Source organism: Mus musculus, chromosome 11 (genome assembly GCF_000001635.26).
Source record: "Mus musculus strain C57BL/6J chromosome 11, GRCm38.p6 C57BL/6J".
In the NCBI taxonomy this organism is placed as follows: domain Eukaryota; kingdom Metazoa; phylum Chordata; class Mammalia; order Rodentia; family Muridae; genus Mus; species Mus musculus.
The window spans coordinates 94,252,643-94,393,597 of NC_000077.6; the positions used below are offsets into that span (position 1 = coordinate 94,252,643).

The 140,955-nt window shown below is 46.4% G+C and overlaps 4 protein-coding genes and 3 long non-coding RNA genes across 21 annotated transcripts; 3 read left to right on the forward strand and 4 right to left on the reverse strand.

Moving 5' to 3' along the window:
• Window positions 1-17,313: 17,313 nt before the first annotated feature.
• Window positions 17,314-18,755, reverse strand: Gm38953. Its single transcript, XR_880145.1, has 2 exons — window positions 18,115-18,755; window positions 17,314-17,530 (listed from the first exon to the last, which is right to left on the reverse strand). It is a non-coding gene; the product is annotated as a predicted gene, 38953 (long non-coding RNA).
• A 41-nt stretch (window positions 18,756-18,796) lies between these two features.
• Gm38956 lies at window positions 18,797-25,235 on the reverse strand. 2 transcript variants are annotated; one of them, XR_880146.1, is made up of 3 exons: window positions 24,202-25,235; window positions 24,043-24,109; window positions 18,797-19,113 (listed from the first exon to the last, which is right to left on the reverse strand). It is a non-coding gene; the product is annotated as a predicted gene, 38956 (long non-coding RNA). The 2 variants fall into 2 exon arrangements; XR_001780297.1 differs by lacking the exon at window positions 18,797-19,113 and adding an exon at window positions 20,225-23,787 and having other exon boundaries at window positions 24,043-25,235.
• Window positions 25,236-29,196: 3,961 nt separating this feature from the next.
• On the forward strand, window positions 29,197-33,618 carry Gm21885 (predicted gene, 21885). The gene is made up of 4 exons (NM_001378258.1): window positions 29,197-29,339; window positions 30,869-30,943; window positions 32,014-32,189; window positions 33,197-33,618. Exons 1-4 carry the CDS (start codon window positions 29,300-29,302, stop codon window positions 33,341-33,343), a joined length of 438 nt encoding a protein of 145 aa, NP_001365187.1. The 5' UTR covers window positions 29,197-29,299; the 3' UTR covers window positions 33,344-33,618.
• Window positions 33,619-38,430: 4,812 nt separating this feature from the next.
• Luc7l3 (LUC7-like 3 (S. cerevisiae)) lies at window positions 38,431-69,687 on the reverse strand. Of its 9 annotated transcripts, none has more exons than NR_155069.1 (12): window positions 69,048-69,321; window positions 56,983-57,049; window positions 53,544-53,583; window positions 51,200-51,344; window positions 48,863-48,937; window positions 47,314-47,418; window positions 46,308-46,453; window positions 45,117-45,278; window positions 44,242-44,525; window positions 43,278-43,438; window positions 40,496-40,636; window positions 38,431-40,390 (listed from the first exon to the last, which is right to left on the reverse strand). NR_155069.1 is itself a non-coding variant. In NM_001361573.1 (12 exons), exons 1-12 carry the CDS (start codon window positions 69,144-69,146, stop codon window positions 38,888-38,890), a joined length of 1,434 nt encoding a protein of 477 aa, NP_001348502.1. In that variant the 5' UTR covers window positions 69,147-69,321; the 3' UTR covers window positions 38,431-38,887. The 9 variants fall into 9 exon arrangements, 4 of the variants coding, with proteins under 4 accessions (NP_001348502.1, NP_080589.1, NP_001348504.1 ...); NM_001361573.1 differs by lacking the exon at window positions 46,308-46,453 and having other exon boundaries at window positions 38,431-38,936; window positions 40,285-40,390; XR_001780043.2 differs by lacking the exon at window positions 46,308-46,453 and adding an exon at window positions 41,610-41,731 and having other exon boundaries at window positions 38,500-40,390; window positions 69,048-69,687.
• Window positions 69,688-75,358: 5,671 nt separating this feature from the next.
• Ankrd40 (ankyrin repeat domain 40) lies at window positions 75,359-89,205 on the forward strand. Of its 2 annotated transcripts, none has more exons than NM_027799.2 (5): window positions 75,359-75,745; window positions 81,259-81,407; window positions 81,786-82,265; window positions 85,698-85,879; window positions 86,911-89,205. In NM_027799.2, exons 1-5 carry the CDS (start codon window positions 75,612-75,614, stop codon window positions 87,055-87,057), a joined length of 1,092 nt encoding a protein of 363 aa, NP_082075.2. In that variant the 5' UTR covers window positions 75,359-75,611; the 3' UTR covers window positions 87,058-89,205. The 2 variants fall into 2 exon arrangements, with proteins under 2 accessions (NP_082075.2, NP_666136.1); NM_146024.1 differs by lacking the exon at window positions 86,911-89,205 and adding an exon at window positions 86,598-86,867.
• Window positions 89,206-90,652: 1,447 nt separating this feature from the next.
• Abcc3 (ATP-binding cassette, sub-family C (CFTR/MRP), member 3) lies at window positions 90,653-140,375 on the reverse strand. Of its 4 annotated transcripts, none has more exons than XR_879762.3 (31): window positions 140,229-140,375; window positions 122,899-123,075; window positions 122,425-122,550; window positions 122,080-122,217; window positions 121,267-121,392; window positions 120,985-121,046; window positions 120,231-120,362; window positions 118,977-119,165; window positions 115,799-115,976; window positions 115,539-115,700; window positions 114,948-115,040; window positions 112,384-112,587; window positions 112,131-112,277; window positions 111,710-111,797; window positions 111,400-111,466; window positions 111,055-111,181; window positions 110,791-110,967; window positions 109,008-109,175; window positions 108,530-108,707; window positions 107,187-107,301; window positions 106,885-107,032; window positions 106,599-106,806; window positions 106,110-106,420; window positions 104,539-104,764; window positions 104,331-104,457; window positions 102,371-102,472; window positions 99,438-99,584; window positions 99,157-99,315; window positions 98,294-98,460; window positions 93,305-93,499; window positions 90,653-91,133 (listed from the first exon to the last, which is right to left on the reverse strand). XR_879762.3 is itself a non-coding variant. In NM_001363189.1 (31 exons), the coding sequence occupies exons 1-31, from the start codon at window positions 140,271-140,273 to the stop codon at window positions 91,025-91,027; spliced, it is 4,497 nt and encodes a 1,498-aa protein (NP_001350118.1). In that variant the 5' UTR covers window positions 140,274-140,348; the 3' UTR covers window positions 90,653-91,024. The 4 variants fall into 4 exon arrangements, 3 of the variants coding, with proteins under 3 accessions (NP_001350118.1, NP_083876.3, NP_001350116.1); NM_001363189.1 differs by having other exon boundaries at window positions 104,565-104,764; window positions 108,530-108,632; window positions 140,229-140,348; NM_029600.4 differs by having other exon boundaries at window positions 104,565-104,764; window positions 107,187-107,298; window positions 140,229-140,348.
• On the forward strand, window positions 99,564-109,673 carry Gm51871 (predicted gene, 51871). 2 transcript variants are annotated; one of them, NR_168574.1, is made up of 2 exons: window positions 99,564-99,622; window positions 108,967-109,673. It is a non-coding gene; the product is annotated as a predicted gene, 51871 (long non-coding RNA). The 2 variants fall into 2 exon arrangements; NR_168575.1 differs by lacking the exon at window positions 108,967-109,673 and adding an exon at window positions 104,617-105,119.
• Window positions 140,376-140,955: the final 580 nt, after the last annotated feature.

Consider the following 140,955-nt stretch of genomic DNA (forward strand, 5'->3'; position numbering starts at 1 on the left):
GCACGAAGAAGGCCCAGCCAGCCACTCAGAGAACCTCAGCAGAGCATTGTAATACCACAAGAGAGGATTTTTTTTTCCCTCAGATCTTCCACAAAAGAACAACCCAGGAGAACCCCTACCCACAACTGCCCTGCCCCAGCAAATCTCTCCTTCACAGGATCCCAAGAGAGTCACTGTCTTTGGGCATAGGTGGTTAAAAAGAATGTTCAGTCAGGTCAGGGGAAAGGAGGGCCAACCAGTCAGCCTGGGGCCTCCTCCAGAGTCAGGAGCTGACAGCATCCCCTGCAAGAGAGAGTACTTGAAGATGTGTTTGAAGTTGGTGCTTTCGCCTATGCTTGTCATAGGGGTTGGGAGCAGGCTTCATGGTCTGCACCATCCGCAGAGTGTTAAACCCCACTCTTGGTCCAAATGCCTCGCTTGTAGGGAGGGTAAAGCGGTCAGTTGTTTGCTCTGCACATAAGTTTGAGTTGCTTTGCCCTGCCTGGCACTGAGCAGATGTCAGACAGACACACTGGAAGGTGCCTGGTTTACAGATACTCAGCAGAGCCACATGTGGATGGCAGACTCCGGAAGGCTCTTGACAGCTCTCTGTTCCTGTCCTGACTATTTCTCTACCTAGGAGTGGTGGTAGCATGGGTGGAGTAGATTTTGAACAACAAACAGTTCAGAAAACAGAAAAAAAAAAAAATTGGCAAGTGGAGCCCTGCTTTCAACTTAGGGCAGAAGCCGTGGGAGGCATTTGGAGGAAGCGCTGTTACCACCGAGACATCAGAGAACCGTGTGTGTAAAACCCAAGAGGTGAAAGGGGGCCCTGGTGGCACTCAACATTCGAGAAACTGCAAAGTGACCACGTTAGCTGGAAAGGAAACAGGACTTAGATTGACCCAAACCGACCCCATCGTGAGGAAGGAGGCCCTGGCATACCTTCATTTACCTTTTCACTTTGAAATCTGTCTTGTGAGGGCGATAGGAGATGGAGATTCAAAGGGAAGAGCCCTCTACACAAGCTGGGAAGCAATAGAGCCCAGTCACTGCTCTGGCTTGCAGCTGGCTGACCACAAACATGAGAACCAGTGACTGTCTTCAGCTTTGCTTCTAGCTCGGACTGAACAGAAAGGATGGCGTCGAACTGCTGGGCAAGGGAGGAGTCCACCTCCCTGCATACCCATAGAGGCTTCCACCAGGAGCAGCGGTCCTGATGCTGCCTACCAGCCGAGTGTGGCCTCCCAACACATGAGGCTCAGAGGGCAAGTCCTACCGAAGTTGTGGTGTCAGGCGTGGGTGACTCAGCGCTTAATTCGATGACTAACAATGCTCTCCCTTCTTTGGATTTCCAAGGAGGGAATGTCAAAACTCAAGACCTGAGGGACTTGCATGGGGCAGAGTGGCCAGTTCTCAATCACATGGGATCTGAGTCTACCTTCTAGTAAGGTCGAACCTCACAGGCATAAGGCTGGGGACAGGAGATTGAGGCCAGACTGTAGCCTCTCGGCTTTCTTTTAGGACCTGCAATGGCTAGTCTGTCTGTTGTGAACTTGACTACATCTGGAATTAAATAAAACCCAAACTGCTGGGTACACTTCTAAGGGATTTTTATTTCTTTTTGATTGGATCATTTGAAGTAAGAAGACCTACCCTAAGTTTTGATCATGTGAGGTTTGCAGACCCATCTTAAATCTGGGCCACACACTTCCGGTGGCCTTCTGTATAAAGAGCATGGAAGAAGGAAGTTTTTTTTTTTTTTTAAGATTTATTTATTTATTATGTGTAAGTACACTGTAGCTGTCTTCAGATACTCCAGAAGAGGGAGTCAGATCTTGTTATAGATGGTTGTGAGCCACCACGTGGTTACTGGGATTTGAACTCAGGACCTTTGGAAGAGCAGTCAGTGGTCTTAACCACTGAGCCATCTCTCCAGCCCAAGAAGGAAGCTTTTGCTCTTTGGCTGCTTGCCCTCTCTCTCCCTAGTGAGTTCATTCCTTCAGCTTACTTCTTTTGGATTCCAACATATACTGAAGACCAGCTGAGACATCCCACCTCATGGACCAAACAACTAGTGTATTCTTAGATCTTAGATCTTCTGTTGGGAGACAGCCGTTATTGAAATAGTTGGACCACAGACGAAAAGCCACTTTCATAAATTATATATCATTTGATTATATTCATCTGATTAGTTCTACTCCTCTATAGAATCATCACTAACACAGGATCCAAGCTGTGGGGCAAACACTGGCTAATTCATGGGGCATCACTGGGGAACATGATCCAGGAGTCAGGGTAGCTGGGCCCTCAACAGCAAACCCTCATCAGGCTGGCAGCTCCGCATCTGCCACCATGTGGAGGAAGAGAGGAGAAAGAAAAGGAAACCTAGCGAGTGTGCTGAGGCTCCGTGTGCTTGAAGCTGTTTAGAGACCCCTGTATGTGAAGGAATGCTCTTGGCACCCTCCCACCCCTTTACGCTGCCTTCCTACAGAAGCCCAACACTGCACAGAATGGGTGGGTCCAGCCCTCCCCTTCTCTTCCTCCTAGGAACTTCAGATGATCAATCATGCTTTCTAGCCCCTCCACCGCCTCTCAGCTGGATCAGTTCTGCTAGCATTTGGATACACTGTAGCCTTTCCCACCCCGAACCCCTAAAACACTCCCTGCCACCTATACTCTGCCGCCACCCAGAGCCCCGCCCCTCCTTGCCTTCCAAGCCTCAGGCTCCCAAGTCCCAAAACACATCTCATGCTCCTTAACTGAGCAGCCTCCCACATCGCTCCACCTCTGTGTACAAGCATCTGCTAAAGACACAGGAGACCACTACATCCCTACCACCTACCACGTGTGTGTGTGTGTGTGTGTGTGTGTGTGTGTGTGTGTGTGCGCTCTCCTTTCCTGACTACTTTTCTGCCACCCAGACCTTGTCCCTGGCTACATAAAGACAGAGTCCTTCCTTTCTTGCTCCTCCTGACCTCCCCTCACAAGCAGATGCTCCAGACAGCATTTGCTGTATGTTAGAATCAATAGGCAAAGCTATCTAAAAAAAAACAAAAACAAAAACTAAACAAAACAAAACCAAAAAAAAAAAAAAAAAAAAAAAAACCAGCACCTGAGTGCCCTGTGCCCTCCAATTAAATCAGGGCCCTAGAGTATCGGCTAGATATGGCAGACCTGGCAAGACCCCAGATGAGTCTTGTATTTAGCCAGCATTCCGAGCCACTGCCTTTAAAGTCACATGTGCAGATCCTGAGACATCCAAACACAATGCTGTCGCCTTCCCTGTGTTTTCTTCTCAGCTTTCTCATGAGCCATTCCACAGCGCAACACTTTAAGTCACGTGGCAGCCCTCTAATCTGAATATAATCTGCATATGCATTTCCATAACAGACTAATGAGGAGCAGTTCTGAGACTTTAATGGGATTCCAGTGCAAGTTTGCTATTTTTATTTTATTTTATTTTTGAGATAGTATTTCTCTTTGTAATAGCCCTGGCTCTCCTGGACCAGACTGGCCTTGAACTCACAGACTGCCTTTGCCTCCCCAGTGCTGAAATTAAAAATGTGTGCCACCACACCCAGACTGCCATTTTTATTTTTTAATCTCTCTGGAATGCTGAGCCACCTTGGCACTGGCTGTCTTCTCACTAAGTCTTCCTCACTCATTCCAAAAAAAAAAAAAAAAAGTATATATGCCAAGCTGACTGAGGAGGGAAGCGTTGCAGCAAGGTAGAGATTCACAAGGTAACTCGGTAGATGATAAACCAGATTTACCCAGGCATCTGCAGCTGGATAACAGGGAAGTTCCCTGACCACACAGACAGATGTGCTATAGATGAAGATCCCAGGCTCTTCAGCTCTGCAGAACCTCCCTTGCTGGATCAGGACTCCATTTTTCCCCTGGGAGGTTTTAAAGAAGCCACCTGATTAGCACCAAAGTCCAGATCCTGAATAATCTCACCCGTAATAAGCAGTGGCTGCAAGTCCCGCTCCGTGCCTACGAGCCCCGCCCCGTGCCTGCCAGTGTCTCTCTCTTCTGTAGCAATAGGAAGCTTCACCATGGGTTTGGGAAACACAAAGGTACATCAGGTGTTTCTAGATCTGCAGTACCATCGTTGTTTGTACTAGATGTCCAAGCATACCTCTGCCTGCTGTAGAGTCTGGGACTGCCTTCCAGCTTATTCAAAAGCCAGACATGGTGTCTTAGTTAGGGCTTCATTGCTGTAAAGAGACACCATGACCAAGGTAACTCTTATAAAGGACAACGTTTAATTGGGGGCTGGCTGACAGTTACAGAGGTTCAGTCCATTATCATCATGGTGGGGAGGGTGGACAGGGTCCAGGCAAACAGTTCTCTAGAAGGAGCTGAGTGCTCTACATCTTGATCCAAAGGCAGCCAAATGCTCTCTTCTGCAGTCAGCTGGGAGAAGGGTCTCTTCTGCATTGGGTGGAGCACTAGGAGCCCTCAAAGCCCATCTACACAGTGATACACTTCCTCCAACAAGGCCACACCTCTTCCGACAAGGCCAGGTCTCCCAATAGTGCGCCTCTGCCCATGGGTCAAGCATATTCAAACCGCCACACACGGAACCGTGAAAGAGCCATGCAAATGAAGGGCTATTGAGCAATGAAAAGAATCAAAATCACGACCCAAAGATGCAACACGAATGAGCCTTGAAGACATGCTGAGTGGAAACAGCCACGTTCCCTCTGCTTGCTTTTGGTTGAAATGCTTCCGAGAAGGTAAATCCACACAGAACAGGAAGAGAGGGGCGGATATTAGACCCTGTGAGGAGGAAATTGGATGACTGCTAATGGGGGCAGGTTTCCTTTTGAGGCTTCCTTATGGCCACCAAAGACATAACCTTACCCATGGGACCAACCACACGACCTGCCCGACCCTTCCCCTTTATCTTTTTCATAGTGGGTTGCCAGGGGAGGATGGAAGTGACCAGGCAACTGTGGAAAGTCACTCCCTCACCTGCACATTGCCTCTCAGTGCACTGAGCATCTCCACCTCTGTCAGAGAGCCCCACCCATCGAGAGCAGAGTCCAGGTTTGCCTCAGCAGCCCTTTCGGAAGAGGAAGAAGCCTTTCTCGAAGGCTCCCTCTATAGACTCCCACCAAGCCCTCTTCCTTCCTAGAAGGATGGGTTGCTAATACTCAGCCTGGAGGAACCCAAAAGCTTGCGTCTGCTGGCCCCAGGTTTAATCAGCAAGAAGCAAACAACAGACTTATTGGTTATCATGTGAATTCTGCATTCTACATACAAAATCCCCATTCCCTGTCCAGAACAGTATTTGTGCTGGCTGCTTTGGTCACACAGATCCCATGTGTGGGCCACCTCACTCACTACTGCTGGAGAAGGGTCTGGGTCTAGACAGGCTTTGGACAGCAAGTCTTGGCCCTTGGGGGACTACAATATCTCTTCTGTACGCTACACACTCCTCTCCGAGAAAATGGTGATTCCAGGCGCTCTCCCCACTTCTGCCCCTCAGTTTCCACCTCACAGCTTCACGCTGCCCAGACAGGACCGTGACGAGCTTCTTGGCTCTGCTCTAACGACTGCTGTGAGCCAAGTGCCACTCAACACTGTCGCACTTCAATGCTGACAACCGCCTCGCCCCAAAACTAACTTGTACGGGGAAGGAGGGGGGGGGGTGTTTTTCTTGTTTAATAAACAACTTCGGTGTTGGCAGGAAGAAAAAAACTCAGAGAAACCAGAATGGTGTGCAGAGTGAGACTCGAGTCCGTCTTTCTGCTTCTGCCATGGTATTTGTTTAACCCCTCAGTTCTTAGCCATCTCACACGTCTCTTCCCATTCTGTCTTCATCTATGGCGAATTTTACCTCAGTAAAGATAATAAGTGCTAAAGACTTATTAATTATTTTCGACGACTTCCTAATTATTTTCCTACACACTGAGAATGAAAGTCAAGGTTCTACGGTTGGAAATAATGTCCCTGCTGGCTGATGTTAGCACAACCCCGAGGGTCCGTGAGGCTGCTCTGTACCTTCTGATGCCTCCCTTCCCAGCCCACTCCCCTGGAGCAGAGTTCTAAGCTATTCTGGAAGCTTTCAGTCCCTGGCAAGTGTCATACTGTAGGGAGAATTCTGTTTCTTTAAAAGCCCAGTTATGTTATGTGAATATGTTTACGTATCCCAGGTGTGTACTACGGGGCTGCTTCAAATTGTCCACAGCTGTTAACTATGATTTGTCTCGTGCTTTAGGCAGGGTGTGATTTTTGCCAGCTGCATAGTTCTGGGACTCTAGAGAGGGTATAAATGGCGGAGTCCCAGGGCCTGTGGTGACTGCTGCTTCCTCTGGTGCTTGCTGCTGCTTTTGCTGTTGCTAAATTGCTATTTTTGCTGGATTGCTGGTTGAAGATATCTTGATGACGGAGATTGGATTTGCCCCTAGGAACCTGATGCCCCTAAGCAGCAGGAAGTAGTCAAAAGAGGTCTATGCTCCTTCCCCTCCATCCTTTCTCTCTTACCTAGTGTTGGGGGTTGGAAGGGATTAGGGTGGAATAAGGGTTGGAAAGGTGGTAGATAATAGAACCCAATAAAGTAGCCCCAAAAGTATGCCAACACTATACCACCCCCATGTCTGCCTTGTGTTGGCCTTATGCTCTCACCAACTCACTCCTTCTGAGTCACTCCTGTGTCTTGACACAGACAGGAAGCCTTTTCTACTTCTCTGTAGGATTTTTAAAAATGACTTATTTGATTATGTGTATATGTGTCTTGCATGCATGTATATGTGTGCACCATGTGCATGCCTGGTGCCTGAGGAGGCCAGAAGAGGGCATCAGATCCCCTGGAACTGGAGTTACAGGTGATTATGAGCCATCACATGGGAGCTAGAAACCTAACTCAGGTCTCAGGTCTTCTGCAAGTGGAGCAGGTGCTCCGACCATTGAACCACCTCTCCAGGCCCTGTCTACAGGAATTTTGCACACTGTTGCCAGATATACTGATTCTCACCTGTGACCCCAGCACTGGGAGAACTAGAGGCTCTCGTGTTGAAGGCTATCCTAGGAGATGATAGATAGATAGATAGATAGATAGATAGATCCATTCTTTGTCCAAAAAAATAGTTTGAGACTTAGTGTTCTATGGCTGTGAAGAGACCATGACCATCACAAACTCTTATAAAGCAATGTGTTTAATTGGGGCTGACTTATAGTTTCAGGAGGTTTAGTCCATTATTTTAGTTTAGTCCATAGTTTTAGTCCATTATCCTCATGGTGAGAAGCAGGGCAGATGTGGTGTTGGAGAAGGAGCAGGGTTACATCAGGGTCCTCAGGCAGCAGGGAGAAACCCTGACTTAGCTTAGGCTTTTGAAAACCTCAAAGCCCATCCCCAGCAACACACTTCCTCCAACAAGGCCGCACTCCCTAAGCCTTTCAAATGTGCCACTTCCGGGTGACTAAGCACTTTGAGCCCACTGGGGCCATTCTTACTCAAACCACGACACCCCTGTATAATTCTGGAGAGCATCATCCCCCCAGAGGGAACCTTACCCCCCATCTTCCTCTTGCTGCTCTCTGGCAATCTCCGATTGACTGTAAAATTATTTATTTATGTTTTTGTGTGTTTTGGTGTGGTTTTGAAACAGAGTCTCATTTAACTCTGGCTGGCTGGACTCACTCTGTGGTCATGGATGGTTTTGAATTCCTGATCCTCCTGCCTTTGCACCCTGTGTTCTGAAGTTGCAAATATACACCACAACAACTGGTTCTATTTATTTATTTTGGAGTTGATATGATATATTGTGCTGTAGCCCAAACTGGTCTGGACCTCATAATCCTCCTGCCTCAGCTTCCCTAGAGCTGAGATTATAAGCGTGAGCTACCACACTCTGTCAGTTTTCTTGTTTGTTTTGAAATAGGGTTTCTTTGTATAGCCCCGGCTGCCCTAGAACTCCCTCTGTAGACCAGGCCTGCCTCTGCCTCTGGAGTGCTGGGATTAAAGGCATGCATCACCACTGGGCTCAGTATCCTTTAAGTAAAAAAATTGTAAATAAACATGAGTAATCTGCTTATGGGTCTGTAGCAAAGCGGGGACCTGATAAAAAGTGAGGGCAGAGAATACAGGGACATCTTTCTTTATTCTCTTAAAGATCTAGAGAATGGAATTCCAAAACGAGTCCCTGAGGGCCAAAGTCAAGGGTAGGCTGTTCCTTCTGGGGCTTCTAAAGGAATTTAGTGAGGTTGTGTGGTGGCCAGCCTGGACTCCATGGGGCCTTGTCTCAAAACAAAGAAAGAAATGGAAGTTCTGCTGCGTACTGAGTTATGCTCTTACCTTCCCTAAGTATTGGTCTTCCCCTCTGTCTCCTGCTCTGGGAAGGAGCCTAGAACCCTTTGTCTAAAGTTTCTGACCAGCAAAGGCCCCAAACTTCCCCGCGGCTCTGCGGTGTGCCTCTCCTGGGCTGCCTGCTTTTACATTCATTATCCATTCTGATTCCCCAACCTACAGCCATCTCTAACGCCCCACAGATCTTGGCCATTTTGAAGACCAGGGCCAAACTCAGAACCACCAGGACAGCAACAACAGACATGGCCCATATAACCTTAGGCCACAGTCAATTGGGACGCAACAGAGTAAAGGAGGTGTGAGGTGTCGGAGCCTCCAGACCTTGCCCCGTCCTGCTGCCTGAAGCTCAGGCTGCTCTTAGCCATGATCTTCTGGCAGGGGCTGGGCCTAATCCAATGGGGTTTCTTTCGATTTGTCCAGAGCCATCACAGAAGATCTTGCCTCTGGCTAGATGACCTGTCAGAGTTAGCAATTGCAGTCAATTCATTCTGAGGCCGACAGGCAGCTTTGCTCTGAGCAGAGACGAAGGCGATGTCTTAACGATGTCTTCTGTCTTCTTTCTGATACCTGGTACAGACAGGGCCTGTTACTGAGCCAGGGAGTCAGCTGAGGCAGAGGGGGGACAGCACAGCATCCGGGTCCTTAGAGACACCATAGAGTTGCCCCCTTGCCTTCATCCTGCCTCCCTTTGGGCTTTTCCATTAGCATCCCCACCTGAGCAGTCTGGGCAGTCTGTCCACAGCAGGCACCCCTGGGAGGCACCTTCCATGCCCATGTGTGCTTTCTGTTGACGCTTGCTCAGCTGCCATTTCACCCACCCCACCCTCACTGATTTGGGTACTTCACCTCCACCCCATGTTGTTCAGTTCTGATAAGACGGAAGCCACCAGCAAGAGCCACAGAACCTGGCAGGGTCTGTACACTGGGTGAAAAGGTTGAACTTGGACAAGCCAGGGTGGAAAATTAATTTGGATTGCTGGCTCCCAGGACAATAGGGAGTGTGCTTTAGCTTCAACTGGCCAGAAAAGCGGTTCTCTCCCTCTCTCCCTCCCTCCCTCATGTCAGAGTAGTCTTCATGGCCCCTCCTATGAACAAGCGTGGTGCAAGATGAGCTGAGACACAAGCAGTCATTTTCCTCAGTGGTCAAAAGCACTTCCCCACACGTCGGGGTGGGTCAGAAAGAGCACACCCCATCCCCACCTCACCTCTTTCAGAGGCACCATGGGTGAGGCAGTGTTCTGCCTCTGGCTGAGGCATCTGGGAGCAGTAAGGAGGACCTGTGACTAATAGGTAGCCAGGTGCCCCATGGATAAAGGGTCTCAGAGGATCCAGAGTGGGCACTGGAATCCAGGCTAGGAAGCACAGTGGTCTGCACACAGTCTGCCACAAAACCTAGCCTTCCTGGTTAGTAGCAACTGTGTAACTAACACAGGCCCCTTGAAAGCTTTCAAGGTCAAGGTCAGGGTTACTATTACTGTCATTTAACACTGTGATTAAAAGGAAGTTAGGGAGGAGAGTTTATTTTGCTTACACTTCTACACACACCACTGTTCATCACTGAAGGAAGTCAGGATAGGACCTGAAACAGGGCAGGAACCTGGAGGTAGGAGCTGATGCAGAGGCTTTGGAGGAGGGGCTTGCTCCCCACGGCTTGCTTGGCCTGCTTTCTCATACAATCCAGGACCACCAGCCCAGGGACAGCACTGCCTACAATGGGCTGGGCCCTCATTCATCAATCAATAATTAAGAAAAGGCTGGGCCGGGCAGTGGTGGCACATGCCTTTAATCCCAGCACTTGGGAGGCAGAGGCAGGCAGATTTCTGAGTTCGAGGCCAGCCTGGTCTACAGAGTGAATTCCAGGACAGCCAGAGATATACAGAGAAACCCTGTCTCGAAAAAAAAAAAAAAAAAAAAAAAAAAGAAAAGAAAAGAAAAGAAAAAAGGAAAGGCCCTATGGGCTTGCCTGCAGCCCAATCTTATGGAAGTGTTTTGTTAATCAAGGTTCCTACCTCTCAGAGGACTTTCGCTTGTGTCAAGTTGACAAGACTACCCAGCATAAGACCCCGGAGCAAGACTCAAGGGTTATTTCTGACCATGACCTTTTCTCCTCTCTTCTCAATCACCGACTCACTTCAGGTACGACAAGGAAAACACACACAAATGTACCAGTCATGCTGGCTCACACTTGTAATCCCAGTGCTTGGGAGACTGAGGCGGGAAGATCATAACAGTTCAGGCTGGGCTACAGAGACCTGGCCTCAAACCAGCCCACAACAGGACCCCCCCCCCCCCACCCATGGGGCTGGGGAGATGCCTCAGCAGTTAAGAGCAGTGGCTGTTCCTCCAGAGGATCTAAGTTAGGTTCCCAGCGCCCCGTGATGACTCACAGCAACCCCGTCACACCAGTTCCAAGGGATCCGACCCTCTAACCACCTACTCAGACACCAGGCACACACATGGCACATAGATATACATGGTTGCAGAATACAATAAAAATTACATACATACAGGTGTGTGTGTGTGTTTATATTTAAGCATATGTTTAAGCACATGCATTCATGGGTTTGTTTTAATTTTAACTTAATTCTTTAAGTCTTTGTGTGTTTTGCCTGCCTGCATGTCTGTGTACCATGTGTGTGCCTGGCTCCCACCGAGTAGGCCAGAATTTCTACTGATTCCAGAAGTTTCTCATTATCCTGAAATGAAACCTCAGACTCATTAGTGTTTGTCCCTGGCAACCTCAAACCTGCTCTCTGTCTCTATATGGCTTTTTCTGTCCTGGGTGCCTCACGTCAATGGAATGTATCGGTCTTCGCCTTCTGGGTCTGGCGTCTTTCACGCAGTGGGGTGATGTTCTCAAGTTTTAGCCACACACAGCAGAGTGTGAATGGGTACTTTGTGCCTTTTTAGGGATGTATGATATTCCACTTTGCATTATCCACCCATTAACTGATGGAGCCTGGGGTGTCTCTTCCTTGGACTGTTTCTCATTAGAGCCCATAGCCCCATCTCTAGACCTGACACTCACCACGTTGCTTCATGCTCTGTACAGCACTGAGCATGTTGTATGGTATAGCAGCCTGCCTTCTAGCCAGAGGGAGAGTGCCCTGGAGCAAAGGGGATCTTAAATGTCTGTCATTGTATCCGGCGCAGGGTCAGTCTGCCAAACAGATTCTCTGTCTCTGGGGTTTTTGGAGGTTTTATGTGGTTTGATCTCTCCCTCCCCCCCCCCAGCCCCCTCACTTTTGAGACTGGGTCTCATTTTGCAATCCTGAGTGGCCTGGAATTCACGATGTAGCCCAGGCTAGCCTGGAACTTTCTGAGATTTGCGTGCCTCTGCTTCCCCAGTAGTGCAATTAAAAATGACTGTTGCCCAGACCATGTCTGGGCCCTCAGCAGCCAGGGTCTGTTACCTACCACCTAAGGCCATGCAGAGTCCCTGGACTGGGCTGGGCTGATACCCAGAGACATGTCTGAGGGCTGTGTAGAACGGGTCCCATCCCTCACCTGGGCATTGTGGGATAGCTGGCCCTGGATGCATGACAGAAGAGCGGCTCCACCTCCACAGCCAGTTGCAGTACTTGGGAGAGCAACCCCGGCATAATTGTGGGTGAGAGCCAGCCTGAGGAGCCGAGTGTGGGAGAGCTGGTCTTGGAAGAGATACCCACCTACCCACTCATCCCTCACCAACTGCAGCAGTAGGGAGACCTGACCCCGGGGAGTCATAAGACAGGGAGAACTAGCCCTGTCCTTCATTGATTGCCACACTCAGGAGAGCGAGCCCTGCACTTTGTCTGGGCAGCTGACTACTCAGAACTGGCCCTGGTTGCAAGGGTTTCGGGTAAGCTGGCCCCAAGGATGTGAGAGCAGGCGAGCCACCTAGCTGACCTCTCAGGCCTGAACGCAGGGCTTTGAATTGGGCTACCCCAACAGCTACCCCATTGATGAACTGCTGGCGTACTAGTTGTACAGAAACTACAGGATCTCCATGACACAGGGTAATAACAGGATATTTGAGAGGAGTCCCAGCAAGGTTCCAGTACTGATAGCAGAAGCCAGAGGCCTTAAAACAGACCGAGTTATTGCAATGAACATTTGCAAGCAAAGAAGTGTGGACCAAAGGGTATATATAGTGTGGGAGACACTGTGATATACTACAGCTTCTACAATGAGATTTTTCTCTCTCTGTTTTGGGGGAAGTTGCAAGGGTGGAGAGTGGACTGGAGGGGAGGGGGAGGGGGAGGGGGAGTGAGTGTGTAGGTCAGTCCTCTCCTTCCACCACGTGGGTCCCAGGTCTAGGCCTTGGGTCATTAGAATCTGTAGCAAGTGCCGTAACTCGAGCCAGTTTGTCATCTCACAAAACAGATTCGTCAGAGCGTTCTTACTGTTAGACTGCCCTCCATCCAGCTTGCAAAATGTCCTCACCGCTCCTTCCAGGCAAAATTTCAACAGAACCCCGCCCCCACCAACAGGCTCCACCTAGTGGAACACACTAGCAAACCACGATGTTTACATTTCAGAGATCCCTGTGGGGTAGGGTGGGGGGGGGGGGAGACCACTTAAGGTAGGAGGGTCTGAGAGTGCTCCTGAGAGAGGACCTCCCAGGATTCTCAGAAAATCAAAACAGATCCTCTGGTTAGGGACAAATAAGCGAGGAGCTGGAGCAGCGCCACAGTGGGAGAGTGGGCATCCGGAGCGCTCTCTGCTAATTGCGCCGGTGATTTTTCTGTTAGCCACAGGACGCAGGGAGGGGAAGAAGGAGGGAGAACTGAGCGATCTCACTCCCTGTTGATAAGAGCTCGCCCACAGCTCTGCCCAGTGCTTCCCGGTAGAAGGACTTCAAGGGCCCTTAGAAAAGGCACAAACAAATCCAAAGCAGAGAAAAGAAAGTTAATTCAATTAATTAAGCTTTTTGTTTTTAAATTGTTTACATTCTCATTCCCTCAATAAGCAGTTGTTTTGATGTTTCCTTTGACTAACAGTTGACAGTAGATATTAGTTTTCTCTCTCTAACTGCCAAATGCCTCTTCTTCCGGAATCCCATTCTTTGTTATCTACCTATGTATCTATCTCTCTATTAGAAATAAAGTAGGAGCGGGGCGTGGTGGCACACGCCTTTAATCCCAGCACTCGGGAGGCAGAGGCAGGTGGATTTCCGAGTTGGAGACCAGCCTGGTCTACAGAGTGAGTTCCAGGATCAGCCAGGGCTATAGAGAGAAACCCTGTCTCAAAAAACCAAAAAAAGAAAAGAAAAGGAAAGGAAAGGAAAGGAAAGGAAAGGAAAGGAAAGGAAAGGAAAGGAAAGAAAAGAGTAGTCTTCATGGCCCCTCCTATGAACAAGCGTGGTGCAAGATGAGCTGAGACACAAGCAGTCATTTTCCTCAGTGGTCAAAAGCACTTCCCCACACGTCGGGGTGGGTCAGGAAGAGCACACCCCATCCCCACCCCACCTCTTTCAGAGGCACCATGGGTGAGGCAGTGTTCTGCCTCTGGCTGAGGCATCTGGGAGCAGTAAGGAGGACCTGTGACTAATAGGGAGCCAGGTGCCCCATGGACAAAGGGCCTCAGAGAATCCAGAGTGGGCACTGGAATCCAGGCTGGGAAGCACAGTGGTCTGTGCATAGTCTGCCACAAAACCCAGCCTTCCTGGTTAGTAGCAACTGTGTAACTAATGCAGGCCCCTTGAAAGCCAATTTAACACAACCTACAATAACTTGGGAAGAGTCTCAATGAGGGATTGTTGTATACAGTGGATTGGCCTGTGGGAGGCAACTGTCTTAATTAAGTTAACTGATTAGAAGAGTCAGCCTACTGTGGGTGGCATCATTCCCTAGGTACAGGGTCCTGAACAGTGTAAGAGTGGAGACATCAAGCTGACCACAAGCAAGCAAGCAAGCTGAGCATGCTTGTCCTTGTTTCTCTCTGACCCTGACCTTGGATATGATTTAACTTGCTATTTTAACTTCCTGCCACCTGTACTATTCCTGAGATGCACTAAAACTTAGAGTTGTGAACTAAAATAACCTTTTTCTCCCCTAAAGTTTTTTTTTTTTCAATCAAGGTATTTTATTGCAGGAACGCAAGGTCCTGAATGGCACTCCCCAAATAGCTGAGAATGGCCTTGAACTAACTCCAGATCCTCCTGCCTCCACATCACAAGCAATAGGATACCAGGCTTGGACCAGCACACCCAGTTTTATACAGTGCGGAGGCTTAAACCCAGAGTTCTGAGCATCGTAAGCAAGTACTCTATCAACCAAGCCATGCCATCACCCCTGCCTCCTACCTCCTAGCTCCTCTCCTCACCCTCCTTTGCTACAACACCGCCCCTGCCGCCATCTTACACATCCCTGTCAGTGTCTATGCTCCCAGCATCTGTTCTCTCCCTCTTATAACTGCTCTGTTCTTATAGCTTTCTCTGTGTAGCCCTGGCTGTCCTGGAACTCATTCTGTAGACCAGGCTGGCCTCTAACTCAAGAGATCTGCCTGCTTATGCCTTCCAAAGTGTTTGAATTAAAGGCGTGTGCCACCCCCACCCAGATAAAATCTATTGAACTGGTCTGTGTTCCACAATCAGGACAGGACATCTTTGACATGGCTTCCACAGAGTCCTTGGGGAGCTATGCCACCCAGCTGCCTGGAATGGCCAAGGTGAAAACTATATACATTGAGTTTCATGAAAGACATGTGCTTTATTTCCACGTTGCTCCCCTGGTGGGACACTGGTTATCTTTGGTGAGCAACGAGGTCACCAGAGAGCCTCTCACACAGGGAGCATGCTCATCATCCCACAGATGAGTCCCTCTCTACCCTGTCCTCTGGTACCTCCATTACAAACTGGGCCCTCCAGCAGATAGGTGATTCTCCTCTGAGCCTCCCATGGAGCATTGAAATCTGTAGTATCTGAGTCCCTTCCTACATACACACACACACACACACACACACACACACACACACACACACAGGTGCTTCAGAAAGGCAAAAGCCCCAAAGCCCCCATCAACTTCAGAAGAGAGAACAGAGAAAAGGCTGGGCTCTGGGGCTAGCTTCCTCTGCTGGGAATCCTGCCTTCCGTTCTCTGAGGTCCCCAGCCCCCCACTCCTTTCCAAAGCCATGCATAAGGTGGGTGCCCTTCCCGAATACCATTCAGTTCATCCTTTGCAGATCACAGTTCCTGCCAGCAGAAGTTTCAAGGCCTGAAGGTGATCTGAAGGCCCAGTGGGTCAGATAGATTTTTCTGTTTTTAGTTCTGGCTTATCGTTTATTTGATGGCACAGCTTCCTTGAAACCTGAAAAGGCGCCTTATCTATTTGTTTCTAGTCCATTCCAGATGCCAGCAACCACACACAAAGGCATTTTTAGAAATAATTTTCCAGCCTGTCTCTTGCTTCCTTCTCCATGGGAGAACACTAAGGAGGCACCATGAAGCTCCTGGCCCCAGGGAAGAACACTACCTACTCTGACCTTGGGCAAAGCTGAGGCTTAATGGCCCTTTGCTGCCTAAGAGTTTGGTTTGTTTGTTTGTTTTTAAATATTGTGTGTGTGTGTGTGTGTGTGTGTGTGTGTGTGTGTGTGTTATATGTGTGCTGGTGCCTCAAGAGACTAGAGAGGAAGTCAGATCCCTGAGAGCTAAAGTTATAGTTCTGAGCTACCTGACCTAGGTACTGCATGTCAGAGTCAGAACTCCAGTCCTCTGGAAGAATGGCAGCTGCTTTTAATCACTGAGCCATTTCCTCGCCCCCCTGTTTATTCTTATTTCCATTTTTCTTTCCGTGCAAGGGATTGAACTCAAAATCCCAAACATTCTAAGCGTGAGGTCTATCACTGAGCCATACCCCCACCTTTGGGTTCTAAAGCCTACTTAATATGGTTTCCTCACTGTTAGCATCTAGGAAGAGTTGCCCCTTCCAACCAAGACCCCTGGTTTTGTGTGAAGTCTGTCATTTCTGTTCTCCTTACAAGTCAGTAAGTTCTTGCCTAGGCCCATCTGGTCCTTGTAAGGCCTTGTCAAACATTGTTAGTAATGCCTCCCTTGGGTAGATGAGTAATTCTCCAGTTGGACACAAGGAGCAGATCTAAAGCATGAGGATACCTTACAGGCTCAGCTTTTGATGTGCTCAAAACTGAGCAAGCCCAGTAAAGATGATTTCAGTCTCCATCCAGTTCCTGATGTTAGTGCTATAAAAGGCAGGTGGGCAAGGCAACACAGGAGGGTTTCCCCCCTGAAGTCCTCCCCACTCTGGGAAGTTCTTCCTCACTTCCCTTCAATAGATGTGCTAGTCACTTCTCATCGGTATTTCCATTTCCTTCGCAGGCATGAGACAACGAGCTTAGTGGCCTCAGTGGCCACTGAGTGTCTGTCTTAGTGCTTTACTGCTGTGAAGAGACACCATAACTATGACAACTCTTATAAAGGAATGGTATTTGTGGTTTGTATTGGTTTTCCCAGACAGGGTTTCTTTGCTTAGCCCTGGCTGTCATGGAACTCGATCTGTAGACCAGGCTGGCCTTGAACTCAGAGATTCACCTGGTCTGGGTGAATCTAATCACCAAGGACTGGGATTAAATGTGTGTGCCACCACCAACCAGCTGAGATGCATTTAATTGAGGTGGGCTGTAGGGGTGGTGCCGATGCTAAGGTCCTGTTCCCCAATTGGTTCTTGGTCTGTCAGTAAAGAAGACATGGGCCAATTGCTGGGCAGAAGGAATAGGCAGGAATTCTGGTCCCCAAGGGCAGGAGACAGACACAGGAGAAAGAGAAAGAGTTTGCCAGGCGTTGGAGGGAGAAAAGGTGACCAGCCATGTGAGATCTTGGGCAGAGCAGAGGCCTGTGGCTGGTCCTACAGGCAGGAGGTTGGACGTGTTTAGTAGGAACTAGATGTAACTGAGCAACTAAAAGTTAGGGCAGGTGGAGAGCTATGGAGCTAAGAATATTGATAAGGCATGCTTCTTCAGGTGGGAGATGAGTAGTGCCTAGCAATTGTACCAAAAAGGCAAGTTGAGATTGAGCAATATGTGTGTCTGTGTTTTTTTTAATCTGTGGATTTGAGGGAATCTGGGTGGGGGCTGGTAGCACAGCCCATTCCCGGAGCTTAGGCGGGGTAGCAAAAGTGACCCACAACAGCTGGTTTACAGTTCAGAGGTTTAGTCCATTGTCATCATGACGGGAAGCATGACGGCATGCAGGCAGGCGTGGCACTGGAGAAGTAGCTGAGGGTTCTATGGCTAGATCTGCAGGAAGAGAGAGAGCATTTGAAACCCCAAATCCACCTCCATTGACACACTTCCTCCATTGGCGCCACACCCTCTCCAACATGGCCATACCTCCTAATTCCCTCAATGAGCGCCATGCCCTAATGACCAAGCATTCACATATTTGAGCCTATGAAGGTCATTCCTATATGAACCATTACAACGGCTGACCATAGCTAGCACTCCTGGTTAAAGTCATCAAGATCCGAGAAGGAATCCATTGCTCTCAAAGAACCCACATAACCAATGCTAACTTTGGTACTGAGATAAAGTGACATAAGCGTATATAAAAGAGAAGTTCCCAAATTTCCATTGCCAGAAACAATGTAAGTTTATTTCTCACTTTGAAAAGGGAGACCCAGCCAGATGGTTCATCAGTTAAAGGGACGCACTGCCAAATCTGAAGCCTGAGTTCCACACCCCTCCCCTCCCCAGGCCCACACGGTGGATGGAGAGAACCCTCACAGGCACCCCTTCCCATCCCTACTCACAGAATCAAAATAAGTAAAAATGTAATGTTCTAAAATGGTGGATAAGGGAAGCTGAGAAGCTGTTGTCAATACCTGGCCTGCGAATGAAGTCCAGAAACAAAACTTCAAAGGACTGAAAGAAACAAGAATAGAAAACCAGGCATGATGACCAGTCACAGTGACATCAGTCTCAGCCTCATGATGAGTTCAATCCAATACGAGTATGTTAGACCCTGTTGTAAGAAAAGAAAGAGGCTGGAGAGATGGCTCAGTGGTTGAGAGCACTGACTGCTCTTCCAGAGGACCCAGGTTCAATTCCCAGCAACCACATGGCAACTCACCACTGTCTTGTCTATAACTCCAAGATCTGACACCTTCACTTAGAGACATACAAGCAGGAAAAACACTGATGCACATTTTAAAAGAAGAAAGAGAGAGAGAGAGGGAGGGAGGGAGGGAGAGAGAGAGAGAGAGAGAGAGGAAGTCAGCCATGAAGGTTCATGGGTCCCATCTCTCAGGAAGGTAAAAGAGGAAGATGGTCACATGTTCAAGGCCACCTTGGGCTACAGAGTACTAACCCAGCATGAGCTAGAGAGAGAGAGAGAGAGAGAGAGAAAAAAAACAAGGTCGTGCTATACAGCTAAGCGTATAAACTTCTAATCCTCTTCCCTCCATCTCTTTTGTGTTTGTGTTTTGTTTTGTTTTGGTTGGTTGGTTGGCTGAGTTTGTTTGTTTGTTTGTTTGTTTGTTTGTTTTTTGAGACAGGGTTCCTCTGTGTAGCCCTGGCTGTCCTGGAACTCGCTCTGTAGACCAGGCTGACTTCGAACTCACAGAGATCCACCTAAAGGCCTGGCAGCCTCCATCTCTTGAGTGCCACCCTTACAGGATTCTCCCACCACGTCTGATTTTTATTCATTTGCAGACTCCTGCAGTGGGTTGAGCTTATCGCTGGCCTTGGGTTGCATTCGCGTCGTGATGGTTGCCCGGCTCACAGAGCTTCAGGACATGACTTCTTGGTCCACTACAGAAGAAATCTTCGGAGCCCTGGGGAAGAGAATTGGTGGGCTGGGGGTAGAGTTTCATGAGCCGGACCTAGAAGAAACATTATCATGCTTATTCCATTGGCTGGAACTCAGCCATCTGTCTCCGTTCTCTGTGTGTCCCCAGGACACTTGCTGCCACTTCCTGTTCTTCCCCATAGCAGACCTTCCATCCTGTATGCTCTGTTGCAACCCCACCCAGGTTCCAGTGACCTATGGTTCAGCATCTTTAGGTCTTATGTGTTCCCCAAACCTTATATCTCAAGCAGTGGGTCGGACCTCTCACACTGCAGGATGGAGTCTAACTTGATCCCATCCACCAAGCCTCATTTTCCTTCTCTGGCTTGTGATTCAGGGAACCGTTCATTCTGTCAAGCGCCCAATCTATAAAGCCCAGAAACGGCCCTGGCTGTCACCAGTTCCTCCATGAAGGCTCCTTGAATCACTTCCATTTCACAAATCATTCTCTCTCCACCCTGTACCGACTCAGCCCAGCTCAGATTCTCGTGTTAACCTCCTCTCAAGCACCAACGACCCCACAATCGTTTGAAGCTGCATCTTCTAAATCCGATCTAATGACATCACTGTGCTGTTGTCCACGTAACCACATTGCTTGAGGTCCCCCATCTGTGTCGTGGCAGGACTGAGGTGGGGACTCTGTTTTATGAGCGTTTGGAGACCTGGGATTCCACTCCTCATTCCTTGCAGGATGAGGAGCCAGAAAGCACAAAGACCATTCTTCACATAGCAGAAACCCTCAAACGGTGCAGAGCCAGCCACCTCCTTTGCACACACTCAGAATCCTGCAGTGGGTCGGCAGCTTTACTGAGGGGCCTACTGTCGTGTCCCCCACCCCCAACACACACACACCTGTTCTGTTTCACTGAGATTCCTAATCCCCAGAGCTTGGCAACCAGGCTCTTTTCACAAGGGCAGCCTTGTCTCAGGACACTGTTCTTGCAAGACAAAAACCTTTCCGAAAGACCCCCGAGGGTCACTATGGTCCACTCTGCCTTTCTTATCTTCCTGAAGATGAGGCAGCCACTTTGTGAAAATGAATTGGGTTAAGAGGAGTCTGGGATTCGGTCTTTGAGACTGTCTTTGTTTCGGCCCAATCTTCTTTTCACTCACCCACCTTCATATAAGATGTATTTTTTTCTATATTTATTTAAGACAAGGTATTGTCTTACTACACAGTTCAGGCTGATCTTGAACTCTTGATCTCTCTGCCTCTATTTCCTGTAATGGGTTGATTGGTATATAGCACCACACTGGCCTTACAGTAGCCCCTTTTACATACATTAGCTTCCTGGTTATCTGTCTCCTGACCAAAAAGTCAAGAAACAACGTAGAAAAATGCAGCTACTTTGTTTCCAGGCACTGTCTCAAGAAAGCAAGGCAACACTGTTTCCAGCCTGCAACACTGTCTCGTTAGGGTTCTCTTCTTCCCAGGGAACCCGCGCAAGTGTCTGGCTTATTACGTCTGGAGCTCGCTCAAGTCTTACTGAATGAGTGAATGAGCACAGTGACATAGATGACCCTGTGAGGCAGATGATGGCATTGTGCTTCCTTTTCCCCCAATCACTACGACAGGCCCCGTGATCGCTCACAAACCAGGCTCTGTGTCTAGGGCCTAGACGTACCTTCCTCTCGGCAGAACTGGTGGATCTCAAACAGTGCCTACCAGGTCTACAGGTGGCAACTCTGTTTGCCCACGCGTTCAGGTTCAAAGTATCAGTCCCATCCCCTTCCTGTCTCCTGTCCTCCCCAGCACTGGCAAACACCAGGGTCACAGAGTCAAAGTGACTCCTGAGCGTGGCTACCTCCTGGGCCACCACTATTACCAGCTTTACCTCCGAGGTGGCAACATTTCCTAACTGGGCCCCTGCTCTCCTTCTCCCCTCCCTGACCCATTTTTCTTGTGCAGACAGGAACCTCCTGACAAACTCAGGTTGCTTCTCCCTGCCCTATCGACTGCTTCAGACAACTATTCTTACACGTGGAATAGAGTCCAGAGTCCTCACCAGATGCTACAATATGCATGCGAACATGCACACTGTCTATCTCTCATTGACTCTGGTCTAGCCATGTAGCCATGTGTTTCGCATACACAGGCTACTGTTCCAAGACTTTGGTTCTTTGCACTGTCCTGACCTGGAACTTTCTTTCCCACCGGTGGGCTTGGCTCCCTCTTTTTCATGAGCTCTCAGTTCAAACACGCCAGCAAGCCCTTTCCTGCCTACCTCATCGAAGAAGGAACAGCACCTTCTTCGGATCATTTTTTTTGGTAGCCCTGCCCAGTGTTGGTTTTCCTGTTTATGAGGTGTCATTATCTCTAAATTGTAAGTGCTGCACGCACAAATCCTACTGTGTGCTGGCATACTCCAGGGACTAGAACTGGGCCTGGCACAAGGCAAGCCTGGCATACACGCTTAACAGGGCAAAAATGAGAGGGCATCCAACAGACAGAGACACTGGCAGAGGCAGATCTACTGGGCACAAAGGACTCGGAGCACGGGCCTTCATGGCAGGTCTCACGTTCTCCAATCCCCCTGTCTCAGAGTATACCACCAATTTCTGCTGTCTCCCAATATGGACTCTGGCCTCAGCCATGGGTTTTCTTTGGCCAGGGAAACATTCACAGAGTTCAGGGAGATAAGCTGAGGCCTTATCAGCTCTCTGCCTCACCGCAAGAACATGCCTGGGCATGCCTGCAGCGGGGATGCAGAAGTCCATTCACAGTGTGGACCAGCCAGTGCACAGGCCTCACCGGCAGGTGTGTGTGGGGTGGGGGTTGGGGGTGGGGGCAAGGACCAGCATGACTGTGGCCCAGGGAAAGGTAGCCAAGTTGAGTCTGCAGGCTCCAGATCCAGGAGACCTGGGAGCTAGGCTGTGTAGGCAAGACTGAGCAGTGTAGCATGAGACTTCATATTGCCTTGAGCCCCAAGGACACACTAACTGAGGGGCCGAGGAAATGGGGAGATCAGTGAAGTGGGACAGGAAGAGGACACAGATTGCAGTGTGAGGTCATTGCTCCTAAGGTGGGCTGAGTCAGGGACAGGAGTTCTGAGTCACTCAGAGGATTCTACCCGCCGGTCACATAGCTCCCCATTCAGGTCCTTCAATCGCATTCCCCCTTTCTCTCCCAAGACATTCAATACTTCTTATTTCCTGTTACAGCTTACCTGTCTAATCCTAGTCATTGCTGTCAAACTTTAAAATTAATTCTCAGGGGCCAGAGAGATGAGAGTACAAGGACCTGAGCCTGGATCCCCAGGCCCCCCGGCTGGGCATGGCTGTGCTCTAATGGTGGGGACAGGTAGATTCCCAGAAATAAGAAGAGAGCAATCAAACAAGCCACTGGTGTATTCCTCTGGGCTGTACATGTGTGTCAGCATTGGCATTTGTGTGCACGCGCACACGTACACACATATAAACAAACAAACAAAACAAAACAGATATAAGACCCAATGTAATCTACATAAAGATTTAAACCATGCCTGAGACAGAGTTCAATGGCCCTAGCCATGGAGAGAAGGCTGGCGTAGGAATTCTCTAGAAGCACTCAACTTGTCTGGGCGGCTTCACCGAGCTTCGTGAGGTCTCTGACCCACATCTGCAAGCGGTACTCTGAGTAGCCAGCTGCCTACGGGAGGCAGGTTGGAGACTGCCTCTTGGCAATGGCAAATTCAGGGAAATTACAGAGGTTGGTGTTTGTTGGTTTTGGTTGCTTAGCAGCTACACACCATGGTGGAGGTGGGGCTAATCCAGAATGGGAACCCCCTACAGGCCAAAGATCCCTCACAACATCCCTACAGAGTTCGTGGGCACTGAACCTGGGCCCCCTGAGAAGCCAGGGCCATCAGAGATGCCATTCATCATGTCCCCAGCAACAGCATCCAGGGGCAACTTGACCCTGGGGGCAGCAGGACGGTCCTCTAGAGTCCTTTCCTGTGGTTCTACTGCAGTCTTATGGGTTCCTGGACAATTTAAGAGATGGGTCTTCTTAGTTTACCTGGTGATTCTGTGGACTGCTCAGTCACCCTTCCAGAAAATTCTCACTGGGCAGAATTAGCCAGCCTGGTTTTCTGCTGTGTACAACCAGTAGCTCGTCTTTGTCTACCTTCTACCCCACCTCACCTCTTAGAAACCACATCCAAGAGCCCTGTCTCCACCCTTCAAGTTACCAGGAGCACAAACAAACCCTGCGGTCCTGGAGAAGATGAGTCAGCCTGTACCAGAGTACCAAAAAACAGGGTAAAAGGTGTGACAGGCTAGTGTTGGAATTGTCAGCCAGGCTTCTTTCTTGGTGTATCATCCTAGCCTGTGATGTATCATAATGCCTTAGTTTATCAAGGCTGTGCTGTGGGAGCTTGACTGCTGAACATTGGAGTTCAGAGCCTTGCCTCAGCAAAACCCCAACCATGGGAGGCATTCTCCTGCCTCACCCCAGCTTCAGCATCTGGGTGCCACAGAAGTTAGGGGACAGAGATACCAACATTCCCAGAACACCCTACACGTATCTCCACATAAACTGGACATGGTGGACTATATGGTTTGTCTGGAAAGAGAGGGACCGAGATAGCCCAGTCCTCCATTTCCTCCTCAAGAGGCTGAGACAAGGTTCTGGGGTCAGAAGACGCTGAGGGTCAATCAGTCTGAGGTCTGGATGGACCATAGACTCCTTGGATGTACCCAGCAACGGTAGACATTGGCAACGATGTATCTGAAATATATAGACATTTGCAAAAGATGCTGAGTGAGGCCAGAGGCCGTCTTTGTAGATGTCCACTAAAACAAATTAGCATCCAAAACCAGAAGCTATCTCCATGGCTCCAACTGGAAGGAGAAGGAGGAGGGACACTTAGAATTCGCCAAGGCAACCTTGAATTTTTCCAGAAAAGAATGCTTTCACGCCATGCAACATGGGAAAAGGAGATGGAGGTGAAAATTTCCATGGACAGAAAGTAAAAACACTCACACGTCTGACTTGAGGGCCTGAAGTCTGCCTCCATTATAGAGATCTCACTCAGGAAACCTTGCTGCCCCTGGTGCCCACGAAGACAAAAGCCAAGGAGGACATGGTGAGTTTTACAGGGAGAGTTTGACATCTAGGTAAAATGACTTTTTCAGTAGGCACCTGGGGTATACCGGGCTCCTGGAATGTGCTGGACACCATGCTCAAAATGAGATGAGGCTCCCCACTCTCTTGGATAGCGCTCAGCGCAGTGGGGATTATCATTTTGCTGACGAGGAAAGCACAGTATAGGGTACTGAATGAAGGAGTCAGACTGCATGCTTCCCATAGCTCAGTTAAATCACGCCAAGCGGCTGCACGGATAGGTTTCTGGGACAACCAGGAATACAGCTCTGGAACTTTAAACCCGAAGGTGGTGTTGGGAGAGATGGGAGGTTCCGGAGGGAAGGGATTTACTAAGGCGCAGGTTCTTGGGGCGAACTCTGGAAGGCGTTGTGCGACCCCTCGTGGATGTGAGAGAAATAACAGCGTGGCACTTCCCTGCGCATGCGTTGCGTCGGAGTACCTAGTTCAGCTGGTACTCAGAGCTCAGCGAGGAGAGAGGAGCGCTCATGTTGTATGGGGTTAAAACCCAACTCAGCTCTGTGACTATTCTAGAGGATCCGGGTCTGGGGAAGGGCATTCTGGGAAGATAGAAGGGAAACAGATCTTCACTAAGTGTTGACTGCCCACGTGGAAATAAGATGCAAAAGTGAAAGATGAGGGACTCATCAGGTAGTGATAACTGCTGCTCAAACCTGGTGTCCTGAATCCGAACCTGAGTCAGGGTAGAACATGAGAAAGGATTCCGGAAAGCTGTCCTCTGACCTCCACAGTCGAAACGAAAACGACATACTCCTTCACACTTACTTGGAGGCTAGAATTAAAAGAGACGGCATATGCACAGTTCAGCCACTCATGTTGGAGGCCAGCAGAGGACTAAGGTCTCTCTGGAGACTGCAGTTTCAAACTATTGCAAGCAGAATGTCTGTAAAGACACCCACAGTGTCACTGTGCCGGCTGGAGGCATTCCTCCAGGGGTCCAGGTACTCGGCTTCCCTCTGAGGGCCATGGTGAAGTATGGAGGAAACCCTCCAAACACCTTTCTTTCTTTCTTTCTTTCTTTCTTTCTTTCTTTCTTTCTTTCTTTCTTTCTTTCTTTCTTTCTTTCTTTCTTTCTTTCTTTCTTTCTTTCTTTCTTTCTTCCTTTCTCCCTCCCTCCCTCCCTCCCTCCCTCCCTCTCTCTCTCTCTCTCTTTCTTTCTTTCTTTCTTTCTTCTTTCTCTTCTCTCTCTTTCATGTGTGTGTGTGTGTGTATATGTGTATGTATGTGTGTGTGTGTATAGTGTGTAGTGTGTGTGTGCCCGCGCTTGTCCTTATACAACATGTGAAAGCATACAGGAGCCTTTGGAAGCCAGAAGAGGGCATCAGAGCCCTTGGAAGTGGAGTTACAGGCCTTTGTGAGCCACCATGTAGGTGCTAGGAACAGAAAGCAGGACCTCTGGAAGAGCAGCAGTGTCCTTTAACTGCTGAGCCATCTCTCCAGACCCCCTTTTTAAAGACTGACTCTCATGTAGCCCAAACTCACTATGTAACCAAGGATGACCTTACACTTCTAATCCTCCTGCCTCCATTTAACCATGAGTACTTGGGGGGGGGGGCGGGGGAAGAGGGCAGCATCTATCTTTTATATACTACATAATTAAATTTTAGAAAGAAAATCATTTCTATTTATTTAAAAATTGAGTATTTGTAATTTGCTGCTCCCAGGATTTTTATCCTATAATGAAATGTGTTCTTTTCTCACAAATTTACAATTGTTAAGTGCATTGGTTAGCACTGTCAGTTTACCAGGATCTAGAATTATTAAGGGGACAAATTTCTGAGCATGCCCGTGAGGAGGTTTCTAGACCAGGCTAAACTAAGGTGTGGAGACCCACCCTACATGTAAGCGGAGATCCCAGAGTGACTAAACAGGAGAAAGAACACTGAACATGGGCGTTCATCTCTGCTTCCTGATTGTGGACGCAGTGTGACTGGCTGCTTTCTGCTCCCACCATGTCTTCTCTACCATAATGGACATCATCTTCAACTCATGAGTGAAATAAGCCCTTTCCTTCCTTAAGTTGCCTTTGCCAGGTTGTTGTTGTTGAAAGAGCTCTGGCTGTCCTAGAACTGACCATGTATATCAGACTGGCCCTAACTCACAGAGATCTACCTACCTCTGCCTCTCCTGGGTGTGCCACATCTGGTTAAGAATTGTTTGATTTTTTTAAAAAAATTGTGAAGCTGGACAGATGGCTCAGTGGTTAAGGCATGTGGTGCTCTTGCAGAGGACCCAAGTTTGAGCCCCAGAACCATCAGAGTGGCTCACAACCGCTGTAGCTCCAAGGGACCCAATGCCTTTGGCCTCTGTGGACACTGTAATCACCTGCCCACACTCACACATAGGCATGCACACATACACATAGTCAAAATAGAAATACTGCTTAAAATGTGCATGCTTCTGTGCACATGTATGGAGATAAGAGAGGGCGTGAGTGTCTTCCTGCCCCCCTTTGTAGCCTCTGTGGAGTCCTTTGAGGCAGGATCTCTTCCTGAACCTGGGGCTCATTTTTTTCCTAGCTCGGAGGGATGCCAGCGAGCCTCAGCAACCCACCTGTGTCTGTCGTCCTCAGAGCTGGGGTTACAAGCATGCCGAGTGCCTATCTTGTTATATGGATGCTGGAGTTTAAACTCTGGTCCCCAAAATTGTGCAGCAAGTGTTCTTAACCACTGAGCGATGCATCTCTTCAGTCCTCAGGGTGGGGTTGGGGGAGTGGAATCAGATGGGATTTTTATTTTATTTTATTTTATTTTATTTTGTTTCGAGACAGGGTTTCTCTGTATAGCCCTGGCTGTCCTTGAACTGAGAAAACTGCTTGCCTCTGCCTCCCAAGTGCTAGGATTAAAGGCGTGCATCACCACTACCCGGCAAGGATGGGACCATTTTAAATGCATGGAAAGAAAGACAAGTAAAAACACTCTCAAACAGAACAAGACAGGAGAAAAGGAAACAAGACACAGAAACAACCTCCAAGATGTTCTGTCAGCTTGGGGACCAGTGCACTCGTCCTTCAGCCCAGCCATCTTGTGCCTAAGAATTTCCCTGTAGAGATCGACATGGGTGTTTGGGTAGACAAGGGTCTGGAAATGTGAGCTTCAATGAGGAATCTGGCAGAGTACATCAGAGCCACACCCTGGAATACTCTGGTGCAGCCCATTAAAAAAGCCTACAATTCTCTACTAGGGCTGAGCTGTTCCCCCTTGGAGGGAATTTGATCAGCCTGTATAGGTTTTCCTTTAGTGAGTCTATGGTTTTTGTGAAGGCTGGAGAATACTCAGATACTATTTAGTTGTTTCAGTCTCGTATCCCAAGAGCCAGGTTTTTGGTTTTCCTTTATCTTTCCTTGTTGTCATGGTGACAAGATACCCAAGATGAAAGATGGATGATACAACTGAGGAAAGATTCCTTTTGGCTTCTGGTTTCAGAGGTCACAGTTCATGTTCATACGGTACCACCACGCAGAGGGGCACTGGAAAAGCAAAGCTGTCCTCATGGCAGCCCAGAAGTGCAGATGAAAGAAGTGACCCCGCCCCAACCTCACCTCAGTGACCCCCTTCCTCCAACTAGGCTCACCTCCTAGTTATCACTCTTATGATAGGCCCATAACCTCTCAATGGCACCACCAGCTGGAACAATGGGCCTTTTGTGGGAAGACTTCTCATCCAAATCCCAATGAGCTAGTATTTTCTGAAGCAGCCAGGTTTCTCACCCCTCCCCTTCTTGTACTGTTTATCAGGTGGGAAACTATGTTGGCCTTGGACTCACTGAAAAGGCCTTTGGGGCTCAGTGGTGCGCATGCGCGCGTGCACACACACACACACACACACACACACACACACACACACACACATATAAAACCTCTGCACAAGTAGTATGGTGTTTGCCACTGGAAACACTGTCTTTATTATGTTATACACCCTACACTATACAATCTGTCCTTGGCTGGGGGAGGGGTCAGTAGAACATTTTCTGCTTCCCAAGGTTAATTGGTACAAACATCCTTTGAAAAATCAGTGTGGACAAAGGGCAGCCACACTGTGCGCTGCTGAGGCTGGGAGTGCACATATGAAGATGGGGGTGATTTGGTGGAGCCGGTTCTCTCCCTTCAGCCTTGGCTGGGTTCAGGAACCCAGGTTGTAAAGCTTGGGGGTGTCTTTGGTGATGCATCTTACCTGCCCATAGACCACATAAAAAAACTTTAAAAAGCAATAATGGTTAAGGAAAAAATGTCAGAAAATCGAAGCTATGAAGGAGAACTGGCTTTCCTGGCTGAGGAAAATCAGCATAACCCTCTCTAGTTAAACCCATGCTGTCTTAGCATGAGTTAGACAAGACACCAACGGGGAGATGAGAGACAGGGAAAACAGGAAAGGTGAATCTCAAATCATCAGGCCGGCGGGGCCATTAATAGAAGCGCAGTGAGTACTGCTGGGTGACTGCGTGCACACATGCACAGGGAACAAATGAGCTGTGAGAACAGTATGGGATGAGTGGAGGTTGCCCTCAGCTGCAGCCCCCACCCCACTGAGCCTGTTTCAACAGGTGGGGTGATTCGGGGTGCTTGTTTATGGCTCACCACACCCTGGCAGGCCAAAGTACATTTCCATACCCATGCTCAGGTCAGGCCAGGCAGACCTACCTCCTCCTGTCAGCCCTACCTTCCTCCAATCATGGCAGGAAGTCATCGTCAGCATAGCATGGTGGGGAGGCAGACATGCCACCCAAGTCTATTGCCAGCATGTGCCTAACTGGCCACATGACTGACAGCATTTCATTTCCTTGGACCTGATTCCTCATTTGCTCCTTAAACAATTTCCCCACTGTAGCTGTTCATTACACACACAGGGCTTTAACCTGGTAGTCAGACCAGAGCAAAGGGCCCCATTCCCACCCTGAACTGTATTCAGGAGTCAGAGCCTAGAAGGGAGTGAGAAGCCTTGAACTTCAGTCTGCTGTCACATGGCACACCTAAGCCTGTGTAGCAATAAATAACCCTGCCGATATTACAGGGCCGGTAACAGAACATACTATCTTACTGCACAGACCTGTGTTGAGGCACTAGGACACTATTTGGCTGGACTCTGATATAGAACGTGAGAGGGAACACTGATCTGTCATGAAGGAGCCTGAACAGGGTATCAGGGAGACGATGGCAGGTAAGTCTGGATCATGTCCCAAAAACAGTCCTCAAGGGGAACGGTGGCAAAGGGTAGTGGGGGAAGGTGGTGACTACTGCTGTAGGCAGTGGGCCAGTCATGAACAGAGGAACTGGGCCAAGGGCTCTGTCCCAGGACCAGCTAAACAAATGCAAGCAGCAGCAGGCAGTATCTGGCACTCACTGGTGCCAAGGGGGCCTCCAGAGCACTCCTTTTTCTTCTTGTCACCATGTGAATGAACTAGGCCTTTTTTTTTTTTTTTTTTTTTTTTTTGGTTCCAGGTTCAGAGCAATCACATACCTTACTCAAGGTGTAGAACTCGGTGTCAAAGGATGCATTCAGACCCCAATTTGTTGCCACCCAGTTAGGTTTGGGAAAGTTCCTCAAAGAGTTAGCAGAACCTCACAAACCCACTGCTCCACTTTACAAACGTGTGAGACGCTACTTAGGAGAGACCAGCCTCTGGGCACAGGGCTGAGTCATTCCATGGCAGAGGTTGGAAGGGCAAAGACGACCTCACAATCCCTGAGTGAGGAATGGGACAGTTCTGCTGAGTGAGAAGGGGGCTGTGCTGCGCAGGGCTGTCTCCCCACCTGGAGCATGTGACACTGCAGTACAAGCAGGGTTTGCATTTGGAGAGACCCAAAGCCATTGCTGTCTTGAAATTATTCATTTCAACTTCTACCCTGGCAAATGCTGTCACCTCAGTGGGTACCACAGTAACTCTCTCCTCACTGTCACCTGCCTCTTCTGCCCTGCAAAAGCTCACTCAACTCTAAAGACTCATTCATCTCCTTGGAGTTTTGTTGTTACTCGTGTTGGGAATCAAACCCAGGGCCCTAGGCATGACGGAACCTCAGCCCTACAAGGTGTTTTTAGTTTTGGTTTGTTTTGTTTTAAATTGCGTGTGAGTACACTGTTGCTGTTTTCAGTTATGGTTGTGAGTTACCATGTGGTTGCTGGGAATTGAACTCGGGACTTTTAGAAGAGCAGTCAGTGCTCTTAATGGCTCTCTCTCCAGCCCACCCTACAAGGTTTTAAAGGAAGCTTTTCTCTGCCTATGGGTTTCTCTGTATAACTGGACCTTTCTACTACGTAGCTTCACTAGAGACCTGGAAACAAAATAGTGCATACAAAAAAAAAAAAATACCAATAGAAACATAAGAGCATAGATTACAAATATTCCTTTCCCAGACTAGGCACCACTTTATAGACTTGGCTTCCTTTCATGATTTGGTAATTAAGAAAAAAAATCACTCATAGTTAAAACCAGGGTCCAAGGGATGGCCAGTTGCCACATAAGCCCAAGACCCAAATCCAATCCTCAGAGCCTACTTAAAAGGTTTCACACAGGAACCACAGCATGCCCCACCCGGAAATAAACCTTTATTATTATAAGATTAAGACTAGTCCTTTTCCTGGTCTACCCATGAAGGGAGAATAGGCTTGGGTGGGGGGAGAAGGAAGCAGACCCAGGCAAGCACTGGAACTACCACTTTCTCAGACCATCTCTTTCCTAACTCTCCCAGGTCAAAGTCAACACGGCATGAACCCACACTTGCCGACTGAGCCACACAACAGCACAACAGACAGCGCCGGTCTAGGTAAGGCCTAGGCTCTTGGACCATGTTGTCAAACTGCTCACCACATGGCTCCGCATCTCTCTAGTCCATACAGTCCTTGAGAGAGTAAACTGTCAAGACTCACATTCAGTGCCATAGTTGCACAAATCACTAGCTCTCAAGGGATGCTGCAAGAATCACACTAAGTGATTGGCACCTGGCCCAATAAATATTTCATAGTAACTTTCCAACGGCCAAATATCCCAACTGCTACACTGTCTTAAAATATCCACTGTGTGCTTTCCTTTCATATGTATGGGTGATTTTCTGCATGTACGTATGTGCACCATGTGTGGCTGGTACCCTCAGAGGCCAGTGGATCCCTGTAACTGGAGTTACAGATAGTTATTAGCTATCATGTGGGTGCTGGGAATGGAACCCAGGTTCTCTGGAGGAGCAGCTAGTGCTCTTAACCACTGAGGCATCTATCTCTCCAATCCTCCATTATGTATTTTAAATCTCTAAGAGCTAAAAATATCACTCAGAGTATACTTGCTGTACATGTATTTAGTCCCCAGTCCAGACACAGGAAGATGCCAGGTGTGGCATGCATGCCTGTCATTCCAAGGCTGAGGTAGGAGAGTCCAGAGTTCAAGGTCTATTTGGGCTGTATAGTGAGACCTGCTTTTAAAGACAAATGGGGGCTGGAGAGATGGCTCAGAAAGCTGGGTGCTTACAGCTCTTCCAGGAGTCCAGTTTGGTTCTCATCTGGCAGGTCACAACTGACTCTAACTCCAGTCCAGAAGATCGAACACTTTTTGGCCACAGGTACCTGCACACACACACATGGCATTCAAAGACATATGTCTTTTCCAAATAACTAAACAAAAACACACCTTGGAAAGACTGGCTGGCATCAAACTGCAATCAAATCTATTAGTAGTTGGCCAGGTGGGCACAAACTACGGTCAGCGCAGCATATCTGCAAAAACTTCAAGTCTACTTATGGTTCAATTCTTAGCATCATCTTTGCTCTAATAACTGATGTTAACAATCTTTAAAATGGGTATTTTATCTCTTAAAAAAACTATGTTGAATTTATGGGTGACCAGAGCTGGTGCTTAAAGTGAGAATTCAGGATTCCAGAGAAAATGACTTCATTGAAATTGAGCTGCCCAGACAAGAGTTAAGTTACCACAACCTACTCCAGGTGAGCTGCTCTCAACTGGGGATCCCCCCAGAACAAGTGGAGAAGATGAGGAAGCTGCCAAACACACTGCTCCGGAAGGTAGGTCACATACCACCGAAGGCACCATTCTGGTGGGTGAAGTGACACAAAGCCAATCATTCAGTTTTTATGTTCCAAGTGAAGTTTAAGATGCTAGAACCTACAGGAGAGCCATGAAGTAACTGGGACACTTTCAACCAGCCGTTTTTCTACTCATGTTACAAGCCTGCTTGAGCGGCAAGTGATCTGCAACTTAAAGGCTTTTATTTTTAGCTGGGCCAATCTCTGGCTAATAAAGACAATATTGTCCTCAGACTAGAACATGGTCTGCACTTACTGCCTAGCAATCCACAGAAATGTTTCTTTGAACTTTATTTAAAGACTTACTTATTTAATGTATATGAGCACAGTATTGCTCTCTTCAGACACACACCAGAAGAGGGCATCGGATTCCATTACAGATGGTTGTGAGCCATCATGTGGTTGCTGGGAATTGAACTCAGGACCTCTGGAAAAGCAGACAGTGCTCCTAACAGCTGAGCCATCTCTCTAACCCTTCTTTGAATTTTTCTCCCCAGGAAGAAAATGTAGATCTCAAGTTATAATATCAGGTTTCATGCTTTAAGATTTTTTCCCCCAAGCTGGCCAGTGGTGGCACACACCTTTAGTAATCCCAGCACTTGGGAGGTGAGTAGATCTGTGGTCTTATAGTCTAAGTTCCAGGACAAAAACCTTCTGAAATGCCCTTGGCCTTTTTATTGATGCCTCAGTCCTTAATGATAGAACCTTTGTAAATTATCATTAAGTCACAAGATGATCACACTTTCCAGACAGTGTTAGTATCAGGCTGGGCATGTCGGCTCACACCTTGATGACCCTAGTACTTGGGAGAAGCAGAGGTAGACACCTTTGAATGCCAGGCAGAGACTGTCTCAAAAAAACAATTCAACTGCTGACATCCCCAGGGAGAGACAAAAGCCAATCTGAAGCAGCTCTCAGTAATAGTTTGCCTTACTTCAGTGACTTACATAGTGTTCTTAAATCCCTCAATCTTTCCCATCATGTAGGACAAAGACATTCAAAGACTCCAGGACTTTCAGGAGATAGAACTCCTCTTGGTGAAGAGTGGAAACCCTGACTGGACTCAGCACACAGCATTACCTCGGACAGAGACACCATGCTACAATAGTAATGCTGCCAAAATGACTTACTAGCTCCAGAAGGGTCTGCAGTAATTTTGTCAATAATGAGGCTAGGCCCACGTGACAATCTGGCTAACCACAATGAACTTTGGAAAAAATGTCATCTGCAACTTCTTAGTAGGAACTGTTTCACAAGCTCATGGCACCCATGGGGCCAAGTTTATTCTGAAGTGCTGAAGCCCAATACTGACATCTGACTGAGTTACATGCACGGATGCACGCCCAGCTTCATTTACCTATCCATTGGAGTGACTTATGATCTGAGTAAATTAACTTCTCCAGCCCGAGACAATCTGTGACAACAGCTCCCATCACTGTAGTCGGTGGCAGCTTCCCTAGCTTCACTCCGAGGCTGGCAGTCATCATACCCAAGCTGCTCTCAAGCCCACTTGTGGTGGCTATTAAGTAACTCACTTCATAAGCACTCAGCGGTAACCCGCCTACGTTCCCTCACCATTCCTCTTTGCACAGCCACTGCTCCTTGACTAGCGTCACCTCTGATCCTTATGAATTTAGTTAAAACACCAGGGCTCCTCATAGACCATTTGCATTCCTAGCAGCTGAGATTAGAGGGAAGGTAAGGACACACAGTAGGCATTACCCATACCCAACAACTGTTAGAAGGCTATTTAAAACCATGCTGGCTAGCTCCAGTGGCTCAGCAACAGCTAACTGTGACTGGGCAGGATGGATCCTCAGTGACAACTCCCTTGTGTTTCACTTTCAATAGGAAAATTTAGGCAGGAGCTCAAGGCTGCTTAGGTTAATAGCTAAAAATCATTATTTGTAAAATGTTGTTTTCAATTAGTCAATTTTAATTGAAAAACAACTTAGTCAGGAGGCAAATGTTATCCTCTATCCTAATGGCAGAACCTAGTAGGTGACATCCAGTGCCTAGTTCCAGTGCAAACAGTAATCCTTTCATAAAGCTAAGGACCAAGTTCTTACCTGCTCTAGTAATAAGCATACTCCACTCAAAAACAGAACAGGGACAGGGAAGGGAGGCTGGGGCATGGGGATCTATTAGCCCCAAGAGCACAGACTTTGTGTAGTAGAGGGGATGACCCCAAACCTCCCACATGCTGGCATTACAGGTGCACAGACCCTTTTCTGTATGTCCTAAAACCTGGGGGTTCTAGAGGATGCACAATTAGGTTTACTTTATATCTTAAATGTATATGAAGTCCCTGCATAGGGAGCAAGTCCATTAAATAACTCTTAGGTGGAATGAACCAGGCAGCAGAATGAACGTTAGACTAAGATGCCCGGAACCTAGCTGGGTTAGAAGAATGTCAGCACTCTCACTCCTAACTGCTCACAACTTCCCTTGGCACTGCCAGCTACTGACAGATGTCCTGTCCAGCTCACGGCTGCAGTGCTGCACTGAGAAGAGGGCAGCAGGCAATGGGGGAGGGAGTTACACATTTTCTCTTTACTGACCAACCCCAGTATCAAGACCTGCGCCTACATGCACACTGAGCTCACAGCTGTCCCCAGCTCACCTTGAAGTCTCACTGAGCAGGGCGTGGGGGAAAGGACTATAGGAATGAATGCTTGCCTATGTAAACCCCACACCTCTGCTGGTGCTTTTCAAGTCCTAATCATTTTTTCGTAAAGAGTAAATGTTCTTGTTAACCTTCCTTGGAAGGCTGCTTACGAGTACCCATTCCCTAGCTGCCATTTAACAAAAGATACCACATGTGTACGCCTTGTCTGTAGTGTTCAGGATTCTATATCTGGCCAAGTATGGTAGTGTACTCATAACCCAAGAATTGATGGAAAGATTCCCTAGGTCCAGACTAGGCTGGGCTATATATAGTGAGACCATCGAGAATAAAAGGAGAAAGTGTATTTTTAAAATCTGTATGTATTGAGGTTAGCTAGCATGTTTATCAGTCACTACCTACACCAAGTCCTTTTCCCACTTAAAAAAAATTTTTTTATTAAGAAATAGCATATACACAAAAGCACACAAACATACAGTTCAAAAAGAAAAAAGCCCATCGAGTTAGAGAAAACGCGGTGGCCATTACTCTGAAACCCACCCTGCCCTCCAAGGTCATTCTCAAGCAGCCGCTAAGAGTGATCTGTATGCCGACTGTCTGTCTCTCTGTCATTTACCGTGTACTCTTAACAGCCTGTTTTGACCTTTACCAAAGGGAAGCATAATGGAAAACTCCTTCTGTGGCTTGATTTCTGGGGACATTATTAAGTCGTGGTCATCCAGGTCACATGTGGAGCTGAAGTTCATCTTCACGCCTGTGGAATTCCACGGTGGGGATGGGTCACGCTAGTTATCCACACAAATGCTGGTGGGATCCGCCCAGGGTTTTGCTGGTTTGGGTTTTCTCTTCTTCATTACACAAGATGACATTAAGATATTTGTTCATCCTTCTCCTGGCAGCATGTAAGAGTTTTTCGAGTATGTACCTAGGGCTGACACTTAACTGTGCTGAACCGTTTCCAAAGTTGCCCCTAAACAAACCTGTTGACAGATAACTGATCTACTTGAGATGGCCGAGGGAAAGAAATAGATCAACTGTGAAACTCGGGAAATGCATGTTAATAGAAAATCCATCATTCTGACACATGAAAATGCCATTTACCCTGTTTCAGCTTACTTGAAATGTACTTTTTAAAAGCAACACTTTCAACTTCAAAGCACTGTGTCCTCTATCTCAAGATAAATGTTTCCAAATATGGTAACTGAAAATGGCAAATTCAGGACATATATGATGGACACCATCATATATAAAGAAATCTATATTCCCACCATATATAAAAAGACATTTTATATCCCCACCTCCCACTTCCTGCCCCCTTCCCTGGTACTTGGAAGAAAGAATAGGCAACATCAGGATCTTGATCCTGGATCTAGCAAGGAGCAGACAATCAGTGGTAAGGGAAGACAGATACGGAGTATTTCGCTGTTGCTTTTAAACCAAGAACAAGCATTACAATTGCAGTTATCAAACAAGTTAAAATGCATAGCCATCTAAGGAGGGTTCTTTAACAAGCAAATAGAAACCAATCAGAACGAAGGTTGCAAGCCAACCCTGAGTGAAGTGTCACCCCACAGAAGGTTTCATGCATGTAGATGGAATCTACAGCATACCCAAACCACATCAACTGCATCTATCAGCACCTAGAGAGTCAAATCTTCCGATTGTATAGCCCCAAAATCTTTAATTTGGTGGCTCAGCTCCAAGGGTATGTATGTATGTATGTATGTATGTATGTATGTATGTAATCCTGCCCGCAATCAAGGTGAGAACTGTTGTAGAAGAATTTACCTGAACAGAATACCTCAAACAATTTAACAGCTCATGATTACCGAGGTACACAAGTGGTTTCAAATCCAACTGAAGTGTAGCTGGAGTCTGCTGCAGAGGCTGTCTACACTCTACAGGAGAGGCCTGAGAGTAGGCTCCAGTTCTCCACTCTCAAGAGCTACAAAGTAAAGAGCTATCAGTCTGAGATCTCCCGAGTAAAAGCTCACATTTTACAAAGGGAGCCTCTTCTTTCAGAGACACAAGTTACATGGCATAACTGAGACTTTCTTGAGAATACATTAAGAGTAGACATGCATACACACAATGCACACATATACACCTGTGCAAGACCCCTCCCCATACACACTGAAAACATGCACACTCATGGAACTAGCTATAGCTATGAGTATTACTGGAGATAGGTTAACAGAGATTGATTATATTGTTATACTTTTCATGTGGTAAAAAGTTCCAAAAAGGCATTTTTAAAAAGATCAACTAACTGCTTGCCCTGATTTCAAAATTAAGACTGGCTTTCCAAAAAGACATGACACAGACAATTCTCTCTCTCTCTCTCTCTCTCTCACACACACACACACACACACACACAAACACTATTTGGTCTACAAAATAGAAATGCATTTCTTACAGTAAGTTTCCTAGCCTCTATACTGGACACCTTAAAGAGCAAACTCTCTCAAATCCTTTATCTGCATCTAAGTGTCCAGAAGATGCCTTTTCACAGGAGCCCAACTTGCTGTCCTTCATTTATATTCACTGTTGAGTCTAGACGAGGCAGAAGAAAGCAATCTGGCATTTTAGTACTTGAGCACATTTCTTACGTTTCATTCTTAATACAACAATGTCATCGAGCAAGCAAGCCAACAAGAGTTGGATAACCTGGTGTGTGCCAGACTGCTGCTGTCAATTAACTTCATCTTCACTCGTCTCTCACACCTCAGAGACAGCCTCCCCACCTACAGCTGCATCTCTAGATAAGCCGGGGAAGCCAGAAGGGCTCTGTCCCGATTAACATGTTCTCATACAGTGCTTCTAAAAGTGATGGCTTCATGATTCGTCCTAGTTTAATAGAGAGTATTTTACTTAATAAATTCTGCGATGACCCCTAACACATACTAGAAGGAGCACAGCAGCACTACAGTTAGAAAAGACAGAGAAGAGACCCAGTCTCTGTGCCCTAATATTGATCGACACGAGGCCATTTCCTAGATAAGCCACTTGTTCAGTTTCTTCACCTATAAACTGATGGCAGTATTGAAAACCTAAGTCACAGGAACTGCTATGATAGATATGTAACCACCTGTGGTTGGGGTGGTACTTTATACAGTCGATGGGGCTAGATACAAACATGCTGCTACTTCCAGTTGAAATACCTGCCTTATTACTTCTCAAATATCTTTGTTATATGTACTACACACTACATACACAGCAATATATACATTTATAACCAAACAAGACTGGGTTAAAAGAAATTACTAGTATAGGATTTAAAGGAAAGGAACAGCTGGAAGTTTCTGAATGTCTGCCTAAATCCTTTTCATAGGTTACCAGAGGAAGACACTGTGAGGTTATTTAGAACCTTTTACTACTAAAGAAACCTCATGGGTGTAAAAATATATTGCAGTTCACTATGCACCTTTGCTATTGAAAGCAAATCCAAATTTATTCATAACCAGCCAAGATTGAAGCACCATTAAAACATCAAACAGGAAATTGTATAAAAAAATTAACCTTCAACAGGACAGGTTAGGAAAAGTTCACTGCGCCTGCATTACTAGTATGCCTCATATTTAAAACAAGAGAGTAGTTGGAGTCGTCACTTTATTGGAAGAGAGCAGCACTGAGCCTTTCAATGACACAGACAATCAACTCTGCAACAGGAAGTCAGAGATACTTTATTTTCACTTCTAAATCCAAAGGCTAAGGAGAGCACAAGTGTAAAACGGAGCCCCAGTCTGCTCCACATGAGCACTAACGTGGAATCCTGGCTTCAAAGTCCAAGACTGAAAACTTGCAAGTAAACACTGAGCAAGCCACATGTTTAGGTAATATTTCTTAAAAAGTCTTAAAGAAAAAATATGATACAGGACCTAAGTTTTCAAAGTGGCATATGTGCTATTAACACATGTTCTGAAATCTGGTAGGTCACAACAGTCCTGAATTAATTTTTAATAATAATAATAAAAAAACCAAATAACTAACTGAGCTTTATACTTTTTCTATGCCACTATAGCTTTCTTTCACCTCATTTTAATGTTGATCTTCACTTTATTCCGTTTTCAGTATTCTTCAAAAACTCTTCAACAGTAGTCCTACAATGCAAAATTTGGGGAAAATTGATAATTAGACAGCATATAAAAGGTAAACTTTTATGACTAAGTGTTGGCCCAGTCGCTAACTGCTAACCATGACACGTGTATATAAAATGTACTGTTTTTACATCAAGGCATCAATCAATCAGTGTGGTGCTTAGAGCCATGTGCCTGTGTGTGCTGCCTATGAGTGAATGGTTCACACAGACAGAACTACACTGCTTTTCTAAAACAGGAATGCCACCAATAAATCAACTAATTGGTACTTCCTTTCATTAGGAATATTTCATCCCACACCACTAGCCCGAAGATTGAACAGTTAGAGGTTTTAAGAATATCTATAAAACCTAGCTTGAAACAGTTCTTTAAGAACCCAACCTCATCTGATAGTCAATCAGTTCTTTGTGTCACTGATCCAAGTGTCTGTCCTGGCTAGATGCTGTTGCTTTCGATGTCTCAGCCAGTGATTATTCCTCTATACTATGGCTGACTGCAAATTCTCCTACACAGTAGGAAACATTAAACACATACCTCTTAAAGACTTGAGAATTGCACTGAATGTAACAAGGCGGGTAATATGAAGTGTTTATTGTATTTAAAATTCTTTAAAGATATCTAATTCTGGGCACCACTGCATCCCTACACACAGTTGAAAAAAAATTCCATTCTGTTAACATAGGCTTTGTAAGATTTCACGCAATACACAAAAAACCCCTCTGTGCTTCTTGTAAAGAACAAAAAGGATACACAACAGTTAAGCGTAAAGGTCACAGGCAATAGCATTCAAACACGGATGTGGGTAGAGAAAGGAGTACCTGGCATGAATACCTGCTTAGTTTGACTGAATCCTTGATTTCTAATTTGGCTTTTCATGGGCCGCTCACAACACCAACGCTGTGTGAGGTATGGTAGTCAGCTGCAATAATTCATAAACCCTACACTTCCATCAATCCAATGCTACTGGCTCTCGAGTTACAGAACAAACTGCATTAGAATGCAAGGCAATAAAGCAAAAAACTAGAAACATCCTGGACAAATAAATACTAGCAGTTTAATTAAAACAAAGTAGTCCAACATGTGCCTCAGAAATAGTTAAGTTTTAAAGCATATGTTTCTGCCAATGTACCAACACAAGATGGACTTAATACCAAAAAGAAAAAAAAAACAGTTCAACCTTTTTATTAAAAAAAAAAAGAAAAAGAAAAAGAAATGACAGCAAAATCCCTAAAAAAAGGATAATTAACTTTTCAATGGCGACTATATTACATACGTGGACAGTAATTTCCAAAGAGGCACACTAATGGGGGCACGAAGTCTGCTACAAAATAGCTGAGACAAAACAATGTACCTCAAAATGTTTTGCAGGACTACACTGTCTTTTCCTTCAGAAGAGGCTTTTGTATGTCTTCTTACTCGGCTTAGCTCCATCTTCATCTGTGCATACTTACGCTGCACTGTCAAACAGTAACAAAAAGCCCTAATCAAAGTGAGAAACAATACACTTACCTCTGTCTGATCTGAGGTCTTATCAGATCAGTTTTAATTGGACTGAGTGTCACCTTCAGATTTAATGTCTTCACTGGTCCCATTGACCTCATTCTTAGTGTCACTTTCCTTCGATTCAGGGTTTGTGTCTTCACTCTGCTTTTCTCGACTACTGGACTTCACACTACTCTTTTTATCATCAGATCCCTTCTTTTCTGCCATAAAAGAAGACATTGACCATGGAATTTACAGTGAAACACAACAAATCTACTACTATTTAAAACAGGAAACATTGAGAGCAAAGAACCATTTCCCACGGCTGTGAGACAGTCTGCAGAGCTCAGTGCTGTCAGCTGTAGATTACAGAGGGAAAGGGCAAGAAGACCAAAAAGAAACAGAAAATTCTCTCAAACCTGCTAGAGTCACCCTATAATTGACAACTTCAGTAAATTTCATTCTAGATAAAGACCATCCAAAGGCAACAAGAAAGACAAAAGACAAATACACAAAACGGTTAACATGGGTTAATTAAGTTGCAAGGCAAAATGGCACCCAGAAATTTAACATTTAAATGACACGTTTATTAAAAGAAAACTTATACATATTTAAATATCCAAGAGGGGGCACACCTAGTAAGAAAATGAGATCTTCAAAAAAATCTAAAAACCCAAATTTGTGTTTTCTGTAATGAAATCTAAGAGGTTTTTTTCCTAAAGGAAAAAATTAAAGCTGAGTTTGGAGGAAAAAAAAGGCAGCAGTTTCCAGCTTTCCCTAGAGTTGCATTAGAAAGGTGAAAAAGCCCATGTGAAGGAAAAGTGTCGTCTGCCTTCCAGCTGTACATTACATGTACCTCTACAAAAGGATTCTGCAAAACTATTAAACACACCTTTCCATAAAAGCTATTTTCCCCTTAAAACTAAGAACAATTCATTAGTTTGACAAAGTAGCTCATAACAGGAAGATGTCTGAAGAGAAGCACTCTCCAGACAGTTGTTACAGACACAACATCAAACACCTGGAAGGAGGATGGGAGCACAAAAACCAGTGCTGTGGACTTGCATCTACAGAAAGGAAGGAGTGTGCATCAGGTCCAGCCTTTGTAAACCAAGCACAGCACTGTCTAAGTGGTTAACCATAGACTTGCTTCCCAGCTGTCTGTCCACCTGTGGGAACTATGCTCTAACTGACCTTGTGGGAAAGTCCTCCCTTTGAGCCTTATGGGCTTCTCCGGTGCACAGGTAGCTTCAATGAGGAAGAGTCGTCTTGTTGCTCCGTAGAGGACTAGTAGTCCAAAAATCTTATCTTCTGGCCTATGTAAATATGGTAGATCTTAATAGTCCTAAGGATATCCATGTGTGTTGGATTTTAGAGTTAGGGATTAAACAGAAACTCTCTGAACAGAATATAGATACCTATGGGTAGAAAATTACTCCCCCTTTGTTGAGTTCCGTTAGGTGCTTCTGTTATGATTACATCACGTGGAGCAGTGAACAGTCTTACTCATCTGCCATTATTAGATGTTTGTTAGTACAGATGCCTGATGCCCACAGGCCAGAATGCTATCTTTGTATATTCAGAAGTGTCTAGAACTTCCCTAAGTCAATAGACTCATCATTTCTAGAAGTCTAAAGTTTACGTTAATGCTATAATGGCAGGCCCAACATAAATAGGCCTGCTAAGTTTTTTCAGTATCTAGTCTTCTCTTTTCCCTAGTCTCACCAGGAAACTTCAGAATTTTACTAAATTCAACTTGTCACAAGTCAGTAATCAGGACATGTTTTTGCTTCAACACAAAATTATACAAATGTTGTCTATTTAAGTGGCAAGACTGGAAAAGAACAATTAATAAAACAGAAATATGTAATCAAAAGCTTCATAATACATGGGTGATTGATTTGATCTGATGTAAGAGTCATCAGGTAACTCTTCAAAACTGATCTCACTTAAAATATACCAAAGCCTTTCTAAACAAAACATAGTACAAGAGGAGACTTCACAGAAACAATGTCTGAATTATAATAAGCAGAGGCAAAAAAAAAAAAAAAAAGCCTGTCTCTACTGCCTCACTCTTGGAAAAACTCACGTCTAGTGAAATAGCTCTACGAAGCAAGTGTGAGATGATGAGCGCCACACAAGGTCAGCTGTAATCCAGCAGCCAAGGACAGACATGTGGAAAGGACAGGATGGAACCAGGAACAAGGAGACCAGGCCCTCTCATCCTTAAAACCATACAAAGCAAAACAGCCCAAATAATATAAAAACCAGAGATGCTAAAATAACTCCAAAATAAAATTAAGTTTAAAAAGGAGACCTTGATGATTAAAATCATTATCCTCCAATAAAGGCTAAAAGAGAATTTTTTAATGAAAATAGGCCAAGGGCCAATTTTACAGTCCATTAACCACTAACAGTAACGCAGCAGCTACTGAGAGCTACAGACCCCAGAAGAGAGCAGACGGGAACAGCATGCAGATACAATACAAAGGCTGCTAAGACAAGTGAGGTGTCCACCTTCTGAGCACACGGAAGCTAACCGCTGAGTTAATGACTGCTATACAGTAGAAACAATGAAAGATGTACATACACTTTGGGAGACACAATGGACTATTGCAGCTTAAAATAAATGTAGCCAAATAAACAAAAGTTAAACAATTCTACCAGCTAATCATCCTCAAGGCAGCTCAAGCTCAGAAAGTCTTTAAGACGGTCAGGCTGGCAACTGAGTAATGAGACCAACTTCCACCTTCACATCAGAGCAAGAAGAGAGAGAGAGCGAGCTTGAAATTGAGATGGCTGTCCTGGAGCACAGCAAGTAGGGGTACGGGTTGCTGCCAGCACCTCTCATAGTAAACCAACCTTTCTCCTTGGACTTTCTATCTTGTTCTCTGTCCCGACTTTTGCTCCTGTGCTTATATGACTTTCGATCTCGGCTTTTTGACCGTCTTCGATCCCGACTGCGAGATCTATGTTTTCTTTCTGATCTGTCATGGCTTCTGCTTCTTCGTCGATCTCTACTTCTTAATAATTTAAGAAAAAGGAAACAATTTCAGCTGGTATTACTAAAAGGGCTCAGAGAATCACATATATTATTACTATTCAATAATAATTCAAAAGATTTAAGTAAAAGTTTCCCTTAAGAAACAAACAGGCAGCCTGGTCTACAGAGTGAGTTCCAAGGACATCCAGGGATACACAGAGAAACCCTGTCTGGAAAAATTTTAAAAAAGAAAAACCAGCAAAGCACTTTTTAGAGGATGAAAATTATTGAAAATCTTGCTGTTAATCCCAGCAATCTGAAAGCAAAGGCAGGCAGATCTCAGTGAGTTTGAGTCCAGCCTGATCTATACAGCAAGCTCTAGGCCAGTTACAGATACAGAGAGCCAAAACAGAAGGGGGCTTCCCTTAAGATTGAAGCTCACCTTTCAATCCTTATACATCTACCTAGCACATAGACACGCAGTCTTTTATTAGTGGGGCAAAAAAATAATCGGATTTTATGACAGCACAAAAGTGATATACATCCATCAGTCATTTTATTTCAAATTCAGGATTTTAATCACTACTTAGACTAGCAACACATGCCCTACATACATCCTAATCCTGGGTGGCAATGATCACTCGCAGTTCTCCATCAGCTACGTGTTCAATAAGAAGCAACCATCTCTGCAGGGTACTATGTCAATATGAGACTCATGCAATGACAGTTTTGATTATGACATTATATGAAAGCCCCATCATGATATAAGTCCATTAACTATTTTTTGCTCATAACTGTGCACACGGTGTCATCATGAACCACACAGTCAGTAGATTTTCATACCTGCTTCGCCTTCTGTCTCTACTCCGTGATCTTTTGTGGTCCCGAGACCTGCTGCATCTCCGGTCAGAAGTTCGGCTTGAGTGTCTACTCCGTGAACGACTTCTCTTTCTCCTTTCTCTGTCACGAGCTCTTTCTTTTTCCCTTTCTTCCTCTTCTCTTCGTCTTTTTCTTTCCCGTTCTTCTCTTTCTCTCTCCCGCTCTTTTTCTCTTTCCTCTCTTTCTTGCTTCTCTTTTTTGAGACGTTCATCCCGATCAGGTTCCTCTGTTCTTTTTCTTAACTTTTCCTAAGGAAATCAAATTGGGTTTTCTAATTGTTCTAGTACTGGGACCAGCCAGAAGGCCTTGAGAATCCTAGGCAAGTGATCTCTCATTAAGCCACCTCCCTAGCTCAAGATAAGAGAGTTTTATATAACTTTAAGACATTTTCAAGCAATTTATGGACTAATCTTTTTATGGTGTTCCATATCCTCAGTGGAAATATAGAAATTCTGGTATCATATGTGTGCGTGTGTAAAATACCATTATTTGAGTAATTAAGTAAAATTTCAATTTCTAGTACTTGAAAATGAAGTTAATAAAATACTTTGATATTTTGGTGCATAACAAATTGTCACAGGAATCATCCCTGCATTTTCTTTTTACTTTCAGCACTAGAGATCAACCCCCAAGCTGGGGGCATGGTAAACAAGCTGCAGTCTCAACACATCACTGCTTTAAAGAAATATAAAAATGAACAAAATGTCACTCAAGGTTTCTACTGTTGCTTGACCAAATTTTAGCTATATAAAATTTTAGTGATAGTTATCATTAGAAATTACATACTGCATTGTGTGTATGTGTGCTCACACTCACGCACATGCTTACGAAAAACTTACTTTTAATTCTTCCACAGTGGCTTTAATTTTGGCATAGCCCATGTGTTGCTTTCCCATCAGATGGTCATCTACTCGGGACTGGGCGTCTCCTACTATCAAAAAGGCTCCACACACTTCACAAACTTCCATCTGTTTTTCTTGGGCAGCAAAACTTTCTATAGTCTGAAATGAGAAACCAGTTGCTATGAGAGTATCTGAGGAAGAGAAAATAAACTCCAAAAGGAACTTAACATCTACCTTCCATCTCTCCAGCCACAAATGAACACCAACTGCTCAAGTCTGAGAAAGGAAAGTCTGGAAAAGAGCAACCAACCCGCCTCTTTCAGGAAAAAGGGCAGAGGTGCTGCTCAACTGACCTAACTGCTGAACACCAAATCACCTTGAAAAAGGTAAACGTTCAGAAAGTTATTTTAGTCTAAATTGCTTTCATATAGATACAATAACTCAATCATTAAGAAACCAACCTCCTGGTGAACAACCTGAGCTCACAATGAGGCAAAGCAGCAGTGACCAGAGCATCTTCATCTAATCAACAGCACTTAAAGCCACACTGCACTCCTCACAGTAAGGGAGGTACCGAGAACATGGAATACATAGAACTCAAGCTAACATGGGCATTTATAACTTAAGGCAGGGCTCAGCAAGTATGGGCTCTTGCTACCAAGCTAGATAACGCAAAAAGTTCACGTGGAAGGAGAGAACTAAGGTTTCAAGTTGTCCTCTGATCTCAACACACATGCTGTGACAGGACTACACAAAGACACTGAATAAATAAATGTAAAAATTATAGAATGCAGCCTGTTTGTAGTGAGATAACATGCAGTGATTATGCCTATCCATTGTTCCTTAGCTTCTAACATCCTCCTAAAAGAAGCCTAAAAACTCTATTTTCCTTCACCTTTGTGACTTGAAGTAGACCAAGAAACTCATCAATCTACTTGTCTGATCACAAGGTCCCTATGTTAAAGGGATTCTGCACAACAGATCAGATAAAGGATGCTGGGGCTGGGCTGGGGCATGTCACAGAAAGATCTGGACAGGCAGGCTGCTGGGTTCCCCACTTGGTCTATTGCACTGTATCATACTCTTTTTGTCTAATCACATTTCTACCCAGTTGTCCATGTTTCCATAATGCTTACAGAATTAAGTCTCTAATACGACCCAGAAAGGGGCCTGAGAGCTTCCAGATACCTGAATACATGGAGGTTCCTAGAAGGTGGTGAACCTGAAGAGGAGATGGAAGCTTCGCAACCCTTCTCCCATACCTATGCATCTCTTCTTCATCTGCATCCTTTGTAATATCCTTTATAATAAGCTGGTAAACGTGTTTCAGAGATCTGTGAGGTACGGGAGCAAATGAATTGAACCCGAGGTGAGGGTTTGTGAAAGCTCTGAATTGTTAACTTTAGTCAGAAGCACAGGTAAAACCTGGGGCATGAGTGACATCTGGCATACATGTGCCTGGGACTGTATGTGCACACAAGATGGGGAGAAGAGAAAGGGAAAAGGAAAAGAAGGAAGCCAGAGCAAACACAAGCTCCCAACTTGTGAACTATAATGCTATCTCCAGAAAAACTGCCTGCATTAAACTGCAGATACTTGGCTAGTGCCTGGTACTGAAGTACATTTCTTGCTTGGCACCAGAATGAAATCACTAGCTGGGGGGAACTAGCTCAGAGGTAAGAGTACGTGCCTGACAAGCACAACACCCTATGTTTGGTCCTCAGCACTGCATGTGTGCTAGTGATGGGTGGTGGGTGGGAAACAGAGCAAGCACACCAGTGCAAGCTAAGGAGGGGTTGTTTTGGTTGTTGTTGTCCTGTATCTTCATGCTGTCTGAGGATGCCTTCGATCTAAGGCAGGGTATAACCTTTTTTTTTTTTTTTAAGATTTACTTATTTATTATATGTAAGTACACTGTAGCTGTCTTCAGACACACCAGAAGAGGGCTTCAGATCTCGTTACAGATGGTTGTGAGCCACCATGTAGTTGCTGGGATTTGAACTCTGGACCTTTGGAAGAGCAGTCGGGTACTCTTACCCACTGAGCCATCTCACCAGCCCAGGGTATAACCTTTTAAGAAAATGCTTGATCAAGACTAAATTTTGAACAACAGAAAAAGGTATTCTACGATTCTCTAAGAATGGATTCCACAAAACTAACAGGCTTCTTGAGAATGTAACAGATTAAAACTCACCGAGGTTGTAGATCTTAGTAATTCTCTCTCTTCCTTTAACTGTTCAACCAATTTCATCATTCCCTGGGCTTCTTCTACCTTTCCTTCAGATCCTAACTCTTCAATCTAAGACAGAAACACAAAGTCAAGATTCCTTTCCAATCAAGCAAAAAATGGCCCAGGCACCGTGCTTCATTAGCCTTCAGTAGATTTGTGTCATTGCTTGCTAATATTTGACACTTGTGATTTTTATTTTACAGCTTAGATGATGTAGACTTTAAGTTCACAAAGATTTCAAGTATGGATACAAGCATATCCACGAAAATCATAATTACCAGTTAGATGTTCCTTTTCTATCCCAAAAGGTTTCCTGTTCATTTTAGCACCTCCTTCAACCTCAACTTTATACACATAACCGGGCAATGAATCAATAATCTGCTGCCACTACAGATTAGACTGGATTACCCAAGTTTTATATAAATGTTACTATTAATGTAGCTTCTTTCACTCAAGATGGTTTAAATGTGTATCAATATTACTGCAAATAGTTAAGTTCCTTTACATTGCAGAGTATTACTTCACTATACATAATTTAATTTTGGTTTTTTTAAGACAGTATTCTGTCTCTGCAGCCTTGGCTGGCCTGCTACTCACCAGAGCCAAAACTCGCCTTAAACTTAAGGCATTCTTCCTGCCTTAGTCTTGAGTTTATGATTTCCACAGCTGATTTCCTCACAGAATTGTTGATGAACACTTGAATGTGGGGGGTGGGGAGTATGAGTGATTTTAAATAAAATTGTGAACAGTGGTGTGCTAAGTTGTACACATTTCTGTTTTGCATAAAGAAACAGGTACATTTTTTAACCTTTTAAGAAGCAAACTACAGCCAGACATGGTGGCGCATGCCTTTAATCTCAGCACTTGGGAGGCAGAGGCAGGTGGATTTTTGAGTTTCAGGCCAGCTTGGTCTACAGAGTGAGTTCCAAGACAGCCAGGGCTACACAGAGAAACCCTGTCTCAAAAAAAAAAGAAAACAAACAAACAAACAAACAGATAAAAAGATGCAAACTACACACACACACAGCAAATTAAATTCTTTTAGACCGCCTGTACCTGACTCATTTTATACACCCATCAGCAATGTCTGATAACTGTAAAGAGCCCAAATCCTTCAGAACATTGAAGTGCTTTATACAGTTGGGTTTTTGTTGTTTGAGACAGGGTTTCTCTGTGTAGCTCTGGATATCTTGGAACTTAGATTTGTAAACCAGACTGGCCTGGAACCCTACAGAGTACTAGGATTAATTGTGTATGTGTGGCTGGCTAGTTTACCTTTTTAATTGATGGCAACAAAATACTGTTAAATATCTCCCCCCATGAGATTTCAGTTTGTATTTCCCTTGTAATCAATCAAAGCATTTTAATGTTTATTTTCTAACCTTATTAACCATGTATCAGTTGTGTTTAAGACAGGGTCATGACCCCATTATCTCCATCAATGCTGGGACTAAAAATGTTTGTCACAGCACCTAGCTCCATGGATTTTCTCTCACTTCTATAAACAACTCACCTGCTGTAGAAGCACATCAATTTTGTCTGTCAGAACCTGAATTTTTTCTTCATTTTTGCCTGTTGGACCAGCAGCCTATAAAAAGCAATAAATTGTGTTAATACTGTGTGACTGATAAATAAAATACCAAAGAAAATTATTTCAAACTCTTGAGTCCAGGGACGGAGATAGTGGTAATATGCACTAGGCCTTGGGTTTGAGCCAAGGACTACCCCTAAAAGTAATAACATATTCAGGTTCGGATGAAAACAGATGTGTATTTTTCCCCCTTTAATAAAAAAAGGAAAGAAAAAGAGATCCTCTGCCCTAACCTCCCAAGTGTTAAGAACATGGGACTATGCCAACATGTCCATGAGTGTTTCTAGTTATTAATTAAAGGAATGGAGGAGCTGAGCGTCATGGTACATGTCTATAAGCTCTTTGCAAAGTGAAGGCAGAAGCAGGTGGATCTCGGAGTTCAAGGCCAGTCTGGTCTACAAAGTGAGTTCCAGGGCTACAAAAAGAAACCCTGTCTGGAAAAAAAACAAAATAAGATTTCAAGATCACCCTCAACTACACAGCTTTAAGGCCAGTCTTCACTACAGGAGACCCCAACCTTTTTTTTGTTTGTTTTTGTTTTTTGTTTTTTTTGAGACAGGGTTTCTCTGTGTAGCCCTGGCTGTCCTAGAACTCACTCTGTAAAGCAGGCTGGTCTCGAACTCAGAAATCCGCCTGCCTCTGCCTTCCGAGTACTGGGATTAAAGGTGTGCGCCACCATGCCCAGCCAGGAGACCCCATCTTGGCAGAAAAATAATAGTGCTTAATCACCTGATACTAATCCAATTATCTTTGGTCAATTACATACAGTTACTGACATTTGAAGAGAAAAATCTTCAACTGGGCATGGCAGCAAATGCCTGCCATGCTACTACTTAGGAAGCTGAAGCAAGAGTATTGCTGAGTTCCAGGCTAGGCAGGGTTATATAGCAAGACCCATCTCAAAAAAAAAAAAAAAAAAAAAAAAAAAAAAAAAGAGTAAGAAAACTTCCTAGCAAAACCATTTATTAATGAAGATTGTTTAAGAACTACAAAGAAGCCCAATAGTTGGTTTTTATGGCCAAAATGGGGGTTGGGGGGTAGAAGCTAACCTGTGTCAGCCACACACCATCTACACAAGAAGATCCAAGACCTGTACGTTTATGTCTGAGCCCCTCCATGAGCTCCAGGCTCAAACAGCTAACACCTGCTGGGCATTTACCCATGTGTGTTACCACTGATCACAAAACTTGACTTGACTGATAGCTACTTTATTATTTCCATTTAACAGAGACAAAACCAAGGCACTAGGCCAAGGTTAGTAATTTTCAGAAAGTAATACAGTGGGAAGATTTTGGTTTCATGCTTGACTTTCAACTGCAAGCTCGCATCTTACATCTCACATCCTACTAATGTCTCTACTTAGGTATTTAAGGCATTTCAAATCTGACATTTCTAAGATAGAAACTTGAACAGAGAATATCCTCCAGTTCCAATCTACATTAAATTCTATTAGTCACCTGGATGCTCAAACCAAGAACCATGCAGGAAGATTGAATTTCTCCTCTCTCTGTTCACCCAAATCCTCACCCCAGCAAGCTGTTGTTTTTTTCAACCACCTTCACCCAGCCCACCATAATCATACAACCCCCAGATAACTTGCTGCTTTCATTGTACACACCTCAGACCATTCTCCACCCTAAAGCCAGAGTGAGCCTTTGAGAAATATACTTAAGATCTTTACACCTGCACTCTAGCTTTGTCACAGCTGTCTGGGGAAATAACCTCCTCTCCTTTTCTGTCTTTATGCTTTACTGCAGCCCAACCCGAGCGGCTTCCGTTTGATTCTGCTGGCTAGCTAGCTCCTTGCTTGCCTTCAAAGGTCACAGAAAGGAGTCTCTTCTACCCATGCTCTCCTCAGAAAAGCAATCTCCTTACACAGTCTTGGCCCCTTTGCTTATCCTATTCTCATGGTGGAGGTGAAGTAAGTCACTGGGTTGGAGCTAGTTACTAGGATGACCACCCGCCCTGGTCTTCCTAGCATGGAGCAGAGGCTGGAGAACGAACGTGTGGTTTAGTGGTGGAGCACGTGCTAGCATATACAAAGCCCATGACCTCCAGCAGCACCATCAGACCAAACATGCACGCGGAAGGGGGGAGACGCTTCCCTAACCCTCAAACAACAGAAGGAAGGTGCTCCTCAAACCTTATGTATTCTAAAGGACAGAGTAATGAATGGAAGTCGAGTTTAAAATGATATGAGACAGCCACATCTACAGAGAACAGAGTTCTTTACAAACTCTAAGTCCATTTCATACTCACCCCAGAAGACTGCTGATTTTGAGATAATGCCAAACGAGCATGACCTCGTCTAATTCTGCGCTCTACCTCGGCAAGTAAACTCTGTAAGTATCGCAAAAAATCTCTCTCATAGCCAACTTTCATAAAGCGAGAACTCTTCTCATACCTGATAAAGTGAAAACAAATAAACTTTTAAACATTACAAGCCATATATATATATTCCCTATCACCCCGTCTCAAAGCCTAAACTTACATGAAGTATATTTTTAGATGTTATCCTATCAAAGGGAAAGGCACTATATACTGTATTGCAGTTGGTTAATAATCAGCTGGCTGTTTATTTTGGTGGTACTATATATTGAACACAAGTTAGCAAAGTGCTTTAGCACTGAGCTGTATTTTCCAGCCCCTTGTTTTGTGATAAAACTCCCCGTTAAGTGCACAGACTGGCCTTGAACGTAGATCTTACTGTCTCAGTTTCTCAAATAGCTGGTTTTATAGGCCTGCATTAATAGGTCCGGGTAAAAACACAAGCTTTAAACACAGGTTTAAGCCATGGCTATACCACCACTTTGCATCTATCTATGCTCTGGAATCCAGGACAAATCATATCTATAAAACAGGAGTCAGGTCCAGTGAGACAGTTCAGTCAGTAAAGATACTCACTGCCAAGCCTGACAACCTGAGTTTGATCTCACACAATAGAAGAGAACCAACACTTAGAAGCTGTCCTCTTAGCCCCATAAATATACCATGGCACTGGTACACTCAGGCATATAGTAACAGTCCCATATCACCTAAAGAAATAGAAGCAGTTATTAATAGTCTCCCAACCAAAAAAAGCCCAGGACCAGATGGGTTTAGTGCAGAGTTCTATCAGACCTTCAAAGAAGATCTAATTCCAGTTCTGCACAAACTATTTCACAAAATAGAAGTAGAAGGTACTCTACCCATTTTTATATAGTAAACTAAATAAAATGTAATTAAGAGGGCTGGAGAGATGGCTCAGCGGTTAAGAGCACTGACTGCTCTTCCAGAGGTCCTGAGTTCAATTCCCAGCAAACACATGGTGGCTCACAACCATCTGTAATGGGATCTGATGCTCTCTTCTGGTGTGTCTGAAGATAGCGACAGCAAACTCAAATATAATAAATAAATAAATAAATCTTTAAAAAATGTAATTCAGAAAATTAAAAAGTAGCTAGGCATGGTGGTATATTCTTTAGTTATAGCACGAGAGACAGTTGGGTATCTGTGAGTTTGAGGCCAGTTGGCTTACATAGTGAGTTCCAGGCCAGATAGTCTACATAGTAAGACACCTTCTCAAATAATAATAAATTTTTAAGAAGAAGAAAATAAGCCAGACTTGGTGACTCATGCCTTTAATCCCAGCACCAGCAAGTCTCTGTGAATTCAAAGCCAGCCTGGGCTATATTGTGATTCCAGGACAGCCAGGGCTACTCAGTAAGACCTTATCTAAAAAAAAAAAAAAAAAAAGAAAAAAAAGAAATGAAGAAAAGGGGCGGGGGGAGTCAGGGGAAGAGGAAAGAAAAATACCCAAGACAGCCAAGGCCATACAGAGAAACTGTGTCTGGAAACACCATAAACAGAAAATTGAAGGCAAAGCTGGAGGTTAAGGAAATGGATCAGTGGATAAAGTGCTTGCCATGCAAGCACAGAGATGGAACTCATACAAGCTATGCAGACACTATAGTCACTTATACTTCTGCTTGAGGGACAGAGAAAGATTCTGGAGCAAGCTGGCTAGGTAGACTAGTCAAAATTAGCTAACAGGAGATTTTTGCCTCAATAAATAAATAAAGTGGACAGTGATCAACAAGATCCAATGTCTACTCCGGGTCTCCACAGCCTCCTCATGCTCTGCACAGGAACTGGAGAAACAGCTCAGTGGACTCATCTGCACGAGGATCTGAGTCTGGAGCCATACAAAGCCAGGTACAGCAGCAGCACAGGGTTGTGAACTCAGTATTCTTACAATGACACTGAGAGGCACAGACAGGGAAATCCCCAGAGGCTTCAGGGCCAGTTAGCCTGGGACATCAGCATCAACAAGATGGAAGGCAAGAACAGATCGTCAAAGCTGTCTTCTGACTCAAGGTTGCAAAACAATTATAAAATAAACTTTATAAAGGGCAAACATGGGAGAAGTAAATATAATATTAAAAAAGCATAAAATATGCATTCATATGGCAGCCAGTACTAGTGAAGCTATTAAACCTTGTCATGCCAAACCAGTGATTAAATTTATAAGCAGTGTTATTTTATATTAATTCCAATTGTATCTTCAATGCTTGTCTAAGTAACTAGAAGGGGGAAATAACAAAAAGAAAATAGTAGAACTCACTGTTTTCTTAGATTTTCATCATGAATTTTTTCACATGGACCTGAGAGGGAGAAAAGAGCATGCATAAATTATTTCTGACATTAAAATTTCCTTCTCTAGTCATAAAGTTTTTTTGTTTTGTTTTGAAGCAACACCTTACTATCTAGAACTTAGGATCCTCCCACCTCAGCTTCCTAAGTGATAAGGGATGTTTAAAAAGGCAGGACACTACATCAAGTTCGTCTGTCTGTCTTCCTTTCAAAAAAGGTTGAAGTCCCTTGAGTATTTTCACTCATGTGGCCTGCAGTCAACCTGCTCAGTGTATCCCTCTGGTATCACTTTGTTCAAAATAAAAGTTCCACTGCTACTTTTTGTGTTACTGTTGGGGATGGGGAGCAAACCTGAGGCTATAGATCTCGTACGGCACATAAAGCCCTTCAAAAATAATAAAAATATAAAGGAAAAGCAGCTCATTTTATTACTGAGTAGACTGCAGACTCCAAAACGGATCCTACTCAATCATGAAACATAAGGAAAATTGATCTCTCCAGTTGTCAAGGTCAACAGAGGACAGGGAGCAAAAGTGAAAAGAGGGACCTGTTCCTTACTACCACCAAACAAAACTTGGATGCTGCAGACAATTGATCTGAACCAACACTGACATTAGCTTCAAATACTTGTACATAAAGTTAAGTAAAACAAAAGTCCCAAGTGTAACCCCCCCTTTTTAAACTTTTAGCTATTTCTTCTGAAATTTAACTCCATTATTTTAGAATTGTATGCCTATTTTTATTAATCATATGTATCAAAAACTTAGGCTGGGTAGGGTGGTATACTTTTAATCCCAGCATTCCAGAGTTTCAGTAACTCGAGTTTGGGGCTAGCCTGGTCTACATAGCGAGTTCTGCACAGCTAGGACTGACAGGACTGACTACATGGAAACCCTGTCTTAAAAAAAAAGGGTGTGTGTGTGTGCTGGAGAGATGGCTCAATGATTAAGAGCACCGACTGTTCTCTGAAGGTCCTGAGTTCAAATCCCAGCAACCACATGGTGGCTCACAACCATCTATAATGAGATCTGACGCCCTCTTCTGGTGCACCTGAAGACAGCTACAGTGTACTTAGATATAATAAAAAATAAATCTTTTTTTTTAAAAAGTTAAACAGCGGGGGCTGGTGAGATGGCTCAGTGGGTTAGAGCACCCGATTGCTCTTCCGAAGGTGCAGAGTTCAAATCCCAGCAACCACATGGTGGCTCACAACCATCCGTAACAAGATCTGACCCCCTCTTCTGGAGTGTCTGAAGACAGCTACAATGTACTTACATATGATAAATAAATAAATAAATCTTTAAAAAAAAAAAAAAAAAAAAGTTAAACAGCCTTTTAGTATTTACATTTTGACCAGCAAATAGCATTCTCTGTAAACCAAACAAAAGATGTAGATGATATTTCTACTGTTCTTTCCTCAGATGTGTGTGTGTGTGTGTGTGTGTGTGTGTGTGTGTGTGTGTGTAGTTGCTGTTCAACTAGGCTGGCTGACCAGACCAGCAAGCTCTAGGGGACCAACCTGCCTTTCACCCATCATGCTGCCTGGCAGGCACTGGCCTGGCAGCTTTTCATGTGGTGCTGGAGTTTGAATTCAGACCCTCATGCTGACAGAGCAAGCACTAAGTCAATCCCCTAGCCCAGTCCCGTAGCTTTTATTTCACATTTCTCTAGTTCTAATTTCTAAAAACTTTAATTTTAAAAAGTGTAGCTTAACTGCAATTCTTTCTAATGTTCAGACACCATTTCTCTGAAGATAGTAAATCTGACAGGTCAGATTTCTAAACAATTTTCTCCTGTATTTCTTATCATTTCTTACCATCACACCTCTTCCCTTACTCAGTTTGTTAATCTAAGTTGAAGGTATTCTTCAAATGTCTGCCTGGTTAGTGCTCCCTGACCGTCAACTTATGCTTTAAAGACTGTTCTCCAAAAAAGGATGTTGGATCCCCAACACTGGAGGAATCACATGAGGTTGTGAGCTACCTTGTAGACGCTAAGGTTCTGAACCAAGCCTTCTGCACCAGTGCTCTGAAACACTGAACCATCTCTACAACCTTGGCAACTATTTTTTAAAAAGAATTCCAAATTCTACTAAAAATTATAGAGTGGATAGGCAAAGATTTGTCAGCAAGGGTTTTTACCAAAAAGACAAAACAAAACACCAACTAATTTTTAAAAAGATTCTCAGGGGGCCAGGATGCAGACAAATCATTTCTCTGACCTATCACCTGCTGCCCTGTAACTGGGGGAAATACTTAGCTATACCCTTCCAGATGCCTGTAAAAGAGCACCACTATTAAAACTCATTTAAAACATTTTTAAAATCTTACTTTTGTTGAGAAGTACCCTGTGCTGTGCTTAAAATTTCAAAATTCAGACTCTTCCAGCCATAAACACCCCCTAAAGCAAGAGAACTCACATTCACTAACTATGTTTATATTTTATGCTTCAGAGAGTCTCCCTAGTCAATTTCTCAAAAACCAACAACAAAAAACAAAACAAACCTTACCTTTCTGGAGCACTAGAGTAGAAAAGTTAGTACCAAGAAATGTGCAATACCTAAACTAGTGGTTCTTTACTGGGAGCTAATATTTAGACCCCAGAAGACATTTGTCAATGTATGATGACTATTTTGGTTCTTATAATCGTACATGTTACTGGAAATACTAGGTAAGGAACAGGAAAATTGCCAACACCCTCAAATATACAGCAGAGACCATGAAAACTGCTTCAAAATGCTAATAGTGTCAAGGCTTTAAAAAATCTCTAAACTGAAATTTTTTTACATTTTTAGTCTCATGACTTAGTGCTTTTATGGACTAGCCAAGACTCTAAGATCTAACACTTATTTTCTCAAACTCCTCTGCAGACTTTTTAAAGCAGGTGTCTCTGATTTGTTAACAATTATGCTGATACTTGATGTTACTGCCTATTCCATGCATTTAGCATATTTTCCATTTAGCCAGGCATGTTTGCTTAAACCTATGATCCTAGTCTAGTATTTAGGAGACAGGAGGAGGAACACTTGTTTCAGGCCAGATTGGTCCCGAAAAGTGCAGGCTACCCTGGGCTATATTTGAGAAAGTGAGTGTGTGTGTGAATAGTTTTCAATTTAATATTTTACAAGTGTCAATGTAAACAGTTAATTATGCCAGTGTGTCTAATAAGGCTAAAATTTATTAACATATTCATAATTGACCAAGAAATTACTTACTCATATGTTTTGAAGGGAAAAAAACTTGAGAATTACAAACAAAGTTTGAAATTTGTTTGGATACAAGTCTTGCTATATAACCTAGACGAGCCTTCAACTCAGGATCCCCTTGCTTCATGCTGACATTATGGGCTCACGTCACTATGCCTGGTGAAGGAAGTTTAATTCAAGTGTGATAAACAAAAAAATAACTTACCAAGATCAGAACGGGTATTTGTGAACAATTCCGCAGGACAAAAACCGCAGAGATAATATTTACAAACCTATTGTGAGAGAGGAAAAAAAGTACTTAACTTTAAAAACTGCTTAGTTCTATAAATTCTATTAAAAGAGGTGCCAAATAATATATTTTTAAAAGATTTATTTATTTTAGATATGTGAGGACTCTGCAGCTGTCTTCAGACACACCAGAAGAGGGCTTTAGGCAATACAGATGGTTGTGGGCTACTATGTGGTTGCTGGGATTTGAACTCAGAAACTCTGGAAGAACAGTCAGTGCTCTTAACCAGTGAGCAATCTCTCCAGCCCCAAATAATATTCTTTTTGTTGTTGTTGTTTTGAGAAAGGGTTTCTCTGTGTAACCCTGGCTGTCCTGGAACTCAACTCTGTAGACCAGGCTGGCCTCAAACTCAGAAATCTGCCTGCCTCTGCCTCCCAAGTGCTGGGATTGAAGGCGTGCGTCACCACTGCCCGGCTGCAAATAATATTCTTATATTCATCTTTTGACCGAGTACAACTTCATATGCTTAACTGTGACCTTTATACTCTTAAAATTTTAATAAAAATAAACAAAACTTACAGAATTATCAGTTATTTTCTAGAAATATTAATTAAATCTGATTCATTTCTCAATTAACACCATCTTGTATTTATGAACTGATTGTGAGCTAGGCATGGTATTTTGGAGGCAGAGGAATCAAAGAGGAAATGAGTCCCCACTACAGGCTTTTCTCTTTGTAGCCCTGGCTATCCTGGAACTTGTTCTGTAGACCAGACTGGCTTCAAACTCAGAAATCTGCCTGCCTCTGCTTCCCAAGTGCTGGAATTAAAAAGCATACACCAACCTCCACATCTGGCAATTTTTATTATCTAACAGAGATAGGAGAGATGGTGCAGCACTTAAAAGGTGGTACTGCTCTTGCAGAGGGCCCGTGCAGTTTCCAGAAACCAATTTGGAAGCCTCACAACTACCTGTACTCTTCTCTAGCATGCTTGCACATACACATATGTGCTTGGTGTTAGACTGGTATGTGCCTTTAATCCCAGAAACTTGGCAGATGGCTCTCTGTAATCTGGTCTACATAGAGTGTCAGGTCAACCAAGGCTACAGAGTGAGATGCTGGCTCAAGAAAAAAAACAAAACAAGAACAAAAATACTACTAACAACCACCACCACTACAACTGAAACATTGCACACGTGCACACCAGCAACAAAAAAGTGGTCAGTGAGAGATGGGTCAGTCAAGAAACCTGGATTCTGGGGACTTTTGGGATAGCATTGGAAATGTAAATGAGGAAAATACCTAATGAAAAAAAAAAGAAAAGAAAAAAAGAAACCTGGATTCTGGAACCCATGTAAAAGAGAAAGGAAAACAAAACTCCACAAAGTTAGTTATCACTTGGCCTCCACATGGCTCACCACAGCAACCCCACCTCCAATACACAATTAGAATAAATTTAAGGAGGGATGGGGACATGGCCCATCCTGTAAAAACAGCTGGTGCTGAGCTGGACAACCTGAGATCATTCCCCAGGACCACATGGTAGAGGGGAACTGACTATGAGTAATGGTATGTGCTATCCCAATTTAAAATAAACGTGTGTTTAAAATTCAAGGAGATTAATATATCAAGGCTAAATAACAAACTGAGTTTTGTAACAACATTAACATGACATTACTTAACGTTTTTGTGTGTGCACATGTGTGGTTCTGAGGGTGCCAGTGCTAACCTCCTGTCTTGCTTTGCACCATTCTCTTTAGAAACACCAATGGTTGACTTTCTCTGCAACTTAAGCTCCCTGTCACCTTTTCTTCTTGAGACAAGATCTTACTCTTTACCCCAGGGGAGCTCGGAATTAATTATACAGTACACGTTGGCTTTGAACTCTTAAGTACCCTAAGTAGCAATTACAGGTATGAGCTACCATGCCCAGCTTCCAAACCTAAACATTATTCTTATAGGCTGTCTATTTTTAATGAAGACTAAACACTTAAGACATGCACCGCATGCATGCCTGGTGTCCACAGGTGAGAAGAGAGAATTGGCTCTCTTAGAACTGGATTTACAGATTGTTGGGAGCCACCATGTGGATGATGGGAACACAAAAGAACAAAAAGTATTCATAAGTGCTAAGTCACCTCTCCAGCTCCTATACTTTAGAATCTTAATGTTTTAAGTTTAAATCATTTCTGAACTTCTTGTTTGGATATAGTAGCACATTTCTGTAATCACAGAACTAATATAAGGCAAGGCAGAAGCTCTAAGCTCAGAGTCTATAGTGATCCACCTTGCAAAATGACAGTAATGAGACAGTCGTGGTAGCTTATGTCTGTGATCAAGCACCTGGAAGACTAAGGCAGGGTGGCTGGGAGTTTGAAACAAGGGCTACAGAGAAAAAGAAGTCTGTCCAAAAAGATCCAGGTCTGACAAGTCAGTGAGTAAAAATGTGCTTGCTACCAAGACTAAAAGCCTGAGTCTGATTCCATCAATCCATACGGTGGAATAAGAGTCGACTTCCACTAGTTGTCCTCTGATCTACACCCACACACACCAATTTCTCTAATCAAAAAATATTTTTGAAAAATCAAATGATACCAAACCAAAAAGATAAGCACTTTATACCATTTAGCAATACACCAAAACTGTATTACTCTTTTTTTTTTTTTTTTTTTTTTTGAGTTTTTCAAGACAGGGTTTCTCTGTGTAGCTCTGGCTGTCCTGGAACTCACTCTGTAGATCAGGCTGGCCTAGAACTCATAAATGCACCTGCCTCTGCCCCCCAAGTGCTAGGATTAAAGGCGTGCGCCACCACACCCGGCACGGTATTACTCTTATCCTGCATGTTCTCCTCATTTAGTCTTGAGCCTCCTGCTCCCCACTATGCAAATAAAACTCAGAAACTGGTATGTAGCTGGCAAGTTCTAACCATTGGACTATACTTCCAACCTCTAAATTGCTTCTGATTCTCCCCCAGGAATTGGAGTGCTTAAAAAACAAAAACATCAGAACACGAAAAACTAATAGTACATATTTGTGTGTTTCAAATGAAGTTACTAATGTCAATAATACAAATAAATCTACATATCTTCTTTTATTCATGTTTACTGTATGCATGCATGTGTGCAAATGCATGATAAAGTCAGAAGTGAGTGTAGGGTGTCTTCCTCAAACACCCCTAGCCATTTTTATTTGCTACCATCAGCTGTCTCTTGCAGCTGCTCTCTACCTTAGCTTATGGGACAGTGTCCTTTGCTGAACTTAGAGCTTGCTGATTGGCTAGCCTGGATGGTCAGTAATCCCCAGGGATCCATCCACCTGTCTCTGGCTACCCAGCACTGGGGTAATAGGCAATGTGGTGCCTAGCTGCATAATTGGTATCTTTCTTTAGGATATAATTGTGGCAACTACTCGAAATATAAGATATTAGCTACTGGCATTTAATATCAGTCATTGAAAAACATAAACACTTAATCACAAATTAAAATCTGTGCAAGTCCTCTCAAGGCCTACTAATTAATCCACTTGGCCTTCTCCTCGCCTATTCTTTTCTTTATTCAACAATTCTTGACTCCATGTCCACCATGGACCGAGCAACGCAATAACAAAAAGCAGGGATGGGAGGAAGTAACAATTCTCACAATGTGATTACGATCTAGCTTCCTAACCCTTAGGAAAGCAGTTTCAACTGTTATAGAAACACAGGGCACTTACTTACTAAGTGTACACTGCACCACTACCACTGAGTTATGCTCTCCTTAAGTTCCATTTTATAAGCAAATCATATAGGAAATAAATGCTCTCAACACTGTAGACACTACTGAGATTAACTCCTGTTGGCAATGGTCAATCTGATATTTGAGTATGTGGATGCTAATAAAATCTGCACTGTGGCCAGAAACTGCATGCATGTATGTAAATCCCAGCTACTTGGCTTCGGTAGATTTTGAATCTGAGGTATGAACAACAACATAGTGAGCTTCTATCTCAACCCTCTCCCACAACAAAACATTCCACAACACAAACACCCTTAACGGCCAACCCTGATTGCTTCATATATTAAGACTTTAGTAGTGGCACACACCTTTAATCCTAGCTCTTGGGAGGCAGAGGCAGGTGGATTTCTGAGTTCGAGGCCAGCCTGGTCTACTGAGTGAGTTCCAGGACATCCAGGGCTACCCAGAGAAGCCCTGTCTCAAAACAAAACAAAACAAAACATAACAAAAAGACTTCAACTGCTGTACATGTATCAATTTAAAATCCAGAATCGCCAGAAATTTTTAGTCGGTTTTTTTTTTTTCTATCATAAAACTTTAGCTATATCCAGCCTAGAACCAAATAAGTTTTAACAGTCTCATCCAGCAACCCTAGAATTTGAGTTCTTCCTGCCTTGGCCTTTTGAGTACTGGGATCTGAGGGTTGTGCCACCAAGCCTAGTTAATTTTTTTTTTTAGATACAGGAATTTATATAAGGAAAAAAGAGGGGGGAAAAAAGGCAGAAGAAATGTCTCAAAGACAGTTTTGGAAAGGGTGTGTAAGAGTCAGTTTTCAAGCTATGGTTTTGCTCCAGCTATACCATGATCATACTTTCAAGTAACCAGTCTGTGTCTCTCACTGTGTCATAGACTCCTTTGCTGGTCACGGCTCACACGTTTCTTACTGTTCACATAGTTTGAATGATAAAATTTCAATCACTCTTCCACAGCAGCCAGGCAGTGAACACATCCACTGCTTAAAAACCTTCAACTGTTTACCAATGTAATGAAGTTAACTCTTGCTTATCTCACTCCCCACCAAAGATATCTAAACAAGGGCTTCAGTTGTAAAAAAAATTTCCCAACTGCACTCATTTCTTCAGCCTGCCATTTTTAGCCCTTCCTCAGGCTAATTCTTACCAATCCATTAGGTTCCAGGACTTAAAGGCCACTTTATGCTCCAGGCTCTTTGCACCTTCTGGTTTTTGTCATTGTAGTATTCTTATTGTGTCACTGAAGTACACTTAACAATTCCTATTTGTCACCCACTACACTGATAGTTCTCTAGGGCTGGGTGTTGCACACACACAATTCTGCTATTTGTGTTAAGTGAAATGTATTTCTGTCTGTAGAAAGGAACATAGGAATTCCACTAACCTGAGCTCCATCTATCTCTCTTAGTGAAAACCAAATCTAAGGTCAAAGCTGTGTGTATGTTGCCAAAATATATCCACACATACTACTTTTCTTAAGTCAACTGCTGAGGCTTGAAATGAAATGACCCCCTTAGCTCATGTTTGTGAATACTTGTCTCCAAGTGTAGGGAGATAGACTGAAAACTTTAGAAGGCTGAGGCTCATAGGAAGTATATCTCTGAAGGCAGGCTATGAGGCTTAACAGCCTGGGGTCATTTCCTGTTCTTTATCTTCTTCTGGCTGGCCAGTAAAGAAAAAGCTGCTGACCAGCCTCATGCTCCTTCTACTATGGAAAACAAGACTGTGTCCCTTCTGCAACTGTAAGCCAATCTAAACCCTTTCCTTAATTGCTTTTGTTATGGTATTTTATCACAAGACAGAAATCAAACCAATAGAACAGAAATGTAGTATTTTCTTTCAGTATGTATTTATTATATTATGCCTATATTTGCAGTTTGGTGATACAGGACATCTTCAAAACTTATAAAACTGCCTCAAAATATGGTAAGTTCCTGAAACCACTCAGACACACTAATGGATGTATCTCCCACCCCAAGCAATAAAAACTGACAGACCTTTCAGACCAGAGATGAGTTGCAAATAATACTCTCAGACAAGACAAGCAACAAAGATGACTCTGACCAGCCAAGCAGCCTAAACAAAGTAAAAACCAGCCCAGCTGCCTGAGTCACTCTCCAATCTGTTGAGCTGCCTGCACGCATTTAATATTGAGTAGCAGATATCATGGACTACACTGAGTTTGTTTGGTTTTTTTGGGGGGAGAGAGGGGGGACATGACTATGCTATAGCACACATCTGGAGGTCAGAGAGCAACTTGTCTCTTTCCCAAATGAAGAAATGGCTCAGAGTAAGAATACTTACTTCCTGCTCCTGTGAAAGACCCAAATTTGGTTTCCAGAACCCATGTCAGATAGCGGCCCTTAATTCCAGCTCCCTCCCAAGAATTCAATGCCCTCCTCTGCCCTCCCAGAGCACCTTTACAGAGTGTAGCAATCGTTTTTAAAAACTTGTTTTGATATGGACAGTATCAATGACGTTCGTTACTATATTTGCTAACATCTCAAAAATTTTAGAAATGTACATTTAGTTCAAGTCTCTTCATAAATTATTAACCTTTAATAAACAGGATATCCTTGAATTAAGGTATGTCAGAAAAACAACTGCAGTCAGTAGGATGTGGGAGTGTACTCCTATATGCAAGAGGATTACTCAAGGCCAGCCTGGAAAACTAAGACCCTGATCCCAGCAAATAAACCAATTGCATTTGTCTCATTGCAGACATTCTAAAATTCAGTTACATTATCCGTGATTAAATTAATTTTGGAAGCAGTTCTGAATGTAAAACTTCAATGTGAACCACAAAATTCCTATTATACAAAAAATATTAAAAGCTCCAAATTAAATTAGCCTTTGTATTTCCCTACCACCTTCTGTAATGGCTTCTCTATTAATTGTTGAAACCTTCCAAGTTGAATCCTAACTGAAAGGTACCCAGGCAGTGGTTACTTAGGACTAACACCAACCAAACCTGGGAAAAACTGCTTAGTACAAAAACAACAGTGACTGCAAACAAATGCAAAGCACAAATATGAGCCAAAGGAGTGTGTTAATGAAGCACGGGAAGAACTGATGTCAAGAAAACTACTCTCAGTCAGACCATACAGTAAAGAGCCTATATATTAACACCAGTATACTATTCAAGACTCAACAAGAGTGAATTTGTGGGGTTGTTTGCCATCCCCCACAAAAGCAAATATGGGCCTTCAAGATGGCTCAGAATGTAAAGGCGTTTGCAGCTAAGCCTGAAGACCCAAATTCAATCTATGAAGCCACATAGAAAGAGAGAAGAACCAAGTCTCAAACAGGTTGTTCTCTAGAGGGTGCACCACCATCCACCCACCCACACACTCTCTCTCAATACACAAATGTAAAATAACAACAGTAGCCTAGAAAAGTCTTGACATGCTTGTAAAGCCAGCACCAGGGAGCTGGAAGATCAAGAACGAAAGGGCTCAAAGTTGCTCTGTAACATAGGACCCCCATCTCTAAAACACAAGTTTTATAAAGTAACACTTTTCAAAGTACAGACAAAATTGATTTTAACAACGTAGTTTACTAGTATTTGAAGGTAGAAGCAAGAGGATCAGGCATTCAAGGTCACCTGGAGCTATATATCAATCAATAAGCAAAGACAACCCCTGCACAAACAAAACACAACAGGAGAGCTCTAGCTAGCTCTTGCTACCACACCTGATGACCAAATCCCTGGAACCCACAAGACAGAGAATGAACTTTCCCAGGTTGTCATCTGCCTGCCCCACCCCCAACAACAATAAATGTAAACAAATTTTTTTAAAACTTACTGTGCTGGCTGGAGGAGTACAAAAATATGCATTTAAAATAAATTACCCACCAGGCAGTGGTGGTGCACACCTTTAATCCTAGCACCCGGGAGGCAGAGGCAGTTGGCTTTCTGGGAGGCCAGCCTGGTCTACAGAATGAACACAGAGAAACCCTGTCTCAAAAAAAACTAACTAACTAACTAACTAACTAAAATTACCCAGGTCAGTCAAATAAAGTTATCTTACAAGTAGGCTGAAGAGATAGCTTAGTAATTAAGAGTACTTGCTGTTCGGGTCCCAGCACTTACATGGTAGCTCACAACCATCCACGCTCAATTCCAGTGGGGTCCTAATCCCTCTTCTGGTGTCTACGTGGTGAATAAGCATATGAAGACACTCATAAATCACATAAGAAAAATTCATGTATGTGTATAAATACACAAATATATTTTAGAAAACCTATTAAGCGACTATTAACACTAAGGAAGGTTCCCTTTCACTTCCCCTCTGTGGCTCGGCAGTTAACACTTCCAGAGGTCCAGGTTTCAATTCCCAGCATCCACGTGACAAACCCTAACTGTCTCTAATCCCAGTTCTAAGGAATCTGAGGCTCACACATTCATGCAAAGCATATACATCAAAAACCAACCAACCAACAAACAAAAGCCAAGCTCTGGCTAGCCTGCACCTTGCTATATAAAAAAAAACAGCAGACTGGCTAGGAACTCAAGAGTGCTAAAAAAAAAGGCTTAAAAGGAATACCACCATGCAAGCTTCCATTTTGAGTGCTAAATAGCTACAGATCTTACAATAGTTGGAATTTAATCTCCTTTTTGCTTTGTTTTGTTTGAGGCTGGGGTAGTTTAGACTAGTCTGGAACTCTGTGCTAAAATTACAGGCTTAATTTCCAGTGGTCTTTTTGGATATTTTCTCATCCTTATCAAAAAAGTCAAAACAAAATAGCCTGCCCAGTTATCAGTTATATCGATTTTCTCGAGCTAACTGAAGACTGGCAGATAAAAAAAAATTTGAATGCAGGCCAGAGAGATGGCTCTGTATGGGGTAAAGGCACCTGCTGCCAAGTCTGAGGATTCCTGTCCAACAAACACCCCCATCTCTCCAAATCCACCAAATAAATTTTAGGAAGAAAAATTTCTGCCGGGCAGTGGTGGCGTACATTCCAGCACTTGGGAGGCAGAGGCAGGCAGATTTCTGAGTTCGAGGCCAGCCAGGGCCACACAGAAAAACCCTGTCTTGAAAAACCATTTAAGGGGCTGGTGAGAAGGCTCAGCGGGTAAGAACATTGACTGCTCTTCCAGAGGTCTTGAGTTCAAATCCCAGCAACCACATGGTGGCTTATAACCATTCATAGTGACATATGACGCCCTCTTCTGGTGTCTAAAGACAGCTACAATATACTTACATGTAATAAATACTTAAAAAAAAGAAAAACCATTTAAAAATAAATAAATAAGTAAGTAGCAGCGCCCCCTCCCTCCAATCCAACTGGAATGAAAATGCAAACCTATAATGCAGTGTTAGACGGAAACACTAAGATGAACCTTTATATTCAGATGCTGGACTTGCCTATCTCTTGAGAGTTTGATTAGCAACCAAAAAGGACAGCATCTAACTAACCTGAAATAAGATCAAGGGGTTCCTCCCATGCTTACTAAACCCTACAGTACCTGCACTATTTACAAAGAAAGGCCACATGTTTTGTCCCTGGTCATGACCACCAGCACTGCCCTCTTAACCCTTCAGACTTGCAACTCGTCATTACAGGCATGACAATTTATTCAATCATATCAATAAAAAGCATTAGAACTGAAAGAAAATTCAAGCTTCAAATGTACTTTCACCATTGAGAAATCATAAACGTAGCCACATACATTATTATGTACCATTCTTCACAAGGTGTGTTCAAAACTAAGATGTTAGGAATGAAATTACATTTCTCCTTAATCCAAAACATAAATGTCCTATTTGTGTATCAGGGGAAATTATTTTTTTTCCTGACCTTTGTTCTTTATTTTTGAGACAGTCTCAAGATATAGCTCTTTTGCTGGCCTGAGATTCACCAGGATCCACCTGCCTCTGCCTCCTCGGTACTGGGATAGGTAGGTAATAGGTGTGTACCAACAAGCCCAGCTAATTTTTCTTGTCTTTTAACGCCTTTAATCCCAGCACTCGGGAGGCAGAGGCAGGCGGATTTCTGAGTTCGAGGCCAGCCTGGTCTACAAAGTGAGTTCCAGGACAGCCAGGGCTACACAGAGAAACCCTGTTTAAATAGTTTAAATAGACTAATCCCTTTGAGTTTGAGGCCAGCCCTGACCTAGAGCAAGTTCTAGGACATTAGAGAGAACCTGACTGGAAAAACTAATCAATGCTGACTAGGCAGGGGTGGTCCAAACCTTTAGTTCTAGCTCTTGGAGACAGAGGCAGGAGGATCTCGTTGAATTCAAGGCCAACATGGTTTTCAGAGTTAAGTTCCAGGACAGCCAGGGGAAACAGTGAAACTGTCTTGAAAAAACAAAAACAAACAAACAAACAAACACACAAGAAACAAAACAAACAAAATGCTTAGATTGAAGAGTTAAGTGGGGTGAGAAGAGAAAGTTCACTGAGACAGAAGCAAAAAAAAAACCAGCAGAAGGTCAAGACATAAGTAGGCAACAGAAGGACAATGAACGTCAGGAGATTCACATGCTGCAATGAATCAATGTAACTAATAACACCATAAACTCTACCCTAAGAACATACTTGAAGTCAGGCACCACTTCCATACAACTTTAGCCATACACTTCTTTTGGTTTTGGGGGGTTTTTTTGGGGGTGGGGTTGTTGTTGTTTTTGGAGATAAGAGTTTCTCTGTGGAGCCCTAACTGTGAGTGTGAAGTAGACCAGGCTAGCCTGGAATTTACAGGAATCCCGCCTGCATCTGCCTCAAGTGTTAGGACTGAAGGCTCCTGCTATTAGCTCTGAACACTTTTTTTTAAACATACAGAAATTAGGTACCCCACTTTACTTTTTTTCTATATGTCAAAAGAGAAATTGTTACTTCACTCAAACCATGTGTTTAAAAACAACGCATACTGAGCTGGTGAGATGGCTCTGTGGGGAAGAGGTCTGACTGCTCTTCTGGTGGTCCTGAGTTCAAATCCCAGCAACCACATGGTGGTTCACAACCATCTGTAATGAGATCTGATGCCCTTTTCTGGTGTGTCTAAAGACAGCTACAGTGTGCTTACATATAATAAATAAATAGATTTAAAAAAATACATAATTTACTTTCCTAAAAAGCCTGTTAGCCAATCGTGGCAACGATGTAATCCCAGCACTCTGGAAGCGGAGTGAGGATTTCAAGTTCGAGAACCACCTGCTTACAGAGTAAAACACTGCCTCAAAAACAGAAACAAAACAAAGCTTTTGTTGAGCCATTTTCTCATATTTTATCAAGTGATTTAAAACTGCTGTTTGATTATAACTGCAAGGTAAAATCAAGTGTACCCACTCTCCAGTTCAGATCTAAGACAGTGTGCTCCACGTACAAAACTAGATAAAAAGTACTTGAAATACAGTACAGTATATGCACGAAGAACAGTGCAACCTCAACAGTGCTACAAAAATTAGATTTAGCTTTCCCGATCACCAAGAGACCGAGAGAGAGAGAGAGAGAGAGAGAGAGAGAGAGAGAGAGAGAGAGGCTTTAGCCTCACCTGCGACCCAGGAGTTATAGTTAACCTTTCTAAGAGAGTAAAAGGACCGAATGAGTTTATGTGAAAACAAAAACCTTCACAACTGCCTAGCTGAGGGTCTACTACGGCCATCAAGCACGCGTCAAACGGCCATCAAACCGCATTAGCAAAAAACTGTTCATGATAAAACTGTACCTCGTTCCGTCTTTCAACTGTCTACCTTCTCACAGAAGTGTCCAAATGGCAGCACTCCTAAGCAATGCACTGCTACGATGTCCTTCCCCACGAATACTGGTCGGGAGTCAGGCTATCTATCTATATGACTCCCGACTCTCTCACACACACACACACACACACACACACACACACACTCACACACTCTAGATAGATAGATAGATAGATAGATAGACAGACAGACAGACAGACAGACTGCACCCAAATAACGGAAGCCTGCTTTCTTATTCATACGGTAAAACCCCGGAGCTCTGGTGGAATCAAGCGAGCCCTTCCTTCTTCCTTTTCCCGCGTTTCTCGGCCTCACCAAGGTGCTTCTTCTTCTGCCCAGCCAAGCGCCATCCCGGACTTCCTCCACACAACAACAAACGCCGCTATCCCCCGGATTGGCGCGGAATCCTCCCTCCGTCCTGGGCCGCACGCCCGCCTCCCTCCGCCGTCAGGTGCTTCAGTCGGCGCGGCCAGGTCCCCCCAAATCGCGCCGCACCCCGCTCGGGCCAGCCTCGGCCCGCCCTCGGGTCCCTTCAGCTCCCCCTCCCCCAGTCCCCGGGGCACAGGCCCGAGGCCCACGGGACTTACGCTCTCGTGGTCCCAGCGCACGTTGCTGCGCTTCTCATCCGGGGCGAGGTTTCGGTCCCGGCCCATTAACTCATCCAGCAACTGCGCGGCAGAAATCATGGTGCTTCCTCCGGGCGGCTGCTCACGCCAGCCCTAGCACCCACCCGATAAAAAACCCCACCAGCCGCCCGGCCGCCGAACCAAGCCCCCTCGGCCCACTCTCAAGCTCGAAAAGCCTCTTCCAGAGAGGAGCCGAGAAGACAAAATGGCCGCCGCCCGGGCACCTTCCCAGCATGCCGTGCGCCCGTGGAGACACGCCTAGGCCCGGGCTGCGAGGGCGGGCAGCGCGGCTTCTCCGGCGAGGGGGCGGGACCTCCGGCCCGGGCCCGGGGCAAAGCCCCGCCAGGCACTGACTCCGCCCCCGCCGTGCCTTCCACCCAACGGAGCGGTGGACGCTCTAACGGCTGCCGGTGTCGGCCTCTTTTTTACTTGGAGAAAGAGCAATCTAGCTCTGGGTCCTTTGCCACTGCCCTGAAACGGAGAAAATGTCCCTTTGTCCACGTGGTGTGCGGGGGACCATCTTCCAGGGAGGGAAACAAGAAGAGCGAGCTGCGATCGTGCTCAGACTCCATTTTCCTGTCGCTGTAGTTTCTTCCTCCTCTACCTGTCCTTATTTATGTCTGCACCCTCCACCCTTCCCACACCCACCCAGTTCGATGCTGGGGATTGAACCGGGAACCTTAACGCTTAACGCTCTACCAGCGAGTTAAATCCTCAACTCTTCTACCCGGTTTTGTCCGGACTTCCTCGATTTTTAGGGAGGAAAATCAAGGAATAGACTATATGCGGTGGAGGAATTATGTTGTAATACCTCCAATCCAGGAATTTATCTTCCTTCACTTTGTATCAAATGTGTTACTGTGTGTTCAGGGAATCATAGAGGAGACCAGAGGTTACCCTCTGGAGTCCATTACTCAGGAACTATCCACCTTTGTTTGGTTTTTGGTTTTGTTTTTCGGGATAGGGTTTCTCTGTAACTTTAGCTGTTCTGGAACTCACCAGGCTGGCCTCGAACTCACAGAGATTCCCGTGTCTCAGCCTTATGAGTGCTAGGACGTGCCACCATTGCTCCTCAATCTAAACTTTCAAAAGATTAGGAAAACTTAGCTGGGCTTGCTGTCACCGTATACCTTTTATCTAGGAAGGCACTGGGAAGGCAGAGTCAGGTGGATTTTATGAATTAAAGAGGTTCACCTGCTTCTGCCTCTTAAGTGCTAACACTTGGGAGGCAAAGGCAGGTGAATATCTAAGTTTGAGGCCAGCCTGGTCTACAAAACAAGTTTCTGTATAAAGCCATGGCTGTTATACAGAGAAACCCTTTTTCAAAAAGAATGTCTCACTGGGACGTGAGCTCTCTGTCAGCCTGAAAGCCCTACGAATCCTTTTATTTCTGCTTCCTTAGTACTGCAGCTATAAACCACTGTTTTACATGTATGTGCTGGAGGTTAAACTCTGTTCTTCATGCTGAGTGGTGAACTCCCTGGAATTTCTTTAAAAGTATTAATTCGGCCTTGCAAACTTTTAATCCCTAGCAATCCAGAGGCAAGTTGATCGAGGCCAGCCAGGGCTACATAGTGAGACATTGTCTCAAAAACAAGATTCATATTCAGCTAGGAATAGCAGACCGGGCCTATAATCCCCTTGTTTGGGAGGCTTGGCCAGAAGGATTATTGTTCCAGACCAGCATGGGTTGCTGTGTGAGTTCCTGTCTAAAACAATTTTTAAAAAAAATAAAACCCAGGGGCTAGTGAGATGACTAAGCTGAGAGACATCTGTGGACAAGCTGGATGAATGTGACAAGAGTTTCATCCCCCGGACTCACAGAGAAAGGAGAGAACCAACTCCCGAAAACTGTCCTCTGACCTCCACGGGCTGATCCACACACACAGACACTGGCACATAAAATAGAATGTAATTTTTAAAAAATTAAGGGCTGGAGAGATGCCACAGCAGTTGTTGGCATTGGCTGCTCTTGCAGAGGACCCAGGTTCAATTCCTAACACCCACATGGCAACTCACAGCTGCCTAACTCCAGGGTCAGACACCCCCTGCCCCCAGACAGACAGACAAGCAGGCAAAACACCAATGCACATAAAGTAAATTATATTTAAAAAGTTAAAATTAAAAATTGGAGGCCCAAAGTTGGTGGCTCATATAATCCTCAGGAGGTAGAGGCAGTCAAATGTCCAGGATAGCTGGGTTACACAGAGAAACCTCAACAAAACTTCTGTTATATGCCCACATCAGTGTTAGTGTGCAGATTAAATTAATTGATATACTCTGCACATTGATAGAGGAGACCCAACAGGTTCTTAATTCCTTTATTAGCAAGAGGGAAAGAACCTTTTTATTGTCAGAGTGGAGGAGTCAGCTCCCTGTGGCACTGACTGAGGAGTGTGGCAAAGCTCCAACCAGGTAAGGTGGAAAATGGAGGCCTCGAACTCAAGACCGACAGTCTTCCCACCCCAGCCTCCCAGTGTGTTAGCATATATCCCTCAAACAGAAATCTGAAGAGTTTACAGTTAAGAAACGCAAAAAAGTTTCCAAAACATGAAATAGATAACAATGAAGAAAACTGTTAGTCTGCTAGAAGAGGAACTTTTAAAAGTATTCTTTGAGTCTCATGAAGTTGAACTAGAATGGGTTGGTTGGGGGCTGGAGAGATGGCTCAGTGGTTAAGAGCACTGTCTGCTCTTCCAGAGATCCTGAGTTCAATTCCCAGCAACCACATGGTGGCTCAGAACCATCTGTAATGAGATCTGATGCCCTTTTCTGATGTGTCTGAAGACAGCTACAGTGTACTCACATACATGAAATAATAAATCTTTAAAAAAAAAAAAAAAGAATGGGTTGGTTGGAAAATTAGTTGGAAGCAAATCCAAAAGGCTAAAATACAACACTTGGGAAGCCGAGGCAGGAGGATTGTCCTTGGCTACACAGTTAAAGGCCAGCCTTGACAGAATGAGAAAAATCAAAGCCACCTCCTCAACTCTCCCATAACTTTCCAAGGTCACAAAGGATCTTAAGGTTATCCGTTCTGTGGCTCTTGAGCCTGTGTGTCACTCATCACTATCCCTGCCCACTCCATTGCTCTTCCTCCCACCCACTCTCAGTTACTCATCCTCAAGCTCTTTTGAAACTTTCTCTCCTTTCCCTCATTAGAACTCTTGAGAGTTTTTCAGTGTTCTATCTGGCCATCTTCTCTGGGTACTCACGAACTCCCTTGGGATTATCTCTTCCGTTTGCAAAATTTCAGCTAGCCCCTTCGGCTGCTGAGTGCTAGATTCCAACCTCCACCTCAGATCTCCTTTCTGAATTTAGTACTCATGCCTACCCTCTTTACTGGGACACTCTACTTATGTGAAAGTCAAAACCAAACAGAAACATAGTACAAAGCCAAAATAGAAAAACAGCTTCTGGGCTGGAGAGATGGCTCAGTGGCTAAGAACACCCGACTGCTCTTCCAAAGGTCCGGAGTTCAAATCCCAGCAACCACATGGTGGTTCGCAATCATCTGTAACAAGATCTGACTCCCTCTTCTGGAGTGTCTGAGGACAGCTACAGTGTACTTACATATAATAAATAAATAAATCTTGAAAAAAAAAAAAGAAAAAGAAAAACAGCTTCTTGGGTGAGAAGTAGAACTCCAAGCAGAGAGCTACCCTGGCATGTGGGAAGCTATAGGTTGAATCCTCAGCACTGAAAGAGATACATACAAACAAAACAAACATATAGGTCTGTCAACAGTTTCAAGTCAAGAGATTAAAAAGTGAATTCAGGGCTAAAGAGATAGCTCAGACAGAAAGGTACTTGCTAAGAGCGCTTGAGGACCTAAGCTTGGATCCTGTCTTAGGTCACCAATTTTGTTTTGTTTTGTTTTGTTTTGTTTTGTTTTTCAAGACAGGGTTTCTCTGTATCACCCTGGCTGTCCTGGAACTCACTCTGTAGACCACGCTGGCCTCAAACTCAGAAATCCGCCTGCCTCTGCCTCCCAAGTTTGGGGAATTAAAGGTATGTGCCATCACCATCCACTTCTTAGTTCTTTTTTTTTTTTTTTTTTTGGTTTTTCAAGACAGGGTTTCTCTGTGTAGCCCTGGCTACCCTGGAACTCACTTTGTAGACCAGGCTGGCCTCGAACTCAGAAATCGCCTGCCTCTGCCTCCAAGTGCTGGGATTAAAGGCATGTGCCACCACGCCCGGCCATTTTTTTTTTCCCAACTTGTAGTCTATTATCAAGGGAAGCCAAGGCAGGCTGTCAGGCAGGGCAGGAACCCAGAGGCAGGGCTGTTGAGCTGGTCATGCTTATTGGTGTACTCTTCTGGCTCACAGTCAGTCGCCTTTCTTTTTCTGTTTCTTTCCCTTTTCAGTTTTTGTTGTTTGTTTTTGTTTTTGTTTTTTTTCGAGACAGGGTTTCTCTGTATAGCCCTGGCTGCCCTGGAACTCGCTCTGTAGACCAGGCTGGCCTCAAACTCAGAAATCTGCCTGCCTCTGCCTCCCAAGTGCTGGGATTAAAGTGGCTGCCTGGCTCCCTTTTCAGTTTTATTTGTTTTGTTTTGTTTCCATGTGCATGTGTTTTGCTGGCATGTATGCATGTGCACATGTGGATGCTTAAACCTGAAGAAGTCAGAAGAGGGCATCTGATCCCCTGGAACTGGAGTTACGGATGGATGGTTGAGAGCCACCATGTTGGTGCTGAGAATCAAATCCTGGGCCTCGTTTACAAAAGCAACAAATGCTCCTAACTGTTGGCTTATCTCTCTAGCCCGATATAATTCTTTTAAGGAAAGAAAATTTAACAAACAAAAAACCATGAATTTTGGAGCGCACCTAATTTAATGTCATTGCTGCTGTTTGACTTTGTTTGTTACCACTCTGAGGATGAAACCCTGTGCCTTGTTTGGGTAAGTACTCTTTCACTAAGCCAAATCACCAGCCTGCTACAATCTTTTTAAATTGCCTTTAAAAAAAAAAAGACTGCTATTTCTTGTCCCTCAGACTGTGTTAAAGACTGAGTTTCAATGCCATTCCCATCAGCCTCAGATGGAGCACTATGTTGGATCCGAGAATTAAATTTTAAACTGTGGAAACAAATCCAAGTGTAGGCTCAAGCCGCGTTCCAATTTGCCACCGGGGTCAATTTAAGTGTTTAGTCAGTTGATATTCATCACTCCTGGTGTGCAGTGTGTACTGTGTGAATTACTGTATCATAATAAACAGACGTTGCTTTTTCTTAAGCAGTAACAAGACAAATGCATGCTGTGTGCCCTGGGCAACCCCGAAGAATGGAAATAAAGACGCTATACCTAAAAGTACCCCTTCCTGTTTCATCTTGGCTTTGTTCAGGCCCTCCTCTCTGCCTCCCCAGGGTGTTTTCCTTAATCTTTTCACCCCATCTGCAAAGTTCTCACCAGTGCCACATCAGGGATCTCTCCAAGGCACCTGAGCTCAGCAAAACAATATTTTCTGCTTGTCCCATTGGGTAGTAGAACAGTGCCAACCAAGGCTCTGAGCCTCATTAACTAGATTAGGCATGGAGTACTGCACACGGCTGTTTATGAACACACCATAGCTCTACCCTCAGTGCCTGGAATCAGGACTAGGATGACAAAGAGCTCCCCCCGCCCGCCCGCCCCCGCCCCGCCCCGCCCTCCGTCTTTCCTTAGATGACTTTCAGAATAATTAATTATAATTTATAAGCTATAACGAGTTGCATTTTATAAACTAGAATCAATGTTAATCTTCATGAAAGCCAAGTTGGAAGAATTTCTGTCTAAAACCGATAAAGGGTAAAATAAAAACAGTAACAGCTGAAATAAATATTCTAGCTGAATGGTCCCAAGCACTGACAAAAATAAGAAAGAACAGTGTCATCTATCTCTGCAAATAATGGGCATATTATAGTAGGATCCTTTTCAGCCCATTTCCCGTCCTGCTGGGTAAAAATTGGCTCAGATGGAAAAAAAAAAAAAAAAAAAAGAGCTAACTAATCTTGGGGGAGTGGGGGTGGAAACCCACCAATTATTTTTAATGCCTGCTAAACAGCCTGCTCCTGAGGATAAGGCTTTTCTGGCTCTCAAACGACAATGTCGGATCCCTCCGCCTCGCAACTATTCCTGTGTCTGTCCTCCTCGCTGGAAGCTGCCGGGTGGGAGCTCTAAAAATAGCCCATGAATCACAGCAGATAATCCAGTGCGGTGGTTACATAAACAGCCGGCCGGGGCGGCGGGGCCGCGGGTGGGAACGAAAAGTATCTAGGTCAATGTTGTCACACCGAATAGGGTCCCCCGGAGCCGGCCTTCGGAGGCGCGGTGGGGGAGGAGGCCTGGGCCTGCGGGGCCGCGAGCAGCCAGGGAGCTGTCGGTGGGCGGGCGGGCGCACGAGGCCCTGGGCCGGGCGCGGGCGGAGGCGCGAGCGGGGCGGGCGAGCCCGGCGCTCCCTCCCCATGGCCGGGAGCCGGCCGCGGAGGCGGCGGCGGCGCTGACAGGCTCGGGGCGGGGCGGCCCGGGGCCCGGGGCCCTGGGGAAGATGAGCGCCCTCCTAGAGCAGAAGGAGCAGCAGGAGAGGCTGCGGGAGGCGGCGGCCTTGGGGGACATTCGGGAGGTGCAGAAACTGGTGGAGAGCGGGGTGGATGTGAACTCGCAAAATGAGGTCAACGGCTGGTAAGTGGCGAGCGGGGGAGGCCCAGGGTTCAGGGCTGCGAGCTCGGGGCGTGGAGCAGTCAGCCGTGACCCAGGACGCAGGCGAAGGTGACGCCTGGTGCCCCAGGCCTCTCAGGTCGTGGCCCTTTCGAGACTGGCCCCGATCTCCCATTGCCTGGTGCAGTCAGGAGCGCATCCTCCCCAAACCATACCTTCTTCTGTGGTTGACCGCGGCCAGCGCCCTCCGGGACACTGGAGCCCACCCACGCCACCCCCCCCCCGCGCGCCCCCTGGCTCTAACTTGGCCCAAATGGTGATGCATAGAGGCTTTGATTCTCGGCGACTCTGCTCTGGATTTCATCAAGCTTGAATTAGTTTGCCATGGGCGCTTCTGAAGAACACTTCGTGCAGAGATGAAAGCATAAGCAACGAAGCAAATGCCAATCTTAAAAAACCAGCACGGTTTCTTTAGCCAAGACCAGGAGAAAAGGAACAACTACAAAACCCTCGCCACTTGCATAATAATTCTGCCTCAGTTGTTTTAATGCCACAGTGATTGGCTGTTGCCTACAGCTGCCTGTTGAGGGGAGACTCATTTGTCTGCCCTGTAGAGTGTTTTGTTTGCTTAGTACAATTTCCAATTAGAGAAATTTACCCAAGGCTTTACAAGTCGGCTAGCAGATCTGCCTCCTTCCCAATACAGAGTCTGTCTCATTTTAAGATATGAACAAATCTTTAGTTTCTTTCTTTTTTTTTTTTTTTTGGTTTTCGAGACAGGGTTTCTCTGTATAGCCCTGGCTGTCCTGGAACTCACTTTGTAGACCAGGCTGGCCTCGAACTTAGAAATTCGCCTGCCTCTGCCTCCCAAGTGCTGGGATTAAAGGCGTGAGCCACCACGCCCGGCTAAATCTTTAGTTTCGAGTTACTGAATGTGGTATTTCTTTCTACCCTTTTTTGACATTTTACAATTAATTTTTTTTAATTCAGGTAATGCTTATCTAGCCTCTTTTGCCAGTTTAAAGTTAAATTTGAATTTTAAACCCCCCAGTAAATCGAGCCATACATTTTGGAATGGAAAGGGCACTGGAGATCATTTGAATTCCAGAGAGTGTCTTGCCCTGATTGCACAATTGTCAATATGATAACAGAGTCAGAAATGAGATTTCCTAATTTCCTAAGAAAGCTGTCTGACTCCTTTCCCTAAAGAAACTAGCCTGGATAGCTGTCCACAGCCTGGAGACAGTGGACACTAATTTCTAGTCTTTTTTTTTTTTTTTTTGAAGCATTTGTAGTCAAAACACTTGTAGCTGTGTTTGCCTTGCCATGGCGTCCAAGAGCTGTGAATTCCTGTTTTGGCACTGGGAGGCGGTGTTTTACAGAACAATGAGCCTGGTCTTGCTGCAGGTTCTGCCTGCCTAGCTGTGTGGTCTTGCCTGAGTTACTTTGTTTTCCAGGTCTTTCAGAAGTGTTGTTAGTATTTATTGAGATGAAAAATAGCTACCAAGTATTGAACTTGCTCTATGGCACAGATGTGGTTCTAAACACTTAACCTATCTCAGGGTAATCAGGAGATATTGTTATTTTTCTCCATCTTAAAGATGAAGAAACTGAGACCCCAGGAAAATTAAGTAAACCATTCAGTTTTTAAAAATGCTCCTAAATTACTAAATTTGGGATTTAGTGGGTCTACATGACTGTTAGAGCTGAAAAAGGAATCTGACATCTGAGTCCCTCAGCACAGTGCCTGCCATGTGCTAGATATACAGTGTATATCAGGTGAGTTTGAGGTGACATGATGAGGCTTCCTATAGATTTAATTCCAGCTCCAATCTATTCAATCCAAGAGTGAATTCCTAGATTCCCTTTATCCTGCCTTATGCTCTTGGCCTAATGCTTTCAGCTCTTCGCATCCTGCCCTCTTATATGAACCAAACCACAAAGCTTGGCACTGTCCTTGGTCCCTGTCTTTCCTTCACATCCACGTACCGTCATCCAGTTCTGCTGCCTCTATGTTCAGATAGAATCTGACTACCTCTCACAAGCTCTACACTGTGATACAAAGCCAGCCAGCTCCACTTGTGATGCAGGATAGTTCCAGAGTCTTCCTACTAGCATCCTTACTAGTCTACTTGCCTTACCCTGACTTGGAACAGTTGGATCACCTCACTCAAAGTCCTCTAGTGGCTCCCATGTTACTGTGAGAAGAAGCCAATATGCACTCCTTTCCCTGACCTTTGGGCCTCATCTCCTGACTTGCTTCCTTGTTCACTTCTTCCCTGGCCTCCTTGCCTTTCCTGGAGCAACAGCACAGCCTGGATTCTAGACTTTTGCATTTTGCCTTCCCTCTTGTCTTGATAGCTTTTCTCTTACACACCATGGTTTGCTCTCAGTCCTCATGTGGATCTTAGCTTAAATATTAGCTTCATGCTAAGGCTTTTCCTTGCCTGTCGTTAAAAATTGTGCAACTCTTCCCCCAGCCCTGCCAGTTCCTAATCTCTTACTCTGCTTTATTGATACACGACACTTAATATCCGCCTAGTACACTATATAATTTGCTTATTTGCTTGCTAGTTACCCAGCTTCATTGACTGTAAAATGAGTGAAGAATATTCACAGTAGTAGGGTTTTCTTTTCTTTTCTTTTCCTTCCTTCCTTCCTTCCTTCCTTCCTTCCTTCCTTCTTCCTTTTCTTCTTAGACTTGGCCTTGCTGTGTTGCCTGGGCTGGTCTTAACCCTTGTCCTCAAAGTTACCCTCTTCCTACCCTGGTCTACTGAATAGCTGAGTCTATAGGCAAACCCCACTGTACCCAGATCCTAAGGGGATATTTTGAAGATTAAACAGAGCTTTTAGAACAGGGTCCAACATGTAAAGTATTATGTTTGTGTTAGCTATTGTTATTTTCTTATTATTAGGCAACATGTTGGGAGACATATAAAGTTACCCTGAAAAAAGAAAAAAAAACCCAACTCTTTTCAACATTGAAAAGTAGACTGGTGACTGCTTTCAATTCTTGGTTGCTTAGTAACCACAGTTTCAGCAATGATGAATGATACCCAGTTGATGAATGATGCCCAAAGCCTCTGGTCTAAAATACTTCCCAGCCCTAATGGGATATGCTGACTGCAAATATAAAGTTTAAAGAGTTGAAGTTCAAAAATAGAGTTTCCACATCAATTGTAATCCAAGTGTCATATGTTCCCTTTGGCTTTAGAAATAAGTATAGTGGTTTATGAAGAAGTTGAAATGCTGTCTGGCTGCAATGGTTCTGAGTTATAGCTGCCTATGGTCACCCAACTCCAGTCTGTAAATGATGGTTGCTGGGATGGCCAGAACATGCTGTGTTCACCTAACCCCATTTACATGGTGGTACTCTAAACCAGTTTGTTTGTCTCAGAGTCTCTCTGACCCACTCACGGTAAACTACTCTTTCACTCTCCAGTAAAAACTTCTTTCCAAAAGGGAGCATTTCCTTAACCTGATCCATTCATTTTTGAGTGCTCACTTAGTGTAATTATTCACTTTTCAAGCCTATGCCACAGACAGCTCCACACAAAACATTCTGAGCTGCAGTTTGCTAAGCAATGTCCATTTTATCCTAGGTTCACTAGTTAAATAAGAAATAAGCACGTGAGTTGGCTACATAGATCAATGGTAGGGTGCTTGCCTAACATATGTTGAAGACATCATTTCAGCTTCTGGTACCACACACACATGCATAAACACATATACACATGCATGCATATACACAGGTGCATGTACACACGCCTGTATATGTCAGGTAGATACTTCCTTCTGTTTATCCTCTGCTGGGGATGTAGCAGTGATCAAGCACTTGCCTAGCATGTGAGGCCCTGGGTTGCAGCATCACAAAATAGTTTTAAAAGCTTCTTCTCTGTTTTTCTCACCTGGGCAGTAATTTTTTAGTGTCAAAGAGTGCACTAAAGGTACCTGGATGGTGAATGATGGTGTAGACTGTCATTCTGGTCGGCTAGTCATTCAGGCTGCCATTCTCTAAGGCATTAAGGTAAAGGCAAATCAGTTAATAAATGTTCCTGATGGTTTCCCAGGTTGGTGGCCTCTCTGCTGAACCTCTGCTCTGTTCATTATCTTATCTGGATTTGGCTGGAAGCTCTGGAGATGCTTGTCTTGGTTGAATTAGAGAGTTGGTGAATGAGGACATTCAAAATGGGAAAGGAATGAGGAGTGAATGAGCTCATAATGGGAAGAAAGTATTTTCCTTCCATAATATGCTTTTCACCTGAAGATGCAATTCTGTTGAGACCGCACGTTTGAGGGCTGCTGATTACATTTCTATATAGTGTTACAGGAATAGTGCACTGGACTGTACAGTACAGCACCTCAGTGTATACAATATTAAATAGTTTTGCTTAAGTGAGGCTGTCGTATTATTAGAAGGGTCTGGTTTTGAACCACTTGGTTGTTCATACCCTCTATTTCAGTGCCTCCAGAGTAAAACGTTGTGTGCAATGTTTCATTTGAGCAGATGCAGGCATGTTTGTAGCCTTCTGGAGAGATTAAGAACAGCTAGCATTTTAAAAAAATGGAGATTTGGAAATCGCATATGTGTGTAGGTGTGTGTGGGAAAGGGAGTAAGCAGCTAAGATTGACGTAGTACCCCTGCTGTAGTAATGGCCAACCCCGCAGAGGAGCGGCACAGAGGAGGTGCTTATTAGCCTGGCAGTATTTACTCTTTGATTGTCACTTGATACATGTAAGTTTTCATAGTTTCCAAAATAAAAGAAGTAACAAAAATACCTTTTAAAGAAATCTAGAGCTAATGGATGTTCCTGACAGGGTAGCATCTGGAAGTATCAATGCAGTCAAGAACCTTGGAAGTGGAAGCTCCTGGGACTAACCGATGTTGCCTGTGGACTAGAAATTACAACTAACTTTATGTTACAGTGCTAGGATTGAACCCAGGCACACTTTGTGCATTCTAGGCAGGCACTCTGACATTGAATTAACAGCTTCAGACTCAAGAATGAAACTTAACACTAAAATTTAAGAATATTAAGATATTATTACTGGCCGGGTGTGGTGGCACACACCTTCAATCCCAGCACTCAGGAGGCAGAGGCAGGCAGATTTCTGAGTTCGAGGCCAGCCTGGTCTACAGAGTGAGTTCCAGGACAGCCAGGGCTACACAGAGAAACCCTGTCTCAAAAAAAAAAAAGACCCCCCCAAAAAAAAAGATATTATTACTGGAGATGGGGGGTCTTACTGTGGAATTCTGTCTGGCCTAGAACTCACTCTGTAGGTCAGGCTGTGCTTAAATTCACAAACTCCACGTGCTCTTGCCCCCCAAGTGCTGGGATCAAAGGTGTGCGCCACCATGCCTGGCTATGTTCATGTTTTGCTCATCTACGCTGTGAAATGAAAAGTCAAGCTGCTAGCCTGGCTTCTGGCTTTTGCTGAAGTCTAACAAGCTTCTGTGTATGTGTTTACTGATGTTTAGCATTTGAAATCTCGAATCACTTTTTTCTCAGTCATTCTCACTCCTTTCTTTGGGACAGGACCTGTTTACACTGGGCATGTAAACGCAACCATGGACAGGTGGTGTCCTACCTGCTACAATCAGGAGCTGACAGAGAGATTCTTACAACAAAAGGGGAAATGCCGGTACAACTAACATCAAGGAGAGAAATCAGGAAGATTATGGGAGGTGAGTCTGTTCGGGGAGCCTTTAAGATGTGCTATTATTGGCCACATTGATACTGATCAGATAACTGGTCCTATTTTTGTAAGTTAATTACTATGCCAAGGTTGTGATTGCATTTTTTTTCCTAGGAGGCCAATACTATATATATATATATATATATATATATATATATATGTAAAAAAATATATATTTTTTTTTAATTTGTAAAATTGACAATAGTAAAAATGGTAGTCATAAGCCTACTGAAATGTTCTTTCTCTTCGAACTGAAGAGGCAGTCAGTCCTGACCAAAGTGTGGGTCACATCTCAGGTGACAACACTAGCTTTGACCGTGCTCCTTTCTTTAGTAAATTTTGTGTTCTGTATTTTTCTATTTTCAAGTGGAAGAAGCCGATGAGGAGGAGGAGATCCCTCAGCTGAAGAAGGAGTCAGAACTGCCCTTTGTCCCCAACTATCTGGCCAACCCAGCTTTCCCTTTTATCTACACCCCTGCAGCAGAAGACTCCACCCAATTGCAGAATGGGGGCCCCTCCCCACCTCCAGTGTCACCTCCTGCAGATAGCTCACCTCCATTGCTCCCCCCCACAGAAACCCCTTTGCTAGGGGCCTTTCCTAGGGACCACAGCTCTTTGGCATTGGTCCAGAATGGTGATATTTCTGCCCCCTCTGCCATACTTAGAACACCAGAAAGCACAAAACCTGGTCCTGTCTGTCAGCCACCAGTGAGTCAGAACCGCTCCCTGTTCTCTGTCCCATCCAAGCCCCCGGTGTCTCTGGAGCCTCAGAACGGGACGTATGCAGGCCCGGCGCCAGCATTCCAGCCATTTTTCTTCACCGGAGCATTTCCATTTAATATGCAAGGTAACAGCACACAGCCTCTGCAGCAGGAGAGTGATGTTTAGTTGTTTATGTAGTTAGGATATACTTACAAAATTAGGGAAAAGTTCCAAGATCTGTCTAATGAAGGAACTCTTTACACTCAAGATTCCAAAGCTTTTTACCTTAAACCATGAAAGTATTACTCCTTTTCTATCACTCCTAGGAATGAGGATTTTCTCTTATGTCACTATAGTACAAGTATTAAATTTAGGAAATACAATTTTGATTTAATACTGATCTAAACTGAGAGTCCATATTTAAGTTCCTCCAATTGTCTTCATAATAGATATTGTACTTAGCTATTATGCCATTTTATTAATTTTTAGGCTAAAATATTCTCAAGCCAGGTGTTGGTGCACGCCTTTAATCTCAGTACTCAGGAGGCAGAGGCAGGCGGATTTCTGAGTTCAGTCTACAGGACAGCCAGGGCTACACAGAGAAACCCTGTCTCAAAAAACAAAAAAAAAAAAATCTCCATCCCTTTATACACATACATATACTCTCTCTCCTCCCTTCTTTCCTTCCCTCCCCCTACCTCTTTGGTTTTGCTTTGTTGAGACAGGATTTCTCTGTACAGCCCTAGCTGCCCTGGAACTTACTTTGTAGACCAGGCTGGCCTTGAACTTAGAGATTTGCCTGCCTCTGCCTCCCGAGTGCTGGGAGTCACGGCGTGCACCACAACCTTCTCTCTTTTTTAAAAGGAAGATTTATTCAGGCCAGGCCTGGTCTGTGCCACAGGCCTTTAATCCCAGTACTCAGGAGGCAAAGCCAGGCAGATCTCTGTGAATTCGGGGCCAACCTGATCTATTAAACCATCAGTAGACCAGTGTCCTACAAGGACATCCAGGGCTGTTACACAGAGAAACCCTGTATTAAAAAACAAACAGACAGACAGACAGACAAAAACAAAAAGATAAAACCAGAAGAAATAGAAGGAAAAAAAATGATTGTGGGTCTCGACAGTTTCAGAGCCCTGGTGCTTTTGCAAGGATTCTGGTTCCATTGTCAGTATCTGCACTGTAACTCACAACTGTCTATAATTTCAGTTCCAGGAGGTCCAGTGCCCTTTTCTGCACTGGATACACATTATACATATACATATGTGTAGGCATAGCACATATAAAATAATTTTTAAAAAAGAATTAATTTAAATTGAGGGCATTAGATCTTCTGGAACTAGAGGTGCATACAGTGTGATCCACTTGATCTGGGTACTGGGAACCAAATTCTGGTCCTCTGGAAAAACGCAAGTGTTCTTAAAAGTTGAGCCATCTCTCTAGCCCCATCTTTTCCCCTATCATTCTTGACCCCTATAATTTTGAGGGGTTCAGGTCAGTTATTTGGTGAAATATGGCTTATTATCATTCCTTCTCTGTTCATTACTTGGTGTTGTGCTATAAAAAAGGACTTTGAGGGGCTGGAGAGATGGTTTAGTGGTTAAGAGCACTGGCTACTCTTCTAGAAGACCTGGGTTCAGTTTCCCGCACCCACATGGTAGCTCACAATGTTATGTAATTCCAGTTTTGGGGAATGAAATAAAATAAAAACAAATGTCAGTTGAGAAGGACTTTTCCTTCCCATTTATAGCCATGTGAACTTACGGTCCTTTCTTTTTGGCTTTTTTTTATTTTTCCTTTTGGGTGTTTTGCCTGCATGTATGTCTGTATGCCATATACATGTCTGGTGTCCTCAGAGGCCAGAAGAGGGCATTGGATCTCCTGGAATGAGTTACAGTTGTGAACCACCCTGTGGATTCTGGGAATTGAACTTAGGAAGAGCAGCCAGTATTCTTAACTGCTCAGCCATCTCACCAGCCTGGATTCATGATTCATATTAAACTCAGTGTGTTGTAATTTGATGCAGTCATCCTTTTGATATTCAGATTATTCCTGATTTAGCCCTTGGGAACCCCTTTCAGCTAGTTCTGTCCTATGGGCACATCCCCCTTATTCTAGTGCAACAAGATGGTTCTCATTTATAGTGTCATTTCCCCAGGCCAGCACTGCAATTCACCATTTCTCTTGGGAGCTGTGGGGGTTTTGTTGGGGGGCAGGGAGGGTAGAGAATTGGATTTAGAAGCTAGGATGTGGGCATGAGGTGTCCTCATTGTTATAGGTGTGACAATTCTTGGTTTAAGTAGAGACTAAGAAAAGGGAAAAGGAAGCCAGATGTGGTGGCACACGCCTTTAATCTCAGAACTCGGGAGGCAGAGGCATGTGGATTTCTGAGTTTGAGGCCAGCCTGGTCTACAAAGTGAGTTCCAGGACAGCCAGGGCTACACAGAGAAACCCTGTCTCGAAAAAAACAAAAAACAAAAAAAACAAAAAAAAAAAAAAAACAAAAAAAGGAAAAGGAAAGGCATAGAGAAGGGAACAGGACAAGAGAAGAGGCAAGTATTTGCATACATATGTCTGTATGTCTATAAATACATCCAGTATTCATATATAGTCATATGTATATTTCTCTCTCTTTGTGTGTGTGTGTGTGTGTGTGTGTGTGTGTGTGTGTGTATTTGTTTTGGGGCAGAATCTTATGTAGTCCTGCCTGGTCCAAAGCTCATTCTGTAGAATAAGCTAGTATTGAATTCATAGAGACTCGCCTGCTTCTGCCTAGCAAATGCTAGGGTTAAAGGAGTACATCACCATGCCTGGCTGTCGGAATCATTTTGAGAACCTTAGAAACCAGGTGTTCATACAGACAGTTGTAATTCAAGAGTCTAGTGTACACTTACTTTTTCTTTTCACTTATAATTAACTTCCTTCCTAGTTTTGAAAACCTAGAACTATACCTACTAGTATCGGTGACCCACAATTCTGTGAGGAATCCACACTTTAAGAGCAAAACAAAATTGCCAAATGTATGTAAATAGTTACGTGAGTCATCTTGACAATGAGGGCAGATCACTTTCAACTCTGATTCATGAATAGTAAATCTGCTCCCAAGCAAGAGCTCCTCCCTTATTAAGGTGCAGTATTTCAAGTCAGGCTTAGATGCAGCTGTTTGTTGTTATTCCTTGGCTGTTCTGTTTTGATTTAGTGGTTGGTTTTACTGTTGTTGTTGTTTACTTGTTTTGTTTTTGTTGATTGGGTATGTATCCTAATCTGGCCTAGAACTCACTATGTAGACCAAGCTGGCCTGGACCTCACAGAGATCTGCCTGTTTCTGCATCCTGACTTGCTAGGATGAATTAATTGTTTTGGTGTTTGAGACAGTGTCTCACTATGTAGTCCAGGCTATCCTGAAACCTCTGGTCTTTCTCTCCGCCTCCCGTGCTGGGATTGTAAGTGTGAGCCACAATCCATGCCTGCCTCCTTTACTGTCTGTATTTCAGTCCTGACTGGACTCAGTGAATGCTGCAGGCCTTAAATTACATGCTCTGTGCTACACTACCATTTCTCTCTCTCTCTTTTCTAGAGCTGGTACTCAAAGTGAGGATTCAGAATCCATCTCTTCGTGAAAATGACTTCATTGAAATTGAACTGGATCGACAGGAACTCACCTACCAAGAACTGCTGAGAGTGAGCTGCTGTGAGCTGGGTGTTAATCCAGACCAAGTGGAAAAGATAAGAAAGTTACCCAACACTCTGTTAAGAAAGGTAAGGAAAGTCTGCTCAGTGTGAGTGGTTGCTGTTTTCATTTCAAGCACACTTAACTTCTCCCTTGGTTATTGAGCCATAGCTTAAGTGGAAGCCAATAAAAAGGACAAAGGAGAGCCAAGGCCAAGGCCAGGTTAAAGCTTGTGCTTGCTATGTGCAAGGCTCTGAGCTCCAGCTCCAGCCTTACTGTAATCACTCCATAAGCTTTCTTCCCCTTCCTCTGAGTCCACAGAGAAGCCCCCACCTTACTCATGTATTTCTTTCCAGGCAGGGTCTTGATGTGTAGCCCTAGCTTGCTTGGTATTTGTTGTGTGTCTCAGGCCAGCCTTGGATTTATGGCAGTCCTCCTGCCTCTGCTTCTTGCCTGCTAGGATTAAATGTGTGAACGATCATACTCTAATACACTGGCACTTTTGAAGGTTGGAAGATAGCAGGATGTTACATGGGCCTGTTTCAGTTGTTCCCATAGTAACCTGTAGCCTTATGCCATATGATATGCGGCCCACCTGGCATCTTTGTGATGCTCCAGCCAGCTATGGGCTCTCCAGCATCAAGCTTCTGGCTTCTCTAAGTTCCTGAGGAAACCTGACACTCACCTGCCTGTCCCTTTAGGGCATTCTCATCCTGCAACAGAGACAGAACTTTCTCCTTCTTGTTCAGATTAAATGTGGGGGCTGATCACTGCTTAGCTGTCTCAGGGATTTAATTTTCCTTTTAGATTAAAGATGAACCAAGACCCTGGAATTAATACAACCAACCAAGCATAGACACAGACTGCTGCTATTGCTCTGTTGCCTTGGGCTGGCAAGTTGGCTCAGTGGGTAGAGGCACCTACTGCAAAGCCTGAAGACCTGAGTTCTGTCTGTCCCAGGGCCCCACATGGTGGAAGGAGAGAACCAGTTCCCACAGGTTGCCCTCTGATCTCCACATGTGCATTATAACACAAATGTGTGCACACAAAACGAACAAATGTAATAAAGAGCTAACTAAATGAAAAGAAAATTTTAATCCATTACCCGGTTTTGTTTCAGGACAAAGATGTTGCCCGACTCCAGGACTTCCAGGAGCTGGAACTGGTTCTGATGATAAGTGACAATAATTTTCTGTTTAGAAACGCTGCATCCACACTGACTGAGAGGCCTTGCTATAACCGGAGAGCTTCAAAACTGACGTACTGATGCAGCAGGGACTTCATCACTGAGTACTGTGACAGTATGTGTCATCTCTGGGCCAAAGGACAAGCCATTGATCCCAAAGCCTCGTATGCCCACCAGGGCCCCTGGTGCCACTGCGTAGTGTTCACTAACACCCCGCCTCACCAGGCAGGAGCCCCGACCCCCCAGCAGCGGTGCCACTCTTCCAAGCCTCTTGGTGCACAATAAACTATTGCTGAATCTTTGAACAGCTGGAAAGTAGTCTTGAGAGGCAGAAGCCGAAGGTTCGAGAGCCAGTGTTTAATGTGCAGGATCTAGAGAGTTGTCAAAGCAGAAGCTGAGAGCGCAGACCTATTTCTAGCCACTCCTGTTGACAGTGCGCCTGAAGGGCCGGGCGTGCCTCTCTTGGTGTTGCATGCTCGTGACACTCAAGAAATTTTGAACTGATGAGGGAGGAAGACTGGGGAAAGAAAGAAAGCACACACAGGTACTGGACAGAGGGATTCTGGTATGACCTGTGGCTGTGAGGTCTCATATAGCATATTTATAAATGTTACTCAGGTTTAAAGTATTTAAAATATAGTTACCTAATTGTAAATAGGCTGTTAACCAAAAGAGCTTCCCCTCCCCCAGTTTTCTTTTATGACCACTGATGACTGCGGCTGTCTCGACAGTCATCTTCACATCTGCTCCCCTCCACAGTCACTAGAGGGCTCTCTAATGCTTTCTAAAGGAGCCACCACCTGCTCCGTGGCCACTCCTGTCACCCTGTCTAATTGCACCATTCAAGAAGAGCACAGGCGCTGTTGGACAAGGCGCCCACCACTCTCACTCCCTCCAGGAACAAAGAGCAGCTTTTGAGCCCGGACTTGTTGCTGGTTTAAAGGTTATTGTGGGAAACTGAACTAAAGGAGTTAGCATCTTTATTTTTGTATCAAAGATAAAGGTTATTTTGAAAATTATTAGGGTTTTTACATAACTCTGGAATCTGTTGCTTTTATAAACAAATTGTTCAATTTTAGGAATTCCCCGTTACCTCCACAGTCAGTTGTGAGGGCCTGATTAGACTCTGGAGCATGGTGTACGACTCTTCTCCAAGAGCGCATGCAAGAGTCTCCCCCCCTCAGCCTCATTAAAGACGAAAAGCCACCTCGGTTTGCTTAACTTTAGATAGATAGGACCTGGCGCACACAAGAGCAGGAGAACAGGGCTGGAGCAGCTGTTGACGGGACCCCTGCTGTCTTAAGCTTTTCCCCATAGTGCCTATAGTTTCCAAAGAAACTTAACTTCCTGGGTATTAACTTAATTTTATTAGAACACTGCAGTTGACTGAAAACATGCAGATGCACTGGAAGAGAACCTTGTGCTGAGGTAATGGCCTCCCACTGCCGCCTGAGTGCTGAAATGAGCTTGAGGTGTTCTTCAAAGCCAGTGTCACTGTGTGGGTCACTGTGAGGTGACTGCATGGTGCCTGGCCCTGGCACAGCTGGTGACTTCCCTTGTAGAGTGTTTGCGTAGTGGAGTGGCTGTGGCTCACCACCCCCTTTCCCAAGTGCTTTAATGAAGACACCTCCCTTGTGTTTCAACCAATCAGAAACTACTTTAACTAAATGTACTAACCTTTTTCCCTCCTAATTTGCTTTGAAAAAGTTTAGTAATTCAATTAAGCGTGATTCTATCTTAGAAGAAATAAACTCAGTATTAATTCATGTCTAAATCACTGGGGTTGAGACTCCTTCAGCCTCCCTGGTTGATTAGAGATTCTGAGAAGCAGTAGAGCTGGCTGGGAGGTGGGCTACAGAGGAGCAAGCAAGCACTTCAGACTGACCAAAGGTTGTGGTGGCCCACATGGCTCTGCCCAGTGTCCTGTGCTTTGCCACAGTCCTCTGGGGTCAGTGTCTCGGGCAGTGGGATGGAACTGTGTGATTGCTCTTAGGTGAGTTCCGAGTCTTAATCTATGCATTCAGAGAAATATTTTTATATGCGTTGTGTAATTTATAACAAGGGGTTTTCTTTTAGGCTTTGTTAACTGAATGCTCCTCTCCTCCTCCACTGCATAGTTAAAGCATGTGTTCACACTGTGTAAACATTCACAGAAGACTTTTCCTCGTGTGTTGTTGACTCTTTAAACATAACAGGTATTATTAAAATTAACTGTTAACTGACCCAGCCCATTCTCTCTCGTTTTGCCCTCGTTTTGCCACTGTATTCTAATCATAGAGGGTTCAAATTGCTGTGAAGTCCCATGGGGCTGGCGCTGTGGAGGAAAAAGAGGACCAGATCCCCAGCCGAGTGTCTGCCACCCCACTGTTGCCTGCCTCTGCCCTGTCACGAGTGTCACTGTCTCACCCCGTGGGTCGTGTCTGGAGATGGATTCTGTGTGATGTCTTCCCTCCCAGTCACTTGGTTTCCCTGGAGTCGCTGAGCAGCTAGATAGAGGTCATCCCCTATTAACCACAGTTTTTGATTATCCTATTTACTTGACACAACCGAGCCTCCCCTTTGGGCTGTCGGCACCTGTCATGGCCTCAGTGAGTTCAGAAGCGAACTCCCAAGACAGGAGAGGAGGCACAGCCCGCCACCTTCAGATCTCTAGCAGGGAAGGACGCTGAATGAATCTCCTGTTTGGTTTAGGCCTCCCAGCACCTCACAAAGCAGACGTCATGCCAAATTGGCCTAATAAATCAGCACAGCAGAGACCTTTTCTTAGCACCAGGGAGAGGCAGAATAATTTGGGCATTTGTGCTCTCATACTTGCTCTATCAGAAGGATGGAAGTCGCCTTCCATACACTCATAAACATCCTGGGCAGAAATAGCCTGCCCAAAAAAAAAAAAAAAAAAAAAAAAAAAAAGTGATTAACCTTTAACAAATGGTCCTGCAGCATAGGCCAACCCGGGGCATATAGAAAAAGCAGATCAAAGGCGCCATCTCCTTGGTGACTGCCAAGCACTTAGGGTGGGGAAAGAAAACCAGCCACCACCCGCACGCTGTCAGTCACTTCTCACCGACAGTAAGGGTACAATTGAGGGTGAGCTCGAAGGCTGAGGAGGTGACAGGGAGGTTCCTTTCAAGTGCAGTCCTGGGACCAGATGGACTGTGCAGAAAAGTCTTTTGTTGGCTTGTTCAAAATGGCTCCAGGGCCTGGGGAGGCAGGGACCTAGGACACTTTTAGCCTTCCTGTTCACCCAGCTTGACCAGAGGAGAAGGAAAGACCAGTGGCCTCCCTGGTGAACAGGCATCTTAGGGAGCCAGGAAGGGAGAGTCACATCCACTTATTCCCCTGGTGAGCAGGGCTTGGAAGACTGAGGAATGACAATGGGCTCAAAAGTGTGCTCCGCAGCTCTTCCAAGAACCCCGGCCTCACTCAGGTCAAGTCCCAGGGCCTTTATTTCTTACCTTTCCTCAGCCTCTGCTCAGCAGAGTGGGAGGTACTGTCATTTTGCTGTGAGTTTTCGCTATGAAGATGGTATTTATAGCCACAGGTTTTGGGTCTGAAGCTTTCAGATAACAGCAGCCACACAGAAGTGTAGGATGGCCTTGGCCTGCCCTGGTTCTTCGTGAAGGTTCTAACCCCCGGACTTTGCAAACAGGCAGAAGAAGGTAACATGTGACCCACATGCTGTTGACTACAGCTTTATTTCATCAGTGGACTCAGACAGCACCAGTACAGGGTCTCTGTTCCCGGGACAGACTGACCTAGCAGTCCCTGGTCCAGGAGGAGAAAGGCTCATTTAAAAAAAAAAAATTGGAAAATATGCATATGTAGAGGCAGGAGCAAGGTCTCTTAAAAACTGCAGTACAGGAATCATGGTGGACTAGACCAGGAGACCCAGGCACTGGTCAGAGCGTGGCTTTGAACTGGCTGTGATCTCTAACTCATTTCCTCATTCCACTGTGAGACAATTTGCAGAATTAAAAAAAACTCTAAATGTCCCCACTCATGGCCATCGAGTCCATCTGACAAGGAAGAAACCCTTGGAATGCATCATCTAGGCAAGTCCCGCATCCTTGGCCATCCCATAGAAGATGCCTCCGGCCGCAATGAGGTTGACTGGAGAATCAAATTCAGCTACTACTCCTTTGTCCAAGACCAGGACCCTAGCCAGAAAAAGAAAAAGTAGTTAAGCCTCCCAGTCCTGGAGGCCTGCCCTGCCCTTTGAGTGCTGCCTCAGACTCTGCAGTGACATGGCAGCCCACCTATTTCAGTCAACCTCCTCAGCCCAACTGATAGGCCACACATGCACACTTGCAAGGCTGGTGGTTATTTTCGAGATTTTGTTAGCTCAGTTCATGAAGCTGATTTCTGGGATCAAACACCAAGTCCTATTCATCTCTGCCAGTCTGGGCTTGGAAAGCCTTCCCTAATGAGCCTTTCCATTTGCTGGGGTCGCAGGGCTTCTTCAGCAGGCTGTGTGCAGGGAGCCATGGACCTGCACGCTGACTCCTGTGTCCGTCCATCTGCTCTGTGCCAGCTCACAAAGGCACTCGGCAGGAAACTGGGCTGCAGCAAAGCCAACGCTGTAATCTGGGACTTGGGCTGCTGCTGCTGCATGGATTAACTGCCCCACCCAGGCAAGACTGAGCCTGGAGTTAGAGTCTCCTAGCAACCACACACAGGATGCACCTGGCATAAGACCCATAGGCAGCTGCACTAGGGTAAGGTGGGAGCCCCCCCCCCCCAAAGCCTGGAGAAAGACCCTTTTGTGAGACAGGAAGGTTTCTTTCAGAACCTCACCTGCCAGGCTGCAAAATCTGTGTGCTGGGCAGGAGTGACCATTACCTCCTGACCACTGTCTAAATTTGCCCAGGAGGCTGTGTTATCCAAACTCAGTCTCTAGTGGCTTCTCCTGGCCCTTAACATGAAGACCAACTGAATCTGTATGCTCTTCCACTCAGCTTTTGGGGCCTACTCCTCTCTCTGACTCTGCCCTCCTCCAGCCTCAGTGCTCCCTGCCTTGGGGCTGTGCTGCCTCAAGTTCTGAGGTATGCAGGCCCCTCCCTTCCTCATTCCCCTCTCACTCCTTTCTTATCCTTTAGGTCTAGCTGGCACTTTCTTAGCAGAGAGGGTCCTGTTACCTTGTGTAGACTCCTCTGCCTGCACACAGGGACCCCTGCTTCCTTCCTTCCCGTGAGCTCTAAATACTCACTCTGTAACCTGACTCATAATTTCTGTCTGCTCTTTTAGAAGGTGTGAACTCCTAACTCCCCCCACCACACACACACACACGTGATGGGGGCCCAAGCCTCCCATCCAAGGGCTGCTGGGGAACGAGTCCAGCCTCCAGGTGTGAAGCCAGCATTTCCAGCTACTTAAACTCGGCTTTCAGTGGGATTCTGAATGGGAATGGAGGGTAGACATGGAGAAGGGATGGGTCAGACACAGGGATGCATCAGACGCGCACACGCACCCTGGAAGATCCTCCTGGCTGCATGAGGACACTTCTGAGAGAGCATGCAAACTTCAGTTGACCCATCACCCTGCCCAAGGAAGCCAAGAGATTCTGAGGGCAATCCTTGGAGGAACAAGTGCTAGGGAGACTCACAATAAATGGGCTTTAAGAGGGCTAGGGAGCAAAGTGACATCTCTCAGCATGACCTTTGGTTTAACCATTATTTCATTGACCCTTTAACAGCCGTTCTGAGAGATCTGAAGCAGGCCCAGAAAAGCCTTGCAAGTTGCCTATAGTCACACAGCAAACAGGGGCTCAGTGCTCTGGCTCAGACACAAAGCCTCCCCTACAAGCATCAGTTCTTTCCAGCACTGTTAGGGTCTATTCACCAAGGATGGGACTCAGAAATCTGTCATGTACCTCCCAAGCAGCTTTATGGGGTGTGACTGGTGTACTTCCCTGGCCCAGGTGGTAGTAGTGAGGTACACGGGGCAGACGATGTGATGGACATGCGAACACTCCCTCATCAACCTTGGAAGTGACGTGAGGGGACATTCCCTTCCCCTTACCCATCAACAATAAGGAGCCCTGGCTCCTTTGTGGTGGTCTCTGCAGTTTCCGATGTCTAGGAAGCCTGGTGTACCTTTTGTCACATATTAGTCATTCCCAAAGGACCTTGTGTCTTTCTTTGCATGTGTCAATGTACCCAGTTAGCCCTGTTCTATTCTACACTGTACTCGAAGCTTGGGAATTCCGCTCTATCGCCCCATACCATTGCCAATTCCAAGAGCTTCACACCCAGATACTTTCAATGGCCCTGCCTCTTCCTGACTCCCAGGTGACAGCTGCTGATCCCCTCCCACCTCTTCTGGGGCTCACCTGTTGTAGTCCATGATTGTGTTGAGCCGGTGGGCGATGGTCAGTACGGTGCAGTCTTCAAACTGGGTACGGATGGTGCCCTGGATGAGGTCATCCGTCTCCAAGTCAATGGCAGCAGTGGCCTCGTCTAAAACCAGGACTCGGCTCTTCCGGAGCAGGGCTCGGGCTAGGCATACAAGCTGCCTCTGGCCAACACTGAGAAAGAAGGCAGGAGTTTTCAGCTAGGTGCCCAGGCTATCTTCCAGACTACCCTTCTTTACATGTCTGTCTCCACCCCTTCTCAGCAGCCCGGGACTGGTTGTCAATCTTTCCTGGTTCTGCCACAGTTCTCCAGGAACAGGGGCAAGGGCTTGTACCACAATGAGGCACCTGGAAGGCTAGAGCCAGAGCCAAACACTACTGTGCCGGCTCCATTGTAAATATTCTCAGGTCTCTTCTTCCTGTGCTTCCTTCCTGACTACTCTGCAGCTAGTACCACTGTGTGCCTTCAGTGCACAGTATCAGCCAATCACACTTTAGTAAGAATATATTGGGATTGCTCTTCCTGGATACATACAAGCCATTCATGCCCTCTTGCTAAAACTGCAATTACACCATCTGACGGCCATCCCCTACCCGCACAGGGAATAGAGACCTCGGGCTCTATTTGGGAGATGTGTAAGGGAAGAACCTGGGGACTCCCCATCTTTGTTCACTTCGACCCAGGAGAGCTGATCCTTATCTTCAACCTCTGGCCTTGAAAGCCAGAACCAGTAAGCAAAGCAAGGCTGTGTTCCCAACCAGAGGCTATAGCATTCCCCCCCCACACACACACACACACAAGGACAAATACCTCAACCCTTCCCAGAGGGGTGAGTCACAGCCAGAGTAAAGACCAGCCTCCCTCCCTGGCCTCTTCCCGCAACTAATGAAGGTTTTGGCAGCAGAATGAGCTGCCAGATAGAACTCAGGGCTGATTAATGGTGGACCTGGCAGAGAATACAGGTTATACTTAAAGTGACCGCAATCTCACTGAGGGAGAAGGAGGGACCATTTCATCTCTGATCCTGGTATAAAGGGCTACAGACACTCTGGGGAAGTGCTGGGGACCAGCAGACAGCCAAGAGCTCTAGAGACCGGGATTGAAGAGCCCCTCCTTGCCATCAGCCATATCCCTGTGTGCTTATGTAAGTAAAAGCCAGTAAAAGGTACACCTTTACCCTTACAGACCTTTTGGAGCAGGAGAGAAGGCGCTGTACTGGGGATTGAACCCAGACCTCACATTCACTCAGCAAGAGCTACATCTCCAGCCAAGGCTGGCCTTGAACTTTGAATTCTCTTAGGGCAACTAGTTGGGACTACAGGTGTGTGTCATCAGACCCGAACCACATGTTTTCGGTTGGAGAGAGCCTTGTGATGAAGCAAGGACAGTAATTGGGGACAAAAGTCTCACACTTCCCTGAGTCCCTTGCCCTGTCTCTGGCTGCCCATGCAATTTTGGGCAAGTAATTCCATTTCTATTTCCGGTCCATGGGGCAACAGTAAAGATTAAATGAGATGGTGAAGGCCACAGTACTTTGAATACTGCAAACATTAAGCACCGGTCAGGCGTGACCTTTTGTTTGTTTATTTCAAGTTTTGAAACATGAGTATGTGCTGCATATAAAGATGGGGAAAAAAAGGGTTAGGAATGTAGGTCACGGTAGAGTGTTTCTGAGCGTGTGCAAGGTCTTGGGTTCGACCCCAGCACCAAAAGGAAAAAGTAAGAAAAGGAGAGAGGGCAGAAAGAGGAGGGAACTTGGTGACACTTCACAGGAGCATATGTAGGCTAAATGCAGAAAAGACCCAAGACTGCTTCCTTCAAAGTGGAGCCACTGACTGGCCACAGCTGGCTCTTTCAGACTTGAATTTTAGCTACTCTGGACAATGCTGTGCTGAAAGTGGAAAATACAACCAGGTGTGGTATCTCATCTTAGGAGGCAGAGGCAGGGAGGGAGGGATGGAGAGGGGGGAGAGGGGGAGAGGGGGGGAGGGAGGGAGGGAGAGGGAGAGAGACAGAGAGAGAGAGACAGAGAGACAGAGACAGAGAGACAGAGGTAAGATCTCTCTGAGTTTTAGTCCAGCCTGGTCTACATAGCAAATTCTAGGACAGCCAGGGCTACTTACATAGAGAGATCTTATCTCAAAATAGAAACAAAAACAACAATAACAAAACAAAAAAAGAAAACAGAAAATACAGGATACTAAACTGAAAAAATGCAAAATGCAAAATACCCACAACAACTTCCTGTTTTGTTTTGTTTTGTTTTGAGACAAGGACGCATCATGTAGCCCAGGTTAGCTTTAAGTTCAAAGTCGTTTCCCTGTTTCAGCCTCCCAAGGTCTGGAATAATAAGCTCATATCACCTAATAGCTTTTATACTGATGGCACAGTGAATGTTAGTTTAGATACATTAGCCTAAATAAAATGTGCTGTTAGAATTGATTCCAGGGCCTGTTTAGTTAGGTCAGTGGTTTTCAACCTGTGAGTTGCAACCCCTTTGGGGGGGGTCACATATCAGTTATCCTTCATATCAGGTATTTACATTATGATTTATAATAACAAGTGTTTATGAAGTAGCAATAAAAAGATTGGGGGAGTCACCGCAATATGAGGAACTGTATTAAAGGGTGGTAGCGTTGGGAAGGTTGAGAGCCGCTGAGTCAGATGGTTCAGTGGATAAAGGTGTTTGCCACTGGGACTGATGGTCTGAATTTGATCCCCATAGCCCACATCTTAGAAGGCGAGAACCGGCTTCTGTAAGTCATCCTACACATAACTGTCACTAAATAAATACTTAAGATTTAAAAAAATATTTATTCTACTGGGTATGGTGGTGCATCCTAGAATTCTGAGTTCTAGGCTAGTCTGAACTACATTGTGAAACTGTCTCAAAAAAATAAGGTAAGCAAATTAAATTTTTAAAAGATGCATTTGTGTGTGTGTGTGTGTGTGTGTCTATGAGCTCCTGTGGAGGCCAGAAGAGGGCACTGGTCCCTTGAAGCTGGATTCTCAGGCAGTGATGAACCATCTGATGTGAGGGCTGAGAACAGACTCTGAGCCTCTGAAAGAGCAGGAGTGTTCTTAACCACTGAGCCAGCCCAAGTTAGTTAATCAACGCACCAGTGTATTCTTGTCTGTTTGCCTCTCTTGCTATCATCAGCATAACTAGTGTGTGTGTGTGTGTGTGTGTGTGTGTATTTGCTATATATAAGCTGTGTGTAAGCAGGTGTGGAGGTCAGAGGACAACTCTGTAGAGTCAATTCTCTCCTTCTCTGGTCACAGGTTTGTGTGATAAGCACCTTTCCCCACTGAGCTGTGTCATCAGCCCGTGCCTCTTTTGAGAAGAGGTAATGACCACTGTGGTGGTTTGAGTAAGTATGGCCCCCACGGATTCATGTGTTTGAATGGTCGGCCCATAGGGAGGGGCACTGTTAGGAGGTGTGGCCTTAGAGTAAGTGAGTCACTATTGGGGCAGAATTTGAGATTATAAATGCTTAAACCATGTCCAGTGTAGAGGACAGTCTTCCTTCTGGCTGCCTGTGGATCAAGATGTAGAACTCTCGGCTCCTCCACCACCATGCTGGTCTGCACTCTGCTGTGCTTCCTGCTATGTGACAATGGGCTAAGCCTCTGAAACTGTAAGCCAGCCCCAACTAAATGTTTGCCTTTATAAGAGTTGTTGTCTCTTCACAGCAATGGAAATTGTAACTAAGACAACTGTGCTGCCTATTAATGTGGTTACTGTATATATATATATATATACACACACACATACACAAACACATATATATGGCTTGCATTATATATTTATGTTATTATTTTTTAAAAGACTTTAAAAATTTATTTCATGTATATGAGTACACCGTAGCTGTCTTCAGACACACCAGAAGAGGGCATCAGATGGTTGAGAGCCACCATGTGGTAGCTGGGAATTGAGCTCAGGACCTCTGGAAGAGCAGCCAGAGCTCTTAACCACTAAGCCATCTCTCCAGCCCATATTTATGTTATTTATTACTTTACTTATATAGGTATTTTGCCTGCATGTGTGCAGTGCCCACTAAAGCCAGAAGAGGAGGGTAGATTCCCAGGAATAGGAGTTACAGCCAATTGCCAGCTGCTGTGTAGCCTTGGGAATTGAACCTGGGTCCTCTGGAAGAGAAGATAGTGTTCTTCACTGCTGAGCCATCTCTCCAGTCCTCATCTTCTTACCAGGGAGTGCAATGCGAGTAGACATAGATTATTATCATCCCTATCTTATACTGAACGTAAAAGAGACAGAATGGCTAAGCAACTTGCCCCAAATCACACAGCAAGAGCTAGAAATATGGCTTAGCAGTAAAGAGCTTGCCAAGGAGTTGTGAATCTAGCACCAGAAATGAAGAAACTCAAACAAAATACAAAAGAAAACCTAGGTATCTTGAGACTTTAAACTCAGTAAGAACAGACTACCAATTCCTGGAACACACAGCTCTGAGGAACACACAGGGCCATGGAACCTGAGGGTGGGGTAGTGGATCACAGGAAATGCAGAGGGTGCCCACTTTGTATATTCCTGAGCTGGCTGCCTCCATCCTGGCAGATAGCTTTATCTTTCTAGAACAGCACGACCTTCCTCTCACTTACTCCAAGGGTACAGGACCCTGGAGCCCAGAAGATTCCAGCAAGGGTGGGATTTGTTTTGTCTGAATGTCACTGGGGTCAAATTAGATGAGAGCCAGAGCTGGTTCAAATCCTAGGCATACCTTCTTTCAGCTGTGCAACTTAAGCTAACCCCCTGATGTCTCTGAGTTTGTTTCCTAAACTACAAAGTGAGGCTTGTGAGAATATGTTTTATACAAAACAACCCCCCTGTGCAAGTTTGGCTGAGGTGCATGCCGTATGGATCAGTGGTCATCTGGTTTCTCTCCAGCATCCACGGGGTCCCTAGTGTGGGGCAGCATGTGTGACATGTCCACTCCCATGCGTACCTGAGATTATCCCCACCCTCAGCGCACTGGAAATCCAGGCCTGCTGGCTGGCTGCTCACGAACGTGTTCAGGTGGGATAGCTCCAGGGCCCTCCAGATGTCCTCCTCCGAGTATCGGCCAAAGGGATCTAAGTTCATACGCAGGGTGCCCGAGAACAGGATGGGGTCCTGGAGACATAAGAAGATCAGAGAGAGACAGAGCTTAGAGCCTCTGAGGAGTCCCAGGAGCGTGAAGATGAAAAGCAACTGAAGCAGTGGCTCTCAGCTCTGTCCTCCGTTCACCAGAAGGAGGACTTTACCAGGGTGATAAAAAACTGTCTGTGGGGGAGTGATAAACCTCAGCTTGGCCAGTTGCTAAGTCCCCTGCTGAAGCAGGAACCAGTGCCATTAATCTATCTGAAGTGTCTATTCAGCAGAAAAAAAAAAAAAAAAAAAAAACCCACACCAAGGAGCCAGAAAAGGATGTACTGTTTGGAACTGGGCAACTGGGAGAGAAAGACAGGACACCTTAGCGTTGCTGTGCTTGGGAGGAGCCTGTGGCCCTTCTCAGTTGCTAGCCCAGGAGCCCAAGCGCAATCCTGACTGGCCAAGGTGTCTGCCCTTCCAAATTTATGCCTGGGAGGTTTTAAGTTGTCTGTGCTCCGTGCTGCTCCCTGCTGCGGAGGCCTCTCCCAACCAGGTCCCAAGTTCCTTAAGTTTTTTGTTTGTTTGGGGAGGGGGGGAGGGGCAGGACTGAGGACAGGACAGAGGGAGTTGGCGGAGGGGTTGGGGTTGGGGTGGGAGGGCACGTGGGGACGAGATGGACAGACAGGGACACAACACCACGGATGACACAGGGACACACCGGGCTCAGCAGGCTTCTACCTGAGGGATGATGGTGAGCTGAGAGCGCAGGTCGTGGAGGCCAATGTGTGCCACGTTGAGCCCATCAATGACGATCTCACCCTCTGCGGCCTCCAGGATTCGGAACAGGCAAAGAGTCATGGAAGATTTGCCAGCCCCAGTGCGGCCCACAATGCCTACCTGTGGGGCATGGGTGGGGCATGGGAAGGGCTGTCAGTGGCACTTCCAGGTTTCCATCAGTAGCCAATATATATCCCGGTCCTCCCAACAAGGGCTGTGGCAGTGTCCCCAGGCACAAGTACCTTCTCCCCACCCTGCACATGAACAGTCACGTTCTTCAGCACCAACTCGAGGCCAGGCCGGTACCGCACTGAATAGTTCCGGAACTCCACCATTCCTCGCGTGGGCCAGCCTTCCGGGGCGCGGTTGCTCTCCACCACCCAGGGGGCCTAGAGGGAGACGATTGGATTCTTCTGTTCTCATCCAGGTGATAGCATCCAAGCCCTCCCGTACTGTTCAGCCTCACCTCTTTCAAGACACATTCAACCCTCGCCCACCATGGTCCCTTGGGGGGAGACCTGGCACCCTGTGGTTCAGTGAATCATTACATCCTTTGACTTTTTTTCACAGGGTCTCCATGTGCCAGGCAAGCATGTTGTCACTGGGCCACACCCTTTGATGTCACTCCCTCAAGTGCTTCTCCAAAATCAGGCAGTCCTGCCCCTGCCGGTCTGAGGGTCTCTCCCTGCCTGCATTAGCCCCTCCTTTTGTCATATTTATTTTTCTTTATTCCTAAGTGTCACCAGTGAGACAGCACTCTTGCTCTGGAAGGCTTTCGTTCCAGCCTGCATATTTGACCTACACATAAGCAAGTCTATAGTGAAACAAGTGAGCTCTTGGGCCCAGAAGAATTTGAGGTTGCTATTCTATGCATTATTCAGATATGCTAGAGGTAACCTGAAGAGTTGAGGAACGAGGCAGGTGGCTATCTGGAGGAAGCACAAACATGACTAACAGGAATAGCTTTTGCTGTTTGTGATCTGCAGGCAGGGACAGGTACTCTGTTACCTCCCAAGTGCCAGGATGATAGCCTTGAGGCAACACACCAGGGTTATTTAGTGTTAGGGATAGAACACAGGGCTTGGTGTGTGTGGGGCCCTTCCAAGAATGGGAACCTGTGTGAGCGCAGCTCAGGCTGTACACCCAAGGAGCCAACCTTGCTTCCGGACAGGGAAGCCAGACAGTAGGCAATGAAAGCTACAGAGGGATCTGGGCACAGTGGCACACACCTGGAATGACAATCCCCAGGAGACGGGAGTAGGATTGTGACTGCGCTAAATAGCAAGACTGTCTCCAAAAATCCAAGGGCTAGAGATGTAGCTTAGTGGCAGAATGCTTGCCTGGCATCTGTGGGGTCCTGGGTTCCTGTGCCAGCACTGGGAAAGAAGAAAAAGAGGAAGAGGAGAAGAGAGAGGAGATAGTGGGAGGGGATGGGGAAGGGAGAGAAGAGAGTAGAAGGAAAGAGGGGAAGGAAGAAAGAAAGGAGAGTGGGGAAGGGAGAGGGAGGTGAAAGGAGGGGGAGGGGAGAAAGGGGGAGGGAATAGGGAACAGCAGAACCAACAACAGCAGCTCATGCAGATAGCTCCCTCCAGGAGATGCTAAAGGCAGAAATGGACATCAGGACTGAGAGCAGCCGCATTTGGAATAAAGCAACTAGTTGTGTGCATACACAGGACAGAGACATGGATATCTCAGGAATCAGGTGTATGCTGGGGGAAGGTAAAGCTATCATGGAGGCCTGGTTAGAAATGGGGGTGGGTGGGTGGGTGTCAGTAAAGGTCTACCAACAGACCCAGGTCCTGGATCATGGACGATCCCAAGTGGAAGAGTGTGTGGTTTCATTTGGATGTAGCTGATGTTGAATCAGAATAAGGGTTCTTGAAAGAGCGCCAAGGTCTCTTAGACTGGAGGCAGGTAGGGTATGAGCGAGTTGTTTTCCTAGAAAGCAGGCTGCAGCAGGCAAGATCTGGGATAAGAAGGGGGTAGAACATGTGTAGATCACAGCTATAAATGAATTCATGGGGTTGGAGAGATGGCTCACTGACTACTCTTCGAGAGTTCAATTCCCAGCAACCACATGGTGGCTCACAACCATCTGTAATGGGATCTGATGCCTCTTCTGGTGTGTCTGAAGACAGTGACAGTGTACTCATATACATAAAATAAATCTTGAAAGAAAGAAAGAGAGAGAGAGAGAGAGAGAGGGAGGGAGGGAGGGAGAGAGAGAGAGAGAGAAAGAAAGAAAGAAAGAAAGAAAGAAAGAAAGAAAGAAAGAAAGAAAGAAAGAAAGAAAGAAGGAAAGAAAGAAAATAGGAGCATATAGTCCTTGGGGGGTGAAGCAGGGATAACACAGGAAGAGGTTGGTTAGGAACTTGAAGGAACAATGGTGATTTTGTTCACCAGTTACATGTTAGCTGCCCTGTGCAGGTGTGATGTGGACTGGTAGGCTCAGGTGAGGTGGGGTTCTGTAGCAAGGGTGGGAATGGGTTGAAAGCATCTCCTGGTGGAGCTTAGATACAATCTAGCCTACAGAAAGTGAAAAGGATGGAGCTGATGGGAAACAAAGGGAGATCAGAGCACTGGAGTCTCATACAAGGCAGACTACTGTGAGTGAGCGTGAACCACACAATCGGGGGTCAAAAATTGGGCCACTTGACACTCAGAGCTTAGGGATGGTGCAGCTTCTGGGCCTGAAAAGGTCTGAACTATGACCTCTTTGGAGAAAAATCTATACCTACCTAGGAGAGAACAATTCTTTTTCCCTAGAACAGGACTCACTACCCTGCCTCTGTTTCTTTGGCTGGCCTCTTTGGCTGGAATACTCCTCTTTCCCAGCCCCACCCCTACTTCGCCTCATCTGTCAAAACTTGCACATCCTCTGATTGTCACTTACTCTGGGATATCACAGCCGAACCACCTCCCCTAGCTGCCCTGTACATAGCCCCAGAGCCTTGCATCTATATGCCTTGTGCCTATCCCTGGCTCAGAATCTCTTGCTCAACTCTGAGCCCTCTACACCTAACACCAACCACAGCCTGATACTCTGTGAGATGGATGGATGGATGGATGGATGCCCCTTAAACAGCTAGCCTTGAAATACAGTGATTACAGGTCACCAAGCATCCTTCCTCCGGTCAACCAGGTACTCTGCTGCAGGGCTCCTCTTGGAACTCACCTCAGTCTTGGTCTTAGAGTACTCCTTGACTCTCTCCACAGCTATGATATTAGACTCCAAGTCGGATATCATTCGTATCATCCAATTCAAAGCCATGGTCACCTGAACAGAGGAACTGTGTTATGGGAGGAGCCCAGCACTGGCTTTTTCTCTTTTTTCTTCCCTTCCATTTTCCTTCTGTTTTTGGTTTTTTGAGACAGGATTTCTCTGTGTAGCCCTGGCTGTCCTGGAATTTACTCTGTAGACCAGGCTGTCCTCAAAATCAAGAATGTGTCTGTCTCTACCTTCCGAATGCTGGGACACCATACCCTGCTCGTGACTTTATTTCTTGATCAGTGGAATCCCATTCCATCTAAGACCTACGAGTGTATGCTGACTGGGTGTCTAATCACGACTGTGCCTCAGGCGGTGACAATGCAGACTTGGTGGAGGACAGTCTCTCTCTGTGCTTCTCAAACGTTAATATGTATTAGTCTTCTCCGAGCATCCTGTCAAAACGCAGTGTGTGAGTCAGTAGCTCTGAGACTCTTCATTCCGAACATGCTCCCAGAATATGTCAGTGTGGCCAGTCCAAGGACTGTCCTGTGTTACCAAGAAACTTTGACAGAAATGCGGAATTCAAACTGGGGCTCAGAACTGAACCTCTTGAACAAGAATGAACATTTTAACAAGATCTCCAGATGAGTCACACGCACAGTAAGGTTTGAGCAGAAGGGCCTGTCAGTTTCAGTTCTGTTTACCAATGCATTTAGATCCGAGCCACCTGAGACCTCGACGATGTGATTTGCTTTACAAAAATCCCATTTGCAGGTTGTATAACTCTTTGACCATACAGGCTGGTGTCAGGGTGACCTCCAATTCCAGGCTCCGGTCACCTGATCTGCTTATCGTCATCCCTTATTCCTCCACATCCACAGGGTATTGGTTCTGGGACCCTGGAATATACCTAAATCCACGTATGTCTCAGTCCTTCACATAAAATTGCTTATGATTCACATGAGAGCCACTCACAGCCTCCTGATGCTGTAAATGCCCTTTTAAGGTGCCTTCCTGTCACCTCCTTTGCATATATGTTCAGAGGCACAGTGAAGTCATCTTGGTTTTTGTTTGTATTCTGTTTTTGTGGTTTTGTTTTTTTGGTTTTTTTTTTTTTTTTAAAGAAGCTTTTGGAATTTTTTTTTCCAGATTGTTTTGGGAGGGGTTTTTGTTTTGTTTTGAGAAAGGGTCTCACTCTGTGGGCCAAATTGGCACTGAATTCACAGTAATCCTCCTGCCTCAGCTTCTTCCCCAGTACCGGGATTCCAGGCATGCACTATCATTCCCAGCCTTCTGGGGTGGCAGAGTTCTGTCTGCAGTTGGTTGCTTCTTTAGTGAAGAGGGCAAGGACATAAAGAACTGGCTATAGCTTCCCTGAAGGCATACACCACATCATGTAGTCTGGCCACACCCATCCTCTGTCCACACCCCAGTCAGGTTGACCCACATCTCATCCAGACATGACAGTTCTGTTTGGACCATGCTCCAAGATCATTTCTTCAAGATCTCAGACAGGGAAATTCCTTAAAGGTCTGGGTACTTTCCCTCCCTCTCTCCCTTATTCCCTCCTCCCTTCTCTCCCTCCCTCCCTCCCTCCCTCCCTCCCTCCCTCCCTCCCTCCCTCCCTTCCTTCCTTCCTTCCTTTTTGTACTTGGGTTTGAACCTAGGGCCTTGCACATGCTAGGCAAATGTTCTACCAATGAACTACATCCCCTTGCCTCTCGCCACCCTTTCTTTTTCCTGCCAGGAAAACCTCCCCAGCCTGTATCACACTCCCTTGCTAGCACTGCCTGGCTGAGAGGTCCAGGACTTTGAGAACCCAGCTGGGCTGATCCCCCTGTAGAGCAGAGGAGGATACTCAGCCAATGCTGGTTAGCCTCTGCCTCAGTGGTAGCCCTGCCTAGAGTTCCAGGCCCTGCCTTACCTGTAAGGCATAGGACACAGAAAGACCCACAAGCCCTGGATTCAAGCTGTTTCTCCCGATCACTGCAAACAGTGCGGCAAAGAGCACCACGCAGTTCCCCACAAACTCCACGTGGACCCCCAGCCATCTGTAGGGACCAAGAGGGAGGAAATGAACAAGGACAGGGAGTGCCAGAGCCCGCCCAGAACCAAAGAGCGCCCGTGGGCACCTGTAGAGGAAAGGGGGGCTCCTGACCGATTGGAGGCAATGTAGGGATAACTGCTTTTCTGGTTGTTGTCCACCTTAGTATCACTGAGGACCTTGAAGTCTTGGATTCGGCCATAGGCCCGAATGACACTGGTGCCCGTTACTGTCTCCGAAAAGTGGGAGAAGATGGGTGAGCGGCTGATGGATTCCAGCCGCTTGAGCTGCCGTGATGTGGCCACATAGAAGCGCTGGCCAGGGATAGGAAGAGAACTCCAGTCAGGAATGTCATCCAGCCCAACTCAGCCCTGCATGTCCTCCAGTCTCCTGTGCTTCCTCCTCCTGGCCCTGCTCTTCCCACAAGCCTCGCTCGAGCTTCCTACACTTTCTTGGAGAACAGATTCCAGACAGACATTATTCACTTCCCCTCTGATCAACTTTGCCCAGTCAGCCAGGCCACCTCTTCCACGCAGCTCTCTCTGATTCCCTATGCCCTCCTGTCTCCTCATCTTTTACAGCCCGTGATACTATCTTGTTTAACCTCCAAGGCAGTGAGATGTCTTGTTCTACTTAAAGATCCTAGATCATATGATCATATTCAAATGACTTTGCAAAGAAAATTTTTCTATTTTTTCCCCCTGAAAATGTCCCTCTTACCCAAACTAGTTGTTTAAGGGTTAATCCCACAAAACCATGGTGGGATTTTTATCTCCAGTCTGTATTCTGTGGGTCCCAAGACAGCCAGGCCCGCACAGGATGGGTATACAGAGAACTCTTTACCCAGGGGCTGTACTTCCTCCTCAAGGTGTACAAATCACCTCCTCAAGAGAAAGACCCCAGCAAGCACAAGCTGTCTCTGAGCAACTCAGGTGACACATACACATGTTAGTAGTATGCATCCAAAGGACAGGGTCTCCCAAACCTTTTACAGTGATTAACTCAAATAATACCGATAGCTATAGGAGACCTAGAGAAAGCTCATTCAGTAGTGTGTATGTCACACAAGCATGGAGACCTAAATTAAGAATTCCCCAGCACCCACAATAAAAATTCAGGCATGGTAGTGCACACTATAACCCCAGTCCCGGGGAGGCTGGCACAGGTAGATCCTTGAAGCTCACTGGGCACTCAGCCTAGCTGGATAGATGGAACTCTGTCCCAGAAAATAAAGTGGGATATGATTGAGGAAGACACCTGACATTGACCTCTGGCCTCCACAAATACACACACACTTATGCATGCACACAGATATGAATGTGCATACACATCCCCCCTCCACACATATCCCACACATAAATAAATAAAGTAAGGCACAGCCCCATCGAAAAAAGCCCCAGGGCTGCCAGTTTTTGAACACACATTTCATCCTCACATTATTCCTATGAAGTAGATGTTAAGAGTCTATTTTTCAAACTAGCTAAGTGAATTTTAAGGACTGACTACAGTCCCTGATCCAATCCAGGGACAACCTAGCCTACAAAAGTGCCTGGCCCATACCAGAGGCTCCCCCAACACTCCCTGGCCCCCCCACCACCACCACCACCACCACATTCCCTGCCCCACTGGCTCCAGCGTCCCGCCCATCCACGCTGACACCTGCACAAAGCCATAGAGCACAGCCAGGGGCAAGACAACCACCATGAAGAGCGGCGTGCTGGCCACGATGACCATGATGGTGGAGATGGATGTGAAGAAGGAATTCAACAGCATGAGGATGGTGGGGGCCAGAACCTCGTCGATGACGTATATGTCCTTGGAGAAACGGTTGAGGATGCGGCCCGAGGGCGTGGTGTCAAAGAAGGACTGAGGGGAACGAATCTTGTTGTGCAGCAGAGCTTCGTGCAGCAGGCGGGCAGCCTGGATCGCGCCGACCACCATGGTGAAAGCTGACAGCATGACCAGGAGCCCTGATTGGGAGAGACAGAGAGCGAGTCACTCACCCCAGGGGAGGAAGCTGGGACAGACGGGAAGAAGGAGACAGGGGATGGCCCGGTGGAGTTATGGAGGTTCTGAGACAGGGGTATGGTTTTGTGGCTTGGGGAGTGGGCAGAGGAGAGGAAGGGAGGCGCACCCCAATGTGTTCACCTTGCAGTATCCCTAGGGCGGCGTAGACACCGAGCCTTACGGAGGTCTTGTTCTGCTGGCCATGTTCCTCCGCATCATTGCTCCAGGCGCTGAGCCACACATTGGCTCCGATAGCAGCTGCGCTTTGGCCACCATACAGGAGGCAGATAGATAGCGTGGTACAGAGTCCCATAGACTTGGCATAATCCCAGTACACACTCAGCTTCACCTGTAAGGAGTGGCCACACCATCTTCATGATCCCGGGGAACCTAATCATCTACCCCAGGCCATGTCCACCCTGCTTACATTGCCTGTCTCTGCTATCTCCTCTTTGATTAATGCGCCAGTCTCCTTAGTCTTTGTCACCAGCGCCTCCTTCTCCAATGAATTTGTGTGTTTCTTGGGCATAGTCCGGTTCTGGACCTCCCCTTCAGAAGACAAGGAGCTCATCTCTCTGTGGAGGCAAACGGTCAGACCTAGGCAGGAGATTACGGACGCCCTCCCAGGACATGTGTAACAGGGAGAGAATGTCCACTTGTGGCCTCCGTGCCGGTGCATGGGGGCCCTGATGTCACCTGCTGGGGACTTGAGAACTCTTGGGAATCTACCTCATGAACTGCTTGCGGACCTCGTAGATGGCTGGCTCATTGTCTGTCAGGTCTGTGTGGGTGCTGAGTGTGTCTTCGAGCAGGAGTACCTCCTCATTTGCATTTTGCAAGGCTGCTGCAGGAAAGGAAAAGCCCAGAGGTTATCTGCTCCTTTGAGCAGCCCTTGAGAGCCTGTTCTCCGTGCTGGTGGGAGATCTGGATGGACGAGCAGGGAGCAGGAGAGGGTTTGAAAGACTAGCTAGAAGGAAATGGGTCTAGGCAATGCAAACAAAACAAAACAAAACAAAACAAAACAACAATAAGTAAAAACAAAAACACAAGCAAAAAAAAACCCTTTCCTTTGCCGACCGTAGAGAAGGGGGCTCAATAGCCTGAAAACTTAGGCTCTGAAGTGAGTCTAGGTGACTTTAAATTCTACTCTCTTGATGGCAGCAGGACCTCAGGCAGGCATAGTCAAAGAGTAATAATCATTGATAGATAGCTCATGGGCACCACCAGTCACAGGATTAAGGAAAGGATGTGTGTCCTTGGTTTATCGAAGGGCACGGCACTTGGGGACTGCTCATGCAGGTTGGCTGTATATACAGCATTAGTCAGGAACCAAGAGAAGGCCTGAGAGCTGGCTCAGAGGGTGGAGGTAGGGCGTTTTGCCTAGGCAATCCAAAGGGGAGCAATGCCTTTAGGGAGCTCAGACACTGCCTTGGGGCTTCGTGATGAGAGAGGCTTTTTGTTAGTCCACTAGCTAAAATAGTTCCAGGTCATAGTAATTATTTAACAACTCTTGTTGATAAATAAGTGATTTTGCCAAGTATTTATACACTTACAACATAATTCAACCATAAGACAGACAGCTTCAGTATATATTCTGGGTGTGAGCTTGTGTGTCCTTTTTTTTTTTTTTTAATTTGTTTGTTTTTTGTTTTTTTGTTTTTTTTGTTTTTCGAGACAGGGTTTCTCTGTATAGCCCTGGCTGTCCTGGAACTCGGTTTGTAGACCAGGCTGGCCTTGAACTCAGAATCCACCTGTCTCTGCCTCCCAAGTGCTCAAATTAAAGGCATGTACCACCACTGCCCGGCTTTGTGTGTCCTTTTAACACATGGGAAAATAGACTCTGAGGCCCTTGCTGCTAATGTATCCTACAGTTGGAGGGCAGAAGGTAAGATCTGAGAGCATCCCATTCACCTGTCACACGTGTGGCTCCAGTTTCCCAGAACAAGGTCCCCAGTACCACACTAGGACAGTCTAGGGGTACTTGGAAACCCCAGATGAGGTAGATGATGGAGATGATGGGAGAGGATAAGGGTTGGGAAGGTCAGGGATGGTGGGTAGTAATTTTTGGCCACCTTCATGGTCCTCCTGGTCTTCATCTGGTGCGTAGTTTCGGAGGAAGTTGGCAAAGGAGCCATCATGCTGCAGGAGGGCCGAGTAGTGGCCCATCTCAGACACCTGTCCACCAGCAAGCACAATGATAAAGTCCGTCTGGGGCAGGAAGCTGATGCCATGAGTTACCAGCACCCGAGTCTGTGGAGAAGGCAGCAGGCTCTGAGAGACAGCATCCTTGGGCACACCCCAAGCATTGACACAGAGCCATGGGGTAAGCATGAGGAGTCATAGGCCAGGCATATCCACAACTTAAACCACCTCAGCCAGAGCCTACTCAGCATCTCTGGGGTGTGCGTCCCTATGGAATCCCCCTGATCATATACCATGCTTCTTGGGTTCCTACATCTCCAGGTCTTCCCCATCCCCTAAATTTAGCCTTCCATCTGTTCTCTTCCAGGACCAGATCCCATCCTTGCTTCTAGCTTCCTGTGTCCTCACCTTGCCTGCCAGCACACCTTCTGGTCCAATCACTTGGTCGAAGATATGCTTCGCCACATGAGAGTCCACAGCCGACAGTGGGTCATCCAGCAAAAAAATGTTGGCATCACTATAAACAGCTCGGGCCAAACTCACCCGTTGGCGCTGGCCTCCAGATAGGTTAATACCCTACAGAGAAGAGAACGTGGGAGACAGAGCCTACTTATCATCACGCAGCAAGGCACACACCTGTATCTGTTGTTCACGGGGCACTCGGTCTCCACAAATTTGTAGCCTATACAAAGCTGTAGCCCTCAGAGGAACTGGTGTTGGCCCTTAGAATCCTCTGGGGCAGATGAGCCCAGACAGCACCCTGCCCAGCTGGCTTCCCTGCCCAATGCCAGTGTTCATGACAGATGAATGGGCAAACAACAGGTGGTCTACCCATAGACTAGAATATTATTTAGCCCTAGAAGGAAAGAAATGCTGGCACATGCTACAGCAGGGATAAACTCTGAGACCATTATACCAACTGGAATGAACCAGACACAGAAAGGCAAACACAACGCAACTGCCCTCTCAGTGGTGTCTTAGGGGAGCCAGATTCTGAAAAACAAAGGGATAGTTGCCAGAGGTCTGGAGAAGAAGGAGGGATTGAGAGCTGTCCAATAAACAGTGACAAGGCAACAAGGTCTGAGTGACATTTGGAATAACCCGGTTACACCAAGTATTGTGTAACATTGTGAACGTACACAACGGGTACTGAATTGGGCACAGAAATGATTATTCAGGTGGGTACACTTAGTGTTAGGAAACCTTTAGCGGAACTCTTTGAAAGAAAATACTTTAAAAATAAAAACAAGTGCTGGCAAAGGAGCTCAACAGAGAAAAAGGTGCTTGCCACCAAGACTGTGAGGACCTGAGTTCGATTCCCAGTACCCAAAAGTAGAAGGAGAAAATGGACTCCATACGCATGCTGAAACACTCTAGACCAGATCCCTAGATAGCCAGGGCTCCGTGGTCTCAGGCAGAGCTGTTCCTCCTATATAGGTTTCTATTTCTCAATGAGAAACATCATCAACAAAATAGCCCAGCACATGTTCCTAACTGCTTTAATCTCCCCTCTTTAGGATTATCTAGTATATACTTGGCTTATCTTGCTTATTGACTTTCTCTCCTCTACTAGAATGTAGGGTGTATAAAAGCCGAGATTTTTATCCTGGTACATTCACCACCACATAATAGTCCCTGGCCTATAGTAGATGCTTAATAAAAACCTAGTGGATGAATCAGTGAATGATGGGTTCCTCTTTCTCAGCCATTAAGAGTCAGCTCAAGGGGCTGGAGAGATGGCTCAGAGGTTAAGAGCACTGGCTGCTCTTCCAGAGGTCCTGAGTTCAATTTCCAGCAACCCCATGATGGCTCACAACCATCTGTAATAGGATCTGATGCCATCTTCTGGTGTGCATGAAGACACATACACATCTACAATAAATAAGTAAACAAATCTTAAAAAAAAAAAAGTCAGCTCCAAAGCGATGCTTCTCCTTATATAGACCCTCTGCCTCCCTCCCTTCTACTACCCTGCATAAAAAGACCTTTGCCATGATCTTGGGAAATTCTGTGGTCCCTGTCTGTTCATGAGTTGTCCTCCCTGGTCTAGAGAGAGCTGTTTCCCCAGTACCTGGTACAGAGCTAGGCATGATGGTACATGAACCCCTGAGCAAGTAAGAGAATCTGAGATTGGGCTCTGGCTAGCAGCCTCCTGAGCTGGCCCCTCGGGGATGAGAAGTTGGTTCCGTACCTTCTCTCCAATCTCTGTCTGGTCCCCACCAGGAAGCACATCTAGGTCAGCTAGCAGGGCACATGTCTCCAGAGCCTGTTGGTAGCGCTTGGGGTTCATGGGTTGGCCAAATAGCACATTTTCCTGAAGTGTGCAGTTCTGGATCCATGCCTGCTGGGGCACGTAGGCCACAGAGCCCTGGCCAATGAGAAGGGAGAAGGTACCTTAGGGTTTGCTTGAGGCTGGCCAGACTTTATGGCTTTTTAGAAACCTTCCCCCTCTCACCTTTACAGACACCACACCTTCCAGCTTCTCCATCTCTCCGAGTAAGGCAGACACCAGAGAAGACTTCCCACAGCCCACAGGTCCCACCACAGCCACCAATGCCCCCTTCGGGATTTGAATGTTTAGGCTAGGAGCAAGAAGAAGCGGTCAGGGGTGGGGCTTGGGTTTGATCCAAGTCTTCCTTCTGTAGCCCCAAGGCCTCCTCCCTCCCCGATGCCACCCTGGCAAGAACAGGTTCTTCTTGCATTCCCTGTCAAAGCCAGCGACAAGGAGAGAAAGGGCTATGTTTGATCTGACCTGTGTCTGCTTTGGAGAGCTGGCAAGTGAGTGAGAGAGGACTGTTACCTGTGCAGGGTGGGCGGCAGGTCCTGGGCCCAGGTGAAGGTGCCGTTGTGTATGGTGATGGCGTAGCCTAGGAGGACCAAGATACATAGGGGGTCAGTGGGTCTAGGACATTGGAAGAAGTGTGGGAGGAGCTTGGGCAAGGAGAGGATCCCTGGAGCACCGACAGAGGGAGGAGCATGAGGAGCCCTCGGGGAGGAGAAAAGGAGAACTGATCAACAGAGGGGCTTCAGAGTTCAGGGAGAAGAGGGGATCAGAGGAGGAGTCTTAGAAAGCTTGGGGCAGGACCGCCCTGGAGTAAGAGTGTTGGGACCTGGGGAGATGGTCTTTCTTTCCACACATTGGGGGTCAAGTTCATTTTGGTTCAGGAAATCCTGGATCCGTTTCAGAGACACGCTGGCCTGCAGGAGGGTGTGGATTAGCCTCACCATTGCTCCATGGGTCCCCAACTTCTGGGGCTAAGCAGGGCTCCCTGAGGACCAACTCACTAATTCTGGGACCCCCTCCTATAACCAATCTTGCGTGGCTCCCACTGCCTGAAGAGAAGGTCTTGTTTGCTAAAAGGAGTCTGTGTCAGAAACTCAGGCCCTGTGACTCCAAACCACCCATGTAACTAACTTTTATGGCTTTCCCTGCTGCCCTCTCCCCACTTGATTATCCGTTGACCCTAAGTGAATCCTGCTTGACCTCCCCACATATCCTAAGTCCAACAGACACCCCGCTTGCCTTGGTACCTGGGTCAGTCCACTGATTAACTGAGGCAGCATGTTGAGGGGGATCTTTAAGATATTGAACAAAGACAGGGACACAAAGGCCTTCTCGGCATCCAGTACATTGCTCTCGTCCACATACACGTACACTCCGAGGGTGATCAGGGTCACCTGGATAACACGGGGAATGAGTGTCATGGTGGAATTCCCCGGAGAACCCCAAGACCTGGGCTGGCCTACCAACTGACAGGAACCCCATGCCAGTGGAGAGCCTCACCAGAAATGGGGTGCAGATCCAGATGAAGGTGGAGATGGCCTGCAGGTAGGCCCCCTTCCGGAGCAGCTGAAGTTCACTCTGCCTGATCCCTTTCACCTGCTCCAAGAAGCTGGGCTCCCAAGCGTACAGCTTGAGCACTTTGATGCCGTTCAGGATCTCGCTCATCAGCTTGATGCGGGAGTCCTTGAACTTCATTTGCTTTACCTGTGAGGGAAGGAACAGTGGCTCACCCTCTCCCCTCCCCAGACCTCCTATCCACTGGGCTCCCACCTCCCGTACCAGACCATCTATTGTAGCTATTACATGTTGCTTGACATGCCTCCCCACCCCACCTCCAGTGCCCAACCCCATCCCTGTGTCCCCTGTGTCCCCTGACTCAGAAGAGCAGCTCCGTGTTTAGTGTCACCACCACTAACCTTGCCAGACAGCATTCTTGACCCTTGACTTCCGTTCCCATTCCCTACCTATTTACACAATGCTCCCAGTCAGACTGTGAGGCTCCCATGGGCAGAGATTGTTTTCCTGTTCACTCAGATCCTAATCTAAGGCTTGACATAACCACATGGATTTATACACTCAGCTCTTGTTTACTGAGTGGCTATGTGCCAACCCACGTGCCAGATGCAGGCTATCATGAGGAGCAATTGAGAGGAGATGGTCCTCATACAGTTGACAGTTTGATGGTAGAGGCAGACAGATCTGTGTAAGCCTAAGGCTAGCCTGGTCTACAGAGTGAGTGCCAGGACTACATGGAGAAGCACCTGTCTCACAACAAACTGGGCCTACACCATCTCATACTATTTCCTCTATTATAAGTAGCTATTATATGTTGCTCGACAAATATTTCCCCAAATAGATACTTAATTGGAAATAAAATTGTGATCCAAAGGGAAGGAGCAGGATGCAGGTAGGGGATAAACAGGTGAGGGCAGGGGAATGACCTTGGGGTAATCAAGGCAGTTCTCTGAAAGAAGTGATGCTTATGCTGAGAGATAAAGAAAGGGAAGGAGTTAAAGAGGCAAAGAGAGTGAGGAATATACCAGGAAGAGAGAATAGTCCATGTAGTCACCCAGATGTACACACATCTGGAATGTGGTCATCCCATGAGGATTAGGAATGTAGACATGCAAGAACCAAGGGAGCCTTGAGGGTGGTCATGGTGGTTTGAAGGAGAATAGCCCCTTCTCCTCATAGGCTAATATGTTTGAATGCTTAGTCACCAGAGAGTAGCGTTGTTTGAAAAGATTAGAAGGATTAGGAGGCATAGCCTTGTTGGAGGGAATGTGTCCCTTGGGGTGGGCTTTGAGGTTTCAAAAGCCCATGCCAAGCCCAGGGTCTCTCTCCCTTTGGATGAGAATGTAGCTCTCAACTACTTTTCTAGCACCATGTCTGCCAAGCCTGCTGCCATGCTTCCTACCATGATGATAATGGATTACATCTCTGAAACTCTAAGTAAGCCCCCAGTTAAATGCTTTCTTTTTTTTTGAATTATTTTTTTTAATTAGGTATTTTCCTCATTTACATTTCCAATGCTATCCAAAAAGTCCCCAATACACTCCCCCCCCCCACTCCCCTACCCACCCACTCCCACTTTTTGGCCCTGGCGTTCCCCTGTACTGGGGCATATAAAGTTTGCAAGTCCAATGGGCCTCTCTTTCCAGTGATGGCCAACTAGGCCATCTTTTGATACATATGCAGCTAGAGTCAAGAGCTCTGGGGTACTGGTTAGTTCATAATGTTGTTCCACCTATAGGGTTGCAGACCCCTTTAGCTCCTTGGGTACTTTCTCTAGCTCTTCCATTGGGGGCCCTGTGATCCATCCAATAGCTGACTGTGAGCATCCACTTCTGTGTTTGCTAGGCCCCGGCAGCTTTCTTTTATAAGAGTTGTCTTGGTCATGGTGTCTCTTCCCAGCAACAGGGCAATGACTAAGATGGTGGTCTCAGGTGGTTTGTCATTTATTCTATGTGTAGAGAGAGCTGCTGAAGACACCAGTAATCATTTGCAGATGGATAATTCACTGCCTGGTTATCAACTCTTTTTTTCTTTTTTTTTTTAAAGATTGATTTTATATATATATATATATATATATATATATATATATATATATATATATATATATATATGAGTACACCATTGTTTTCTTCAGACACACCAGAAGAGGGCATTAGATCCCATTACAGATGGTTGTGAGCCACCATGCGGTTGCTGGGAATTGAACTCAGGACCTCTGGAAGAGCAGTCGGTGCTCTTAACTGCTGAGCCATCTCTCCAGCCCCTGGTTATCAACTCTTATCACTATAAAGTGGGAACACATTTGAGTAACTGCTCTACCTGTCTCTGGACTGCCTCAGTTACTCTGGCCTTGGTCTCATTGCTGTGAAATTAGACTGTCATTACAATGATAGGGATTGAGAGGGGTAAAGTTTGTACAAGGGGCTGTGGCTTTCCCCATTCAGTAGAGGGAGTGGAGAAGCCCAGATAGTACAAGATGAACTGGTTCTTGGTACCCCTCCCCCCACTCCAAAGCTGGTATTACCATCTAAAGTAGATGCCTCACCCACCTGGTAGGTCTTCATCTTCATGGACACAGCTCCATTGAGTGGTATCAGCAAGACTATCACAGCCACTCCAGCCAGAGCTGATGGGCCCAGGATCTAAGGAGGCACAGACAAGTAGAGGGTCAGGCAGGACAGAGCTCAGCAGAGACTGACTGATTTGAAGTATGATGGGCAAGGAGACAGAAAGCCACAACCATATCAATAGAAGCAGCCACCTAACAGATAATGACCACAGATGGCCAGTAGCACCCTTGGAGAAGGATATTCAAACTGGTTGTGTTGGCATAGGTCTGGAATTCTACTACTTAGATGGTTTGGGCTACACAGTGATTTCAAGATCAGCCCAAGCAACTTAGTGAGGTCACCTCCCTCCATCTTGAGATGAAAATTCAAAGGACAGACAGAGGTGTTAGTAGGAGAATGTGTATACCCCTTGCCCCTGGCTTTTGAGGAGTGAATCTCAGCCTAGGATAGGAAGACTGAATGGCCAAGGTCTCCTACCTAGGGATGGTCTTATGGGCACGACACAGTTCATCTATAAGCAGAGATAGATGTGATCAGAGGAAAGGGCAGAGCTCAAAGTTCAGGAACTACCTGCCAGAGGAAGTATATTGCCAGGATGACCTGCAAAGGTGCAGACCACAGCAGATTGATGAAAGGGGAGACATCCATGAAGCGCTGAGCATCCACTGACATGAGGTTGACCATTTCTCCCACAGTGGACTCCCGTTTGACTGAGTTGGTGATGACCAGAGCCTGAAGATGAAGAGATGAAGGGGATAGACCAAGCCCAGGAGCTTCTCTCAAGCAGCCCAGAACTGACCTCTCCCAGTACGCATCCCACCCTGGCTGACCTTCCTGTAGATGACACCTATAATAGCAGTCCGTAGCCTCAAGGCCATCACAAAGATGCAGTGGTAATATTGGTGTAAGATCAATGTCTGCATGGTGGAGCTCAGGAACATCAGTCCGGCCAGCAAGAAGCCCCACCAGGTGGGGGCCGTGGGGTCAGAAATAAACCTGATGAGTATACTGCAGGGGGGGGGGGAGACCAGGTATGAGGCTGGTTTGCTCTTCTCAGTCTTCTCTCATGCAATAGCTCTTATCATCAGCCTTGCCTGCTTGTCCTCACCTCCTTGGATGTCACGGCAAGCAGAAGAGGCAATTTTCATTGGCTAGATCTTCTTACTCATTCTCCTGGGCTGCTGAGGGGGTTCTAGAACCCACCACAGGGCCACAGGAACTTTCATTCCACAAATCCTCCCAACTCGTGACCCCCAGTGCTATCTGCTATCTTTGCTGGGGCTCTTGTCTACCTCTCCTATGGCTGTCTTCATCTTTCTCCTATTACCTCCTGGCCTGTCCCCACTCCTTGACACTCTCAACAGCTCCCCTTATCTTTCCCCCTATACTCATTGAGAATTCCCTGCTGTTCCCAAAGCTTCCAAGCTTCCCCAAACTCATCCTTTGCTCCAATCTTATAAGAGGAGTTGTTCTTCTGACTTTCCAAACCCTATCTTGTCTCCCTGAGCCCAGGATCCAATCTTCCTGTTGGGGAAGACCCAACAGGAAGACTGGATTCCCATTGTTGCATGACATTCAATATCGTCACCTCTTCTGTGCCTTCACTTCGGAACAGGAGCAAGACTCATCATGTTATAGAACAAGCCTCCTCTTGACCTCAGGGAGCTTTCCAGTCACCATCAGAGTCAAGCCTGCCGTTCTCCTAGAGGCTGATTTGTGTCTTGACCCTCTGGTACCTATGAATGTGACTGCATGTGGATATGGAATCTTTGTGGCTAGAATTGGTTATGAGGTGAAGTAATGCAAGTACTGTTGTCTTTATCAGAAGAGAGGGAAATTTTCACACAGAGAGACAGGGGAGAGAGAGAGAAAGAGAGAGAGAGAGAGAGAGAGAAGAGAAGAGAAGAGAAGAGAAGAGAAGAGAAGAGAAGGGGGAAGGGGAAGGGGAAGAGGAAGAAGAAGAGGAAGAGGAGGAAGAGGAGGAAGAGGAAGAAGAGGAGGAGGAGAAGAAGAAGACGAGGAGGAGGAGGAGAAGAAGAAGACGAGGAAGAGGAGAAGAAGAAGACGAGGAGGAGGAGGAGAAGGAGGAGGAGGAGGAGGAGAAGAGGAGGAGGGGAGGAGGATGTTAGGAACACCAGGGACTGCTGACAACCACCAAAGCTAAAAGACAGGATCAGGAGAGACTGTTATCCAGAGTCTTTGGCAAAACCCAAGTCTGCATCAGAGAATAGAAGCGAACATCTGGATCCCAGCACTGAGAACACTGAAGCAGGAGGACTGTCAGTCAAGGCTAGCCTGGACCCCAGAGCAAGACTAGATTTCAAACAAACAAACAAACAAACAAACAAAACTGATCTAGGTGTGGTGGTGCATGCTTTCAATCCCAGCACTCAGGAGGAAGAGGCAGGAAGATTGCTTGTGTGTTTGAGGCCAACCTGGTCTGACTTAGAGTTCCAGACCAGTCAGTGCCACGTACTGAGATCATGTCAAAGCAAAGCAAACCAAGCCAACCAATTAAACAAACAAACATAACTCATCACTAATCCTGTCAACACATCTTGGTTTTGAGCAGTGGGGCAGACAGGAAGGAATAATCTCTATCGTTTCAGGTTGCCCACAGGATGATAGCTTGTTAGAACATCGCCGTGAATCATACAGGGCATTTTGAGACGTTGGTTTCATTCTCTGCTGCTCTGAGGCCCTCCCACTCTGTCCCAGGCCCCAATCTTTGCAAAGCTGCTAACCAACTTATTGCTGCCTTCCCAGAACGAAGTTAGCTGGTCGATTTTCTGGAAGCCTCTCTTTCCCCCAGAAGCTCTCTCTTGGGCTCACCTTGTGTCTCCAGCTCTAGACCTTTAATCCAACCAGGGCTATCAGTCAGGACTGCTAAGGCTCTGCTAAGGCCCTTAGGCCTCTCCTCTCACAGACTGTCTAGGAGAGCGGAGCCCACAGACACCTGGACCTCCTCTGAAAGGCATCTCCTCTCAGAGGGCCCACCTAGACACACTTAGCCCTGTGCCTGCCCCCTTTCTCCCTCTGAACTTATCCATCAGGGAAAGGTCCACAGTTTCTCAGAGGCACTGGCTGCCCTTGACAGAGTAGCTCCAGAATCCTTTGCCCTACTCCTGGCTTGTGCTGTCACAAGCTGACCGCTTGGCTTGCCACTTTGCCCCACCTCTGGTGTAGGGCCAACCTTTGATATTTAAACAAGGTGCTTCTCCCTGACTTTCCCTCTCCCTCTCCTCACCCCACCCTTGGGTAGCTTTCTCCAGCAAGCCCAAGCTGCAACTCTGGAGTCATGCTGTCTCAACCCTTGGTGACTCAGCTGGTTATACTTCTTCCTCATTCACTTAGTTCTTCGGAGATAACCTCTTGAACCGGCCACGTGTTCTCAGATGTGGCAGGCTGACTTCCTGGCTTTCCTAGCCACGCCTGTGACCCACTGTATTCTTCCTGAATTACTTTTGGCCTCTCCCACGAGACCCTAAGACTCTAATTTATCTGCCTGTCTAGTGGAGGCTGTTTGTATTGATGGATGTGCACAAAGCAGGAGGGAAAGGATGCAGGGCTTAGAGCTGTGTCTCACCCTGTCATCTGAGAGCAACCTCCAGTCCAAACCCCTCCTGTGACAGATGGCAGAGGCTGTCGGAAGTGGAAAGAGCTCTAGAGTTGGACTTCAGAGCCCCAGACTCATATCTGCCTTGTCTTACCAGATGCGGGCTTCACCTGAGTGTGTGTCTGCCTTCACATTTGTAAAATGAGGAAATTACAGGTCCTTCCCTAGGGAACTCCTGAACAAGGTTGGGGGTGGGGGGCGCTTATCACTGACAAATACACGGTGTGTGCAGACCCATGTGGAATGGGAATGGAAAATTGAGATACAGAGGCAATGCCCCTGGCCAAGGGTCACCCAGAAAGCAGACTAAGCTTCTTTGGTTCCTAGTCTAGGGCAGTCATCCATCCCTCCTCCCTGAGAGAGGGCTGCAGCAAGAGGGAGTGCAGTCAGACCTGAGCAGCTGTGGGTTGACGAAGCCGAGTAGGTTCTGGATCAGGTTGAAACAGGCACTCATGAGCAAGCTGGAGGTGAAGGTTCTCACCAAAGCCCTCAGAAAGGAAGGCTGCTTGGACTTGGGTCGGGGCTTCAGTAGGACCGCATCCTCACCTGGGATCTTTGGCTCAGCTGTTGCCGTCTGGGACCTGTTTGGGAATAAACAGCAGTGGGTAGGAATGGCACCTGGTTCCAGGAGACCAAGGGCCAGTCTGGGATGGGCAGGTAGGAGAGGTATGGGGAGGAAGAGGCAGGTGGGGTTGGGGAGTAGCTACTTCTTGGCTTTCAGAACTGGAAGGGCATAGACAACATCACAGTCTCCAGGTGCTTACTGAAGGAAGAACTGTGTACCCAGCTCTGTGGTCTCTTCCTGCCTCCCAGGGCTGGTAGGGATACTGAGACAGAGGAGATCAGGATAGCTGAAGAGGGAGCAGGTAGGTGTGGTATTGGGGGGAGTGGGGAACAGAGACAGGGTAAAGCTGGCAGCTGGGGCTTCTATTGGCCTCTGCAGAGGCCCCAAGGCAGGGAAGCTACAATACTGGTATCTAAGCCCTGTCCTTTTTCCACCAACAGCTAGCATTCCAGTGGCCCTGGGATGACCAAGCACTGGTTTGTGGGCAAGGGTTGGAAAAGGGCTTGGTTATGGGTCCTGGATGTGGGCTGCCTGCTCAAAGGCTTTCCCTCTGGCCTGCCTCCAGACAAGAGAGGCAGGAGTAAGAGGGCTGGTCCTGCCCTCCCTAGGAAAACCCCTGTGATTTCAAATTCTGATCAAGCACAGTAGAAGAGAGATCTGGTTAGGTCCTCTGGGTCAGCTGGGTGTGGAGTATTGCTCTGTCAATGTCAGTGGGGAGACCTTGGCTGTGTCATTAAACCTCTAAGCTTTATAGTCCCTTTTCTGGGCCAAGGGACAAATAGAGAGAATACTGTTGGATTGCTGAGAGAGTGAATGAGGTATCCTATACGCTACGAGCCACGCCTACTGTACGTGGAGCAGGACACAAGTGTCAGCATCCTCTGATCCTCAGATGAAGCAGGGAGGACAGGTCCCCACCCAGTTCTTGCTCTCACCTGCAGCATCCTAAGGCTACCGAGGCATCCCCTACGTTTGCTGGGTTTCCTGCTCCTGCCTATGCTTCCAGGTCTTTGAGCAACACCACAGGTGCCTGGGGACTGAGAAGTTGGGACAGGGGCCTGAGGGCACAGGGAAGACTCACCTTGATGCTTGGTTCTGCTGCTTTTGCCATGCTTCCAGCAGCCGTTGTACCACCTTGTGAGAGCAGTCCTCCTCAGACAGAGACCAGAGGTCACGGTCCTCCAGGGGACGTCGGTAGCCAAGGATGGCAAGCCTGGAGGAGGGAGGCAGAATCCTCACACAGGGTCAGAGGCTTACAGCAGCAGCTGATATTTCTAGGGTCTCGGGTTAGGGGAAGTCCCCCTTAAATGCGGTACCAAAGTCATTCCCATGGTCCCTCTTGATTTGTACCTCTCTCTGCCTCTCTCCTATTGTCCCCAGATGCTCTATCTGTCCAAGGGCCCCTGGCAATGAACCCACACTGGCCAGGCTTGAGAGTGCACAAGGCAGGAGGGATTCAGGCCAGCCTCAGGTGTATGTGCTTAATGAGTTGTCACTCAGGTCACAGACACAATTATCCTCCTCAAGCCACCCTGAGGAGCAGCCACGGAGATGACAAGCTGGAAGCTTATCCCAAATGGAAAAGCTTAGAGCTAATTATGGTCTCCTTCCAGCCTTCCGCATCGGTCCCTGTGGCCTGCCAGACCTAGACTGGGCCAGGCTCAGCCTCTGCATTCAACTCCCAGATCGAACAGCCACTTTGGCCCACCCGGGCCTGCCCACCTGATTATTGTGGGGTGGCAGTATGGGGGAGGGGGCAAGTCAGGCCAATTCCTGGGGTTCCTGGACTTCCTATCCCACTCTTCAGGTCTAAGCTAGAGCAAGAGCCAACTCACCTTGTGAACCACCAGAAAGACAAGCGGGAAAAGAAGCCAGCGCTGGCCTCTGGGCAAGGATTCTAGGAGAGAGAAGGCAACAAGGAGATGGGAGCGTCCCATACATCTTGACACCCAGGAGAGGCAGGGAGGCCACTATTCCTTCATGTACTCAGCCCACTCTCAAGCTGTGGAGGTGGCAGTCTCTGCTTTGGGGGAGACTGGAGGGATGGGGCTGCTGGTACCATTTGGGCTGAGACACAAACTGTTGAAGCCCCTGCACCTTGCTGGGGGCAAACTCACTGTGTCAAGATTCTCCGGGGAGAACAAAGGCGGCTTCTCCTTGAAGCAGGACAGGATGAGGGCACAGAACACCAGGGCAAAGTAGATGTAGAAAGTGGTGAACCGGAACGGATCCAAGATTTTACCCTGAGGGAGAGCGGAGAGGGACCTCAGAAGCTTTTGGGAAGGATGGTGTGCATCTCAACACCCTGGGGCATCAGGCTCACCTGGAGCACCCAGAGGATGCCCAGCGGTAGGGAGAAAGCATGTGGTGTTGGGGGCAGTGACACGAGGAGGACTTGTCTTGCACCAGGCATTGTGCTGACATGAAATTCAGCAGCTGGCTCCTTGCCTGTGTCCTCCCCAGAGAGGGAGATGGGGGCCACCATCTCTGTGTTCCATCCCTCCCACCATCAAAGAGCAAGGCCAGACTGAAGCAGGCAGGAAGAAACAGAACGAATGAGTGGGTCTTCACACACACACATCTGCACATGTGTTCACGGCAGACACTGGGGCCCACATTAGGTGGATGGTCTTGCCCTCCCTAGGTTACTGAAATAGTGGGTGGTGGCAGTTACAGAATTGTCTTCCCCTCCCTCGCCCCAGCGCTCCCAGGCACATCTAACCACGGTTGCATCTTTGACCTATTTCTTTGCATGGCTCAGATCTCCTGCTTCCTGCCACCAGGCAGAGATGTAGCAGGTAGAGGAACAGCATAAAAGATGCTGAACAGAGGAAACCCTGGAACTGAGAAAGCCCGGAATCAGCAGTAACCTTGAGCCTTGAAGCCGTGCCCCTGAACAGGGCTAGACCTGGAAGGGCTGGACTTCTTACCTCTGCCAAAGCTGAGAGGATCTTGGAACGGAAGGGGATGATGGCACAGATCACACACAGGAGCCAGAATATGATGAGCACTCCCGAAGACTGTACCCCCCGAAGCCGCTCGTACTGGATTAGCAAAGTGGCCAGCAGCTATGCAGGAAGGGCAGGGAACACTTGGCTAAAGCACACACATCTAAGCCTGCTCTAACCCCTTCTTGTGTGCCCCGATGTTTTTGGAGTCATTTCACCTTCTGACAACTGCCATGTGTCCACCCTCTTCTTCAGAGTCCATGGTCGTAGCATACCCTACAGCCCGCAGGAGACCTCCCCGCACAGCATCCTGGGGCCCACACTAACCATGGTGATCCCCACCACCAAGGGTGTGACAAAGAAGACAGGAGCAGGGGATGAGCCATGGATCAGGCCGTGGAAGGAATAGAACAGGTCCACCCATGAGACACACCACAGCAGAACACCGAGGGCCTGTGGAGAGTGCACAGGTTCGAGTCTCCATTTCTAATGGCAGCACTAGTTAGTCTCTGCTAGGGAGAGGTCCCTTTTCACGCAGGCATTGTAAGCTACCAGACCTGTCTAGACCTACTCAGAAGTTTCTAGGGTGATGGGAAATTCCATTTTTGAACAGTCTCCAACATTCTCAAAAGAGGAAAGGCCTGGAGACTCAATTGATAGGCTTCTATAGCCCAGAACTATGGGGGCAGGGACAAGCTAGGAAGACTGGTTTAACTGCTAGTTGGGGCAAGGAGTTCATGAAAGGCAGAATCCCTTAAATCCCCCCCCCCCCCACTCAGAGGACAGCCCTGGGTCGCTGACCGTCTTGAGCCTGGATAACCATGAGAGGACTATGTAGCCGAGCTGATGGTGTCTCAGGTAAAACAGGTAGCAGGGCAAGGCAGCCCACAGGTAGATGCAGGGGACCCAGGCCAGCAAGGAGTTCTGGAAACAGGGTGTGAGGTCCGGAGTGTTGGTATATATAGACAGGTTGGAGTCCTAGAGACAGAAACACAACAGTTTGACATTGTGGTAACCTCGTACAGGCATAGTTGGCCCCCGAGGAGATGGCTGGACCAGACAGACACTCCATCCACCCAGGGTGGAGGTGGGCATGGGGTGAGGGATAGGTGAGGGCAAGAGACTGAGCGTGCCAGTGACTAGGTGAGCAGGGATACCCCGGGGTTAACGCTTAGGGAGCCGAGGTTACCTCATTTCCTTATACTCTTTCTAACTGACCGGTAATTCAAGTGCAGTATAAGCTGCACCCATGTAAAATGTACAGTTTAATGAGTTTGACAGTTGCATAACCCTCAAAGCCATTGACACAATAAAGACATGATACTTCCATTATCCCACAAGATCACTTATGTCTCTTTGCACTCCACCCTTCTAAGACCAGCCTTGTTCTTCAACATGCTTAATCTTTGTTTCCCATTTTTCCCCTCAAACCAAAACGAAACAAAAGCAAATCTCTCTCTCCAGATTTCTCCCGGGCAAGGAGAGAGCTTCCTGGGTCCTTGGGTGCTTTTAAGATGGGGTGGCTAAGACTAGGTGGATGGTTTTGTTGTGTAAGCGTAGGGGCCTGAGTTTAGATCCCCAGAGCCAACCAAGTTTATGTATTTTCTTTTCTTTTTAAACCAACCCAGCATGCTGGGCCACACTTTAACCCCAGTGCTGGGGTGGCAGTCATGACAGTGGGGGCAAGGGCTGAGAAGGGGGAGACAGGCGGATCCCTGAGCGTTTTGGACAGCCAGTCTAGTGGAATTGATGGTGCTCAAGTTCACTGAGAGATTCCGTCTCAAAAGAGAAAGGTAGAGGACCAGGAGGATGACTCAGCAAAGGTATGAGCCACCAATCAAGACTTACAAACTGAATTCCATCCCCAGATCTACATGGGAAGGAGAGAACCAACTTCCTGAAAGTTGCCCTCTGACTTCCACCGTGACACTTGCACGCACCCCTCATATAAATAGATAGATAGATAGATAGATAGATAGATAGATAGATAGATAGATAAAATAAATGTACATAACAATCAACCCTGGAATCTCTGAATGCACACATAATAATATATATAATATAATATATATATGATATAATTATATAATTATATAAATATATGTGTGTATATATTTCGCCATCTCATTTCAAAGCCAAGACAATGCCAGCCACCCCTACAGACACCCTCTACCTCCTCCCCTCTTCTTCCTTCTCTTCCTCCTCTCATCCTTCTTCTAGTTTTTTGTGTGTGCACATGCACATGTTCATGTGTGTGAAGGTCTACATGCATGTATGTATGAATACAAGCCAGAAGACAACCTAATGTCATCTCCCAGGCACAATTCCTAAGGCTTCATCCACCTTTTTTGAGATAGAGTCTCCTAGTGACCTAAAGCTCACCAAGTAAGACTTTCTTCACTTCCCAGCCCTGGCATATATGTATAGGTGTGTGTGTGTGTGTGTGTGTGTCTGTGTGTCTGTGTGTGTCTGTGTGTGTCTGTGTATGTATGTATGTTCATACATGTGATATATACATACATGTGATGTATATATGTATGTATGTATATGTATGTATGTGTGTGTATATATATATATATGTATACACACACACATATATATACACACACACATACATACATACACACACACACATATTACAGAGAAAAAGATGGGGTAATCGTTCTCTGCCTCTACCTACCTCTACCTACCTCTACCTACCTTATTAGAGTGATGTGAGATTTACAGGTGTTGGGGATTCGTTCTAATGTTTTGTCTTAATTCGGCTCCAAAAACCACACGAGAATCAACATGTCCAGACTCTGAGTCCCTGTCCCCAATTAATTTTTGATTAATCAATAAAAAGCCAATGGCCATTGGCTGAGCAGGGTGAAAGAGGTAGGACTCCTGGGCAAGAAACACACAGGGAGAAGGGGCAGAATCACCATGACATGGAAGCAGAGAGATCAGAGCTTCAGGAGGAAATCATCCAGCAAAGGGAAAGGGGCCCCGAGGGAGGGCTGCCCAGAAGGAAACAGGGCAGCAAAGATAAAATAGAGATTTAGAAAATGTTAACTCAGGAATACTGGAGGGGAGTGTGTGCTAGCTGAGGGGAGGTTTGGAAGTGGCCAGCCATTGAGCTAGTCAAGGCATATAAAAATATAACAGGTGTGTGTGTGTGTGTGTGTGTGTGTGTGTGTGTGTGTTTCATTTGTGAATCCAGAGCTCTTGGGCAGGTACTGAGCTGTGCACGTACCAGCCTGGAACCCAGAGCGAATTAACAATTTTCCATTACACATTGGTGCAAAGGCATGAGCAGAGAACTCTGCAAATTACGAAGCGAAGGCTAAGCAACTCTCCCTGTTCACCCAGGAAGTGCTCTGAGTAAGTACTGCTGGCAGCTCAGGGTGGTTGGTCACCCTCGGGTTACAGCTCTTCCTTGGGCTGTACCTATACCTCCATACATTTGGAAACCAATTCATGCACTAATGCTTTGTGTTCAGACCTCTTCCTCCAAGGTGGCTAACATACTCACTTCTTCTTTTCACAAAGTGTTAGATGCTCTTTACAAAAGCCCCCCCATACAAACAAATAATGAGAAAACCCGCTTCCACCCCATCCACCTAGAGACAACTGCTCCCTGAGGAAGTCCCGCCCACCCTCTAACTACGATTTCAATTTCATGCGAGTTTAGCATGCACATAAATCTGCTTTTCCGGAAGCAGATTAGTTTTCTGTTACTGGAACTGGGAGATTCTCTCAAATCTGTGTGACTCCAAAGGTGTGGCTGCTTCAGTACTGTCAGGTGAGATAAGAAAGCACTAAGGGGTGCCCTATGGATTTGGTGTGGCGCTTGATGGGTCTGCGGAGGCTCAGTGATTTTTTTTGGTCTTTGTTTTTAAACCAGGTATACTGGCCTGCCCTTGTAATGCCCGGGCTGGGAGGGGGAGAAAGGCTTCCTTGGTGAGCTTCAGGCCACGAAGATACTCTATCCCACAAAAGATAGAAGGTCCCTAAGTCATGACACCTTAAGAACGGTGCCTGAGGAATGACATTGCAGGTTATCCTCTGGGTTGCATGTATGCATACACGTATGTGGACCTGCACATACATGAACATGTACATGTGCACAGATACACGTAAAAGAAGAGGAAGAGGAGGGAAGGAGAGGAGGAAGAACAGGGGAGGAGGAGAAGGAGAAGAAGGAGGAGGAAGAAGAAGAGGAGGAGGAAGAAAGAGGAGGAGGAGAAGGAAGAAGAGGAGGAGGAAGAGGAGAAAGAGGAAGAGGAGGAGGAGGGAGGAGGAGGAGGAGGAGGAGGAGGAGGAGGAGGAGGAGAGAGTCTCTGTAGGGATGGCTGGCACTGGCCTGTCTTTGAAAGGAGATGGAGAAGTAAGCTGGGTGTCTAAGTTTTCCATATATCTTCTCCTCCAGCCTGGCCCCTCCCCCAGCCTCCTGCAGCCACCCAGTCCCTGAGCTTTCTCAGACTCTGCAGGGAAAATGGCTTCAGCCATTCTCATGCTTCAGTACCCTCACCTTGGCTCTTCCTGGTCTCCCACTTCCTGGCAAGTATTTCTTACTGACGTTTTTTTTTCTCTTTGTCCCAGTAAACTATGTGTGCACAACCTTAGGTCTTAGGTCACTGTGCATCATTGATCACAGACTGCACTGAGGAGCCCTGAAGCCAAGTCACTAGCTCGTCTCCTAGGCCAGTGGTTCTCAACCTTCCAAATACTGCAACCCTTTAATACAGTTCCTCATGTTGTGGTGACCCCCAACCATAAAATTATTTTTGTTGCTACTTTGTAACTGCAATTTCACACGTTTATGAATCCTAATATAAACATTTGACATTCAGGATCCAATGAAAGGATCCTTTGAGACATTGCAGCCCACAGGCTGAGAAGCCGCTGTCTTAGGGCCTATGTGGCCTCTCCCCCCTTGTCTCTCAGAAGACATCTCCTCTGTCCTCAGCTACCTCATGTTCAATACCTTTTATGACAAACTTGTTTTATTTCCTGAAAGGAACAGCAAACCCCACTGGTGCTGCCTGTCTCTGTCAAAGCCACCACCACACTTCTAACTTCTACTTCCTCCAAGAAGCACCTCAACCGGACCCTTGCCGGGAGGAGTGACTGCATAGGCAGGTGTCTAACTCGGGCTTTCACCTCTTTTAAGCCCTGTGATCTGATCGCCTCTAGAGGGCCTTGGCTTCTTCAGGGTTAAAGCCGTGGGGGTGATGATGATGATGATGACGATGACCACAACAACGAGGATGAAATCTCCAAGTTGGCCACTCCTACCTGGTCCCTCCCATTTACCCTCCAGCTATCATACCAGCTCTCGCCTCTCAGAGCCTGCCAACAGGCTCTGCTCTCTTTTCTTTTGGCACCTCAGGGATGTGAATGCTGGCCCTGTTCTTTCTTCATAGCCATGCCTCATGGTCTCTTAGCTGGCTCCTTCTCTTGATGTGAGAGTACCCAGGCTCAGTCCTTTTGCTTCTCTATCTGGGTTCACCCTCTGCTGCTCTCTTTTGGTCTCAGAGTTCCAGGACACGTAGATATCAATGACTTTCCGGCTCATCTCTCTAGCCTGTTCCTCAACCACCAATGCTAGAATGCCATAATCAACTCTTTTTTTGTTTTGTTTTGTTTTTTGTGTTTTTTTTCCGAGACAGGGTCTCTCTGTGTAGCCCTGGCTGTCCTGGAACTCACTCTGTAGACCAGGCTGGCCTTGAACTCAGAAATCCACCTGCCTCTGCCTCCCAGGTGCTGGGATTAAAGGCGTGCACCACCACTGCCCGGCCTATAATCAACTCTTAACTAGAAACCTCCATTCTACACACCCTCTACCGTGTCCCATCCCTCTGCCCTGACTTCTATACTGTTCTCTTGCCTCATGGCAGCCGCCGACCTTTTTGCTGTTCCTGAGCACCTACCTGCTAAACAATTCCTGCCTCAGGGCCTTTGCACATACCATCCTCCTTTTCCCAAAGTGCTTTTCCCTACATGCTTAAGTCTTTCCTTTTCAACGAGGCCTGTCATGATCCCCCTGCATAACACTAGCCTTCACCAGACTCCAAACACACACACACACACACACACACACACACACACACACACACATTGAAGAAATGAAAGCATTAACAAAAAAGATAATATCATACACTCATTCTAAACCTTCAGAGGCTCACCATTATCTAGAAGACAAAAATCAAAGTGTCTTCTTATAGTGTGTAAAACCTCAGCTGGCCTTGAGTGAACTTAGGAACTTTCTAGTGGTCTGGGTTCTTCATCTGTGCTTCTAGGGAAGGCTACTACATCCTGCTTCCCTTTTCTTAGCCTGTCTTTCCCCTAATCATCTCTGGATAGCCTTCTGTCCTCCAATGCCCTGGCCAGTGCTGCTTTTTCCTGAAATATAGCTTTGTCCCCTGTCATGTGCCAGCAAAGCTGCCATGGCTCCCGCTGTTTATAGAGCCCAGCCCACCCTGGTGGGCAGGTCCTTCAGGACTCTCCTCCCACCTTCTCCCCTCCTCATCCCTTCACTCTCTCCACTCTGAGCCTGCTCTGAGGTTCCACTTGGGCACCTTGGCTGTGCCTGGTCTCTCTTCTTCCAACTCCGCAAACCCCAGCACCTCCACTGAGCAGTGCTGGACAGGCTCAGGAGCAGCCTCTCCCATCCCTGAGCATCCATCCACATCTAGAATTGGTGCTCAGTGCTCATTGTGAGTGACACTTTCTGGAACCACTTTCCTGCTTGGGAGGATGCTTTGGAGAAAGTCCCGTGCTGCAGACAAGGCAGCCTGGCAGCCTGAAGCCAGGACATTCGGCCTGGAGGCTCCTCCCTCAGGCCATGTGTGTTCGTGTTGGGTAATTGTGGCACATACATGTTGTACTCCAGATCCCTACACAGGACGTAGCCGGTACCCATTTATTCTTTGTATTTCCCTTCCTCCCCCTCTCCTGTCTTTCTTTCCTTTCTTCCTTATTAGGAAATCAACCCCGGGGGGCAGGGGTTGCACATGCCAGGCAGGTGCTCAAACTTATGACCCTCCTGGTTTCAGTCTCCCATGAGCTGGGATCACACATGTAACACCACATCTGGCCCATTTTCTGTCTTTACTTAGACGATTTAAGCCAAAACCCCACACACTCCTGCTAAGCTTCTGTGTTGTCAATCATGAGCTGAGTCTACACCAGTCCTCCTGATCAAGGAGATCAAGATGGAGGGAAGGCACACTGCTTAGCCCCAGTTTTGCCTTTTCTTCTCCTCCTCCCCCACCCTCCACTCTCTATCTTGTATTATTTTCCTTTCTGAGATAGGGTCTCTAGTAACCCAGGCTGGCCTTAAATTCCTGATCATTCTGTCTCTACTTTGCAAGTACTGGGATTATGAGTGTGTACCACTATTCCTGCCAAAACCCACTTTAAAAGCATTTTTTAAAATTCAAGTGTGATGTAATTATAGAAAAAAATGCACATATCTCTGAAATAGAAACCTCCACAATCCCCCGCCCTACACACAGGTGTATTGAGCTGTGTAAACACCATCCACACCAAGAGATATAGCACTGGTGGTAGAAGACACCCTGGGCCTTCCTCACCACAGAGAACCCACCCTGATATCTCCTGCAATGGGTTTTCTCTCAATGGGTGATCCAAGCCTGGATTGGAGCTTGGCATAAATGAAGCTGTATGGTGTTTGTCTGGCATTTTCAGTCAACAAAGTGTGGTGGTATATTATTCTGGAGAGTCCACCTGCATTTCTGTGTGTTCCATGATGTGAATTTTCCACCGAGAACACACCCCATCCAGTTCCAGAAAGCTCCTAACTGAGGTAAGCAGATCTCTGGCTCACATATTCTATACGAAGCCTCTAGGCATTTCCGCTGTGACTTTTGTCTTTGATTCTGGTCCTGGGGAATGAGCCAAGCATGCTAAGCCAAGAACCCTGATACCAATTCAGGTTTTGAGTTTTTAAGAGATACCTCTTGGGGACTAGGGAGATGGCTCAGTTGTTAAAGCACTTGCCACACAGGTGTGGGGACCAGAGTTCAAACCCCCAAATCCATGTAAATCGAGGCACAGAAGCCACATCTGTAATCTTGGTGCTTCTCTGGCCAGATGGGAGATAGAAGCAGAGCATCCTTCAAAACGTGGGAGCCAGTTAGCCTGACGTGCACTGCTGCAAACAAGAGGCATTGTCTCCAACAAGATGGAGGGTGAAGACCAACACACCAGATTTTCCTCATATCTCCACATATGCTCCACGGTACACACACACACACACACACACACACACACAATCTCCATAACTACAAGCAAGCAAATGCTCTCCCTGTTAACAGTTGTAACGTACAGATATGAAAATGAGCACCTTCTTTCCGTTCAGTATACACGAAGCTTTCAAAACCGAGTATTGAGGGTGGGTACCAAGCCCGACAACCTGAGTTTGATTCACAAAAATACACATAGTGGAAGATGGGAACACACTTCTTAAACTTGTCCTCTGACCTCCACACAGGTACCATGGCATATCCCCACTCCCACCAAAAGAATGCCCTGTGTGTTGAATGAGTCACTCTCATTTTGGTGGCAAAGGACACCAAAAGACACCTGGGATCTCACCCAAGCAAGGCAAGGACTCTACCACTGGGCTATGTCTTCATGTTTGATTTTTTTTTTTTTTAAATCTTGAGGCTTGCTAAATTGCCCAGGTTGGCCTTGAAATTTGGGCCATCCTGCCTTTACTGTTGGTGTACCTGGATTGCACCACACCGGTGCTCTCTGACTTTGCTAGGGTAGCCTCATTTGTAGCTGCAGTGACCATCAAGGTGAGGGGAACAAGGTGGCATAAAGCTTTTCCAGCATTTTATGGCTACCCTCATAAAGCTACTATCCAGGGGGTAATTCAACACAGGTTCCCAAGATATAAAGCAGGGGTGTTGTTGGGTTCAGTTTACAGAGGAAAAGTGAGCACCACTGGCTTTGGTAACAGCTTCAGGGACAGTTGACACTGTGGAGCCAGGACAAATATCCTGGCTTTGGAGATGCCATGGGATGGTGGTTTCTTCTAATCCATTCTCCCTGGGCCCATGTACCAGAAACGCTTCCCCCTTGAGCCTTGCAGATCTTTAGCGGGGTACCCCATGCCCTCCTCTTGTTCTCTCTTGAGGCTGCATCCCCCTCCACTCAACTCCCAGCACAGGGTCAGGTGCCCTGGAGCACACCAGAGGCTGTTAAATACATCATGAAGGAGCGTGGGGTGAGACAACCTATGTACGGGTCCACAGTTAACACTAGGACACATCACTGGCTTTAAGGCCACCAGAGGAACCAACCTTGGTGTTGCTGATGTAGTATAGCTCTATTAGTCTGTTTGTTGGTCTGAGGCCAAGTTCTTGTTTAAGGTAGGCTAGCCTTGAACTTACTGTGTAGCTTAGGCTGGCTTTGAACTCTTGATCCTGCTGCCTTCACCTCCCAAGTGTTACTGTTGCACTTGTCTCAGTTCTGCCACTTTTGAGTCATGAAATGGTGGCTGGTTCCTGCAACCCTCTGAACTTTGGATGCAAATAATGACAGACCCATAGCCACCTTTCAAACAGGAGTAGTGAACGGGAAAATGCCTATCTGTTACCTGGTCACACTTCGGAAAGTGGGTGATAGACAGGACATTGGGCTGTTGGGGACATGTTTCATAAACATTGATGCCGTAGACATAAACAAGTAACCTCGGGGATTGAGGACTGGAAGGTTGCTCTGGGCTCATGAAGGTCCTATCTGGGTGACTATTCTTGTGGGAGATGTGCTCTGATTGGGTACAGTCTCCTTGGAGACAGCAGGTACCTGTTGTTCATTCCTGCATCCCAGATTATCCACCCCAGAGCTATTGCTAGAACATCTATGGGATATATCACACACCGCAGGTCTGGAACTGGGATACCTCTTCTCCTGCTACCTGGCTACCTTGGTGATTGGCAATGCCTTCTTCTTTCCTCCCTCCATCCCTCCTGATCTCTCTCCTCCACCCTTTCCCCTTCCTTCAGGACAGGATCTTCCTGGGCACCCCAGCTTTTTCTCTTTCTCACTTCCTGATCCTATCCATCAGTAAACCCTGTCTACTCTGTCCAAAAAAAAAAAATCAGGTGGGAATTCAGGTGTAACCATACATACCTACTACCCTAGCTCTGTAACAAACCTATCCTAGGCTACATAACAAGATCCTGTCTCAAACAAAAACAGCCGCTCTCTCCTACACACAAAGGTTAAGCAGAGCTCTGTGGTGATGCTATATTTGATCAACCTTATCCAGAGACAGGGAACCTCACCTGCTGGCCCTAACCTCTTTTGAATCTGGCCTCTTCTCCATCCTCTGCTCCCCTGACTGGATTCCTTCCAGGGCCCTCTCTCTGGTTTCCTGCTTTGGCTCAGCCGCTTGTCCCTACATTCTCTTTCCCAGTACAGCCAGAAAAACCTATTGGAAGTCCGAGCCAGACTACACACCCATTGCACCGTCCTGCCTCTTACCGTCGTTAAGGAAAACGCAGGGAACGCCGCACAGCTCTCCAAATCATTGGCAGCTTCCTGGCCTGTGTGATCTTCCAGCCTCAGTCTGCCCTAAGACCCTGGCCTGGGACCTGGTCACCTTCAGCTGTTCCTTCTTCACTTGCCTCTGAACCCTCACTGCCCCGGTGCGGGTTTAGCTCTGATTATACTGTCTCATCAAAGTTCACCTTGACTTCCTAATTAGAACTGTGACCCATTGCAGGCCTCGTCTTAACCCTGCACCTGTCCCTTGTCCATTTTATTTTCTCCACAGCCATGACAACCTTCTCTCACTTGATACAAGTGAGCTGTGTTTCAGTTATCGCTTTTCAACCTTCTCCTACGACAGTAAGTGTTCCTTGAGGACAGGTTTGCTAAAGGACAGCTTTGGTTCACCACGATGCTCCTCACTGCCTAGAGTTTGCAACCTGCCCACCTCAGCCAAATGACTTTGGTCCTTCTTCAAGGAAAAGCACCGAGGCAGGACTTCCAGAGCTCAGCTTCACCTTCACCTTCCTACCTGCCTGCCCATGGCTTCTGGGCACTTAGCCCAGAAGGCACATACTCTCTCTACACCGACTGAACAAAACACACGAGTGAATGAACTAACGTGCTCTCCCGGGCCCCAGCTTCCGTAGCTGAACACCAAGACAACATCATGCTGTTTCTCTGGCACTGAAGCACCATCCTGACAACCAAAGGGGCCTCGAGACTAAGGCACTAAAGTATAAATGACAGAGAGGACAGAGTCAGTTGTGGTCATTTCCTGGATCCACTCAGACAGGGTGGAGGGTGGCTCCTTAAAACTCCTCTTCCATTCCTGGTCCGAAGAGCACCAGCTGGGAGGCAGCCCAGGCCCACAGCCCCGCCTGCCGACGGCCACTTGGTTTCCACAGCAACAGCAGCTTCCTAAATACTGAGATTAAACAGCTGGATGGAGCCGATAAGGTGGAAGGTCCGGCACCCAGAATGGACCACAGGGCAGATGCCCCTTCATGGGCACCGAGGCTGAGATCCTTTGTAGGCTCAAACCAGTGGCAGGGGGAGGGGCATGAGGACTCCAGAGTTCTCTGTCCCACTTCTGTCAGCAGTCTCCCAGGCCTCAGGCTGCTGACAGGCTCTGTCTAAAGAAGATTCATTACTTCCTCAATCCCATATGGGGGGGGGGCGGTGGGTGCATCTGTGCTAGACAGCTCCTGAGGTCACTGCGAAGGGACCGACTGGCAAGATCATCTATCTCAGCAGAAATTGGAGGGAAGGGAAGCAGGCACCTTCTGATTCACCACCACCTCCCCCCCCCCAGCCCTCCGTGAGCTACTAAGACAAAAACAGGAAGCCTGAGAGGCCACAGAGGGCTATGCTGGGTCAGCCTCTAGCTTGAAGGCAGGACACACCTCTCACTCCTGTAAAAGACCTGGCATCCCGGGAAGACTTTGGTTATTGAGTGTCACTGTGTGCCAGGACTTCTGGGACCCATGGGTAACCTGGAACTCAAGCTCTGACAATGCAACCCAAGACCTAGGCTCCTTGGGTTCGACTGTGCCTCCCAAGTGCCCTGTCAGCGCCAGTGTGACATCAACACACTCAAATCACACTGCCAGCCCTCCCCTCCTGCAGTTCATCCATGCACCTGGGGCGTAGGGATTGTCAAAACCAGGCAATGGACCAGCTGAGTTCTGGAAGCAAAGGGGATTAGAAACTGGACTGTCTGGTTTGGAAGAGAAATTTAATCTAGGCTTGAGATCTCATTCCCACCCACACTCTGCCCCACAGCTCAGCTCCCTGGACCAACTGCAGAAAGAATAGTTCTAGGTGGGCAAGAGGAGAGCACAGCCGGGTGTCCTGACCCCGAGGTACCTATACAGGGAGGGGGCAAAGGCACAGACTTTCAGCCCTCACTTCAAAATTAGGCCATTTGTACTCCAAAGCCCTTTCGTTTGCTATTGTTTTAAGATTTTTTTAAAAATTATTCATTTATTTATTTATTGACAAGTACACTGTCACTGTCTTCAGACACACCAGGAGAGGGCATCTGATCCCATTACAGACAGTTGTGAGCCACCATGTGGTTGCTGGGAATTGAACTCAGGACCTCTGGAAGAGCAGTCAGTGCTCTTAAGCACTGAGCCATCTTTCCAGCCCCAAGATTTGTTTTTGTAAACTCTGTAGACCAGGCTGACTTCAGAGATTGGCCTGCCTCTGCCTCCCAAGTGCTGGTATTGGAGGCATGTGCCACCATCTCCTGGCCTTATTGTTATAATTTTTAATCATGTATAGGTGTGTCTGTGCATACATGAGTGCATGAGACTGCAGGTACCCGAGAAGGCCAGAAGTTGGATTCCCTGCAGCTAGTTAGGCGGTCATGAGCCACTTAACATGAGCTCTGAGTATTGAGTTCCAGTCCTTTGGAAGAGCAATAAGCATTCGTAACCACGGGAGCATCTCTCTAGCCCCTGTTTGTTTTGTTAGATAGTTCTTATATAGACCAGGTTGACCTCAAAGTAAGTATATTTCTAAGAAAGACCTTGAATTCCTGATCCTCCTGCCTCCGAATGCCAAGTGCCAGGATTTATAGGTGTGGTGCTTATAATCAAACACCAGCTTCATGAATGCTTGGCCAGCACTCCTCCAACTAAGCTGCGTCTTTAGCCCCTTGGTTGTTTTGAAACAAGATCTTACCATCTATGGCCAGGGATAGCCTCAGCCTCAGGGCGATCTTTCTGCTCCAGCTTTCTGAGTACTGGGATTGCAGGTGTGGCAATAAGACCATTTGGGAGAGTGAGGTGGGGAGGGGAAGTCAGTCCGTTTGGCAAAGCTTCCTCTCTCAGGTTACATCCCTGACTCACTTCCTTTCCTAAGTTTCTCCCTTTAGCTCAGGCCCAGGGAACAGGAGGAGACGGTCTAGGACCACAAGGAACCAAATCTCCCACCTAGAAGCCAAGAACTCAGAGACCAAAACTAATAAGCCTGAGGTTCGAGATCTCCAGCTTTAATGAAAAGGGTTTTCCAGGTCCCTGTCCTGGCAGGGAAGATTAGGTCCCTGGAAGGAGATGGTATCTAGCAGGCTTACAAGTGGGCATCTTCCACCCACCTGTCCATTCAGCAGCCATCCTGTTCCCAGCATCTTTGCATGACATTGTTTTCATATGGGAGCCCAGATGCATCGAAACTTGAACCTTGTCCATTGCTGTGCCTACATGTGTTGGGCAACAATCTAATAGGAAACCTTGGAATCTATAATACCTATAGCCCTAATGTTTAGAGCACCTTATTTACGGCCCTGGACCACAAGCTCATCCTCCCGGAATCGTCACCAGGCAGCTGCAGACCTGAATGCTCTCCCCAACCCCCCCCCCCCAAACCACCTAAGCTCAGCTAGACTCAAAGAAGTTGAGTGACTTCCTCACATCAATGACAGAATCGAGATGAACCAAAGAAGGAGCCATGGAAATGGGTCTTCAAGGTACCGGCGCTTAAGTCCCTCCTTAGGTGGCAGGATAATTATCTTTTCCATATGGGCTTGACCCCTATAAAACCCATGGGACCAAGAGCTGCTGCCAAGTAGACTTAAGTCTGGGACAATGAGAAGGCCAGGAATGGAAGGGTCCAGGAATCAGAAAAGAGGAACTGGAAAAATCACCATTGACTAAAATGTCCCTCGTCCCTAACTCACAGAATCCGGAGTGAGGACCATCTGCTGTCCTTGCTTGGGTTTTCTTCCCACGAAGTGGGTACTTGTACATCTCAAGTGCCAACTACTTTTTAGGCAGTCTGGATAATTCTGTATACACGCAAAGTGAGCCTTTGGCTTCCTATGCGAGAGTCTGGGATCAAGCTTAGTTATGCAAACAGACTAAACTTTTTGAGAACCAACAGTCCAGGCCTTTCTATGCACTCCCTTCACCCCAGTGAGGTCTGTCTAACCTGTCCCAAAACAAACAGTGGTCCTCTGGGGGCATGGGGTAGCCAATCAGAACAGAGAGAATTTCCAACCTCCTCTGTCCTTGATCTCTTGCATCTGAACTCTCTCTCCAATTTTTGGATGTGCTCGTTTGTTTTGTTTTCCAGACAGGGTTTCCTCTGTGTAACTCTAGCTGGCTTGGAACCCACTCTGTAGATCAGGCTGGTCTCGAACTCACAGAGATCCATCTGCCTCTGCCTCCAGAGTGCTAGGATTAAAAGCGTGTGCTAACACTGCCAGGCTTTGTTTTTGAGATAGGATCTCATGTAATCTAGGCTGACCTCAAATTTGCTGCATAGCTAGGGGCTATCCTGTTCTGATTCTCCTGCCTCTACCTCGCAAGTATGATATCATAAGCATGTGCTACCATGTCCTGTTTGTTCTTTGAGACAGAGTCTTCCTCTGGACTACTTCTTTCGGAGCTTCTTTTCACACAAATTTAAGGTGTACTCTGAGATGTTGATAATATGCCCAAAGAGATGGGGACAGGGAGTGTGAAGGAGACATGTCATGGCACCTAGCATGTGGTGCGTGTGAACATACAGGTGTAGGTGTGTCTACAGGATCACAAGTCCCCAGATTGACACTCATAGGGGGACTGAGGCTGAAACTGTAGCAGGCATTAGCTTCCTGCTCTCCTGCTGGAGCCGAGCCTCTGTCCCAGCAGCCTGCCAACTCTTTGCTCGAAGGACCATGGCTTTAAACACATGGCAGTCTGACCTCATTCCTCGCTGTCTTCCCACCAGTCAACAGGATTAGCTGGGCCTGCCAACAGAGCTTCTTGCTTCTCAACTTAATTTCACATTCTCTATTTCATTTGATCACCATAAAAATCTTGCAAGGTAAGCAGCAGGTGGCTCATTTCCTCATCTCACAGGTGAAGAAAGGCCATCAGAAGCTAGGGAAAGTCTAAGTAAACAAGGGGCCCAGTCCCTTTTCTTCTCTGTTTGGTTTTTCCCTGGCTACTCCCAGTTACTCCTCACCACGGCTCCTAAGGTTCAAAGGTATAGCTGAATTATATATGATGCAAATGAGATGCAAAGTAGCATACAAAAAAAAAAAAAAAAGAGTAACCCAGAAAGTCAGCCTTTTGAGTAACTGAGCTGTAGCTTAGGCTTCAGCCTCCTAACCGGAGACCCTTCCACATCTTAGCTCTGCAACACCCCCCTCACTCCCCAGGGCTGAACTATGCAAAGCTTGCTGCTTTCTCACACCCCAACATGAAGCCACTGACAAGTGCAACCAGTAATGGTCTTTAGAAGCCAAGATCACCTGGAGGATCATTTCAGTCTGGGATGGGCAGAGGTGTAGTCGGTTCCCCCTCCCACCCCCGTGCCCCCCATCATTGAAGACATCGAAGCATAGAGACAACCCCCACTCCAAAGGGCCACAGTAGAGATGAGATCCAACCCACATAGCCTCAGGCACAGTACTATGTTCCAGGGCTGGGGTGCCTGAGGCTCAAAAGTGCAGCCAGACGTGGGAAGATTGGCACTATGACACGGGCCAATCTTAGTCCAGTACTCTGGAACAAAATGGTGATCTTGCCACTGCTATACCAGCCAGGTGTCACCCCAAGTCTCTACCTTGAAAGATTGGTTTAGCTAAGCCCCTGTGTTGCATATCCCTGACTTCGGACAGGTTTCTATCTCCAGCCTCTGGGGCGCAATGCCTTGGGAAGTTCTAATTACTCAAGGCTTCATTGACGACCAGGAAGGTTGCACCTGAAACTTGGCACACCCTTCCTCCTGTTTATCACCTTTTTTTTTTTTTTTTTTTTTTTGCCTAGTCACTGTGATCATTACCATGCCACAGTCACGCCTGGCAAGTCCAAGTGAGCAGAGAAGAGAAGCTCGCCCATACGCCAGTGTATTCCCTCTGGACCTCAGAGGAGAGTGGCCACTCCAGTCTAGATGATGGGGGCACTCCTCATGGTTTGAGCTAGAACCAGTTAGTGACCCAAAGGAAAAGGATAGTCTCCAAGAAGCACTTTTAATTTTTTCTTTTTGTTGTTTGTTTGGAAATGAAGTCTCATGTGTCTCAGGCTGGCCTTGGTACTTGCCCTGTAGCCAAGGATAACCTGGAATTTCTGGTTCTATTTCCAGCTCCTAAATACTGGATGACAGGCTGTGCAGCCACATTCAGCTTCTTGGCATTGCGAGGCTGGAAGCGGAGGAGAACTCAGGACCTTTCACTTCTCTCAAGTCCATGTTACACTTTGTGCCCAGCCCAGTCCGAGATACCTTAAATGACAACACTGGAGTGTGGCTCTTGACTTTCACATGCCTGTTCACACACAGACACACAGCACACGTTTGTGCAAAACAGCTCACCCGCATCCCTGCACACGCACATCTGCACACACCGGATGCATATACACAAATACTCGTCATGGAAGAAACACAGACTGGGATTCGGATTCTAGATTTGAAACCAGACAAGGGCGGGCAACCCCTGGGTAATGAGAAAGTAGCCCCGTGTCACACTCTGCCTGTGAGGCTGAGATTGTGTCCCCAGTTGCTTTGCCTGGTGGAGGAACAAGTGCTGAGGCTGCACACACTTCAGACGCTTAAGATGACTGATACAAGGATTTGAGGAGAGACACAGAAAGTTACCTTTCTGCACTGAGCTTGTGCGCGTGCGCACATACCATACCCTCACGGTACTGTGTTTTGAGCCCAGTCTCCTGCATATCAGGCAAGCGCCACGCCCCTGAGCTATAACCCCAGTACAAAAGACCTGCTTTAACTTACTTTATTTTTATCTGGTTTCGTGGAATTGGTGTTTTGGCACAATTCCTTACCTCTCTAGACCCCCATTTCCCTTATCTATCAATGGAAAGGTTTGGGCTTGGACACCTCAGTTCTCCCTCTCCTCTCCTCTCCTCTCCTCTCCTCTCCTCTCCTCTCCTCTCCTCTCCTCTCCTCTCCTCTCCTCTCCTCTCCTCTCCTCTCCTCTCCTCTCCTCTCCTCTCTCTCTCCTCTCTCTCTCTCTCCTCTCTCCTCTCTCTCTCTCATATGTCCTGGGTGTAGATAGGGTCTCCTCACAGACCTGCAGGTGGATCTTGCTCACAGAAACAGTAGCCTCCCAAAACAGGGCCTGGAAGGTCTAGCTGTACCAAGTCCTGACGGATCAGGGCTCTGGATGCCCTAGGGTATAGGCAAGGAAGATTGGATGAACAACCAAGGCACAGTTACTGGGTCGGGTCCAGTGGAGGTGGGGTCGGGTGGATTCATTCATTAGGGATGCAGGCAAAATACAAAGTGTTCTTCTATGCAAAACGCAAAAAGTCCCTGGGATCCACCAGACAGAGAGACTTACACCAACAGGCAAGCGCCTGAGCTTCCCTATTCTTGGCGCCCTGCAACTACAGATTCCAGGAGCCTCCTTTCTGCCTAGCTTCTCCCCGCGGTAGGTCAAGGCACAGCCGTGGCTATACATCCTTCTGCGCCCATTCTTCCCCCTTTGGAGCTTAGACCCTCCCAGGTCTGACTATGCACATCCGCCTTTCCAGGGCATCAGCTGCTGCTCCCGCACTCCGCACTCCGGAGGTGCGTCCTCCGGAAGGCTGTGTTGGGGCGAGAGACCAGACATCCCACGGTTGACACCTACTTCCTCCGTAGCACGGATACCAAGAGACGCTTCTTACCCAGAACTTGGAGCCCAGCTCTCCGGAGCCGCACAGGCGGTCCATGTGGCTCTGGTGCACCGCAGGACTTGGAATCTCAGTTCAGCTCAGCCCCAGCAGATCTGCCCCGGAACCGCCTCTGACTCCCTGCTCCATAGGCACTCCTCCCCGCCCCGCCCTCAGGCCCTCTGGGTCAAGTTCTCCCTGTCCCCAGCGATTGCAACACAGCCTTGGTAAAAGTGCTGGTACCTAAAGGATAATGTAAGAAAGGGACAGTAGAGTAAGGATGGGTAATTAATTGACTGTACTAGTCCCTGAGCTTATAGACCCCGAAGCTGATGGACGTGAGAATGAGTCTCACTGTAAAAGAAGTCCTTTCTAAAGGTAGGGTCATTTCTGGCTTTATATATAAATAGGAGATCATTGTCTATAGTATGTGAAGTGCTCGTGAGCCTAGTCTCTTTCTTCATACGTTACCAGAGAACTGAGACCAGCACATTTATGTGATGTGTCTATGCACATGTGTACAGCAGGGGAGTGGGGCATGAAGTTGGTCCTAGTACCAAATAGATGGGTGTATGACTTCCCTGTGGTCCCCTTAAGTTGCTGCCTTCTCAGGTTCTGTGGCTCCCGTGTCTTGCCCAGGGCACTTCTCTTCCCCACTTTTGCACTGGTGAAGTATGGATCACCATAATAGAATCCTTCACACTGAGTTTTCTGAGGATTCAACAGAAAAAACAAAACAAAA

What these genes read in the sequence shown, in the direction of transcription:
- Gm21885 (NM_001378258.1), top strand. Translation starts at nt 29,300, where the DNA reads ATGAAGGAGCCTGAACAGGGTATCAGGGAGACGATGGCAG. An exon ending in AACAGACAGCGCCGGTCTAG is followed by an intron (nt 30,944 to 32,013) that starts GTAAGGCCTAGG and finishes ATGGGTGACCAG; the next exon opens with AGCTGGTGCTTAAAGTGAGA. An exon ending in CAAACACACTGCTCCGGAAG is followed by an intron (nt 32,190 to 33,196) that starts GTAGGTCACATA and finishes CCCATCATGTAG; the next exon opens with GACAAAGACATTCAAAGACT.
- Luc7l3 (NM_026313.2), bottom strand. Translation starts at nt 69,146, where the DNA reads ATGATTTCTGCCGCGCAGTTGCTGGATGAGTTAATGGGCCGGGACCGA. An exon ending in AAATACCCGTTCTGATCTTG is followed by an intron (nt 53,584 to 56,982) that starts GTAAGTTATTTT and finishes TCTCCCTCTCAG; the next exon opens with GTCCATGTGAAAAAATTCAT. An exon ending in TTGATGTGCTTCTACAGCAG is followed by an intron (nt 47,419 to 48,862) that starts GTGAGTTGTTTA and finishes TTTCTGTCTTAG; the next exon opens with ATTGAAGAGTTAGGATCTGA.
- Ankrd40 (NM_027799.2), top strand. Translation starts at nt 75,612, where the DNA reads ATGAGCGCCCTCCTAGAGCAGAAGGAGCAGCAGGAGAGGCTGCGGGAG. An exon ending in ATTTCCATTTAATATGCAAG is followed by an intron (nt 82,266 to 85,697) that starts GTAACAGCACAC and finishes TCTCTTTTCTAG; the next exon opens with AGCTGGTACTCAAAGTGAGG. An exon ending in CCAACACTCTGTTAAGAAAG is followed by an intron (nt 85,880 to 86,910) that starts GTAAGGAAAGTC and finishes GTTTTGTTTCAG; the next exon opens with GACAAAGATGTTGCCCGACT.
- Abcc3 (NM_001363187.1), bottom strand. Translation starts at nt 140,273, where the DNA reads ATGGACCGCCTGTGCGGCTCCGGAGAGCTGGGCTCCAAGTTCTGG. An exon ending in AAGGTGTGCTGGCAGGCAAG is followed by an intron (nt 108,708 to 109,007) that starts GTGAGGACACAG and finishes CCTTCTCCACAG; the next exon opens with ACTCGGGTGCTGGTAACTCA. An exon ending in CCCTACATTGCCTCCAATCG is followed by an intron (nt 104,458 to 104,564) that starts GTCAGGAGCCCC and finishes TGGTCCCTACAG; the next exon opens with ATGGCTGGGGGTCCACGTGG.